Consider the following 144,179-nt stretch of genomic DNA (forward strand, 5'->3'; position numbering starts at 1 on the left):
ATATTGATTGATTGATAGATTGAGTTAGTTTTTTAAGTCCGTTTTATGCACGGCAAAACTAATCAGGAGTGGACCTACAGTTGAAAAGTGGTGATTTGGACCACTATGTGCCTCCACCGAGTATCGAACCTGGGACCATTTGATTACAAGACGACGATGTCAATATTGAATGGTCTCGATTAGCCTGTGTGTAAATAAAGGCAACAAAATGGTTGAGTTCGAAAATCGAGTTGGGTTAGTGGTTAATGTTGTCACCTGGCAATGAAGAGGTCGCGGGTTCGATTCTCTAGGTAGTTAAATTAGGCCAATTGTTTAATCCCGCCATTATAGGTTCCGATTAGTCCATCTGTGCATAAATAGTGTTTGAATAAAATCAATATGGCGGCTTTGGGGTAGTGGTTATTGTTGTCGCCTGGTAATGAAGAGGTCGCGGGTTCGATTCTCTAGGTAGTTAAATGAGGCCAATTGTTTTGTCCCGCCATTATAGGTCCCGATTAGTCCATCTGTGCATAAATAGTATTTGAATAAAATCAATATGGCGGCCGCGTTTTGTGTTTAGCGGCGGCGGCGGCGGCGACCGGGGCGCGGCGCGGGGCGGCGCGGCGCGGGCGCGGGGCGGGGCGGCGCGGCGCGGGTGTTTTTTATTCCGCGAGATGTTTCAACCAAGTGGTTGAGGGTTCGATTCCCAATGTTGGTGAAAATTGGATATTCAATTGTATTTGTTTAAAAGTTCCGATTAGCTTTTTTGTGCACAAAGAGAAAATGAACTAATTGGAAATAGGATGTTTATGCTGTAATGAAAAGGTCCCGGGTTCGATTCACAATGTCAAATTGGCTGATAATGATGTTGTTTTTTTTTTTTAAAAAAAAAAAAAAGAAGTGTGTTGAGTCCCCATTAGTATTTAGGCAGGAACAGATATTAAAAATCAAAACAAAATGCCTTTTGATTACAACGCAAAGACTTTACCGCTAATGTATAAAGATAAATTAGAATCTGTTGTTTTGCCGTGTGGGGCCCCCAGTACCGATTAGCTTAAATGCATAAAGAGTAGGTAAAATAAGCAAGATGGCCGTCACTATTGTTTTGTGATCAAAGAGGAGTCACAGGTTCGATTCAATCAAAGGAGGCAAGATTCTATGTTTCAATTCCATGTAAAAGTCTAAAGTTATGTTTCGATTAACCTCAATGCATAAAGAGGAATTAAACAAAATCAAGCAAAATGGCGACAGATGTGATAAAAGAAAAATTGAATTAGTTTTTTATAGTGACAAGAAAAAATAGCGAATCATTGTTAGAAATAGAATGAAAATAAAGATACTTGCCTTTGCGTGTCCAGCGCTGTGCAGAAAAGCTCTCATGCTTTATCTCCGACAAGTCCACAATACACATTTTTTTATTGTATAGTTAATTATTAATGTTGTTATTAACACAGATTCTTACCAGTGTGAAGAAAAGCTCTCATGCTTTATCTCCGACAAATTCACAATACACACTTTTTCATTATATAGTTAATTATTAATGTTGTTATTAACACCGAGTTTTACCAGTGTGAAGAAAAACTCTCATGCTTTATCTTCGACAAGTCCACAATACACACTTTTTCATTATATAGTTAATTATTAATGTTGTTATTAACGATTGTTACCAGTAAAAATATAAACCATGAGGATTTTTAAAAGGGTGATAAGTGAAAAAAGCCAAGACATATATTTTATCCCTGTTTATTACCAATATTTACAAAATTCAAAAGAGCCGCACACACACACACACACACACACATACATATGTAAAATGTTTATATTGTGTCACCAGTTTATCAGCATGTTATTTAACAAGTTTTTATTCTTCAAGTTTGTTCACTCACCCACATAAGGAATTGTGTCACTATCATATCCATTTTCTGCTGCAACCACTGAATTAAAATGTTTCACTATTTTTTCCACAAGCATGTTCTCGCAAAAAACAAACACTTCTTTGGAAAGTCTTTTTCCGTCGATGTTTTGTATAGACAAAGGCTCAGGTTTTGTACATCCATGTAGATGGGAAAGCACAAACTTCTCCTTATTACATGCATGGACAGGGGAAATATCTGTGCAACCGAAACATTGTTCGCGAAGGTCGAGAATGCAAGATTCCACACAGTTTCCAAAATATGATTTCAGATACGGCGACACTGTTTCACACATAACTTTCGCATGCTCGATGCATACAAATATCTTCATAAAGTTCCGCCACGAACTTTCTGCGATGAACACTATCTCCAGGGAACCGTAAGCTGGTTTCTTCCTTATAATGATCTGACGGCGATTGTACAGTGTGGTTATCAGCAATTCATGTTGCTCACTTAGTGGGTAGGAAACACGAGGCTGCTCACCTGGAATAGCGATGTAATTGTCGATTACTGGAAACAATTCCTGAAGAGCGTGCCACTCCTGCAACTGTAGTTCAACACCGGCCGCCCCGCTTCTGTGTAGCCTGACCACAGGTTGGAAATCCAGATGAGAGGAAAGTCCGATTGAGATAACTTTTGTTTTCGAAGCATTCAAATAGTAGACGTGATCAAATAATATCGACTGGCGTATAAGACTAGTTACTTGTTTTTGTTCTTCATGTAAATGCTGATCGCTCTCTTTCTGAAGAACCCCTTTGAAATTAGTGTACGGTTGAAATCTTTTTTTTCAGCGGCATCGAAATAGAGGATTCCATGACTAAGAACTGCGAGATACTGCATGTCGCAGCGTGCAGGTATACATTTGAAGAAATGCGTGGGTGTGTTTTTGAGACGCATGCGCGCGTAGCAAACCAAGCATGTGCTGGACAAAAAAGGTGGAGGGGGCGGGGCATTACAAAGATCAATGGTGAGAGAAAAATCAGCAGAATATCATAAACGTCATATTGAGGAAATATTGGATAGCAAATATTAATTAATTTAATTAAAGTATCAACCGCATTGTCGATCTGAAATTAGGTTTATAGACAGAGGGCAAAATGGAAAATATCGACGATGTTCTAGTATTGGATTGTTTCTGTATTTCCATCGGTATAATCCTCCACCACATTTGAAGCATATTGTTTTATCCTCTTTTTGAAAGTAAAATAATCCTGCTTCGGACAGAGCTTCTACAAACGGGAATTCTTTTGATTGCCAGTTTCTGAAAGAGGACAATCTAGCATTGAAAGATCCCATCTCTGGATATTGCGTCATTGTTCTGTAAAGACACAAAACAAGATAAATATTATAAGTAAGCTGTTGTAAACTGTAACGCTACAAAATTATTAATATACTATTAGGACTATATGTAACTTGTATAAAATTTCAAACAGTATTTACTGTCAATATTTTCTAGTATACGTACCGAGTATTATAAATTTAATTTACGAGTCAGCAAATAAGTTGTTATAATATTGTCGTTTTTTATCGGTACTGGGAATAAAATTTGAAATTTATGCATGGGTTTACCAGAGGCTCTATGGAATAAATACAGAAAACAGTAATGCCCACAGTACACAGACCCGTAACTTTGTATCTGATGAGTGTTGTACGTATAGAATTTAGAGTTATTTTCCAAAAATCGCAAATGGTTATGCACATGTGGAGGTTTTCCGTAACTATCAAAAAATTCCCCCCGGGAGTTACTGTCTATGTAAATTGCTACCCAGTGCTTCCCGGGGCTATCTTTGGGATCTGTATTTACAATCAACGCTGCTGGTAGTTCCACATGTACAGGTAATTCATTAGCTGCGAAAACCCCAACATGATGATTGTCAAAGGCTCTATTTGATATTAACCCGTGAAGCAAATTTAAAGTCGACAGCATTGCTGGACACTAAATAGTAATATTGTGCAACTCACCTTTTTATACTTCAAAGTAGACGGTACACGTCACAGTAGATTCCAGAACCAATTTGATCTGGGCCACCAAGCTGTTTATCGTTGTTGAAACAATGGAGAGCTATCTAACACAACGCTGATGCTCGGAATATGTAGGCGGGGTTTACAAACGCGCATGCGTACAATGCTATCTGGCATTTGTTGTGCTGTTGTAAAATGAATTTTGTACTATAAGAAAATTGTCTGTATGTGTGTGTGTGTGTATATATATATATATATATATATATATATATATATATATATATATATATATATATATATATATATATATATATATATACACACAGACACACACGCATATTTATTTATTGATGAAGTGTATATATATATATAATACAATACAATATAATATATATATATATATATGTAATTTGAAGATACAACATATCAGTAAAATCTAACAACTAGAAAAATATTCATAACATTCGACTTTTATATTATATGTAATTTAAAACATTCTTCACAGTTTGAGAAATGGAGTGCTTGTGGAAACACCCGTTCTCTGCAATATTGGCTGGTCCATCAGGATGTGGAAAGACATATTTTGTGAAGCATTTTCTCCAGTGTTTACCCCAAATGGTAAATGTAAAATTCAACAATATTTTGGTGTGCTACGGGGAATGGCAATCTGCATACAATGATTTCCCTGGTTTTGTACAATTTCGGGAAGGAATGCCTAATATTGACCAATTTGTGCCAAATTCTGGACCTCATCTTATTATTATCGATGATCAGATGAGGGAATGCGATCAAAGAGTCACAGATTTATTTACAAAAGGGTGTCATCATCGTGATATTAGTCTTTTCTTTATCACTCAAAATCTATTCCATCAGGGAAAAGGGAATAGGGATATATCTTTAAATAGTCATTATATTGTATGCTTCAAAAATCCAAGAGACAGAGCCCAAATTAATTATTTATCTAGACAAGTATACCCGGAGAATCCAAATGTTATAAAAGATGCATATTACAATGCCACCGCTGAACCCCATGGATATTTGCTGTTTGATCTGAAGCAGAACACTCCGGAAGAAGTACGTTTTCGGTCGCGGATATTTCCCGACGATGATATCAATTATGTATATATTCCTACAAAAAAAGCAAGCATAATCACTAGTCGTTTATTCTGTCATCATGGCTCCAAGAGTGAAACACGCTAAAGTGCTCCAAGTTTTGTCGGATGCTAAACCAGCTCTTCGCACAGCGATATTACAAGCTGCTGATTCTTCCTTAGTTAATTCAATCTGTGAGTGTTGTTACAATGTTCTAAAAGGGAATGTTCCTCTTTCAACACCTCAGAAAACAAGATTGAGCCGGTACAAGAAGGTGATACGTAATCTCTCTGCCAAAGGACACTCTACAAAGCAGAAGAAACAGATACTAGTGCAACACGGAGGATTTTTACCTGCGTTATTAGCCCCTTTAATAGGAGGTGTGTTATCAAGTTTATTTAAGTGAAAAAAAAATCTGAACATGGAGCATGCCAAAAAAATGGTTATAACACCTCAAGAATTTATGGATAACATGAGACATCCTGTTATGTCTGCACCGTCTACATCCTTATCGCAATTGGATCAGGATATGCAAGTAATTTTGAATCTCAAAGGTCTTTCGGATGATGAAAAATGGAATCGTTACAGTATTGTGCTCCAAAAATTTCTGTCTATTACTCGAAAACAAAGAGAACCTGTGTCGCTACCGATTACAGAATCTACTGAGAAGTTGACTGATATGAAAGAAGAAATTCTAGCTGCTACACCTAGCATGTATCGTAGAAAAGCCGAACTGTTGTATGAACGTCTTTTACATAATAGTAATATTGATTGGGATAAATATGGGGCAGTTTTTATTAACAATAATAAAATTGAAGGCTCAAATATTGTCGATCTAGTATCGGATATAATTCGACCACGAAAAACAAGCAATCCTGTTGGGTGGCAACTATTCAATAGAGCTCTGGCGTTATCTAATATTCCTCAAGAATATATAGGTAACCCCCGGAGACAGGAGTTTATTCAACAGATTGTTTTTGGCAACCCCGGACGCCATGTTCCGCTGTCCGGAGCTAACCAAGAAGAGGCACAAGAATTAACAGAAGCAGAAGAAGAAGAAGAAGAAAAGGAACCAATTTCTTTTGTATCATCATTTCCAGGGCACAAACGTAAACGTACTGTTCCAGTTTGGTCAAGATACAAACCATGAGCGAAAAAATATTGGAGAATATCTGGTACAATCCATCTCATCCAGCATCCTATTCTACAGCTTCAACACTATGGAAAGCTGTAAAAAAATCCATACCATTGTCAACAATCAAACATTGGTTGACAAAGCAAACTGCATACACTTTGCATAGACCTGTAAAGCGTCGATTTCCGAGAAACTTTTATTTTGTGCATAATATCGATGACCAATGGCAGGCTGACTTGAATGACATGCAGAGTTTGCGGAATCACAACAAAGGGTACAGATATATACTCACAGTTATCGATATTTTTAGCAGGCATGCTTGGGCTGTCCCTGTAAAAAATAAAACTGGTGTATGTATAAAAAAGGCTTTCCAGCAAATTTTCAAACAAAGCAAAAGAAAACCTTTGAAATTACAAACTGACAAAGGCCGTGAGTTTACCAACAGTATTGTGCAGGAATATCTCAAAAAACAAAATGTAATTTATTTTACAACAAAGAATCCTGATATTAAAGCTAGTATTGTTGAAAGATTCAACAGAACTTTAAAGGAACGCATGTGGAAGTATTTTACTAAGCAAAGAACCAGCTGTTATGTTAATGTACTCCCAAAGCTTTTGAAAGCTTATAATCATAAAATTCACTCGAGTATTAAAATGGCACCAGCAGATGTTACTCCTGAGAAGGTTTTGAAAGTATGGCACAATATGTATGACAAAAAACTCAAATCTGATTCATCTCCACTATTGTCATTGAAGATGCCTTTCAAAATAGGAGATACAGTGAGAATAACAAAAACCAAAAAACGCTTTGACAAAGGTTACATGGAAAATTGGACAAGAGAAATATTTGTGGTGGAACGTATTTTGAAAAGAAATCCTCAAGTGTATGAATTAAAAGATCTACAAGGACATAAAATCGATGGAACATTTTATACGGAAGAGTTGCAATTGGTCCGCTTACCGGATAAGCATGAAATTGATAAAATCCTTGCGACCAAAGGTAAAGGAGCCAGTAAAAAGTTGTTAGTTCATTGGAAAGGTTACTCCAGATTATTTGACAGTTGGATTAGCGCATCGTTTTTGGAGTCAAAAAAAGAGAGAGAGAGGCATACATTTTTGTAGGTATTCTTATCAGTGGTACAAATAACCTTCATAACACATCATGAGAAAAGCAAACGCTTTCTACCTTACTTTGCCTAGTAACAGTTCCATGAAATATTTCCCAAGTAATACTCTAACTAATTACACCACAAAGCTTCAGAACCGTGTGGAGTTGGACACCAACAAATGGGAGATGGCATTGGTAGAAGTGCATTATCCTTATTCAATACTAAACATTACAAGATTTAACAACTATATTCAATATAAATCTATGGATGATGTCAAATGGAACGAACTTCGAATATCCGAAGGCTATTACGCATCTATAAACAGCATTGTTGCAGAAATCAATAAATATTCTGAAACATTAAATTTTAGTCTCCGAAATCATCCTGCGTACAAACATGTGACTGTTGATATATCTACCAAGCAGAGAAACATAAATGTACGATTGTCACCTCAACTGGCACGGATATTAGGTTTTAAACCGACCGATGATCTATCAGAAGTAAAAATTGGACGCTCGCCTCCAAATGTTGTGAGAGAAATTCCTTCCCAGATGTATATTTACACAGATATTGCGGAATCACATATGGTGGGAGATGCTGTCGCCCCTCTATTACGTATTATAAACATTAATCCTATGGAACATACTTTTGGAAGTGATGGTGTGCAAATTTTCGATTCACCACATTACATCCCAGTGCAGAAACATAATTTCGAACAAATAGAAATTGACTTAAGGGATAGCACTGGTGCACACATCCCATTCTCCTTCGGACTAGTGTGTTTGAAACTTCATTTTAGACGTTGTGGTGAAAAGCTCTGATTATGAATGACCCATATTTTCAATACTACCATCAACAAGCTGGATCTGGTGTAGGTAACATATATTACGGTGCTGCCTATCAAAAAGGACATGGCATTGGAAGTTTTCTTGGAGGACTTTTTCGGTCAGCTTTGCCTCTTATCAAAAAAGGAGCGAAAGCTGTAGGGAAAGAAATGTTAAAAACAGGGGTAAATGTGTTAGGTGATGTTGTAGACAAAACACCCCTAAAACAGTCACTACAATCCAGAATTTCGGATGCCAGATCAAATCTTAAAAGAAAAGCTGAAACAAAGCTCAAGGAAATGATTGGTTCAGGTTATCAGGGGCATAAACATTTCAAAAGGAATCACTCTGCTTCGGGACAGCGAACTGGAAGGATCGCTCAGAGAAAGAAGAGATCCAGTGCCAATACAAACACCAAGAAAACAACCAAACGCAACCGTAAGAAAATTCAAATAACATCAGATATTTTTGATTAGATATGGCGCTAATTAGGGAGAAATCATGTGAGTGTTTTAAAAGTGAATTGGATATTTTCTCGGTAAAACCTACTCAGACAAGCATCTTAGAACACCACACCATCGGATACAAACCTGTTAGTTCTCTGGCAGATAATGTCCCCACCGAGTTTGTAATACCTGGACATGGTGATGATTATATGGATTTAGCACACACAATGTTGAATATAGATGCCAGAATTGTAAAAGCGAATGGTCAGTTATTGCTACCCACAGATAAAACAATTGGACCTGTCAATGATTTTCTCAATGCAATGTTCAGCGAAGTACAAATCTACTTAAATAACAAACTCATCTCGTTTCCATCTCACATGCACCCATACAGGTCTTATTTTGAAAAAGCACTGAACTATGACATATCTGCAAAATCATCTCATCTCCAAAGTGCATTGTGGTACAAGGATACAGCAGGCGCTTTTGATAACGTTTCGGAAGACAACAAAGGCTTTACAAAACGCAACCAACTAACAAAACAGAGTAAAACATTTGATATGTTTGGTTACTTGCATTCTGATATTTTCAATCAAGAGAAATTTTTGATCAATGGAGTGGAAATGCGAATAAAACTGATTCCTTCGAAAAACACTTTCTGCTTGATGGGATTAGATGACAGTGAAGGCAAAGTGGAAATTCTGGATGCTACACTATATGTGAGAAAAGTATCGGTCAGTTCATCCATCAAACTTAGTCACAATCGCATATTGCAAAAACATACAGCAAAATACCCTCTAACAAGAGTACAACTTAAAGCTGTAACTATTCCAAAAGATATTGTTTCAAAAACAATTGACAATGTGATACTTGGACGTCTTCCGAAACGATTAGTTGTGGGGTTTGTTACCAACGATGCATTCAACGGCACACTGTCTACAAACCCATTCAATTTTCAACATTTCAATTACAACTTCTTTACTTTATATGTTGATGGAGTCCAAATTCCCGGCAAACCACTTCAACCAGACTTTGAAAACAACAAGTACATAACAGCATATCACACATTATTCTCTGGAACAGGGATACACTATATGGATGAAGGAAACAATATATCGCGTGAGGAATACCCCCAGGGATACGCATTACTTGTTTTCGATATAACACCAGACGCAGCTGCAAGTGCCATATCCCACTGCAGTCTTCAACGGCAAGGGGCTGTTAGCTTGGAAGTCCACTTCAAATCGGCTTTGGAATCTACTGTGACTTGTGTTATCTACTCTGAATTTGACGCTCTCATGGAAATTAATAATCAAAGAGATATTCATCTGGATTAATTGTATAACAAGGTGAGTTGCACAATATTACTATTTAGTGTCCAGCAATGCTGTCGACTTTAAATTTGCTTCACGGGTTAATATCAAATAGAGCCTTTGACAATCATCATGTTGGGGTTTTCGCAGCTAATGAATTACCTGTACATGTGGAACTACCAGCAGCGTTGATTGTAAATACAGATCCCAAAGATAGCCCCGGGAAGCACTGGGTAGCAATTTACATAGACAGTAACTCCCGGGGGGAATTTTTTGATAGTTACGGAAAACCTCCACATGTGCATAACCATTTGCGATTTTTGGAAAATAACTCTAAATTCTATACGTACAACACTCATCAGATACAAAGTTACGGGTCTGTGTACTGTGGGCATTACTGTTTTCTGTATTTATTCCATAGAGCCTCTGGTAAACCCATGCATAAATTTCAAATTTTATTCCCAGTACCGATAAAAAACGACAATATTATAACAACTTATTTGCTGACTCGTAAATTAAATTTATAATACTCGGTACGTATACTAGAAAATATTGACAGTAAATACTGTTTGAAATTTTATACAAGTTACATATAGTCCTAATAGTATATTAATAATTTTGTAGCGTTACAGTTTACAACAGCTTACTTATAATATTTATCTTGTTTTGTGTCTTTACAGAACAATGACGCAATATCCTGAGATGGGATCTTTCAATGCTAGATTGTCCTCTTTCAGAAACTGGCAATCAAAAGAATTCCCGTTTGTAGAAGCTCTGTCCGAAGCAGGATTATTTTACATTCAAAAAGAGGATAAAACAGTATGCTTCAAATGTGGTGGAGGATTATACCGATGGAAATACAGAAACAATCCAATACTAGAACATCGTCGATATTTTCCATTTTGCCCTCTGTCTATAAACCTAATTTCAGATCGACAATGCGGTTGATACTTTAATTAAATTAATTAATATTTGCTATCCAATATTTCCTCAATATGACGTTTATGATATTCTGCTGATTTTTCTCTCACCATTGATCTTTGTAATGCCCCGCCCCCTCCACCTTTTTTGTCCAGCACATGCTTGGTTTGCTACGCGCGCATGCGTCTCAAAAACACACCCACGCATTTCTTCAAATGTATACCTGCACGCTGCGACATGCAGTATCTCGCAGTTCTTAGTCATGGAATCCTCTATTTCGATGCCGCTGAAAAAAAAGATTTCAACCGTACACTAATTTCAAAGGGGTTCTTCAGAAAGAGAGCGATCAGCATTTACATGAAGAACAAAAACAAGTAACTAGTCTTATACGCCAGTCGATATTATTTGATCACGTCTACTATTTGAATGCTTCGAAAACAAAAGTTATCTCAATCGGACTTTCCTCTCATCTGGATTTCCAACCTGTGGTCAGGCTACACAGAAGCGGGGCGGCCGGTGTTGAACTACAGTTGCAGGAGTGGCACGCTCTTCAGGAATTGTTTCCAGTAATCGACAATTACATCGCTATTCCAGGTGAGCAGCCTCGTGTTTCCTACCCACTAAGTGAGCAACATGAATTGCTGATAACCACACTGTACAATCGCCGTCAGATCATTATAAGGAAGAAACCAGCTTACGGTTCCCTGGAGATAGTGTTCATCGCAGAAAGTTCGTGGCGGAACTTTATGAAGATATTTGTATGCATCGAGCATGCGAAAGTTATGTGTGAAACAGTGTCGCCGTATCTGAAATCATATTTTGGAAACTGTGTGGAATCTTGCATTCTCGACCTTCGCGAACAATGTTTCGGTTGCACAGATATTTCCCCTGTCCATGCATGTAATAAGGAGAAGTTTGTGCTTTCCCATCTACATGGATGTACAAAACCTGAGCCTTTGTCTATACAAAACATCGACGGAAAAAGACTTTCCAAAGAAGTGTTTGTTTTTTGCGAGAACATGCTTGTGGAAAAAATAGTGAAACATTTTAATTCAGTGGTTGCAGCAGAAAATGGATATGATAGTGACACAATTCCTTATGTGGGTGAGTGAACAAACTTGAAGAATAAAAACTTGTTAAATAACATGCTGATAAACTGGTGACACAATATAAACATTTTACATATGTATGTGTGTGTGTGTGTGTGTGTGTGCGGCTCTTTTGAATTTTGTAAATATTGGTAATAAACAGGGATAAAATATATGTCTTGGCTTTTTTCAATTATCACCCTTTTAAAAATCCTCATGGTTTATATTTTTACTGGTAACAATCGTTAATAACAACATTAATAATTAACTATATAATGAAAAAGTGTGTATTGTGGACTTGTCGAAGATAAAGCATGAGAGCTTTTCTTCACACTGGTAAAACTCGGTGTTAATAACAACATTAATAATTAACTATATAATGAAAAAGTGTGTATTGTGAATTTGTCGGAGATAAAGCATGAGAGCTTTTCTTCACACTGGTAAGAATCTGTGTTAATAACAACATTAATAATTAACTATACAATAAAAAAATGTGTATTGTGGACTTGTCGGAGATAAAGCATGAGAGCTTTTCTGCACAGCGCTGGACACGCAAAGGCAAGTATCTTTATTTTCATTCTATTTCTAACAATGATTCGCTATTTTTTCTTGTCACTATAAAAAACTAATTCAATTTTTCTTTTATCACATCTGTCGCCATTTTGCTTGATTTTGTTTAATTCCTCTTTATGCATTGAGGTTAATCGAAACATAACTTTAGACTTTTACATGGAATTGAAACATAGAATCTTGCCTCCTTTGATTGAATCGAACCTGTGACTCCTCTTTGATCACAAAACAATAGTGACGGCCATCTTGCTTATTTTACCTACTCTTTATGCATTTAAGCTAATCGGTACTGGGGGCCCCACACGGCAAAACAACAGATTCTAATTTATCTTTATACATTAGCGGTAAAGTCTTTGCGTTGTAATCAAAAGGCATTTTGTTTTGATTTTTAATATCTGTTCCTGCCTAAATACTAATGGGGACTCAACACACTTCTTTTTTTTTTTTTAAAAAAAAAAAACAACATCATTATCAGCCAATTTGACATTGTGAATCGAACCCGGGACCTTTTCATTACAGCATAAACATCCTATTTCCAATTAGTTCATTTTCTCTTTGTGCACAAAAAAGCTAATCGGAACTTTTAAACAAATACAATTGAATATCCAATTTTCACCAACATTGGGAATCGAACCCTCAACCACTTGGTTGAAACATCTCGCGGAATAAAAAACACCCGCGCCGCGCCGCCCCGCCCCGCGCCCGCGCCGCGCCGCCCCGCGCCGCGCCCCGGTCGCCGCCGCCGCCGCCGCTAAACACAAAACGCGGCCGCCATATTGATTTTATTCAAATACTATTTATGCACAGATGGACTAATCGGGACCTATAATGGCGGGACAAAACAATTGGCCTCATTTAACTACCTAGAGAATCGAACCCGCGACCTCTTCATTACCAGGCGACAACAATAACCACTACCCCAAAGCCGCCATATTGATTTTATTCAAACACTATTTATGCACAGATGGACTAATCGGAACCTATAATGGCGGGATTAAACAATTGGCCTAATTTAACTACCTAGAGAATCGAACCCGCGACCTCTTCATTGCCAGGTGACAACATTAACCACTAACCCAACTCGATTTTCGAACTCAACCATTTTGTTGCCTTTATTTACACACAGGCTAATCGAGACCATTCAATATTGACATCGTCGTCTTGTAATCAAATGGTCCCAGGTTCGATACTCGGTGGAGGCACATAGTGGTCCAAATCACCACTTTTCAACTGTAGGTCCACTCCTGATTAGTTTTGCCGTGCATAAAACGGACTTAAAAAACTAACTCAATCTATCAATCAATCAATATTGACTCTACCAGGAATCGAACCCTCGACGCCTCTTGTTTTACAGAGCAATAACCTTAGCCGCTAAACTTTCGGGGTACAACACCTTCGGCGCCATCTTTAAATCATTTCTTCATGTCTTTGAATCATACGCAATGGTTGCGCGCGCATTTCCTCCAAAGACACACACACACACACGTGTTAGGTTAGCATACATCAAAAAACAACGTGACAAATCCATTGACCCCCTCCCCCCACCGCTTCCGATGTCTTCAAGGTGATCAGACACGTTCTGCTGACTCAACAATAAAACCACTCGTGGCCCGCTACGACCGGATGTAACATAACACCAGCCGCATCAAATTTTTGCTGACGCGTAGGAATATAATGCTGCCATTACTACTGCTATCTATTTATTATTATTATTATTATTATTATTATTATTATTATTATTATTATTATATCTAACTGTCAAACTTAACGATTGCATTGCTTTTGACCTTTCACTTTTTTTTGCAGGTTCGAGCAAATTATGGAGGAACTTAAGCCTAATATCTTCTTGTTAAATATCCTGTTCGGGCTGAGAATGGTAACTCAATATTTCTGTATTTTTAAAATTTTTTCATCGCTTTGCTGCCCCTTAGACCAATTGACGCGATGGGGATGACTGATGATCAGAAGGAGCTGAAAAACTGGCACTCGCAAAGTAACATCCATTATCACGGGTGATTCGATACCTGAATCTTTTCAGTACTTACGGCGGGCGCTCTAGAAGCTGGCAGGGGAAGTGGGGAGCGGTGAAACGACCTATCCAGCGCAACGAGACAGGCCGGTTAGAGAGAGAGACTGCAGTGTTGCCAGAGTAGAGGGAAAGATGAGTTGAAATCGAAAGAATCTTGAAATACAGACGTCCCATTGTTTGCGTATGGGCTGAGTGCGTATTATCCCCATCTTGTGGTCAGTAGAATACCGATAAGTGCATAAAAAGGTTCATTGACAAGATACCGAAAAACAATTGGTTTACAAAAACAGAGACATGTCAGGCGTATGGTATCGGCTTTCTTCATCAGAAATCGTCTACCGTCGTTGCTCTTTTTGTACTTGAACCCCATAGACTTCAGTATCCTCCACAACGACGAAACTCCCCACTGAAACCTTATTTGTGTTTGCAAATCAACGCGTAACTTGTTCAGTGTTAGATATTCACACTTTACATAATACCCGAGGATAATTCTTCTTATTATATATTTATCGCAACCGTCGATTGACTTTGTGAATCTGTTCCTTTTGATTCTTTTGCGCGGTGATTCAAATGACATGGAACCCGACGCCTCAAGACTGTCTTTGCATTCCCTAAAATACGCTGCACAGTTCGCGTCACTCCACAAGCTTTCGACACTCTCTGTTGCACTTTGTGCACACTTACCAAGGGACCACTGTTTTCTGCTTCCTTTTGAAAATATTCATGAACCCTACTGATTATTTTCCTGCCTTGGCTACGAACTACCTGCTTCCTGTTCGCCAACGTACGATACTTACTGCGTTGATAAACACAAAGCTCCCAAAGGAACAACGAGAGTAGAAATTAACGTCACAGCACATGCCACATACACGTTTATCGACGAAACAATGCAGTTAGGCAATACACGATGCGACAACAATTACTTCCACGCATGTTTTTCCTATACATTCCGCTCGTAACAAACAGGAATCAACACTGGGGCAAAACACCATCAGCAGCGCGACGAATTGGCAACACAGCAACGTGCAGAACTATAAAAAACGTGCAACTTCCTCCCGCAACTGCGTAACTCTCGGCTCCACCGCTAGGTGGCCTGTTCTCTGGTTGGTCAGGGGCATGTTCCCCGCGCCCCACTTCCCCTGCCAGCTTCTAGAGCGCCCGCCGTAAGAACTGAAAAGAGCTATAGTGTAACGGGTGATTCTATAAATACACAAATATGAACCTCTCTTATGTAAGTTTGTGATTGTCCTTTCCGTACCCACGAACACTACAATACGAAACACTGATTTCTTCACGGATGCTTACTCTGTACTGAACCTCTTGAGAATACCTGAAAGCAGAAACCTGTGTGAAGTGCTGCTATCTAGTGGCATCCGTTATAAAATATCAGTGGGTGAATTTTCACCCATCCTAATGTTGCGGATGTTTTCTCGCTTCCCTATCTCACACCTGGTACACTAGAGCTGCACTGTTCATACATTCCATAATACCATACACTGCCCCTTCCATTTGTATATTTCGCATTTTCGTGCTGATCCCGTATTCTCGAGAAAAAAAATGTTGCCATGACTTATGCTGTAACCGTCGTAGTCAGAAACGATCACAACAATTGACTGACACTGGTTTTCTTAACAATCAATTTAAACATAATCTCATGTTCGAGATTCAGTTTCATATCTGTGTTGTAATATCATGTGCTGTTATACGCAAGATGCTGTATTCCGCATATGATGACACACGCAAGAGTTTTGTTCAGCTATAGTATTGCCATCTGTACGGATGTGACCGTAATTGAACGTTAAGTTCATGTTCTAGTCGACGCGCTAGCTACGTTAACAACCGGCTGGCTTTGAAGTCCATGGAGCGCGCCCACCAGCTGCAAAAATCACATTCGACCCACAATGTTGCCACACATCTACTCTACGCCACCTTGTCCCTCCGCCTTCTCACGGTCTCCACATTGAAGTTGCAAACTACGGCAACAGCGTATCCGCAGTCATGTGACTGAGACTCCACGTGGAGTAGACGAGCAGGATGACAGCTGCGCCCATTGGCTGAAAGTTGAGTGTGATTGGACGAAAACAACTCGCCCGCTATTTATCCCCAACCACGTTCGTGGCGGCGGCATTCTTCAGTTCTTCGACGTTAACGATGAATACGCGTGGACTATACACGGATGTACAATCCGATCTTTAGAGCATATGTTAAAAGTGCTGTCTATGACAGATATTCAGACAGATTCCAATGAATTGAAGATAGAATGCAAATATAGACTTGTATTAACGAAACTAGTTATTGGGCGATTGTGAATGTTTTCAACGAATTTCCACAAACCTTAAAAGACTTCCACACTGATACTTTTTGATAACAAATAAACTAAGCCGCCTCTATCATTATATAACAAAACCTTCTTTTAAAACCGAAATATAATCCGGAATTTAAAAGTTTTTTGCGGAATTTTAAAGTTAGAGCCCAACACGTATATTTCTGCCGTGCGATGCGCGACACACTCAAGAAGCAGTGTTGCTAATGGAGCAGATAGAAAAATCGCTGCAGTGCGCTGATGCACAGCTGTTACGTACAACAAGAAAATTAGAGAATTCAGGTCTATCTAACGTTGAGTTTTAAACGTCATGCATTATATCAGGACTAGGATTAATATGTACTAACAAGTGGCTTTGTATGTAGCTACATACATATGGACTAAACATTCACAAAATATGGACTAACACATACGTAAAATTACCAAAAATGCTGCAAAGAAGACTTCTTCATAGTGATTCCTTATATGAGTGATTTCAAACAAAATAAACAATTTATTATTTTCCATTGCATTAATGCACTGGTGGCGTTCTAACTGTTCACTCCCAAAACCCGTCTATACTGGTACGGAACTGCAACGACAGATAATACACTGCTTTGAGAGCTAATAATATGCGAACGTGTTAAACCGCGACAATTGGACCACAACACTTCTCCTCAAGCAGTATTATTGCCTCTCTGTGATCGGCGACAGTCGGTAGCCTTTGTTGTACATTTACAAACGATGCCGGCTTCCACAACAATAACAAGTACATATACTGCCACTAGATGATAAGCTGCGCGTCTTTTTTTTCTATGAACTTGTCACCCATCAAAGCATAGCAATTTTAACACAGAAAACAATATGCATCGCATTAAGCAGCAAAAATGACAGCCTCCTCTATGCAATTTCTACAAGAACACGTGCCCGAGTCAAGAGTTGAAATGCTCATGGAGCCACATAATTTATTTCTTTTGAACAATTCCAAAATTATAAAATATGAACAATTTGTTAATTTCCCTAGCTTGGCTATGCAAGGTTTTTGATTTCAACTTTGACAGAACTGGAGGCATAATGGAATTTAACGTTCATTAACAAACACACACTTTTACATACACACACGCAATACACGCACACAACGTCAAACCGGTCAAATACTTAGTATGAAATAAAAATAAGGTGCTTCGAATCCAACAAAGCTCACCGTCACTTTAACTGCCTTTCTCTTTCCGTGACAGAAATATTATTACAGTTGGCAGCACTAGTTACTAGCTAGCCAATGAACATGCACTGCATAAAAGCACTACGCCGTGCTATATTGCCACATTACCGTCCCTGCCGAACGGTGTGAACCGCGAGCTGGAGCGCTATTCAATTATTTTCAATGATGTTTGCGCGAGTGTGTCCAGGAATGGAATGACAATATGGCAACAATAGCGAAGGTTGACGAGCAGCGTAGAACACGTGATGCTAAGAGAGAGGGAGACGAAACGAAAATTGGTATGTGCGCAACGGCAAAGATATGTGTGATGCACTCTACACACAAAGTTCAGGCCATTGAAAGTTTGGTTCAATCATTGAGCAGCGATCTAAAATTTAAAAAAAAATCATCAACCCTGTATCAATAATAATAATAATAATGATAATGATGATGACGACGACGACGATGATAATAATATTAATAATAATTACAACAAAGCATTCAGGAATAGAGAATCTAAGTGCAATTTTCGTACAATGCGGCTCTGTTTTTAATTGTACCCAGTGGTTGACATGCTTCGTTGAAGGAAAGTACCAAATGTATTTTGGAAGAACAAGATTAATGACGTCACAATGCAGGAACACATTAACAAGATTTCATCAATAGAACGTTGTAATAAATTCGTATCAGATTTATCGCTGTAATGTTTCATGCAATACGTACGTAGACATTATTGCTACCACTGTCGAGAAACTAAAATTGAATGAGAAAAATTACAGCTAGTATAACTAATAAAAGCGTCATGCGTCTCCCTGGTCTCCGGCCGAAATTTTAAATTAATCAATCATTAGCATATTTTCAAATATCTTCCCTTATCAGCACCATGGTTTCTGCAACTTTGCGAAATCTTGGGGTGGGCAGGGCGATTTGCCTATACCAACCATCTTGTCATAAAAATTTCCGAGGGTTAGGGTTGTCGTTGCAACAACAAAGATCAACAATTAGTTTTGACTTCAAATACTTTACTAAGGATAATATCGAAAATACACACAAAGAGCGAAGGCTAATGTAGTCTCTGTGTGTGCTGTGTGATTTCTTTCTCTACATGTGTGTGTGTGTATATGTACGTATGCATGTATGTGTGTATGTGTGTGTGTTTCTATATATAGAGAGTTACCTCAAACTCGACCTATTCCTTTGAAGGCATGATAGTACAGTGAATTTGCAACAAATTTAACCCTAAATTGACTTATACCAAGTGGGTCCATTTTCGAGATATTGTTGAAAAACTCCCGATGCAGGTTCAAAATTAAATTAAGAAGAAAGTGATGATCGAATTCAACTTGTTTTAATTTGTGCGTCATTCCAATACGTTGACAATGTTTTATGAACAGTAACACATTCAAAAGCGCTGAACATTTTCAAAGAGCAGGTCAAAACTTACTCAATGTTTAAATTTTCAATGAAGTTGCTTACCAAAAAACAGCAAATACCGTATCTCGAAATATCAATAAGACACTAAGCATACAAACTACTAGAAAAACTTCCTTGTTTTATCAGTTGTCCGACGACGTATTATAATGTCAAAAAAAAAATAAAGTTTGTATGTAATAATGGATTTAGCTCACAAGTCTTTCTCAAAATGTTCTCCCCTATGTCTAACACGACCCAACCCGTTTCCTTACTTCTGTTTTAGTTACTCATGATGTGAAAGAGCGTTGCATTTCTTCAGTCGCAACGACGATTGTTTGTTCGAGATTTTCCACGGAATGCACTGGTGTTGCTTAAACTAATGCCTTCATGTGCCCCCACACATCAAAATCGACAAGAAACAAGCAGGCCACGGGATTGGTCTTACCCTACGGATCCAACTCCTTGGAAACGTTTCGTCCAGACACTGCCGTACGGTGATTTTTTGTGAACATTCTAATACGTTGTCGGACAGCTGATAAAACAAGCAAGTTTTTCAGTAGTTTCTACGCTTAGATATATATATTAGGTCAGTCAAAAAGTAAATGCAATCATTTTTTTAAAATTTTCACAGCAACAATAGAAAACTTACAATGATATAATTTTCCAACATAGTCCCCCTGCACTTCAATACACTTGGTCCAACGTTCCACAAGCTTTCCGATACCCTGAGAAAAAAAGGTTTTCGGTTGAGCAGCAAGCCACGTATGCACCGTTTCCTTCACCTGTTGATCTGTGTCGAATCAACGGCCTCTTAAAGCATCTTTAAGTGGACCGAACAGATGGTAATCCGACGGGGCGAGATCGGGACTGTATGCAGGATGCTCTAACACCTCGAAGCCCAGATTCTGAAGAGTTTGAGCGGTGTTGACGGCGGTATGGGGACGCACGTTGTCATGCAACAAAAGAATGCCTTCCGACAATCGACCTCGTCGTTTGCTTCGAATTGCAGGCTTCAACTTGTTCGAAAGCATATCACTGTATCGTTCACTGTTTATTGTTGTCCCCTTTTCCACATAATGTTCCATAATTACCTCTTCTGAGTCCCAAAAAAGTGTGAGCATCACTTTTCCTGCAGAGTGTTGACGCTTGACTTTCTTTTTCACTGGAGATTCAGGGTGTTTCCATTCCATGCTCTGGCGTTTGCTCTCAGGTTCGAAGTGATGGATTCATGCTTCATCTCCAGTGATGATTAGTTTCAAAAAGGCTTCACCTTCGTTAGCATGTCTGTCCAATAATTGCTCACAGATTCTCACACGATTTCGCTTGTTCTCGTCAGTGAGTTCTTTAGGGACCCATCTCGCACAGACTTTATGAAAGTTGAGCCTGTTATGGATAATTTCATATGCAGAACCATGACTAAAGTGCATATGGTTTGCCACTTCATCAACAGTCACTCGTCGGTTATTCAGAACCAGCTCACGGACTTGCTCAATGTTGTCATCAGTAGTGGATGTGGCTGGACGACTTGCTCTTTCCTCGTTCTTCACATTTGGTTGACCGCTTTTGAACTTTTCATCCACTGGTAAACACTTCGCAGCGGTAAAACATTATCACCGTGTTGTGCTGAAAGTCTTCTATGGATTTCAGCTGCTGGTACACCTTCAGAGCACAAAAAACGGATTACAGAACGCTGTTCTTCTGTGGTGCACACGAACAGTGGCGCAGCCATGTTTACTTGGCAACACTGCAGAGCGAACTGAAGTGATGACGCTGTAACCTGCCACGGGCGAAGACAACGATACTATCTATCGGCTTGCGAGCGCAGAAAGCTGTACAGCCAACATACGGAAGAAAATAAAAAACATTGCATTTACTTTTTTGACTAACCTAATATATTTTGAGATACGGTATTTGCTGTTTTTTGGTAAGCAACTTCATTGAAAATTTAAACATCGAGTTAGTTTTGACCTGCTCTTTGAAAGTGTTAGGCGCTTCTGATTGTTTTACTGTTCATAGAATATTATCAACGTATAGGCGTGACATACACATTAAAAAAAAGTTGAATTCGATCATCACTTTCGTCTTAATTTAATTTTGAACCTGGAAATCGGGAGTTTTTCAACAAAATCAATAAATGTGGAATATCTCAAAATGGATCCCCTTGGTATAAGTCACTTTAGAGTTAAATTTGTTGCAAAGTCACTGTACTATCATGCCTTCAAAGGAATACGCCGAGTTTGAGGTAACCCTGTATATATATATATATATATATATATATATATATATATATATATATATATATATATATATATATATATATATATACACACACACACACACACACGCACCAAGAGAACATTAACAGATATACAGTAATAACAATATTTGCATAATAAAAATAAAACAAGAATGTAAGTATGGAATCTAATTGCTTTTATTAATAGAAAGCAAGATCCAAACACAAATTTTAACGTAATAAAACCATTTCAACTAGTTTGTAATTTATTGACATTTTTAACCAGTTGATAAAGGTGTTAGCTGGCTATTTTATAAACATCTGATTATATAAAATTAACATATGAATTCCTTTATATATAATTATTTAAGAATATATATATATATATATATATATATATATATATATATATATATATATAGTAATTTACTTTTTATAGAATAGAATAGAATGGTCTTTATTTAAGCAGGTGTGTTTCGGCCTCGTGGGCCGTGCTTACAACCAACCCTTGTCAAAAATACAATAAATGAATAAAAACATAGAAAAAGAACATTGATCATGATAATAAAATAAAGATAATATAAAGATTATACAATATAATAAATACATATATACTATATATATAATATTAATAATAACCCACAGCTCTACAGCACCTTGAAGGGCCTTGGCTTACCTACCGACTGCTGGTCTCCCTCCCACACTGTTCCGCCGTCACCTTGTTGGAGCGTGGAGTTCTTAGACCAGTAAAGGGGTGACGGGTGATCAGCCCGACGAACCCCCAGCCGTTTACTGTAGGTCTTCTCGACCGGGTTACGCTCACTCACTCGGAGCTTCCCAATTTCCTCACGATGGTGGGTTGCCACCGGCCCTATACGTAGGCCGAATAAATTCCGACCAGAGCCGGATTCGAACCTACGCCGTCCCGCAGCGAGCGATCTCAAGACGAGTGAACGCCTTAACCCGCTCGACTACGGAGGAGGACATATATAATATTATAATTCATATATATTTGAGTGTGTGCACTGGACATGGATCTTCCTCCCCCTCCAGTCCAGTGATTTCGCACCCTGTTGTAGCAGAATGTAATTTGGCAAAATTTCGGAAGGGTCCCGGAGTCAATATCTCACTGAGGTCAAGGGTTCGAATCCCGTTCTGAGCATGGGTGTTCCTTGCGAGTCCCTTAATCAATTTCATCATATCATCCTTATCGTCGCGATTAGCCAAAAGTGGCTGAAAAGCGACGCTGAATAACAAAAAATCTAAATCAAATCCCATACCTGACTACACCAATGCGTGAGTCGGTCAATCACAACGCGCTCGGTTTGTTGTGGACAGAAATACCTGTGTGCTTCGTTCGTTTAATGCTTAGAGTGATTCATCTGTTTAGCTTCCCGCGCACCCTCCACAGAAGTGCTTGTCGTCTTCCCTGCCTCGGTTTATCGTAAGACCTCGCAATGAAAACACCTAAGCCGTGCGATGACGGTCTTGTAGAGCGACCGAACGAGGGGGGGAGCGAATGTAGGCCAGCGATGGGAAAGTGGGCTTCTCAAAGTATATAGCGACGCGAAGGGGACCAGTGGTGCACTTCATACTGGAACCTTCGCGAGACAAGCACGAACCAACTGGGAATCCTCATTCAGCAGGTAGGTGATTGTTGTTCGAGTTCTGTGAGCGTGACAGTTTCATTGTTGCACCGATCCCTGCGTAAGTGACCGTGGAGTGATGTGTGTGTGTGGTTCGTCTGTGATTGTATTCGAGTAGTTGTTCTGAAGCTTCTGTTTTTATTGTTATTTCGAGGATTGCTTCGGGGTGATACCTCAATTTCCGCGTCACGAAATCCTTGCTTCTGTGCGCTGTTGGTAAGTGAATTTTTGCGAATGTAGGAAACACGAAACGTAGTGATATGTCTGAAGTTTTGTTGCATTCTTGCCCACCTGAAAATATACAGGGCGTTTTTGTGATAATTACCCTTCTTTTGATCTTGAAAGTGTCCGTACAAATTCCCATGAAACGTGCTTCTGAGTAATTTTTATTACGGGAGCAGAAGCTTTCAAGTGAAAACAAAGTAAAATATGTTATATCACCTGGATACACTGCACTTAATCCATGCTTAATGAGGCTAGACATCAGTATTGGCTGTTACTGTTATACAGAGCAATATAGAAATATACGTATCAATGAGAAATGAAAGGAAACTATAGGGATTGGTAAATCCGAAATGTTTTGAATTATAATACAACATTTTGGTTATTTATTTATTTATTTTGCCATCTACAGAGAAAGGATATCTCCAATTACAGAGGCACTAATATAAAATAAAACATTGATAACAATTTGTTGACTTATAAAATCTTATTTTCTCAAGTCTAAGAAAGGCTAAGTAGGACTGGGCCTACAGTTTAAAGTGGAATCCGAACCACTGTGCCATGTGCCTCCACCGGTTATCGAACCCGGGAACCCCTTGATTACAAGGCCACGGCAGTACCTCTACGCCATCGGGAGGCCCAAAACTTTATTTTGTACAAAACCGAAGTGATGTAGCTGCCTTGAAATGCAATCTGATAATTGGCACCACAAAAATACACTAGATACCATTTAGTATAAGGAGTTGGTATAAATGCCATTGTAACATACAGGAACAACATAGTTCCAATTTGACGACCTCCGTGGTGGAGTACAGGGGTCCCGGGTTCGAATCCCGGTCTGGGCATGGGAATTCTTTGTGAGTCTCCCTTCATCATATCATTACTCATCCTCACGATTAGCCAAAAGTGGCAGAAAAGCTAAGGAAATAAACTAAATCAACAACAATAACAACATAGGCCCAATTTGTTTTTTCTTTAATTCAATTCACGTTACTTACAAAACAAAACAAAAAAATTAAATTAATTGGAAGCAAGAAATATCTTGCCATTACAGTGTTTCCAACTGTAGACCTGACTGAGTCTTCCCAGAGAACCTTTTTGTCCAGTCTATCTTTGGAAATTCCAGTTGACATAAAGACTAAAGAGTGACCACCATGGACGTCCGGAAAGGGGTGGTAGGGGAGCCCCCCCCCCCCTTGGACTGATTGATTAGATTAATTGCATTGTGCATTCTTGCCACTTTTGGCTAATTCCGAAGACAAGGATGAATGATGGTAAGATGAAATTGATGAAGGGATGACAAACACATTTGGACAGGACACAACACAATCCCCATAAAGGATTATACTATCTATGAGTCGAGACGCCAGAGCCTCGGTAGTCTGCAAGAAGCAGCCAAGGGTGTACCAATTATTGGTTTGGTTTATTTTATATCCCTTTTTTGACTACTCGCGAATATGAGGATGAAAGAAGCACAAAGAACAATGCCCAGGCCTGCATTCGAACCCGGGACACCTGGCGTCATAGCGCGCTATGTTAACCACTACGCCACGGAGATCGGCCCTTGGAATATTAATGCCGACCTCAAATTATATTTCGTTCACAGCATGTTTTAATTTTTGTAGGAGACAGCACTATTATGCGGGCAAAAAGTGTTTCCTTTGACCTCCCTGGCATAAATTACCTTGCCTCCTTGGAAAGAATTCTGCAGACCTCCACGGTCACCATATTTCAATTAGCGTGGACGTCTGACGAAGAGCATGAAATTGCTGTTGCTGTTGAAAATGACATTACCTTCCGAATAGGACAATAAATCCGAGTTATAATGCACGGAAAGTGTTCAATTCTTCTGCAATTACCCTGCATTAAAAGAAACTTGAAAACTATTGCCTTGCTTTCATAATAAAAGCAGCAACAATATATTTACCTCTGTAGGAAAATGCTTGGATGGTCGACTGACTCACTATTTCTGCACTGAAGGTGACAGACTAGAATCCTGACCTGGGCATGAGCGGATTGCTTTGCTTTATTTTACTTCGCTTTTCTGTCATATTTGGATAGATAATTGCGACCATGAAGATGAGGGATGATATGATGACATTGATGAAGGCACAATCACAAAGAATACACATGTCCAGAACGGGGGATTCGAACCCGGGACCCTTGGCGCTGTAGCGCGCGTCTTGGACATGAGTATCCATTACATCAGTTACATTCAGCTAAAAGCTGCCTCCTTGTGGTGGAGTGGTTAGCACATCGCGTTGCGACGCCAGGGGTCCCGGGTTCGAATCCCGGCCTGGACATGGATGTTTACGAGTGTCCATCAATTTCAACATGTCATCACTCATCCCCATCTTCGCAAATTAGCCAAAAGTGGTCCAAGAAGCGAAGTAAAATAAAGCAAATCAATTTTTTTGACAATGGACAGAGCAACTGCGCTTGTCTTGGAGCTTTTTGTAAATCCTCTGAAACCAATTAGGATGCAATTGTTTTAAAGGTTAAATAATTGTTTTATTGAATGGTTTTCTGCGGTGTTTGTTCCATCGCTAAGAAATAGTATATGCTTTCAATTCTATTTCTTTGGGGGATGGATATAAACATCCCTGGCAGGGATTAGAATATTATTGTGGGGGGGATTCCCGTCATCCCCCCCCGTTAATTCTCACATTGCGTATTAGCCAGTCCATAACCCCAAAAGTAATCGTCTCCTTGGTCTCTTTACCCTGCACGTGTTCTCAATTACGAAATTCCGAGGACGCGGACTGCAATGAAGGCATTGTTCTCTTATTTCTGTGTCGCTCTTCCGTCCCACGGCGCCACCTTGTGTCGACATCTTCGTTAGGATATTTCTGCGAAAATGTCGAGGAAAATTCTCCCGCGATTTCACCTAGTTACCATCTCGCGCAGAAGGACGAACGGAGTGTTATCAGTTACTACATCGGATCGATTTCACAAGACTCAGCCACGAATGTAATTAAGGAGTTCAAGGGTTCAAACACCTCATAAATGATCTGAGTTTCAAGGTCTGATTGATTTATTGATTTTTATATGGGCAGGCTCGTAAAAAGAAAAGAAAATGTCTCTGAAAAACTTCCTTGCGCAATTTTTGGAACTCATTCAATCATTCACCACTAAAAAAAACTAAAAGTTTACTGTCTGCGAAGATGTTAAAAGCTGAGGCTGTAAAAGAGAACTCAGCACACACAAGGACGACACAGTCTTACAGAGGATTACATTGGTCGTAGTACCAGACGCCAGAGTCTCGTTAGTCTGCAAGAATCAGTTAACTAAATGTACTACAAGGAAGTAAGGTTGACTTCTGGATGCAGGCCCGTACCCAGTGGAGGGGTCATGGGGGGCATGCCTCACCCTCCTCTCGAACTATGAAACATTTACATCTCAACCTATAAAAAGTTGCGAAAATAATTTGGACGATTTTTCAACTTTGTAAAAATTTCAGTTTTGTCCTTGCATGAATGTGTTTGTTGTGTAAAGAGGCAGGCTCCAGAAGTCTGCAGTCTGCGATATTGGGTACTTTTAGTTTTATAGCCACTGATGCGAAGCTACCAGATTTACTGATTTAGTTGGGACACTCCATTCCTTTTAATTCCTGTCCCGACTTCTGCAGTCGTGATGCTAAAATGTCCTTTTTTTGTTAACCCACATTAAGACATATTCTTTATTATAATAATAATTGCTAATACGTATAATTTAATTTATAAATATAATACTTTCTAAACATACAATTATAATGACTGTTCAACGGTGCTGGTGTAAGAACATTAAAGGAGAATTGACCATTGTTAAATTGCGGCACACAGAATTATTCGAATTGAATGTGAACAATTAGCACTAAGCTGTACGCCGTGTGACACCTTTGTCTGCAAGCGAATGTGTGATTGTTCGAAATAATGGCGCCAGAGATTCCGGGTTCGAATCCCAGCTTGAGCATAGGTGTTCTTTGTGAGTGTATTCTTTCATCATATCTTTCCTCGTCCTCATCGTCGCGATTAGACAAACTTGGCAGAAAAGCAACGCAAATAACATAATTCTATCAACCTTACAGTATTTATTATTTTCTCAACTTCTCTGTTCCACTTATTATGATCTACCCCTTCCCCTTAAAAAATCCTGGTTACGGGCCTGTCTGGATGTGTTACCATATGATCCTCGAGTTTCAACTAGGGATGGCCAGATCCGGATCCGAAATTCGGATCCGGTTGGTTCCGGATCCTAAAATTTTTCATAGGGCCCCTCTATACACCTGCCAAATTTCATGGAAATCGGAGGGGGACACAGGGGTCAGATCTTTACTTCAATTTGTCCTCATCTTGACGTTTGAGGGGGTTTTGCCCCCTAAAACAGTTTTTTAGCTGAAACAAAAAAACACATTTCTTCCTTTGGTCCCCTCTATACACCTGCCAAGTTTCATGGAAATCTGAGGGGGACACTTAGATAACCTCCCCTGTTAGTCTTACACTTTGTAATTATATAACACAGCATATATTATAATGTTTTATTTTAATTTTTAAAACTGTAACTGTAGATCAATTGTATAATTTTTGTATAACATTTCTATCTTGTTAAATGTGTTAAAGGTTTCATCCTGGAATGGAATGTCTCACATTTATGTGTGTTTCCATTTCCAATACATACGAATGAATACATATTCGTTTCAATGGCATTTACAAAATCACCTCTGACATTTTATGTTAAACAAGTAAGATTATTTTTGTGCACGGGTGTGTTAGCCGATGCGTAGCAAAGTATTTGAAAAAAAATTCTTGAAGGACTCGAAGATCATAATACCTTTTAAGGTGTGGTAATATTATAATGGGATTGAGATACGAAACTCTCGGATCCGGATCCGCTTGCCCATTCCTAGTTTCAAGGGTTCAAATTGTCTTCGAGCGACCAAATAGTCTGCATGGTAATTTTTGAAGATTTTCGATCGCTTGAATCACACATAAAAGAGAGAAAGAGAGGTGAAAATGATAAAAACAGAAGGAAAAGAAAAAGGAACATGGAAGCATAGGGGAAGACAAATTGATAGGGAAAATAAATTATATAATTACATTTGTAAAAAGAAGGAAAAGAGGAAAGACGAATTAGAGAGGGACAGAGAGAGAAAGTGAAAAGAGATAAGCAGACAGAGGAAGAGCACATTGAGAGAACAAGGAAATGGGAGAGATAACAGAAATAGGAAAGAATGAAATAGAGCGTGTGAGAAAGAAAGATAGAGGAAGAGAATGGGTTGAGACGGAATTGAAAAAAAAGAGATCAAGAAGCAAATCAACAAAAAGAGGGTGAAACGTGAAAGAGAAAATAAGAATTAAATAGGGGGATAGAGAGAATAGAAGCAAAGTAAGGAAGGAAGAGGGTGGAGGAAAAAGTAAAATGGAAAAAAGAAGCATAAGAGAGAGAGAGAAAGATAGATCAGGGCCATGATTGAAGAAGAAAAGTCGATCTGGATGTACTTCGTTCCTCACTTGAACCAGCAGAATTTAATTCTCTTCCAACACTATTGGACAAGAGGCCAAGAACGGGACAGCCGCTTTCACGGTAAGAGACGAAACTGTGACAAATTTCGCATCTTCTGGGTACAGTGGGATCCATGAGTATTACCGCGCAAATTGTCCATCACCATGTTCGTGCACTTTATTTGGCCCAATAAGAGCTTCAAGAATTAAAAGACAACTCAAAACAAGCTGTTGACAACTTCTGCACCAAGAGAAAAAGTAATGCAAATAGTCAATTTGCACGGTAATACTCATGGATCCCACTGTACTATGGAACGTGAGGCTCAAATTACTCTACAAGCTCCTGCCGCCCGCAGCTAAGGCAGATCCCACCCGCCCATTTCGTTCTGCGCGATTGGAGTTAATAATTTCCTACTCACACTTTTGCCCGCTAGAGAAATTTCACTTTCTGTCTGACGGAAAGCGGGCGAGGTACGGACACCCGATCAAAGCAAGCCATCACAGGTTCGACTCCAAGTCTAAACATTTTATTTCTGCGGTTCTTTTTTTTCACTTCAGTACTCCATGTGTGCTAATCTCCTAGCCTTTTGTTTTCTCGCTCTACTTGTTCCGTCTTCCAAGCATGGCTTTTCCCAAACAAAGCAACAAAGAAGAATTACAGATATCCTTGGGAGGGCTTCATTTTGCGCATGTATGGAAGTCTTTGTTCACGATATGCATAAAAACCGGAAACGGAACTAGAGAAGTCTCGACACTGCCAGTGGCGTAGAAATGATTTTGATTTCGGGATGGTGCAAAGTCCAACCTCCGCACACACGCTAGAATCTCCTATCCATTTCAACACACATGGGTGCTCAGTAATTTATGGTGCGGTAATCAACAGATGGATATCGTATAATTGAAACCACAAATAAATTCCTTCGTGGTACGTTACGGGTTAACGGAAAGACATTAGTGCGAAATTGGTTCAGGTGGGTAAACTATGAAGCTAATGAGTGCAATGTGTATACGTCCTGTTTAGTTTTAAATTACGTGAAAGCAATTAAGAATTATGGCACCTATTATGAGATGCACTAAAACCCTTGGCGCTTTATTCTTTTAAGGATATGGCCACACTGGGCCCGGTTTCTGCCTCTGCGGAACTGTTACAACATGTGTCAACCGAATGGAATCATTTTGCTTTTCGGCCGAATTCATCAGAAGTGTAGTGACGTGACTTCTTGCCATGTTTGGAATACATACTTATTTTAAGATTGATTGATTTTTTGCTTTAAATCCACTTTATGCACAGGTAGGCCAATCGGGACTGGACCTAGAGTTTAAAGTAGGATCCGAACCACTATGTGCCTCTACCGGGTATCGAACCCGGGACCCCTTGTTTACAAGGCAACGTCTACCAGTCGAGTCCAGCTGAGCACGGCAGTGTAAACGTTAGGCAGAAAAGAAACCCAGTGTGAGCATAGGATAAGATGGCTTGCCAGAATGCTTTTTGTTGGGGATCGTGTGGTTTCAGTTTTCGTCTGTTTTCCTTGTCTCAAACACCGAACAGAACCCAAGACCGTTCTCATCAAATACGAGTCATAGTCATGGGTTTTTTTGTAGTTCTTTATCTTGATCTCTGTTTTTCTCTATCGTTTCTTTTCTCTTGATCACTTTCCTATTCTCTAGTTTCTATTATTTCTCTCTCTCTCTTGTTTCTCTTCATCTCACCTTTTTCTTGAGCTCTTTTATTCTATGTTCTTTCTCTTGATCTTTATTTATTTATTTCGAACACACAGGCACATGCCCAAATACAGTGTTCACAGAGTAAACAAGAAAGTAATACAAAATACAAAAATAATACATCAAGTGAGAAATATGACATTTCAATCTACAACATACTTATAAACATGACTGATTTCATATATTGCTTGATTTGATAGAGTTTATGTAATATTTGTATACAAGTTATACAGAGGTAATCAGCTTATATACATGTAAATAGTAGTAGTGTAATAGAGATATTGAGTAACAAGTTGCACATATAAGAGACACAATGATAAACATACGACAGTGAAATTGAAACAGTATTTTATATTAAATAAGGTTAAACAAAAATATAGATAATGTCTAATTTAGGGTGAGATTATGAGCATAACAATCTTAATTGTGTCCTGTTTGTATAGGCTACAGTGTTCAGAAAATACAGACTTTTAAATCTGAAAAGATCGATCCTAGGGTTATTACTAGACACTGAGTTGAACAACTTGCACATTCTCCTCAGGGGTTCCATTTCAACCATGTTGGTTCTTCCATGCGAGATTTTAAAGATATTATTTCTGGGTCTTAAGATAGCGTTTGGAACATGAAAGTTTAATTGTGAGAGTAGCGCTCGAGAATCTATTTTTCCGTTGACAGGTTTGGATATTCTAGTTACTTTCTCTTGATCTCTCTCATTTAATTCCTCAATTAAATTTAAAACATTTCCATTTTAAGATGACAAATACACACGACGGTAGGTTTATCCCAATTCAAAACACAACTTCTTGATTAGATCCCTTTCAGAATTTTCTGTGGGCGACCATGCAACTTTCAGATGGTAATGTTCTACCTTCTGGCTCCAATCTGACGTCATCACTGACCAACAAATTAAATTGATGTTTGGATTCGGCATGTGCGAGGTAACCACAATAGGAAATGATGGGAAATTTCGGCTGACGGCCAGCATTGCCCTCATAAGAGTGTCTGGCACCGATTTGACGTTGAGCAAGGCAAACGGAAACTTTCTCTCAGATTCATATTCGCTGCCGGCGTATTTGAGGAGTCACGTCTCGTACGCTTTCAGAATTCTATTACACCTGCGACATCCTTTGTCTGCACGGGCAATGCCAGAATGTGGTACGTATAGCTGCTCGCAGCAACTTCTTGTCCCGGTCTTCTGGCCGAAGCCTTTGCATTGCACGACGTTCACTTGTTGGTAATGAATCACTATTTGCATTGATTCATTAGCAGTGTCGACTTTGGCAATGAAGACTTGCAGGATGAATAAGAAAATCTACTCTTCATTCACTGAATTGTAGAGTCACGGACCAGGGTGCGAAATAATTGGGAGAAAGATCTTAATCCACAAACCCTCTTCCCACAAACATACATATAAATTATACGATATACATATTTATAAAGTTATTAAAAGTAAAAATAAATTACTAAATTAAAAATATATTATTATTATTAATTACCCCCCAAAATTGTTAAAATATATCGGATATTAATATTATAAAGTAGCAAACTACGTCCTTTACTAACTGATTAAAAATGTTAATAAATTATGAAATAGTTGAAGTGGTTTTATTATGTGTAAGTTTTTATTAAGTTTTTGCTTTATATTAATATAAATCAATTACATTTCATAGTTATTATTGTCTTGCATTCTTGTTTTACTTTTATTGTGCGTATTGGTGTAGATTTGTTAATGAACTCTTGAGAGAGAAAAAGCATTGAACACTCAAAACTACACTAATTTGTATATGTATTAGATATTATTCTTAGTACAGTATGTTTGAAATTAAAAGTAATTGTTTATCTTTTGTTTGTTGTAACAAAAACTATCCCCCCGAGAATTTTTGGTGGGGGGGATTTTTGAGGCCAAGATTGTTGGTGGTGGGGGGGGGGAATCCCGCCCGTCCCCCCATGATTTCGCACCCTGTCACGGACACTTCTGGGTTATAACTCGTTCCAGTCTCCCACGCTCCAGTGCATAGAATCAAATATCATTTCAGTGTGACGATAATCGTAGAATTAAAATCCGTCATGGCAGTTTCAGCCCACAATCATCTGTTTCATTTTCATATATCACTGTATTGGTAAGACAGACTGAGCAAAATTTTTACATGGAGATAATGACTATGTTTACTTAAGTTTCAATTTCACTGCGTCTTTCACTCCATGATCCATATTTGAGGGCCCACTGCCACAGACAATTACGGTTATACGTGTACTACTGGGCTTCGAGCGTATACCGCTCGTTTTGCCTGTTCGAGCGTTATTCGCTCGAATGAAGACGCTCTGAATTCCGTACGCTATCTAGCGTCGTCCCTGCGAACTATTCTGCGCTCGAGCGAAATCATCTCGTACATACAACATATTTAATGGACGAACTGCGTAGAGGATTAACCAATAGGCACACAAGTACATGTCACGTGCTTTTATTTGTATTGACTTCATTCCTACAGCGGAAGAAAAATAGAGTGAACGTGCTGATCTTTTTAAAGGCAGAAAAAGTCAGGTGTCCCCCGTTCGAATCCCGGACTGGGGATGCGTGTTCTTAATGTCCCTTCATCATTTTCATTCATATCACTCATCCTTTATCTATGCTATTAGCCAAAAGCCGCAGAAAAGCTACTAAAATAACCAAATTCGATCAGTCAACCAATTTGGCAGCTAGAATTGCCATTTGTAAAGTTGAAGTCCTGATTCGAACGCCACTTCAAAGAAAGTTTCGAAAGATCAGTTGTCCCTCTAACAACCGTGTCTCAAGTCCACATGGAGCCCAGTAGGTCCTCCCCCAAACATTTCCCACCAATAGCGTCCGTTTTAGGAACTGACAATACTTGTGAAGCCCACGTGGAGTAACTGAGATATTGTCAATTCAGTTTCTTTAGAGGTTTCATAATGTGTGGTTGCGGTGGTTGCGTTATTGTGTTGTGCTTTCTTTTTTTTTTTTTTTGTACAATGTGGAGACCTTGGGAGTGTCACGTCGTCGCAGTTCGTGTTGGATGTCTAAACATTGCAGCTAAAAGAGACAATGGCGCTTCTCAGGAAAACAGGTGCTGGCTGGAAAGTCCGGTCGTTTCCTCTCGAGCTAGGTATGTCAAAGATGCCGAACTGGAGTTCGATTCAGGACTTCAACTATACCCATCCTCATCAAAGATGATAAGGCAAATGTTTCATGGTGCAGATAACATTGAAGAAGCTTACTTTCACTGTCATTTCGTTGACGCTTCATGCTGCAAGTGCTTCGACAAGGGGCTGGAAAGAAAGATGTGCTTCTCCGTAATTGTTGCAAACAATGAGCGTGGCAAGTTCTCAATTACACAATTATTGCGTGCAACAATTGCCTTTCTGCGTTCTCTAGGTGCGCATTAACTCGTTCGCCGTCTTGGTTGGGAGCGAGTCACGGGCTCACACCCTTCTGTGCCAGCGGAGCAGAGCGTCGGACACCTTCGGCAGTCGGTCACTAGACTGCTCCAGTAACTCCGCTCAGACCTTGAACCATGGACGGACGTGCTCGCCATGGACGAAAGAGTCTCACTCTATACTGGTCGCATACCCAGCAGGCGTCTGACCTTCATGGCTATTTTTGTTCCCCAGTCGTCTTTGGGGCGTGGCTAGATGGGTGTCAACAATCTCAGCTGAGAACTAAAAGCTGTAGGGGTGACTTCGCTCTCCCGAAGCAACGTTGCCAAACGTACTTCTGGGCTTCCCGATGGCGCAGTGGTAGCGTCGTCGCTTTGTAATCAAGGGGTCCCGGGTTCGATACCCGCTGGAGGCACATAGTGGTTCGGATCCTACTTTGAACTGTAGGTCCAGTCCCGATTAGCCTGTCTGTGCATATAGGAGACGTGAAACAAGAAAACTCATCAATCAGTACAATAATTGTAACCATTAGATAATCACAATAACACAATTTCTTGGAATAAAACTGTCACAGAATTTTAGAAAACCATATTTAAAATATAGATAAAGCAATAGAATATTACTGTGGAGAGTTATTTTTCGCAAGTTTTCTAGCCAGAGTAGATCTTTGTACATGAGTTCCGATAAAGTCTACATTTATTTGATGAATAATATTAAGCACAGTATAAATTCACCACTAAAAATGTCCGAACAGCTGTATAGAATCACTAGCGCCATCTGTTAACAAACATCTCTTGGATTTTTGATTCAGTTTGAACGCACTTAAGCTATTTGGCCTGGAAACTTTACTCCTAACTTTCCATATGAAATTCTCACCCTTTGGCAACATGGGACCGTTGTTCGTACCTGTTATTCAACGAAAATCTTTGAGCATGTCCACACACTGTAAGTTCTCAGAAATTCGTTCCCTAGAGTGCGTGAAATATGTTCCAGGCAGTTCCCAAACGATAACGCACAATTAAGGACACCAACGCAAAACAATAGCACTATTCGCCACATAAAACGTATGGTAAGCATTTAAGATTGGGGGGAGGGGCGAGGAGGGCATTTGCCCACCTACTTTTTCCACTTTTGCCCTCGCATTATGCTAAACCTTACTTCTCCCCTCCAGTTTTATATTATATTCAGATATATATATATATTTTGCATGTAATATATAATTAACTGCTTGATTAGTACCTAACCATATATATTTTGGACTACTGGTGCTTGCCGACGCCTGTGGCGGAGTGGCAGCAGGCAACGACGCCAGATATCCCTGTTGGTCAATTTCACAATGTCATCACTCATTCTCATCTTTGCGATTAGCCAAAGGGGCAAAAAAGTGAAGTAAAATAAACAAAATCAATCAATCGAATACAATCGAGTTCCAATATGCTACCATAAAGCATCTAAATTACGGTCGCCATGTTGGTCACGTGACTGGGAAGTTGACACTGATTCCCTACTATGTCCATTCAGTGCAGAAATCAGTGAAGTGTGCAAGAGAGGGAATGAAATGGCCAGCAGACATTCCGCTTGATGCGCACAGACATGCCTCTGTTTACAATTGTAATTTTATTCGTGGTTTAATGCATAAGGTCAAATTAATTATATAAAAATAATCACGTGTTCGTTATGTAAGCCTTCAAGGACCATCGAGGCTTCTTAGATAAGAAAACGGGTCATTCCAATTTCCGCTCGGAGGAACAGTGCGTGACCTTGTAAATAAACCGGTAGGGGAGGTTTAAGATTTCCTTCTCAAACCACGAACTCGAGAATCGCATTTCCAGGGTGCAATTAGCCTATCTTGACATAATGGGCCTACAGCACCTTAGGCGTTCTGTTGGTGTTGCACTAAACTCACGGCCATGAAATTAGGCGGGTGGCAGAAGTTTGCGCTGTTGCCAGGTCGGAGCACAACCCCTGTGTTCCTTGCAGAGTTGGTCTTTGTAATCCTTGTGATACAAACTGACAGTATTTGCTCGAAAGGCCAGGGATGACTCAAAAGTGCCCGGAGAGAGAGGTCGCTCTGACGCTCGAACTAGGCAACGCAGCCCGGATGACGTTGCTGCACAGTGCGCGGGAACCAGAGACTTTTGTCCCGCTCTCGCCTTGCTTTTCCTACATGTGGCACCAGCACAATTCTGCCCAGCCGCCTATTTTCATGGCCTGCTTAAATTGCGGATCGTCTCTTTCAGTGTATACCAATTAGCAGTTGAAGTTCCATTTCTACCTTAGAATTGAGATAATGATCCTCTGCTTCACATTAAATCTAACAAGATAACCGTTGAATAAGTTGTAATAGGTTATACTTACCATCACGGACTTGGTGTTTCCTCCTCCCGCCTACCATCTGGATCAGTACCAATCTGTGTTTCACTTGAACCTTCTTATAGTTTGCTTTGGCTGTTGTCCAGATTGGTTAAATTTGGTTTATTTTACTTCTCTCTTCTGCCACTTTTGGTTAACCCTGCGTGGCGCACGGTCCCTCGTTCCGGGTGTGTGATTTTAACGTCGTTATTTATCAATTATTGTTTTGTCAACACCCCCCCCCCCCGTATCTAGCCGAGTTTCTAACCTTCGCCTTTTCCCCCACGATTTTGTTTTCAGTGTAAAACCGGCTTTAGACGAAAGCATTTCCTTTAACATTTTTGCTAGCATAAATGCTACGTAAATGCTTCCAAAAATCTTACAACAGATAGTACTATATACGAAAGCATTTTATGAAACATTTCGGATAGACGTTTCAATTACAATGTACAATACATACGGCACGAAAGGCACGTCGAGTTACACCGTCAATGCTGTGTGCGCGGTGTTTACAATTGAAAAAGCTAAGATATTCATCCATAGGTGTACAGTAAATGTTGTAAAGTATGTATTTAATCAGCGCCATTCTTCTCTACCTAAAACCATTTAATACGAAGCGATATTCCTCTCGGTTGAATAGTTATCGCATTTTAAAAGTGTGAAGTGATACGTTGTTTACATCTGACGCGGCCGCCATTAGATATGCACTCGTGACGTAGAGGTCGCTTCTGAATGGTTACGCTACGAAAAATGATACGGACCGAGCCTATCAGTATGTCATAACATTTCTCACCTTACACGGTAGCATTTTGGTCATGGCATAAGTGTTAAGAATAATACTAAGGGAAATGCTTTCGTCTAAAGCCGGCTTTAGTAAGATATTCGCGCCGCTAGGGGGGGGAGGGGGGTTTCGTTGAAGCCCCTTGCTTTCTGGGTCCATACGCGGCTATCTGCGTACCTAGTTTTTACTGAAAATCCAATATGCCGTTCCATGCCCGATTAACGAAGAGTAGCTACCTTTTTATAATTTTATAGAATTTCAACTTTTATAGTTTTATAGAATCTCAATTGTTGAAAGAAAAGATATAATCTTAATAATTGAAGATTTGGCGTTTTAGACCATTAATGTGGCATATTTTAAAAACCCGGTCTCTGAGACCATGCGCGACCCATGAAGGGTTAATCGCGACGATGGAAGTGAGTGATGTTTTGACGAAATTGATGAAGGGACAGTCACAAAGAACATCCATGTCCAGGCCGAGATTCGATCCCGAGACCCCTGGCGGAGTGTCACGCTGTGTGCTATTGCCGAGATTCACAATAATTTCATAAATTACGTAAGGCACATTTAGGGGATGCAAGCGTAGGACCCCACATAATCTAGATCTCGGCCATGTTGGAGGTGATGTGATCAGCACCACGTTCATTCAGCCTTTACCTCTAAGGGTGTCCCCCCAGGTACACATTTAATTGAGGCTGAGTGAGCCCCAGAGCCGCTTTATGCGGGGACGGGGAGAAGGTCGGAAAAATTCCGACGTTAGATCACCCACTCCGGGAATCGAACCCGGGCCTCCCGCGTGGCAGTCAAACGCATTTTGACTGTTTCGGATCGCTATAAACATTTCGAAACATATCGAAACTCGAATGTACTGCTCACGAATTCATCACGAAGCAGTGTTCGCTAATGACGCCTCACTCCCGTCCACACCAACGATTGGCAGATATCGTAAATCAAGCTTCCAATCGACAACTAATTGAATTTGACCTGCTTTCCTCTTGTAATTTCTTGGATTAGGAATTTCTTCAAGTGTTTTGTGCAAGCGTGTTCCCATTTCCTTACACTGTATTTTGAAAGAAGCTAGAATTCACACGCGAAGGAAATAGGAAAACGTGGATCACGTTTTTGTGTGATGACCTTGTCAGATGCACGAGAAATGCAGGATTTCCTATAAATATTTATAAGAGAGTTCGATAATCGTGCACAAGGGTTGGGAAAATCTAGTCAAATGTTCCTGAAGAATAAGCTTGTGATCATCTGTGAAACACAAGTAGACTCAGTGAATACACCGTATAAACTCAGAGGGGGCCACTCCGCGACTTGCACGTTATTGGCTAGAGCTTGTGACGTCACCAAGCGGACACGAGCGGAAGAAAGCTATGCGTAGAATGTAGCAGATGGCCCATGAAACGCTGTGTTTTCATGCATCTTTTGATATTATACACCAAAGCTGTTAATTAAATTTGACAACAAGAGATCAAATACGCGATAGAAGAATACATTTATTCCGAAACAATGCATAGTTTATTTTTCATACATTATATGCGTGATATCTTGTCCCTGTAGGCTGTAGTCCACTGCCAGCTTTTCTTTCCAGCTAACCTATTGCATTTATTTTAAATGTCTAATTCTAAGGAAAGTTCTTGTCCGGGCATATTCTGATATGAATTTTTACTGAATGTCCTGGAATTTCCCTTTAATATTTTTACGGTACTTTTCAGATTCTCCAGTTGATCGCCACGATGAGGATAAATTTGTTTTTGTTATTTAGCGTCTTCATCCATTTTTGGCTAATCGCGACGAACAGGATGAGTGATGATTAGTTTAAATTGATGAAGGGACACTCGCAGCAGGCACGTATCCAAGGGAGAGCTTAGGGGGCTCGAGCCCCCCCCCCCACCGAAAGTTTGCTGTTTGCAATAGTTAAATTGAGGTTTTTGGTTTCTTGTGGTGTGAAATAAAATAACGTGACGATAATTTAAGGAGATAAATAATTATCGAGTCAAGCACGTATCCAAGGTGGGAATCAGGGGACTCCAGCACCCCATTCAGGAAATTACGCTACATAAAATTAGGTTCATGGCTTCTTAAATAATGTGATGATAATTTTGAGATAAATAATTTTCGAGCCAAGACACAGAATGTTCTATAACCCTGTTATTGTTAATAGCGCGCACCCAAGGTGGGATGAGGGGCTGGAGCCCCCTTAATTTTTTCAGTTTACACTACATAAAATTAGTTTTTTTTTTTGGGATTTGATTTATTTTATTTTACTTCGCGTTTTGTTCCTCTTAGCTAATTTACGAAGATGGGAATGAGTGATGAAATGATGAAAATGATAAATGGACATTCACACATATCCATGGCCGAGCGGGATTCGAACCCGGGACCCTTGGCGTCGCAAAGCGATGTGCCAACCACTCAGCCACAGGGTCCGGCAAAATTAGGTTTTTCTTTTCTTGAATAGTGTGCCAATAATATATAAGGAGAGAAATACTTACCAAGGCAACACGGAGAATGTTCTATAACCCTGTTGTTGATAATATTGCATTAAAACTTTTCTTGCGCTTTCAGTTTTGTCGCAAGACTATGCAAAGACTTGTCAGCATTTGGAAGCTGCAAACGTAGCGCCACACGTAGAGACGATTCATTGTAATTTTTTAATCTCTGGAAAGCGCGAGAGGGAACGTTCTTGAATAAGAGAAGGAGTCGAACTACTGGCAACATTAACGAATCGTTTTATCTGTGGAACGTTCTAGAATATAATAAGGTTAAAATACGCGGCTTCAATTTCCAGGTTGATCTGTACAACAGAATCGGTTAATGAGTATTTAAAGGTAAGTGTGATAGTTCATACAGTCGATTAGTGATCAGTCAGTGTCTATTGGTGGCTTTATAAGATCTAATGATTCGAAAAGGAAAAGGACTAAATACCGTAAAGTAACGCAGTCTACTACTAGTTCCAGTTCGGGTATAAATCAGAAGACATTAACGACAGCGGAATTTCCGGAGTCTCAGTGTAGTGCTAGTTTGGGTCGAGGGCCGAAGAGATCGAAGGTCTCTCTCTAAAGTGAATATTTAAGCAGTAACGGGTATTGGAGCGGTTAATTAAAAAAGAAATAAGCTGCACAGATCAACTGAAAATCAAAGTTTTGAGTGATGAGTTAGTTGTGCCCGGACCAAATTTTCCCAGAATTTTAGAAGAGGAGGGTTATGCATACTATTTTTGGTGGTCATTCCTCATTTTGCCATCTTTTCCTCTCTTTGACGTTCATTTTTTTAAGGAATACTTGGTCAAATTGGGTTATGACCTCACCAACCCTCCCTTGGGCACGTCACTGGAGATAAATAAGTAAGCATTTAATCATATTGGGAGTAGAAACACTAGATATGTTGGGATAGGAAGGGTTTTCATTGTGAATTAATTGTTTCGAACTGTATTCGAGGAGACTTACTTTGTTTTGTGCCAATATATGACAAGACTGCGGAAGTTGTGACAGACAATTGTGAACACTTGCGAGTGCTTAGGCCTCAATATGAATAATTTGGTGGGTTTCGGCTTTTATAAGAACTGCAAACATGGGAGGACAAGACACATTATCGTAGTGGTGTTCAGGCTCGAATCAGATAAATATTCGAGAAATGTCTGCGTCCAGTTCGCAGCCCACAATTTGAATCTCGTGTTGTCGAGTGGATTGTTCATCCCGTGCGTGTGTAACAGCTTCGTAAAAACACTCGAAGACGCCATAGATGTTTTGATGTCTGATGATAAGAAATGGACAAACACACATACTGAGATGGTTCCGCCACACAATGTTAATGCATGGAAACAGAGGAGTTGAGTGGTAAAAAATGTTCCGATTTCATGTTCTGAATAATTTGGCAGCCTTGAACAATGGCGACGATTTTGGGGATAGTTGCTCCCCATTTTTTTGCCTTCACGCTATGACCTCTTTATGCTAACCCTTGTATACCAAGGGAAAAGAAAGTAAACTTTTCTTGCACCCTCCACTCCCGTTTTGAACCCAATTGCCACCATTGGCCTTAAACATACAATTGTGAGGTTCTATATATACCCCTTAAAAATATGGTGCTTAGCCCCCACAAAAGGAATTCCTGGATACGTGCCTGACTCGCAGAGAACACCTATGCCCATGTTGGGACTTGAACCTGGAACTTCGGAGGCGAAATCGAAAGTCGACCACTTAACGCCCTCGGCTACCGAGCCGGCGAATGCATTAGATAATGGCTATTGTATAAATGGTGTATTTTCGGGAAACATTCAAATAGCAATATTTCTTCCAGGTAATATATCCTAGGAACTTCATTCTTACGGGCTTACTAGGTTCTGGCATGTGGGCCAACAATCTGTGTATTACTCTGTACTGTTTGTGATCCACATGGATTTGTGATCATCCCTTCATCCATTTCATCTACTCACCATTCATTTTCATCTTTGCGATTAGCCAAGGGGTAAATTATACTTGAAATAAAACAAAAGCAATACAAATACAAAACAAAAATAATGGAACGATTATGCTGTTACGTTTTCCTGTATTTTAGGCACGTCGCATTTATCAGCCAACAGTCAGAGATTGCTTTTCGGTCGAATGGTACTTCTAATAATCGGAGGTAAATGCAAGCTGAGAATTATAATTTGATCTCTTATCCACCTGAATTGAGGATCTAAATTTTTAGATTTTATTTGTAACAATATTTACTACTGCGAGGAATTAAAAAGAAACTTACGGCTAATTTCGTCACTGGCTTCCTATTCTGTAATAGTTACATTTGTTGTAAGAACATAATACATTAATTTACTTTGTATAAATATTACATTATCCATCGCTTTTCCTAATTAAATCTCATACCATATCCAACACACACATAAAATGTGTTTTACTAATAATACAGGTAGGTTTGGTTTGAGTTGGTTTTTTAAGTCTACTTTATGCACAGTAAGGCTAATTGGGACTGGACCCACAGTTTAAAGTGGGATCCGAACCACTTTGTGCCTCCACCGGGTATCGAACCCGGGACCCCTTGATTTCAAGGCGATGACGCTACCACTGCGCCATCGGGGAGGACGTGTTCCTTGCATTTTTCTTCCAGACGGCCAAGGGTACTTGCAAGGGGCACAGAGGGGCAATTGCACACTTAGATTTAAAATTTTATACAAATATAAATACATTTCGTAAAATTATCTTGCTCGCTTCGCTCACAATTTCTCCTATTCTTATAATCCAAGTTCAGAGCCATAGCTATATGGGGCGGCGGGAGTCGGCCCTGGGAGCCCCCGTAAAATTATTTGCGCACTATTAAAACAATTTATTTCTATGAAACGTAATATCAAATATTAATGATGACACTGTAATCCAAGAAGTCATTGGTGAATCAAGGGATTCCTATTTTTTGTCAGGTGTCGAAACATATATTTCAACTATAATATAATACAATTCACACAATATTTTGCAAAATGGTTAACGTAACCAGTAGGCAAACATTGTCTGTAGTGATTCAAGAGTCTCCCCTTTGAAGGAAATAGAGTCCGTGGTGGACTAAGGGATCCATGTTTTAATGTTTTAGCAAGGTCAAAAAAAGTATTACATTTTTTTCCACAATTCATCAAAGTGCAGATCCTAACCATTATTATGTAATTAATCCGATTTTGCTTGTAGAACACAACACAATGGTGTTGTTGGATTCCTTTGTGCGTAAAAAATCTTGCATACTGGAAACTAGAGGGAATCATTATGAAGCATGATTTATAAAGGGCTCCCTTAATCAGTTCTGCAGAGAGGCCCAAAGCTGTTGTTAGTCATCAATTAACATTATCGACCTGTAAATATCAAGTAGGGTGAAGGCACATAATGGTTTGGATCCCACTTTAAACTGTAGGTCCAGTTCCAATTAGCCTTTTTGTGCATAAAGTGGACTTAAAACACCAAATCAATCAATTACAATATCAAGTAGATACAGTCAGTCTCTAGTAGCCTATTTATGTTAAACTTTATATTTTTTGGCAACCTGGAAAGGTCATTATCGAAATATTGCTATTTGATGTTGCTCGAAGTTTTTTTTTTTTCGTTGCAGTTTCAAGACATCAGCCGTTTTCTGTTACTTAAAGCTTTTGGGTGAGGGGGGCAAGTGCCTCTGTGTACCCTACCATAATATGTGCCAATGCGACACAATATATTAAAAATTTGCCCCCTCTAGGATAGACTTCGCCCCCCCCCCCCCCTACAAAGAATTCCTGGCTACGGGCCTGATTGAATAGCTTCTTTGGTCATTATTTACATGACAGCTCTTCTCATTGATTGAAGAGAAGAATGAAATGATGTGCAGGGGAGAAACGAGTGTCCTGTAAGTCGTACATTATATTTTCAGCACAATTTCTCAACAAACGCACATAAAGTAAAGTAACAGTGCAATTGTTAATTAGTGTTCGCTACCTACGAGATGTTCAAAGTATTATTTTCGCGGACGATGTTTCAACTTCAAAGCTAATAAATCTTATCTTGCACTCAATATTCAATGAAGCAATACTTAGAAACTGAGTTCCGATTGTGTAAAGGTTTTTGAAAGTTTCATACGTGATGATACGGAAGGCGAGTGTGGAAGATAAGGCCAGAGGCGCAACCACAAATTTTTATCTGGAGGGAGAAAGTACTAGGATAAACGTACCAATAATAATAATAATAGTAATAATAATAACATTAATAATGGCATTATTATTACTAGTGGTAGTAGTAGTAGTATCAAAGACGTTATTACGCAAAAGGGAGGTAGATGTCTGTGCTAAAGCATTTATTTGGAACAAACGATTTGAAATATTTTTTCAACGCCAGAAATTTTACATTAGCTAATAATTGAAAACAAGCTCACAAACTATATTTTTGAATGGCAGAAAATGAATGATAAATGCATGCCGAAGATATTTTTTTGTACATATAACATGTATAACTTTCATATGTTATACACATATGCAACATGGAGCGACATAAAATAAGAAAATACATATGAAAGATGCTAACACTAAATTATGTACGTATTCAAAGTTTTTTCATTACATATATACAAAACATATTATTTAAATACGTCACATTACAAAAAACAATTATATTGCGAGCGAAGCGAGAAAGAAAATTTTTTGATCCAATTTTTGCAATTTAAAACAATATTGATTTAATAAGGAACAAATAATATCACATGGCGCCAAGGCATTTTCTCTTTCACATTCTTTTTAAAATTAGATTATTTGGCGCCCATGGCCGACTCCCGACGCCCCCTAGCTACGTCTAGCACAAACAGGTTGATTTGTTCTCATTCTACCAGCATTCAAGAAAAAGTGTGTATAAGTAAATAATCGACCCATTTATCTCAAGCTTCCGTATGCGATAACGAAGTAAGTTCCATTCTGTCCTCTTAATGACGTCATAGTGCGCACAGAATCATGGGAGAAAATCTCGGAACCTCGGGAATGGCATACCTTATAAAGGTACCTTGGTATAAACTAAACATTGGTTCCCTGTTTGCAGCACAGTTCACAAGTATACGAGTAAGAAGTAAGAAATGAGCACTTGTTTTCATCAGTTGTACGACGATGGCGCCACAGACTGACGATAATCAAGAAAAGTATTTTCTCAAGTTTTACCATAAAGGAGTGAACTTGTTGAATCCTTTGGATGAGCAACTGCAGTGCAGATGATTAAAAAGAACGTTTCTTCTTTAAAAATAACAAAAGTGCTATGATACATTGAAAGTGTTCAACGATAGTTCGACTTGCATTGCACATTTTCAAATCCGAGGGTAGATGGCAGCACTAATTACAGTCTATGTTTTCTACAACCTTAGATACGCTTAATCATATGGAAGTAGGCTACAATCATAGGCGCCGACTCCATGGGGGTTTTGGGGACTCGAACCCCCAATATTAACAATGTGGGGGCAGAGCCCCCCAAATAATTTGGCTTAAGAGGATCTAATGTATTATTTTGCTTCTCTTGTAAAGTTTACTCTGAATTGTGCCACATGAACTTAACTTTAAATACACATTTAAAATTTTCTAGACCATCAACTTTGGGGGGCTGAGACCGCTAAACCATCAACTTTGGGGAGGTTATGACCAGAGACAGCAAAACACATGACTTATTACTATATACTTATGTAATTATGAGTATTGTTAAAATTTTTACTAAAAAGAGTTTCAAAGGACGTTGTGCATGAACTAGGGTAGTGGATGGGACGTTCAGGCTACAAATGGCTCTGACATGACATTCAGAACGACATCATTGATATATTAGGGAGATCTGTTTTGCGCTCCGTGGTAGCAGATATTAAAAGTCGGGAATATTTTGCTATTATGGTTGACGAAACTTGTGACATATCCATCCGTGGACAATTAATATTCTGCATTCGAACTGTGAATAAAAAAAATCGATATTTTTGAGGAATTTATGGGTTTTTATTAGGGGTGTGCGGGACGGGATCGGGATGGGAAAAAAATTCAATTTCCCGACTAAGTCGGGAAATTTTTGGGACGGGAAATGTTCGAAATTTCCCGAAGCTCTGAAAATCTCGAATTCTACACGTCATTTTCACTTTAAGATATTTCTGGATTAAAACTAACAATTTACGATAAGTTCCAGAAATTGACAATGCAGGAAACGTCGAGAAATAACGACATTTTAAAATGAGCATTCGTTATTTCCCGATTGCTCGGGATCCGAAAAGTCGAGAAATCATTTCCCAAAGTCGGGATCGGGACGGAATTTTTTTTTCCCGATCCTGGTCCCGACTTTTCGGGATCCCGCACACCCCTAGCTTTTATGAGATTCCGAACACTGAGGCCAAAACTTAAAAAAGTGAGAGAGTGAGTCATTCATTAATTTATTTCAGTGATCATAGCCCCTCCAATAATTTTGACAAGTCGGCGCCCCTGGCTACAATCGAAATATACTGTAGATAAATTGTTTTCATGTGTTTACTAATTTCACAAGGCTTCACTGAGTCCAATGCAAATTGTATGACATTGCAATTTCACTCGAGAATTGAAGGATGGTACGGTACATTTTACTTTGTAACTCAAAAATGACCAAAATGTCACTTACCATGTTTTACACCCGAGTCTTTCATTTGGGAATAGGGGAGATATTCTTGAAAGAACTATCAGGCTGCCATCTTTTATTGTCTCAAATCTATATAATACTACAGATCTTGTAATGTCTGTATAAACAGAGATATTATTCACAAGTTAAAACTGTCAGAATTACTGTTTGCCTTTGTATGAAGTTTTAAAATATCTTTTTAATTTCCTATTTTGGTACGTTAACCTTTCCTCAACTCCAAAAAACTGAATGTAGATTTGGAGGTTAGTAGTTCCAGTACGTTTTTGGAAGTACCAATTAAGGAATCAACTATCTTTATGTGTGTAATTGACATGTTGAGAATTTTTTCAAAGTAATTTATTCGTCCATTGATTCTGAATTATTTGCTGCTGTAGCATTTACCGGATCTCTTTCGCGACTGCTATAAGACAGAACAAGTTTTTATTTCTTTTCAAAATTTATGTCCTTGACAAGTATGATGCTAACTGTAATTTCATCTGGAAGTATTTGCAGGTGTTTATGGCAACCAGTAACATTCCGCTTATGATGTTACGGGTTACGGCATTGGGTCACTGAATCAGAACTTTCTTGTATTATTACTGCTTATCAATTGACTTGCGATGTAAGTTTTTAATTCTCGTTTCTTCTTTCATATATTAATGTTGTTGGAATACTCAGGTAACAGTTTCATACATCGGAGACACATTTCTTCAAATTTACAGAAGAACCTACTTACGGAAATGAGTTTCTCCAAGGTTTACAACGGTCGTCGAGGTATTTTCTTTCATCGTGGAATATATTTGACCGGGAAATCATGTATTTTTCAAGAGAAATATCTCACCGACGCAAAATTGCCATTGCTTTCATCTTGCCCTACGCCAACCGGATGCTGCATACGTTTGATGACGTAAGCCCCTGTCAGTGTTTCAACCCCCTTTTGTTTTTACTATGCTTGCCTAACGTAACCAAACCTAACCTAATCTTATCGGAAATGGTTCGTGGGGCTATCCGTGAATGGTTCGTGGGGCTATCTGTGAATGGTTCGTGGGGCTATTGGTGTATAATCTTTGTAGTGTTATGTGTGTTTTGTCCTTGTGTGCTGAGTGCCCCTGTACAGTCTCAGCTTTTAAGCCAAGCAAGAATACCTATTTTAGTTCCTCGGCATTACAGTTAGTGTAGTTATGGTAACAGGCTGGACCCTGTATAATGTGACGGGTTCAAAATAGCCTAAGTGCTGACGCACCCAAAGTTTCAAATTCAATCAATGAATTCCACATATGGGCGACTTTCCATATATTCCTGCATTTAGCTGCTCTGGGGTTCGCCCATCCTCTCTAGAAAATAAGTAGCTAGATGTATCAAACGGTTTCTCTAGATCCAAAAATACTATAAATGTTTCCTTTTAATTTTCAAGGTATCTTTCGCCAATTTCATCTCCTGAAAGCAAGCGTCCATTACCAGAACCGACAAGAACAAAATTTATTACCTATCGAAATGACAGAGCGAGAAAGAAAGAAAACTGGCCTATCTTAATTAACATATCAACCAGACTTCTTGGCTGGAATTGCACATAAAAAAAAAAAAACACACAAGATCAAGTGGACACGATTCAATTTTATTTAATGTTTGTTGCACTTTGTATCATTGAGGTTGGCATTCCACAAGAACAACCACATTTCTAATTGCATTCTACATCACGGTGTCATCATGGAACAAAATGACCAAAACAGAATTCTTGAATGACACAGTAACCTAATAATTATGCAATGAATATTTATGTATACAACACCACATAAGCGCGCCTGTGAAAAAAAAATGAAGGAACAACGTGAGAAAGCAATCATAGTTTTTTTTTTGTGGTAGAGAGTTGATTGAACCGGAAACAGAAACCAAGTCTTGTGTTTACAAAGTTAACCAGAATTCCCGGTTCGATGTAGCAATCGCATTTTTCCCAATCTGTTATTTTTCGTTTTGGATCCGGTCTTCCTACTTGGAATTCTGGAAAAAATGACAAAAAAACAACAGTGCAAGGGCAATATGGAGGTAACTTTCCATATTCTTCGTAGTTAATTCAGCATGCATAAGGAATTGTTCACCTGATGCAATCATGTTGTATGAGATGGAAAGAATACTCAGCTGGCTGTAAACCAATTCTGTTAACAGTTCCAAGCTGCTCTCAATTGAATTGCTTTTCATTGATGGAAGTTTTATATTAATTTTTATTAAAATATGAATATTTTTTAAATTTTTAGTAGCATGTTACTTTAACTGCTTTTGCTTGTAGCCTTACACATACATATGAGGGGTTCAGAACAAAAGTGGCCTAACTCCACTTTTAATGGAAGTGGACGTACGTGAATAAATATAATTTATAATCAAGTATCAACACTTCAGTGCCAGAAGAAAGTATGTCCTAAGTTTAAATTCTCGCTCATAGAGGCACTGTGTTTGTGCTCCAACAGCTAAACATAGTTATAAGTTATTTAAAAGTGCCTTCTTCTCAAAACTGTCTTGAATGGAGTTAACGATATATATATATAGGGTGTTTCCGGGCTGATGATACAAACTTTCAGGGATGATGGAGAAGGGCACATGTATCAATTTGAGATAAGGAATCCTGGTCCGGAAACGACTTAGTCGAAAGTTATAAGCGAAAATCTGTGTATGAAGATGTAATACTTTTATTACCTGCACAAGTTTCACAAGCTGCTATATTCATAACAGATGTTCAAAGTGGCGTCGCACAAAGTTCTGGCACCTGTAGTAGACTGAAGAGGATCTCCTAGCAAGAATTCTCGCTGCCTGTGACATTGTTCGAACGACCCCAGGGTTGTTCCAACGGGTACGCCAGAACTTTGTGCGACGATGTCCTGCCTGCAGCGAAGCTGGGGGACGCCACTTTGAGCAACTGTTGTGGGTGTAGCAGCTTGTGAAACTTGTGCAGGTAATAAAAGTATTACATCTTCATACACCGATTTTCGACTATAACTTTCGACTAAGTCGTTTCTGGACCAGGGTTCCTTATCTCAAATTGATACATGTGCCCTTCTCGATCATTCCTGAAAGTTTGTATCATCAGCCCGGAAACCCCCTGTATACTGTATATAAATATTATACATATACATGTATATCGCTGGGCCAGGTGTGACATCCAGAAGAGCTAAGGTTGAATGAACATAACAAAACAGAGCACGTATCTGACTGTTTAGAGACAGTTAAATTTCCCGCATTTGAAATATTCTCCTTTCAACCAGCATAGGCGAAATGGGATTCGGCGAAAGGAGACATCCCGTTTCGCCTAAAATGGCGAGCAGGTTATAAATAACATTATATTAAGCTGATAAGCAATTAGGCGAAAAGGGACTAAACGATTACATGAATGCCAGTGCAACACACACAAAGAAAAAGACGCAGAGAAGAAAACCTTGGAGAGAAAACCAAACGCAGGAATAGGAGAGAGGATGGAGATTATTTTACGGTTCCATGAGACGGAAAGGGTTAGGAAGATCAAGCTTTCTCTTGGCTGGATACTTTCTCGGGATGACACATTCGGAGCATGGACACGAAACTTTGTTGCATAGCTCTCGAAGTGAAGAAGATTTCTTATTTCTTCAACTCGCCACGTGCACCCTGTTGATCACATCTTTCCAATCAGATCTACACATCCAGAGACAACAATATGAGTCACAACAGGAAGAAAATGTCGAACAGCAACAACACTTCTAGGGCCCGGGACTTTTATGTCCTATAAAACTGTAAAATATGTATCTAATTATGTCATATAAATTGGAAAATATGTCATGAAAAATTACAAACATGTCAGAAAAATGCAGAAATATTCCCAGTAAAGTCAAAAGTATGCACAACGGTACTCTCGAATTTCTCCCATACCCGATAGAGTAGAGAAGGGGCTGTAATGTACCGAATGTTATTTTGACCGATTTTTGTGAAAAGCGAAAAAGGCAAAGAAATGAGAACGAAGATTCTTTACTTCCCGTGCAACAATGAGAGAGAACATTTTGCCTCAATAATGTTTGCATGGCTATCAATTGTCGGCGGGATAAAAAAGTGGGGTATTATATTGTTCTGTACTAAGAAAAGACAACACCTTTCTTCCTCCATAACTTCCATATCCTGCCATCGACAATATGAACTATCCGTTGTGCTAAATCTACGAAGAAAAAAAATATGAAATAACCGATTATGTGCGAGAGAATTACGAAATTAGAGAAATATGTCAAAATATGCTTTGTTAAGCTTGCCTATTTCGGCTGATTTTCATCAGATATGTAAAGATCTCACCCCAATAATAGATCCGAAGCCAATATATAAAGTCCCGGGCCGTACAAATAAGCCATGCAGAGACTGACCTAAGAAACAAAGAATTTCAAGATATCTTGCAAACCTGGAAATGAATTGAGGCGTTGCGGATACGAAGGGCGAATTTCAAGTTGTCAGTCACAATGCGAACTCCACAAAGACTTGGTAACAGTAGATCGGAATGTTTTATGCGTGATTTCCAAAGTTTCGTATCCGCAACGCCTCAATTTATCTTCGGTTTACTATATTAATTAAAACTGAGGGAAGGTTACCGACATCTATAACCCTTCAGTGTCAAAAACAGAATCTTTACTGCAATGATTATTTGTATGATTATGAAACGTCGTCGCCCTGTGATGAAGGGTTACCGGCTTTGATACCCAGTGGAGGCACATAGTGGTTCGGAACTCACTTTAAACTCCCAAGTCCATGTTTGTACACAAAATAACATAAAACAAACTGTTTTGCTTGAAATTACATTCATGAGTGAAGTTGTGAAGTTATAAAAGGCGCCATCTCGGTGGCTGATCTCTTTGATTATTTGAACAATGAGCTCACTGCGAAGGTTGTGGGTTCCAAATGAACACTCAACAAGGAGAAACGTATATAATGAAACGGTTTTAAAGATCCGCTGACAAGATATTATATATATATATTACTAATTGGGCAGACAGGTGATGTACAGTCACGAACACTTCTGGGTTGTAATGATCCCATTGAAAGTCAATGGGATTGCCACAATTCAGAACTGTCCGCGGAAAATGCAGCCTCGAATAGTACTGGAATCCGGGTCCTTGGCATTCCGTGCTATTGCTCTACCAACTGAACGGTCTCTCTTATCACACACCTTATTCAACACCGCCGTCTGCTGACGTCACGATAAATGTTCTCGTTGTTATTAGTTTTTGGTCAAGCTCCGAAAAACTTGGAGTGTATTTATGCTAAGAGAACTAAACCTAATAACGAGGCCATTTCACGGTGACGTCACTAGACGACGGTGTTCAATGCGGTGTGCGGTAAGTGAGACCTACGAACGAACTAAATCATGGCTGGTTCGGTAGCTCAGTTGTAGAGAAAGGGCATAGTATACAAGAGAGCCTGGTTCGAATCTTGGTCGACCTTGCATTCTCCTCGTAAGTTTCCACGTTAGAAATTGTTAAAAGGGACGAAGAATCGAGCACATGCAGGTTCGTTGTTGATGAAAGTCACGACACGATTAAATGTTTTTACGATTTCACCAGTTCAATGTCAGCAGAGCAAACAGTCGTGGGAGGAAGTGGTTGAAAGCGAGGATTGAGAATGAATTTGGTCGTGACTCGAGATGGAGACGAAGAGAGACCGAACTGACCATTCATTCTCAAACGATGCCACACGAAGCAGTGTTGCCAACTGTCCCAAAATAAATATACACGCTGCTGCTGAAGAAAGGTCATAGTTAAAAAAAATGTATTTCTAATCCTTTTCAGGCCCTCCCGATGGCGCAGTGGTATCGTCGTCACCTTGTAAGCAAGGGGTCCCGGGTTGGGGAAATGGGGAAATTGTAAATCTAATTGGATGCAAAATGAACAAGACTAGTTAAGTATCGGCCAAATCTGAAATGACCATCTGCGTAATGGTAGCATTAAACATCGAATAACTAAATAGTGCACAAATGAAACTAATTAACTAAATGAAGTAATATAATTCTTAGATTAAACTTAAATACGTATATTATAATTATACTACCAGTGCACAGATGATAACTTCAGCTAACCGATTCTACCAGTCCAAGGTAGAGCTACGACAGGTAACCCCAACCGCTGCCAGAGTAAGAGAGAGGGAGAGAGAGAGAGAGAGAGAGAGAGAGAGAGAGAGAGAGAGAGAGAGAGAGAGAGAGAGAGAGAGAGAGAGAGAGAGAGAGAGACCTCTCCCTTTCCATAGTCACATGATTGGTGACGTATTACTTCTTCGAACAAGGGAAACAAATGAATATCGCATTGCACACAATCTGACTTATGTTCCTTTGCGAGCGAGGAATAGCGTTACAGCTACAATAGTGTTTTCTGTCGCAAATACGTATAAATAGAAGCAAGTGACATTTGTGCACTTATCAAAGCTAATTGGCTTTCCACGTAGCGTAATGGCTAACACTGCACCTTGTAAATAGGGTGATCAGACATCTCCTATTTCATTTCCGTAATGTTTATCATTCTCATCATGTGGCAAATATAACAAATCGTAAGGTCAAAGTGATTTTCGTGTAAGTAGAATTGAAAATTGTTTGCAGCATTTCAAAATCTTTTTTGTAATTTTATTATTTGGTAACATGATACTTCTCTTTCACTAATTTCATCCAGGCAGCAAACTGATGAATGTGAGACCAAAGACAAAAAACCGACACTACATTACGGTAGCCACACTGGCCGCGAACTAAGAAACATTCCAATTGTTGGCATTGGAGATATCTATATTCGTTTCTTCGAGGAACAATTGTTTATATTTGAGCACTCGCACATGACCTCGTGCGGCTTCCCTTGCAGTCTGCCTTGTAATTCCAGTTATAATAGGGTACTCAAAGGGTTATTATGTAAGAAGTTATTTTGAACGCTAGAAGCCCCTTCCGTTTACTTTCTTTCATGAAATAAGTAGGTAAGTAAAAAGACTTGACACATTTTATTTTGCTATAATTGCAATAGGAAGGAATTTAATGGTCAATGGCAGTAGCGTACGCAGGATTTCATCAAGGGGGGTGGGGGCTATTTCGAAAACTTTCTACAAATTCACATTACCATTGTTTTATTATACTTTAATTAATTAATAATACTTATAATTAATTAATTAGTTTCATTACTACTAATAATACTACTAATACAGCTGCTGTTACTACTTATATCACTACTATTATTAAGTAGTAGAGATCTACATAAATATATTTATGAAAGCAATATAACAAAATTACATTTTTTGTTTCTTTGTTACGAAATAATTATCTAGTCAACAGTTATTTGTATATGATAGGTGAGACATTTTAAGTGTGAAGAAAATCCATAAAAACAAGCAAATACGTATATTAAATTAATTGAAGTTAATTGAAATAATCAAAATATGAAACTCATTCAAGGAGCAGCGGTGGTCTAGTCTGACAACCTCGTGGGAGATCCGGTTTCGATTCCCGGAATTGGTTGGAATTTATCTAGCCTTGTCTCCGCACCCAGCCTCATATCAATGGGTACCTGAGAGCAATCCTGGTGGCAAAAGGCTGCAGGAGCATGGTGCTGATCACATCACCACTACGTGTGCCTTCATGGCACGTTGCTCTATATGCATGGGGAAATTTACATTTACGGAACTCACCCAGGATGATGATGAAGCGCGAGAATACGTGTTGCTAAATTCCACTGAGTCTTATGTTTTCGTTCAAAAATAAGTTTATAGACATTCCAACACATTGATCACTTCTAGGTGATTCACAAAGCACTTCTTCAACATTATTCAATAATGTGGATGTAGGCTCAGCATCACTTGAGAGTTCACAAGGGGATGTGAAATCAGTACCGGGAAGAACGTCGGCACACTGCGATGAAGCAACGAATTTTCACAATTCTGCGCGACTTTTTGCAAAAAAATTGCAAAATTGAACTTTATGGCCGCTTAGATTGTGTTTGGAATGTTATGTTTTTCTCCATGCTGCATGGGAATAATAATTCAAATTATTATTATTAGTAGTAGACTATTATTATTATTATTACTGTCACAGATCTTTGACTATAATAAATTAGCCATTTTTAATTTTTTCTACAGCCTTTTCCATAATATTTCAAAAGCTCAAGGGGGGTTAAACCCGGTAACCCCCCTTGCGTACGCCACTGGCTCGATGGTGTTTGTCACTTCTTCCCCTTCAGCGACTTGTTTTTGTCTCCTACCTGGGTTTGCGACCCCTAGACTATAGCCTAGGTGTAGGATAGCATACGGTCGGATTAAAAATTGTAGATACTCGAGTTTGCACTCCATGCAATTAGAAATTAACCAGTAGACCTACATAAAAGCGAGTTACGTCACAATTTAGCTTATTCAATTCTTCGTTAATCTTGCTAACAATTTTTTTTTCGAGTTTGTCTCATATTTTTTACCGTAGTGAGAACATAAAAATAACCGTTTTTTTGGTTTTTTCAAACGATCGCCCTCTTTGAAATTCTATAAATAAAAAAATAGGTTGTCCGACCGTTATGGAATTTTAGTACGGTGCAGGCAGAAAGGTTTTAAACCCAAATCTTAATTTTCAGATTTTTAAAATTTGTCAAAAAAACCGTTATCATCAATTTTGCGAAACAACATTTTGTTAGTATTGGGTAGTCTTACAAACACAATGGTGGTGTTGCATTGAAGCTCTTTCCATCTGGTTTTAAAATCCAACATCATTGTCAATTCACATTGCGAAACCGATTTTATGCAGATTTTTATTCATCGGAGTAAAGGTGTACGCGGAACGTGGCAACACTGTACACAGCGATGTCTGTTGAACCGTGGCTGGCGCTGCGAGACAACGCTTGCGGTATTGAGTATAGCATGATGTGCGAAATGTATATTTTTTCACGATTTTTGGTAATGACATGTTTTGAGATATTCAAGATCAAAGGCCAAGGTCACGTGACAATGGTTTGTTATATATCATTAGAAAGCTTGTCCCATTTCCTACACAATAAACTCTATTTCACCTTCCTAGGCCAAATAGGGACAGAGTTAGATAACATTTAGTGTAGCTAAACGGGCTCAGAAAGGGCAATTTCTGCGGACTTTGACCTTGAATAATTTAACAATTACAAGACAAACGAGACTCAAAATTTACATAGTTACTAAGTTCCATGCATAATTTCAACTCCCCAAATTTCATGAAAATCAGAGATGGTCGAGTTGTGGGCTGTGTTGATTTCGTATGGAATGAATGACTCTTGTATAAAATACACATAATTTATGTTCCATATTGAGTTTCATGAATATTTAATAATAATTTTAACACACACACACATGTTTATATAGTCACGAAAAATGTGAGGCAATTGGAAGTTTCGGGAGAGGGACGCTTGTAGACGCTTCACTTTCGCTTCTTTTGAGGACCTGCAGATAGCATAAGAGTAACACCGTCGCCTAGTAATCAAGGGGTCCCGGGTTCGCTCCCCCAATGCAGGCATATTGAATAGAGGTTCGGATTCCACTGTAAACTGGCAAACTTTGTCTAATGATATTTTCGATAACTTATGTAAACAGTACGCACTGGTTTCACGAGCTTTTATATGGCAATAGATGAGGTTGCGTCGATCAGAAGCATCTTTTTCGTATCAGCTTCGCTCTGGTGTTATACTTGTCTCGGTAGAATTTTTGTGGAGTTGTCAACACTGACTTGAAGAGATCCAAGCAGAGTGAAGTGTGCATTGAGGCCACGGGTAGAGAAGAGAAAGCTGGCTGGCAAAAAAGGAAAGATAACAAGGAAGAAGGGGGGGGGGGGGAGTGGAAGAGCGATGGAAAAAGAAGGTGTGTTACTCGGTCAACGCCGTTTTCCGCGTCACTGGTATGTGAGGGGATCCACTGCAGGAAGTTGTGTTACTTGTCGAGGAACCAAGAAGCACGTGAACGTGTCTTCCAAGATGTTGAGTATGACATCGGGCAGGAAATGATGTGAGCAAGGACATATGTAGAGGGGGGTCCCAGGGGGTCCGGACCCCCCGAAAGACTTACTAAGTATTTAATTTAAATAATTAAAATAATAAAATAACAAAAAAATAAATAATGAGAATATAATTGTTGATTAATCGAGAGCGATTTTTTTTCGGCCGAATAAATTGGAAGGCAAGGATTAGATTGGTATCATACAACTTTAAATAACAAGACCAAAGAAGTTTTATGCAAGATGATGAACTAAATGAAATATTGTAAGGTTTAAATGTAACCCTATTAAGATAATAATAAATAATAATATTCAGAAACTTAACTTTTCGTCAACTGGATCTAACATCCTTTTTTGATATTCAGTAAATATCAAATTCATTATCTATTTGACATTAATTTCCTTGCTACGTCGTTTTTTTTTTTGTTTTTTTTTTTACAAATTTTGCCGACCTTGACTATACGTAAGCTGGATAATTAATACCGTCTTTTTGCCTATTCATGTAATTTAACATTAAACTTGGTGGGATCCCCCGAAATGTACTTCTAGATACGTGCCTGGGTGTGAGCTCACTTTTGATTGATCGCAACGATAATGATGATGATTGATAGAAACAGTGGCATGTCCAGTATTTTCGTAAAGAGGGGTTACGTATTCTTTTTTTACTAGTCAGCCCTCATTTTGCCATATTTTTCTGACTCTGACTTTTTTTTAAAAAATACTTGGCATGCCACTGGATAGGGAATTTGATGGGGACACATAAAGGATACCCATGCCCAGGCTGGGATTCGAACCCGGGGACCTCCGTCCTGTTAACCACTCCGCCACAGAGGTCGGCGAGCTCACTCTTTCGACCGCATGAACGGGGTTACGTTACAGCAGAGCTAGAACTCCACACGCAGATAATATGGAGGGATAAAATAAAAGAGAGAAATTCAAAGAGGAAGAGATAAAGGAGAAGAAAAACACAGGAAGAAACGAACAGTGAGATAGAATGAAGAGAGAGGAAGAGAAAAGGGGATGGAAAGAAGTAACAAATAAGAAAAGAGAGATATACAAAAACCGAGGAGAAAGGAAAGAAAGAAGCCAGATAATAAAGAAATAAACAGAGTAAGACACAAGGAAGAAGAGAAGAAAGGAACAGAAAAGTATAAAGAAGAACTAATGAAAGAGAAACGCATAAGGAACAGAGGATAAAAGAGAATGATGGAGAATAGAATGAGGTAGAGAAGGAAGTGGGAATAGTAAGAAGCAAGGAGAGATACGAATCAGAGCTAAAAAGAGGGACATAGACAGAAAGAGAGAAGGAAGGAAGTAAAGAAAACGAGAGAAATGGAGACGTAGAAATAGACAAGTGACGAAAGATAGAAGAGTACAAGATAATCTTACCATCATGACCACAGAAGCAGCGCCATCTGAAATTATCTCGTCCATCCCCGAGCACAATCCCTAACCCCAGAAATTCTCTTGTGACATCACTGCGCAGGAAACCATGTTTCTGCAAGTGCAATTCTTGACACGGACAGAATTTGTATTTAAATTATTTTACGTTGCTTTTCTACGTCTCTAGATTTATGACGAAGTCTATTATAAGAGTTCATCTCAGGCCGAACCTTTTACACTCTTGGCATGGGTGTTCTTGGTGAGAGTTCATTCATCATAGCCAAAAATGGCAGAAAAGCGAAGTAAAATAAACCAACTAATAAGTTTAATTAATTGTGAAGTATTGAGTAAGTGGGTCATGTAGCAAGTGTGGGAATAAAACTAATAATTTGCGACATTCATGCAGGTAAACCAAATCCTTGGAGAGCTCGATTATGCCAGAATGTTTGTTAATTCTGGCCAGAAGCGTGAATGAAGTCCTACAATATCACCACACTTTTCTTTTTTTGCCGCCAGGTGGCACAGATACTCCACTTCTTACACAGAGCTTTCTGGCTCGTGAGAATCTTGCACCATCTTTACGGCTTAGGCTTATATTTTTTAGTTCTCACGTTCAAAATATCAGCTGTGAATCTTGTACCATTGTTGGGCTTCAACACACGAGCCTACATTATCTACAGTTCAGCCAGTGTTTACTGGAAATCACATTGCGAAGTACAAAAGTGGAATCTTGATTATAAGAATTTCTGCCAAGTTTTCTTTGCAAGTGGGACACATTTTCAGTTAAATTGTGAGAATTGAGGTGGCTCCTTGACTATTCGTGTTGCTGACAATGGATCAAATTACGCGTGCGGCTGGGTAGATACTTAATGAGTAATGCACACCTGCTTCATTGTCGTGTGGCTTGTTTGAAGATCGTTAATGCAGTACGTGTGCAGAATTCTCATACTTTGTACAGTGGGATGCGCAAGTTTTGCTCGTCAAATTGTCCATGACTATTTTCATTAATTTATCTTGCATACAACGTGTTTTTATTGAATGGGATTTTACGGCTGTTGGTGCAGATTTTGTTAGCAGGTTGTTTGGCATTTGTTTCATTTCTCGAAACCCTTATTGAGTAAATGAAAAGGGATAAACATAATGATAATTGCCTGAATGTTAGTGACAATGTTTCTAGGTTAGCATGCAATGTTAATTGGACATTATCCATTGTTTAGTGCTTTTAACTATATTTATTCACCACGCTTGGAGACACCGCGTTTTATGTTCTCTCGTTTTCGAGTGGTAATTTTCTTTTTGCCGATGGTAGAGAATTTAGGGATGAACGATATCGTCCAACACTAGAGATCGAACCTACGAATGACCTGCACCTGTGACTTTCCTATAAATCTTGTGCGCTAACCAACTACCCATAACACTTCAAATCCAGCTCTGCTTACCATCTTCCCTCATGACAACACATTTTTCAGTTTAATTCAAATTAAAATGAAATTCTAAGAACAGATTTTTTCCTAGTGAGGAATCTACGCCAATGACTATGTGCGTTGTTAATGACACGTGTTTATTTTTATTATCGTATTTATAAATTTAATTTTTCTTTTGAAAAAGATAAGAAATATGCCCGTACTTGATGGATTATAAACGGACATTGGAATATTTCTTTGAGAGAGCATCTATTCGGGTTTCCTGCCTAGTCCTTCTTACCGACTGAGCATTTATCAACAACAGTGTAGCTTAAAGAATGTATTTCATTCACGAAAAATTGCATCTTCTTTACCCTAACGCGTTGACTGATAAACTCACAATCTCATTGGAGGTATGGGTTCGAATCATGCTCTGAACATAAATATTCCTTTGAGCGTCAATTCATAAATTTTATCTAATCACCATTCATCTCTATCCTGACCAATAGAAGAACCAGAAAAAGAAGTAAAATATAAACATTATAGAATACCTTCTTGTTAAAACAAATACTAAAAAAGTAAAGTGTTCCCCTGTGCATAGCACCACGCCATGAAGGCGTATAGGGGGTGTGGGGGTAACGCCCCACACTTTCTTGATCCGGTCGTGAGTGGGGGTGATGTGATCAGCATCACGCCCCTGACCGCCTTTACCCCCCAGGGTTTCCCCCAGGTACCCATGTTATTCGACGCTGGGTGGGCGCCGGGGCCGCTTAAACCGTTAGAAAAGTTCCCGGATTTGAACCGGCCGGGGATCGAACCCGGGACCTTGAGCATGGTAGTCAGACGCGTTACCGACTGAGCCACCGCGGCCACTAAAAATACTAAAATTTTCTATATATGTTTCCACTAACACTTCAATAACATTGATATTGCAGATCTAATAGAGAAGAGAGATATGATATTTTATAAAGATCTACATTAAGACCACGAAGAATTTGCAATAAATGTCACCAGAGAAACATATTATCTTCGAAATATATTGTTAAAAATGTACAATATTTTACAGTTATTTTTTTAACTGTCTGCCTGTTATTTTACGAAAATGGGATCAACCGTTCTGTATTTAAATCTCAATACTTTATTATGCATAGAGGTAGATAATGATTATAAATTACAGTTCCATGCAGCATATACCTAGGTATATATATTTAGAAAGCCAGTCATTAAATTTACATACATAGGTAAAGTAATGTAACTATGTAATGGTCGGTAATATTTAAAAAAAAAACGGTCATTGCAATTTCTTACGACAACGGATGGCAGTGAAATTTGACTGTTCGAAACCGTTATTTCCCTCAATTTTTAGAGTGTGCTACTGTAAAATTATTATGGTACTCTTGTGAGCACTTTGGATGGTCATGCCGAACCGTGCGAATAAGCTAACACTTGAGATATTATCTTGATGTAACTTCAAACGTCTCTGTTACTTCATTTTCAGTGTAAGTCGCGAGATGGCGCAGATGTTTCCGCGTTGGGCAAACTACGAATCACACCATCTGTGTACATTGATCTGTGGTTACGTGCGCTACAATTTCCACCACTTTCTGTGAATGATTGCAATCGTAATCTAGCCTCGGGGTAAGAAAGAGAAGATAATTGCAATCACTGAACAATAATGTACCGTTGAAACGTACAAATCCAACAAGCGTCTCTGTGAATTATCATTTAAGCCCACCGCCCTACTTAAAGCTCGCTCAGTCGATAGGGAAAATGAGCAAACATTGTAAAGCGTGCTTCAAGAATGCTTCCACGCTCTGAAAACCTTTAACCGCAGATCTTTGTGTCCGGAAAATAGCTACGTTATTATCCTGGCGTTTTTTTTCGGACAGTCGAGGCAGATAGAGAAAGTTTTCCCAGAGAATACTGAGAGAAGGAAGGTAGAGTTATTGATCTGTGTAAGAGGTACAAAAAAATGTCAAGTTCTCTTTTTAGTCACGCATTTGTTTTGTGAAAGATGTTCCTACGAGCTGAAAATTGTTTCATGCTATGTTTTATGACGATTTACAAGCCAAGCTGTTAGGAGCTTGTTACAAATACTCACGAACCATAACGTAGTTTAAAAAACTGCGGTTACTTTTTACTAAGGTAGTAAGTGTTAGCTTGTATAGAAATATTATATGTCTCGTTTTGAATTAAATTTAATAAAGAATGTGACAGACCACTGTACAAACGAGACGAGAATTAGTGTTCAATTGTCTCGGTCTCGTAGAATCTCTTTTGTGTTGAAGGATTTGTTTCAATTAACAAAACACGTTTCGTTAAGTTCTTTTGGTAACTGTAAACAAAAAAAATTGGTAGCCTTAACTAAAAGAATTTGCTTCTGATGAAAAATCATTTGTTTGTGTCCTATTTAAACAAATACTTGGTTATCAGAAACTATTTTGGTTATTCCAAACTTTTCTCTGAGTAATAAATTATATGTGAAAACCAAAACTACTTTGCTACGAGACATCAAACATATTATTTATAAATTGATCATATATTTTGTTTATGGGCAATTCCATTGTGACAGGTGTGACATTCAGACAAATTTTAATTCATTTTAAAAATATTTTCTCAGCAATATGTAACTCTATCAATTCTTGTAATTTCATTTCCTTGATGAAAGGTATATAATTTCAGAATATTCCTCCCCCATCTCAACCACAGAAAATACATTTCTGTGTTATTACTTTAGGACCTTTCTCAGTCTTTCAGAAAACTCTGTGAAATATATGGGTTTACTGAAACAATTTCACTATATTTTCACAAAGCAAACTTTACTTGACATTTGCTTTTAGTTTCTAACGATGTTACCAAATACTCTATTTTTTTGTAAATATTTTTTGCCTGTGACACGTGTGACAAATTTTGTGACGGGTGTGACATTAAGCACATTATTTACTTTGTACCAACGCAAAGGCTATGAAAATTATCATAAATAGATTCTTCAAACTGAGGTTTGTATCAGAAATGAAATATGATATTTCAGAGCTTAAGATATAGAAACAATAAATGAGACATTTAGATCGAAATTAGAATTAATTTAGTTTTCTTATGGTATAATACTATATCATAATGAAACTAAATTAAATAGAAACACTACACATAAAATCCAATAAAAAGTAGTAGGTTTGACAATATGTTATTAAAAAGCCATGGAACTAATTTTTGTTTTAATAATTCCAAATTCTACGTAGTTTTCCCTTAAATTTCATATATGATAAGTAATATTTTCAATGAAAATTAATTAACCTTGAATGTCCACTTTCACATGGAATGGCTCTTATCGTTGATCCAAAGTTAATTTATTACATGCAGCTGTGAACCTGTGCTATATTCAGGGTAAAATTCCATTATTAAAGGGATTGTTGCACCGAAACGAGACATTAAACAACAGAAAAATGTTATTGAGAAAAGTTGTTTCCCCTTAATGATCCCTATACGCTGTCAAAGTTTGTGTGGCGATACGCTGCATATTGCTTCTATTATGTCGAGACTAGACGAGACCGATATTTTCCTTTGAGATCGTGACGAGAACGAGATGGTTGTTTATAAATAAATCGAGACCTGACCGAGAACGAGACGAGCATTTACGGCTTGAGACCGAGAACAAGATGAAAGGCTGCCTGATTTGTACTTTGTTCATTTATTTATCTAATCATTCGAGTCAGCACTTGGGCTGTTTGTAACCGTCACATTATACGGAGACAAGTCCCTTGCCATAACGAAAATCAACACGTGTCTATGACTGAAATCGCTCGCCTTAGGTTAAGAGCTGAGGGTGTAAAGGTTCACTTACCACATATAAGGACAAAACACAGGACAACACAGCCATACCAAGGATTTTACTGATACTTATACGTATATTTATCGAATTCGAAGCTGCCACCTATGATTTTATACCGCTATTGTACTCGCGCGACTAAGAGAGCTGGTTCAGATTGTGGAACGAATGGACACCAGATATGCATTTTATTTTAACGTTTGTACGGGAATAACGTTAGAGAAATGCACTGGACAAAAGAGGAGAAAATTCTAAAGATTAAAGATCGTGTATGCAGCTTAACCTAAGGCGTAATTAAAGCATGCTGTTGTTACAAGCGACAACACGTCATGTTTTAAAATCTGGTTCCTTTTCTAACGGAAGACTTTTGGTCGAACAAAGTTATCGGAGTGGATAACGACGAGCGATTTCTCCCAGAACACTTGCCTTCAGGAAGATTTCCTCTTCATCTTCCCAGGAGGCAGGAAAAGTAGACACCTTGCTATTACAGGCAGTTGCTTTTAACTTCCGGTTCATAATGCTGAGTCATCAGGGAGAAGCAGATAAAGCATCTGGTAACACTGATTGACTTCCCTCTCACAATCGGAGAAGGGAATTCCAAAGTTTCCCATATTAGACAATTAATGGAACGGATATACTGTGTTCTGTCACTTATATGGTCAGTTTTCGGAAAGTTACTTTTAAAAAGTAACCAAGTTACAGTTTCTCGCCATAACAAGTAAGTCACCTACAGTTATTGGTACTTGAAAATTAAAGGCAGAACTTCTTATTCAGTTCGCCTCAACAAAAGACGATCGACTTTGAGGTATTCTCCTCTCTCGTCTTCTATCTCATCGGTCTCCTGTTATTTTAGTTGTAGTCAGTGGCGGCGATTGCGTTCCAAAACCAGAGGGGGCAAGGTGCTAGAACTGCGGGGCCAAAGACAGTATATCAGAGGCGAAGATATAGTACAAGCAATGCAAGCACTGCTTGCATTATTCGAATATCATTTAATGTACTTAATGTTTTAGCCTTATTTCGTTTCCATCGCACTCGATTTAGCGAAAAATTACGGCCGCAAACTCCCTCAGCAGCTCTGTAGCAAGCACCAGCCTCAATGCTTGCGGCTGCTCTGCGAGAAAATAACGCACCCGAAGGAGTCACATGGCGAAGCTTGAAATTCGAGTGGAACCCGTCCACAACGCTTATACCAAAAGCTCTGCTTGCTGAGCTTGCGTTATTCCCGAAAATAGCCGAGCTCAACCGAAAGCAGAAGGATATAGTATTGCCACCAAAAACTAGGAGTAAAGAATATTTGTCTTCATGAACACGTAAATAAGATCGCGAATATAAAAATATTTCTTTGTCATAAAATAACTAAAATAAGTTATTATCATTGTTCTAAATTCCATATATATATATATATCATTTTATATTACAATTTATTTTAGATTTCGCGAATTGTAAAACGCGTAAAAAAATGGATATTGGGAGTTCGGGCGAGATGGTAAAGGGCGGGGGTTTGTGTTTCCAGGAAGTGAGATGTCTGCACCCCAGAGTTTCCCCAGGGAGGGAGGGAAGATTCGACGAACCTTGGTCTGCAGCCTGTGTCCAGCTCGGTCCAGATCAAATTACGTCAAAAGTGTTGACCGCACCAGTGTTTGCAACTGCCAAGTTATTTACACAGTAATTCAAGTGAGCTGTTTCACAAATTTTACAACCACATTCAATAAATTGACTGCTTTTGAATAAAACTTGGGGTGAAAATAAAGCTATCTAAAAAGAACTCTCTACTGATATTTACACAGCACAATTAAATCGTATACATTGTACACATTATGAACACAAGAACATGTTTTAAGTTTTATTATTATGACACAAGTGGTGCTCCCAGGATTTTTTGTAGTAGTCTCCTCATTTTGTCATCTTTTCCTGCCTTTGACTTTCCTTTTCTTAGGAATACTGGGCCAAAGGGGGGGGGGGGCAACCCTCCCCCGGCCCCGCCTCTGTATGACACTTTATTACTTAAATATTATGTATATACTCTTTCTGCTGTAATGATTCTGATTCCACCGCTTAATTTCTATCTCCATACTGATATATCTTTCCTTCCCATGAGGGTTAAAATGAAGGAAATAGGTTGGTATCACTTTCGGTCGTTTCAGAGATTTCCAAAGTGATCTTGCGTGGATGCTTTCCAGTTGTGGAAAGAGCATGGGAGTGTCTTCACGTTTTGAGAACCTTCAGGCCCTAAGATTTGTTGAATTGTTCGATAGCGGGAAATTTCCTATATATGCAAAGGAGTTTGGAATTCTTTGTGGTGAGTACATCGTCTATGCATGTGTTTCTTTTGTTTGAAATGGATTTTTTAAAGTTTGTGTTTAACTTTTTATTTTAATGTTTGACTCCGAATGCGATTTTTAGGGTGCCCACAAATCCTAAATTACAATCACGCAGTGTAAATTAAATAAATGAGTTATTTTACCTAAATCCGTTTGGTCACCGTTTGTCCACATTAAAAAATTATGAACAAATAAAAGTACTAATATATAAATAAGAAAATACGTACCCCTTTAGTCGTATGCGGAAAGTTCGCATATGTAAGACGTTTACTACCATACGAATAACGTTACCTGGAATTTCGAAAGTAAATGTGACGTTTGAGGATCATATGGTTTATTTTTAGAACTCACTTTATTATGATATTTTGACAAATCCAGCGACCGGGCCAATGAGGCTATAAACCTTTAATCCCCCTCTTGGCGTGCCATTGTACTACATGTTTTGTTGTACTGAAACATTGCTTGCCTCCTTCGTAAGACTACGCTTCGCTACTGCAGTATATATATCTATTTGTAGATAAGGTTTAGCATAGTGTGGGGGTGGGGGCTAAAGGGTGGCAACTGTTCTGATCGCCGCAACTGGTTGCAGTACTATTATAATTTACTACTTGTACTTTCACGTCACGTCAACATTCCTAACCTAGCCGATGAAATGAACAAATCCCAAATATAATAATTTCTCCTGGATTTAAACTTGTAATACTGCAACACTACATGCAAGATCTAAATGTGCATTCTTCACTAAAACGTTACCTATTGCACAGCAAGCACGGGAATTTGGGTACACTATCATTTGTGGTTTACTACCTAGATACATTAAACATGTCCACGAAATCTTAAAGCTTACAGAATACATGGTAATTGTTTAAGAAGTCTACAAACAGTTTTGACGTTCACATTACGTGTGTTGTTACTAATATACCTAGGGTAGTTGTTGTAAACAATATTCCGGCTAGTACCATTCCTCTTGATAGTAAACAATATTCCGGCTAGTACCATTCCTGATGATAGTAAACAATATTCCGGCTAGCACCATTCCTCTTGATAGTAAACAATATTCCGGCTAGCACCATTCCTCTTGATAGTAAACAATATTCCGGCTGGCACCATTCCTCTTGATGGTAAACAATATTCCGGCTAGCACCATTCCTCTTGATGGTAAACAATATTCCGGCTAGCACCATTCCTCTTGATAGTAAACAATATTCCGGCTAGCACCATTCCTCTTGATAGTAAACAATATTCCGGCTAGCACCATTCCTCTTGATAGTAAACAATATTCCGGCTAGCACCATTCCTCTTGATAGTAAACAATATTCCGGCTCGCACCATTCCTCTTGATAGTAAACAATATTCCGGCTGGCACCATTCCTCTTGATAGTAAACAATATTCCGGCTGGCACCATTCCTCTTGATAGTAAACAATATTCCGGCTAGCACCATTCCTCTTGATGGTAAACAATATTCCGGCTAGCACCATTCCTCTTGATGGTAAACAATATTCCGGCTAGCACCATTCCTCTTGATGGTAAGGATGTACTGAGGATTGAGGAGAGGTTCAGTAACCTTGGTTGATTGATTGATTGATTGATTTAGTTTATTTTACTTCGCGTTTTGTGCCTCTTGGCTAATTTGCGAAGATGGGGATGAGTGATGAAATGATGAAATTGATGAATGGACATTCACAAACAACCAAGCCCGACCGGGATTCGAACCCGGGACCCTTGGCGTCGCAGCGCGATGTGCTAACCACTCGGCCACAGGGTCGGGCCAGTAACCTTGGCTCCTAATATTAAACCCAAGGTGTGTTTCTATTCAGACATGAGAACTTGAGGAGATATCCTTGATAATATTAAATGATATACATGACAGGATTTAAAATTATAAAATACAAGAATAACATAAAAGAAAAAAATATAAGAATAATATATAATATAATAGAGTAAAGGTAGAAAGAAAGAGAGAATATACTTATATGTTTTAAGGTCCTTAGACCACGAATTTTCTGAAACCAGCAGGTTAACTTGTGTACAATACAATTATGGATGTAGATATGAATTTCACAATGTACATTGAGTAAGAAGTATTTATGTGAGAATCGCTTTTAGATAAAGCGAGATTATTTTAGTGAGACAGTCCTTAGACCTGTTGTTCCCAAAATAAAAGGGGAATCTTTTTAAGAGCAGGACATCCGAAAAATGGATGTTCCTTAGTTTCTTCTTCTTGCCGCAGAATTAGAACTGGAGCTGGTAGCTGTTGTAAAATTGGAAGAATGCTAGTGTTAATTTAACATTATCCATTGTCTAGTGTCTTTAACTATACTTATTCTAAAACTACGTTACTTTGCCGCCGGGGGAAAGGGAGGGAGGGGCAGTGGAATTATTTGTTAGTGGACCGGATTTGGAGTAAAATGACAGGTCTGTTGTAGGGTCTACCCGCACCACGGGTAACTTGCATCGCGTACACCCACGCACAGGAAAATGTGTAGTAGCTTAACCAGAAAAGAAATATATTTTCTGCACAGAATTCTTGTAAATGTGAACATAGAGGAGAAAATACTGAAGATTAGAAATCGTGTATGCAGCTTAACCTAAGGCGTAATTACAGCATGCTGTTGTTACAAGCGACAATAAGTCATGTTACGAAGATGGAGGGATAACGTTGAGATGGACCTAAAGGAAATCGGTAGGGATGGAAAAGAGTATATAGCTACGAATAGATCTTGCTCAGGATAGGGACAGATGGAAGGTCTGTGTTGCTGCAGCCATGAACCTTCGGGTTTAAGAAGGCTAGAGAGTTAGTTAGTGAACATAGACGTCAGAGTAACCTACTTTTGACTTTCATGCCTCTTCACATGCAAGGAAGGAACGAGAATTGCTCGGGTGTGGCCGGTGTCGGGTTTGAGTTTTTGCGTTGCACCGCCTCCACGTATTTGGCGCAGTTTTAAACCCAGCAACAATTTCCATCTTCATTTACCTTATTCTCTGAAGTCCGGCTTCAATACGAACAAGCCATGTTTTAGGATCCTCCACTAAGGTATCCTTTGCATTTCTCTGTGACCTTGAATATCAAAGAAAGGAAATTGCTATTCTGCATGTCTTGTTTTAATTCTAAGATAAGTTAGTGCTCCAGAAGGTCATTTGAGCCGGCCAACGTGGCGGAGTGGTTAGCACATCGCGCTACAACTCCAAGGGTCCCGGTTTCGAATCCCGGCCTGGCATGGATGTTTGTGAGTGTCCATTCATCCATATCATCAATCATCCCAACTTTGCAAATTTGCCAGAAGTGGCACAAGAAGCGAAGTAAAATAAAGGAAATCCATCAATCAATCAGAGTCATTTGTGTGCTTCTGAATTGAGGTTTTATTATTCTTCTTCTAGTTTATGGTTGTTACAAGGATTTAGAAACTTTTTTGATTTAGCAGTGCGCAAGAACACGCTCTTCCTTCATCAGACGCTGATCTGTAGTTTGATCAACATGACAGTTATAACAATAGAAGAAACTTAACAAACACAAAAAGGAAACAGTTGCACAATGAATCTTGTCAATAATGTTGCATTGTTTGAGACTATCGACTGAATCAACTGTGAAATAAGCAGCTCGACAGGAAATCTTAACAGATTCAATTCAGGGTTGTTAAAGGTCATTTTCTCTCGCACAATTTAAATTCGGTCCAAAGTCGAGTATTGTTTCATTTACTGAACTTGGACTATATTTAAACTGGTCCGGAAAAAAAGGTTCCTGGACCGTATTTAAATTGATCTGGTAAAAAGGTTCTTGGACCGAATTTAAGTACTTTACAAATAAAAAGGTTGTCTACGGTCCAGAACTCATTTACGCTTGCCGATTTTCTCTCCTGGACCGGAATTAAATTTATTTAAAATTCCTGGATCTTAACAATCCTGATGTAATTATAAATCCTAAATATCGTCAGGTAATTAAAAGTAATTATGTTAAACTGTCTTATGAAGGGAGCGTGCGTTCTCCCGAAACTTTACATTATGACAACAGGAAGTAATGAGCATCAGTTTTCTTGACGAACTATTTATTAAACGCTAACGAATAATTGCAAGTATTAGACAGCTAACCATCCGTACGTACATTCTTCTGTACTCGAAAAAAACCTCGAGCCACTGACACAGTCTGGCCTTTCTCGATCAGCTGTTTCAAGTGTTCGAGTCGAGAGGCGTTGAAGAGCTTTGAGGTCAGTCACTTGTCTACTACGCCACAGGGACGCTCCTATACCGCGTTTGTTAGAACCTGTCCCGTTTCCCGCGTTAGCGATCGCTCAACAGTTTCGGTGCCAATGAGAAACGAGGAAAAAATCGTCTGCTGGGCAGCGAGGAGCGAATAGAAGCCAGAAGAGAGGCGCTTACGTAGACGCGGTTGCAACGTTGCGTATTTTAATTGGCTGCCTGGCTTTGACTTTCCCCAGCACGGAGAAAAGCCAGCGATCAGCTAGCGCGGGAACCGGGACAGGTTGTAACAAACGCGGTTGCTCCTACCAAGGCGTTTTTCTTTACGCACATCTCAGTACACTTGATTACAAAAATATTCAAATGATACAACTAAAATTTACAACTGTCATAACATTAGAAAAGTGTTTAAATGGTTGTAACAACTGTAAACTAGAATAATGGTTCTGTAATGCAAGCAATACGTGTACCCAACGGTAAGAGAAATAATAGGCGAATTGTCCATGCATTTTCATTTAGTCTTTTTACAAAATGTGATGGACATGAATTGAAATAAAAATGTCAATAAGTAGAGGACAAGATTTACTTTGAATCAACAGAATTTCATTCCGTAAAGCAGCATGAGATGTACAGTAGGAAAGAATGAAAATACCGATGCACAGTTGGCCTACTATTATCTTTGCCGTTGACTGTACATACAACGAATTAGAAGTCTAGTACGAGATTAGGAAACTCATTACGCATTTTTCTTCTGTTTTCCAGATACGCAATGTGGGGATTGGTTATACTTCTGACGTCATCGGGGATTTTTGCCGCTTCCGCTCAAGATGCAGAACTCCCTCCCGATCTCGGCAAGATGCTGTCGGAAGCAGCGCTGAAGGTTGCCGAGACGCTGAAGGAGCAGAAGGCGAACCCAAATGCCAAGATGTCAGTGGTGCCCGTGTTGGTCACTCTCAAAGACAAGAACTTGAAGTCCGTGGAGATCATTCGGCGCAGCAAGGCGAAGATTCCGTTGCCCGTGTACGTGACGTCATCGCCTCTCCTGGTGAAGGAGCAGCCTGGAGGCAACAGGAAACATTCCAGGAAGCTGGAGATCGACCTGGACGGGATTCCAGTCATCGAGGGCGTTAGGATGCCCGATGATGAGTCGGATCGTCAAGTTTGGAGGAACGCCAGGGTTATTAACGGGAAGCTATTCCCCAAGAAGGACTCGATGGTTATTTTGCCGCCGGAACAGGTCGTCAGAAGCGGTTTCCCAGAACCTACCAGCGAGCGCACTGCTAGATCAAACGTCGAGCCCGTTTCCACCGACCAGATCCAAGCCAGGATCCTCTTTCCGGATCAGCTGTCCAATTCCACCTCTCCAGGGTTCTTCCCGGTCGCCAGCTACCCGTACACTCAAGCAGCGGCGTCCAGCGACGGTGTCAGGTCGCCAGTGAGGCAGTACCTTCACCCGGACTTCGGGCCACAGACCGCCCGTACACCTCAGTACGTCTCCACGCACAAGCCCGTCTTCTTCGTCCGCGACAACCCTCAAGATATCCACGACGACCGTAACCCGTACGGCTTCGAACCGGCGTCCCTCACTCAGCAAGCGAGCACGGTGTCCCTCAAGACGGCGAACCCCAAGAAAACCCTGTCGCACCTGTACCAGCAAGCTATGGATGCGTACACCACAAAATACAAGCGCCAACCTTACACCTACAATGGGTACGCTTACGGGAAGTACCCTTACAACTACAAGACTGCAACCGCCAACGGGTACACGCCGCAACGGTACGCGTCGTACGCTTCACCTGTACCCTACGGCGATTACCACAACAAGTACGCTTTGAAGAAGTCGCAAGCAGTTCGCCAACAGGACTCTCTTTACTACCAGAAGCAGAAGCCGTTTTGGGAACGCATCGGGGACAAGATCCGAGAGCATTTCCAGAGCAGCATGAACACCATGACCGACTTCACGCGTCCAGTGGTGCAGCCTATCATGGAGGCTTCGAAAAGAATCACCCACAATCTCGGCTTCTCGCGCGACATGAAAGAAGCCAGCGACAAGATCGGAACGGTGGCCGGCACGACCTCTCTTGTCCTCCCGGCCTTAGGTCTGGTGGCCGGAGGGGCCGCGTTGGGTCTCGGGGCTGTCGCCGTCGGTCGCTACCTGGACGACAACACCAAGAGGAGCAGCTCACAGCTGAAGGACGCAGACGAACACTCCATCAGGAGGCGGTCGTTGGACCCCGACGTCCAGGAGCAGGAGTACTTCCAGAACATCCTCCACAGCCTGGAGGTGAACCAGGACGCCCTCCTGGGTCACTTGCAACGCTACGGGAACGACGGCTGGAAGGAAACTCCCTGCGCCAAGAAGATATTCTGTGACGTCATGGTCCAGCAGCCGTCTGACGCCATTTCGCTCATGGAGAAGAAGATGGCGACGTTTCTTTCTCTGTAAGTACAACTCTTATTCTTCTGGTTTCCTAGCTTACACTGTCCCCGGAATCTCTGGAGCAATCGAACGAAAACAAGTCTCTGCGCAAGTAGTGACCCGAGACTACGTGGGAACGGGAGAACGTGGAGGGGGGAATGCAACTGCAGCTACAAGCTGTTTGCAGCAGATGTTCTTTGTAAATGTCAATTGGTCAATTCATCTAATAAGGATAGTACATAAGGGGGAACCGAAATTCTGTAGACTTGACGGTCTCAGAGGTGCCAGGACAACAAGCGACTACCCCTAAAAGTTGGCTGGTGGAGGCGGGCTTCTGAAGGGGATTCCTCCCCCCTTTTTCATCAATTTCATCGTAGCATCACTCGCCGGCTCCGTGGCGGAGTGGTTAGCACATGGCGCTTCCACAACAGCGATCCCAGGTTCAAATCCCAACTGGGCATGGTTTTTCTTTGTGTGTCCCTTTGTCAAATCAACACCTATTCCCATCTTCCCCAAGTTGAAGAAAAGCGAAGTAAAATAAACCAATCAATCAATATCATCATTCATCATCATCGTCGAGATTAGTCAAAAGTGATAAGAAAGCGACGCTAACTAACAAAAATCAAAGCATATCTTTCTTCCTGTTACCAGGGCCTCCCCGAAGGCACAGTGATAGCGTCGTCGCCTTGTAATCAAGGGTCCCGGGTTCGAGTCACATAGTGGTTCGGATCCCACTTTAAACTGTAAGTCCAGTCAATCAATCAAGATATATTCCTGTTACCAGAACGTCGACATAATTTGCAGAATATAGAGGGAACCATTGTGCAATCTTCCTGAAAGAAACAAGCTCACAAACCTTGTGATTTTTGAAAGAACATCTCGCAGAAGTATCAATCATGCCTAGAGACAAGATTTAACACCTGTTCTTCTCCGAAAACGCCGTCAAAATATATTGTTTGTTGTCCTACATGTACGTTACCATTGTCCTTTCGTTGCGTTCGCTGGGGAAGTTGTTTTCTGTGTGAAAGTGGGACGCCCTCAGGGTTAGTGGTACTTGCCTTGTGAACAGGAACGTCGGGTCGAGAAAAAACATAAAGAAGGACTCGAAAACATTCAAAGGCAAGTGTTGTGCTTCAAAATGTCATTTCTGAACGTCAAATGTTCCCGTGTCGTTTGGCCCTGAACATGAAGGTATTGGCGTTAATTGGTATTCCGCGCTTTCAAGCAAATGTTGGAGAGAAAGTGAATGAAAGTGCCCGCATGCAACGGCAAGGGAAAGTAACAATCAGAGGTTGTTCTATTGGCAATGCAAAAGTGAAATGGCACAAGGTGGTAAGGTTTGGTACATAAAATAATAATAATAACTAACTTACTAACTCTCTAGCCTTCTTAAACCCGAAGGTTTATGGCTGCAGCAACAAAGGCCTTCCATCTGTCCCTATTCTGGGCAAGATCAATACAATCCTTACCGATTTCCTTTAGGTTCATCCTAACGTTATCCCTCCATCTTCATCTTGGCCTTCCTTCTGGTCTCTTATCATCAGGTTTCCCAACAAGAATCCTGTAAACTCATCTTTCCTCTCACATTCGTGCCACATGGCATGCCCACCTAAGTCTTCTTGATTTAATTATTCTAATAATATCTGGACATGAATACAAATTATGTAGTTCTAAATTATGTAACCTTCTCCACTCACCTGTCTCCTCATCCCTTTTAGATCCAAATATTTCCCTAAGGATCTTATTTTCAAATACTCTCAATTTATGTTCCCCTTCCAATGTAAGGGACCAAGTTTAGCATCCATATAATACTACAGGCAAAATTTCTGTTTTGTATATTTTAACTTTTAGTTTCTTAGATATTATACGAGACGATAAAAGTTTATGAAGAGAAAAGTAACATGCATTTCTTGAATTAAGCCTACTTTTTTATTTCCTCTTTAATATAATTTTCATTTGTTAATATTACTCCTAAGTATTTGAATTTGGAAACGAGTTGTTATCAATAATTAGATTTTGATTATTACCTAACACTTGGTTTCGACCTGTAAGCATATATTTAGTTTTCTCTTTGTTAACTTCCAAAACTATCTCTTCAGCTGCTTTTACAAATATCTTAGCATTATTCTTAATTGTATTTATATCATCCCCTAATAAGTCTACATCATCTGCATATGCTAACAACTGAGTCACACCATTTAATTTTAGTCCTTCTTTAGTTTCTTTTACCTTCCTAACAGCATATTCTAAGGCAAAATTAAAGAGCAATGGAGATAATGCATCTCCTTGTTTTAACCCATCATGAATTGTAAATTTGTCAGACACATTAATACCCACACGAATTTTACTTTCTGTTTCACTGGTGCATACTTTTATCATATTAACAAGCTTCTTAGGTATTCCAAACTCTACTAATATATTATATAATTTCTGTCTTTTGACCGAATCATATGCTTTTTTGAAATCAATGAATAGCCTTTGGGTATTTTGATTATATTCCCACTTTTTCTCAAGTGTCTAACAACAGTAGAAGGGCGATGTCCCAAATCAGGACGTCTCAATTCAGGAACTATGATTAAAGTTCCCTAGTCAGGGTTTCACGTGGAATGTTTGAAGTGGAAGGGGAGGGGTAAGGACCTGTTTTTGAGAGGTTGCTGCACGTTGTCCTGAAATAGTGTACAAATACACAATATATCTGTTTCCAGAAAAGTGCTGTGAATTGCAGATATTTTGATTGTATATTTCACAGTTCTTTCTTTACGGGAAGAAAGGTTACGATATATTCTTCAACTTGGTTTCCTATTGCGTGTGATCATTTGGGACTATCAAGGGCTCTGTCTCTCTCTATTTCTGCCTTTTCCTATTTTCTTCCTCTCATGGTCTTTTATTTCCTCTCTCTGCCTCTATTCTATATTTTCTTGCTTGTCTTTCTCATTTCTCTATTTCCTTTTTCCTCTCTCTCTCTCTCTCGCTTCTCTATTTCTTTCTTTGGCTTCTGTTTCTTTTACTCTCTCTATCGGCTCCCTATTTCTGCCTTCCTCATTTCTCTCTCTCTCATTCTTTAAAGCATTGGTTCCCAAAGTGTGCGACACGCCGCGAAATATTCCAATATTTTCACTGAAATTCAATCAAAGTTATGATTCCAAATAATATTATGTGCTCATTTAGGACTTTTTATATACAAAATGTTTGTGAATTTCAAATATGTGTTTATTTTTTAACTTAAGGCAAGCAACCTAACATCGCTAACTGAGCGTTGCAAGTGTTAAGCCCGCATCACACGGAACTGGATTTCCAGTAGGTATGCCCTAGTTGGCGCTGGACTTGCTATCAATTTGCTAGTTTTCGCCTCACACGATACTTATCAGCGTACTTGTCGATAGACTTTTGTTCCCATACGAGGAAAGTTGTAATGGCGGCTGCGTGAGAAGTAAACAATGTATCACTTCACATTTTTAAAAGCCGATAACTATTCAACCGAGAGGAGTAACGTTTCGTAAAACGTTATTAGGTACAAACCAATGGCGCTGCTTAAATACATACTTAACAACGTTTACTGTACACGTATGGAAGAATATTTTAGTGTTTTCAAATGTAAACACCGTGCACTCGGCATAGATGGTGTAACTCAACGCGCCTTTCATGCTGTATACGTTATACATTGCTGGAGTAACACTCGGAAACCACAGACAAAAACGCTCCATGCACACTCACAGATTATCTTCACATGGCGAAACTTTGCTCTGATTGGCTGTTCCATAGAATCCAGTCGAGGAAAGCAAGTAGCAATTAGAACATGTCCTATTCCTCCAAAGCAGTCAGCCAGGGGCTATGATTGCTACCTAGAAAGTTAGTTCAGCGCCAAGTGGAGCATTCCTACTAGAAATCCAGTTCCGTGTGATAGGGGCTTTAGATAGGCTTGGTGCCACGGAGAAATCTTGAAATACTAAGGGCGAAACGTTAGGAACCGCTCTTCTTTATCTCACTCAAAACACTTTCTTATGATGACATGTGTACATGATGCCAATATTTCTAACTTAAAGGATACAGCGTTTCAATTTTGACACCCTTTTTATAAAATTTTCTGTCGGCGCCAATGTGAGAACTACTCAAAATATTGTGCTATGTTCATACATGATCGTAGACTCATTTAGTTAGTTACACACACACACACTTCAGATGTACCGAAAAGTTGACACAAACGAATTCGTTCCTAATGACATATCCGCTTGCTTGTGTAGCTTTGGATAAGAAGTAAATAAGAATGAAACGAGAGCAACTTTCTCGCTCGGCTGATCCCGTTTCGAAAGCGACTTTCGCCGCTCACCCTCCGAGCAATGTCAAGGCAGCATCCGGCATCCCGGAGTCAAGAACCTCGGACAACAGCGTCGGAGGAAGCAAACAAGCGGCTCTAGGTCAGCTCTCTGCAATCACTACGCTTATTCATCTCTTCAACTTTCATCACTTGGCGTGCTTGATGAATCGAGGACTTTGTTCTTAATCACTCAATATAATAAGTTAAGTTACCACCAACGAGCTCATCCCAAACTAAAGCTAATCGAGAAATGATCAGGGGCACCAACTTTTGAAAAACATTGGTTGGGCTCAAACATTTAAGTTATAAGCTCTCATAAATCCTCCCTTCCTAAAACTATTCTTTGCGAAACTGGAAGGTTTGAAGAAACGAAAAAATTGCAGACCAACAAATACATCCTCGCTTATTTACTGATTGTAATAAACAATGCACGAACTACGATAACAAATATAATAATAATAATAATAATAATAATAATAACACGACAAATTATTTGGTGGCCTCGGGCCCTACGGGCTCATATAAGTTGGCACCACTGATTGTACTGGTACTATTATTTCCTTTGACGGTGAGTGCATTTAACAGTCGATTACCAATCTCGTTACCGACAATTCAGGATTCGAGTCCCAACTTGAATATGCTTATTTGGTAGTGTTCCGTCATAAAATTCACCCAATCACCATTAGCCTAAAAAAAGACACAAAAGTGACATAGTACAAGAGAAAAAACAATATTATTTTTACAATTACGACAGTATCCCTACGCACCGTTAGATCTTACCGTTATATTTAATATCGTTTAAAATTTCAGCCTGCCTGTTAAGTTACAAAATAAGGAAGCATTTTTATTTAGATTTGAGTGCTTTATCATGCATAAAAATAGATAATAATTATAAATTACAGTTGTGTGCACTATAAATATATTTTTAAAACTTTTTACTTTTACCGAATCATTAAAATTAGATCATTTAGAGTAGATATTTAATGGCCGTTAATATTTTAAAAACTTTGTTTGTACGGCAGTTGGACGCCAGCGGAAAATGACGGTATTTTGATTGAATTAGATTATTTTACGTCGCTGTTGGATAATCTTGACGAAAATTGGTCTTAGGTGGGCATTTCTCCAGCTTTCAATTTTCCGTCAATGTTTTTTTCTGTTTGTAAATGAAATCTATTTCTTCAATTTATGGATATCCCTTGACGATTTGGGCTGTAGAGGTACACTTCTCAACTTCTTATTTGACCGCCCCGAAAGAATTCTAAGTCCGAAAATCGTAAACTTAGCAACATTGCACTTCAGCGCCAGCTGAGAGTAGCCAACTTTGAGTTCGTCATTCAACTAGACGAAAAACGCTGCGGTGAAAGGATTCCAATTTCGCACATTCCATGAACTTATAAACTATCAATCGCTAATATAATACACACTGAAACTGAAATAGTAAATTGAAATAAGAATAAGAATGAGAATCGTGCGAAATTGTAACAATTCTGCGTGCTCGACTTGATATCACATAGGTTTGAAACACTGAACAGGGGTTTTCTCCACCTGGAGTAAATCGCCATCAAGTTTGACTAGAAAGAGGCAAATTTCTGAGGAGTTTATGCGACATTTTATTTACAATGCCCTGCACAATATCGAACAGATCTAAAAGAAATCATTTATTTCACGACTTGTGGAGAAAACATGCTGGAACACAGGAAGATCGATTTTATCATAAACATCTACGTGTTTGTAAGGGAATGTTGTCATTAAGTTAACGTAGAGCAGTTGGTTAGACGCTGGTATCCATATTTTTCAACATACTGGAAAGGTCGCGGGTTCAAATCCCACCCTCTATTTTTTTTTTTTTTTTTTTTTTTTTTTTTTTTTTTTTGTGTGTGTGTGTGTGTGTGTGTGTGCTAAACAGAGACAATTGATATTTCAACACTGTAAAATATCCGATGCACACTTCAAGGGATGTCTCTTCTGCACATTTTCTCCCTAAGAAGGTTAATGCTTATTCAGTTGCTTGCCAGGATTTAAGGTTAAAACTTTTTGTATTTTAGCTATTCGTCATAAGCTGAGTTAACACACATTATGACTAATTTACATATAATATATATGCATTCAGGATGCTGTAGGTAATGGTATTTAATCCTGGGTTCGAATCCTGGTCAGGCATGGGTGTTCTTTGTAAGTGTTCCTTCATCAATTTCATCATCCCATCACCCATTCTCATCTTCGCGATGAACCAAAAACGTCACAAAGGCGAAGTAAATTAAACCAAATCATCAATCAAGTAATGGAATTTAAGATAAGTATTGTGTACGCTCTTCACTCCACAACTAAAATATTAATTATTTCAAAATACTAACACACAAACACACACAATTATAATAGGAAATAATCCACTACATTGATGTATTGAATTTTTGTAACGAACGGGAGAGTTTAATGTATTCAATTCGCTAAGATTGGTTATGTGATGTCGTTTATTTAGTAATGACTGTTCTTGTTCCCCTCACTTCGATCTTCCAATGTATCTAAATCTAATAATAAATCCCCAATAAACGTAAGTAAATACCTTTTGCGACCGAGGCCGATGCGATAAAAATCTACTAATAACTATTTATATATTACGTGACATCTAATAAATGCAAAACTTGAGAATGATCATTAATTCGGCACTGCTTTATATCCAAAATACTTGTCTAATTTCAACAAAATAATACTGTTATTTCAACAGAAAGTATATCTAACGAACTTTCCACCAAATTCGCAATATTCAAAACAGCCACCCTCAGACTTGCTTATACGTTACTTGATTCTGCCATTCCACGTGGCACGTGATTCAGTAATATAATTGAAATGGTTTCCGAAAATTCTAAACGCTTCATCATTACTGCCACCTCCTGATATACACAGAGAGATCATCCAAGAACAGTATATATATATTTTACGTCCGATGCCATACTCCTTCCGAAAATAAAATTCGGCAGCATGAGGAATCGCAGTTACGACCACGCTTGCCAGTAACAAGCACGTTATCCGTCATCCCTTCAATCCCTGAAGATAAAAGAGCTCTCGAAACCTCCGAAGCCTATCCAGAAATAACCTCGTTGATATCCCGGTAAATCCTCTTCATCAAAGTTCGCATGAGTTTAGGCAAAATTTGAGCTAAAATACACTGCAAAATACCGGGCATTTGTGTAGAGAGGAACTTATCCACAATCTGTGGCAAAGAAATGTTTGGAGCACTGGCAGGTGGTTGTTGCCGCAACCATGTTAGGAAACTTTTTGTCTATTTCCTTGTAGAACAGTTGGTAAGACGTGTATTTTTTTTATCTAAAATGAAAGATCACAGGTTCAAATCCTAGCCGCTCAATTTCTTTTCTGTTGAAGTGAACACAGAAGTACGATATTTACTGAATACAAAAAATTTGAAATAATTAACCTTGAATATAACAGATTACTCTATGAAAAACAAATCGCATGATTACAACTCTAGAGTTTCAAGAGTATTCCTTACGCATACTTTCATTCGACGTCTTGTGTATATTTCTATAATAACATGAGGTTTTATATAAAGCAATGTGTCCCCAAAACTGTTTATTGTTCAATTTCCAACATGAACATTGAAACTTGAATGTTTCGGTGATGTTGCATTAAGACCCGAAGGAATCAATTTTATGAGTGGAATAGATTTATTATGTGAATAAATATGATGTTGCAATTATTGTTTTGGGGAGAAGATCGTTTAATTATTGTTTTTATTGTTTTTTTTGTGGACGAAAAAATTGTGACAAAAACTTTACTAAGTATTACATAAAAAAAAACGTGAAAGCTGAGCCGGGTTTGAACCAATACCTCAAAGAGAAAAGATGAACGTAAGAAGATGTATGCTTGTCTGAAACGTTACAACTACGCTACAGATGTTCCGAACGTGTGTGCGTGTTTAGTAATACCAAATACTTTTACACATGGATGTAAAGAGCACTCGTTGTAGCACATTTGTCATAATTATTCTTTATTTATTTGTTAAATGAAAGTAATGTAATTGTAAATAATGGTTAAATTTATTTTATTATTCTTGACATCCTTTTCTGGTATGAATTCGTACGAAACTTTTCATGGCTGAATGTAATTGGAAGTCGTCTTTGAACCAACTGCAGCATCACGTGATTAACTATACCAATAGGAGACCTTATTTCCTTTGAACTACGCTCTAAACAGAGGCATGCAACATTTCTTTCTTCAACCTCGCGAAGAATGGAGCACTACAACAAATCCACAAGAGAAAGAGTGATCGGTTTGATCGAGGGAGCTGGATTGTCACCTGGTTTAGCTGGCGAGCAGTGTGGCGTTCCAGCACGGACAGCAAGGAGGTGGTGGGCTCGATACGAAGAAACTGGTGAGGCATCACGGAAAAGACGCGAGAGCTGGGGCCGTGTTTCGACACCAGTGCAAGACGATCGGCTGATAGCGGAGTGTGAAGCCAATCCATTCCAGTCAGCCACTCAACTCAAGGCAAGGGCCGATTTTCCTGGTTGCCCACAGACAGTTCGGCGGAGGCTGGCTGCTTCTGGTTTACGGGCACGAAGGGCAGCAAAGAAGGAGGTCTTGACGGATGCACACAGAACTGATAGGCTAGCATTTGCTGAAGAAAATATTGATAGGATTTGGGATAGAGTAATCTTCTCAGACGATAAAGTATTTTCTACTGCAAATGATGGTCCGGTTCTGGTCTACCGGCGTCAAGGACAACGATTTGATCCCAATTTTTTGGCTAACTCACGTCGGCGTGGACGCGTGAGCGTGCCTGTCTGGGGTTGGATATCTCTCGGTGGCGGAGGTGACCTACACCGCATAGAAGGACGTCTCAACGGGATACAGTATGTGCACATTTTGGAGCATGTTATGGTTCCTGGCGTGCGAGCTTTGTATCCCGAGGGAAATATTGACTTCCAGCAAGACCACTCCTCCATCCATGATTCAGCCATCGTTCAGCGTTGGTTTTCTGAACGAAACGACATACATCTAATTGACTGGCCACCCATGGGATGCGACATCAACCCAATTGAAAATATGTGGGCCGAGGTCGTTCGATGTTTGAAAGAAAGCTGGCCCGATCCACCACCTCGCAGAAGTGATGAACTATTTGACCACGTCAACAATGCCTGGAATGAAGTGTGCACTTCGCACAGGTATATTCGACATCTTGTGCAATCCGTTCCTCGACGCCTGAGACATGTCATAGATGCAGGTGGCTACTGGACAAGATATTAAATAAATGTTCAATTTTCCCAAACAGTCCTTTTCAGGACTAACAAATTAAAAAAAAAATACACTCGTGTAAGAAATAATTTGGAACCTTTCATATATTATTGTCTTACAGGCCTCAATATAAATAAAAATATCCAGATGAAGTGAGGCTCGAACCCTAATCAAAGACACAAGTGGAACTGGAAATGGGTGCCTTTACCGGATGTGCTACAAAGCTACAACAGAATGAACTCCACAGCTAATACAATATCTTAATTTTTGTTTTCTATTCATGCATACACCTATTCTATCTGGAAAACGGTTTTCTTTTAAAGATTTAGATCACCTATTTTTAACCCTAAAGATCGTAAAGCATAACCATTCATTAGTTATTTCCTTGCTTTGTTGGGGATTTTCCTGTAACGAAGGCACTGATTTGCAGCTAAAATCGAGCTTCCCTTACCTGCTGATCTTACCGAATTTAACACATGTTCGTTTATCGTTTGTGCAACAATGGCCTTCTTAAATTATGTTACATTGCACCTCTGAGTGAGAGAGAGAGAGAGAGAGAGACAGAGAGAGAGAGAGAGAGAGAGAGAGAGAGAGAAGAAGTTGTGTAGCTTGTGGAAAGCAGGCTAGAATTATATTCAACACTTCATAGAAAAATATATTGAGAAACTGGAAACTATGGAACGATGTTTTCGCGAAAGGAAAACTTATGTAAGAGGAAAGTGAACATGCAGATAGAGTAATTTTAATCACAATGCCGAGCTGGACGCAGTAACGACGTTACAAGAAAACAACCTCTAGTTACCTTCAGTACAGAAACGTCTTGTCAATTTCTTAACTTATTATTATTGACTCATAATGTGTGTTAACACAACTTATGACGCACAGCTGAATGAATTTGATTGAATTTCTGACGAGTATTGACGAGCATATAGGGCCTTGGCCTATCTCCCGACTGCCAGTCTCCTTCCCACAATTCTACCTAGAGGTGTGAGTTCTTCAACTGGTATGAGGTGACGTGGGGTCAGCACGTCGAGCCCTCAGCCGTTATAGAAGATTTTTATGACCGGGTTACGCTACTCACTCGTAACTTCCAAGCAAAGAACATTCTATTTGTATCAGTGGTGTATGCTGGTTCTAACGAGTGGGTAATCTCCGACCTTTTGATCCTCAAACTCCAAAAGTTTCCGTGCAATTTATGTCAAGCTCCATATTGGATTTAGGAATATTGTGTCGGAATATTTGTCTTATTGCTACGATCACAATCAATTAATTCTCGTTATTGCAGTTTACTATACGTGTAGAATTTCAAATAATAAAACAAGACAGTATTATAAAGCTATAAAAAAACAACCTGTGAAATATAAAATGAAAGACGTGCACTAGTGAAATAAAAACCCGCAATATTAATTTAAGTGCAAAATTCAACTTACTCCAGGACCCGATCACTTGTGCCGTACCACATCCAAAGCACGCTGTTTGTCCAGTTCACGTCAATACGTGTCTTTGCGAAAGATTGCAGCTTAACAAAGGAAGTTATGTGACTTTTGGATTTTTCATGTTTGACACAAGTGTTGCAAAGATTACAGTATCAGCCACGCGTCCATACATTCTTTTCAGCCCCGAAAAGTAAGCACGGCCAACAAAAATGCAAAGCTTATTAACACTTATACTTCCTGTCAACCATGGTGTTTTGTCATAATTTGCTTGCGAAAATGCCTCACATATTCCCGATTTTTGTCTTTGTGTGTAGAAATAAGTTCAAGCGATGACACTGGCCTACCTGTATTAACAATTTGCAACTTCTCCTGAAAAGATCTTGTTCCAAAAGGTTTCACCAGCAAATCTTGTATCACATCCATTACCCTTTAACACAGCACTATCACGACAAACACTAACACCTTAATAAATAATAAACACGAAGCCAACGACTACACGCATTCAGTTTCACGCGCCAAACTTCTGTTGTTGTGCTCCTGGCTCAGAAAGAAATTCCCTATGAATGATAAAAGAAAATCCCTTTCCGAGCTCGAAATGACAGGTTTTTAAAAGTTCGAATCATTGCAGGTCAGAGCCAGAATTTTATTTCGGGATGGGGATCATCCCTTATTAGCAGCCGCCACATAAAGTTGAAACAGTGGGGTTAGAAGTCCTGAAGATGAATCTCAGATTATTACAACGTATTATGCAAAGTGTTTAATCCTGCTAATGAAGTAAAATTAATTATCACTATACACTTTTTAAATTAGATATTTGTAGGATTTCGGGGAGGGGGTGTTTCAGCCCCCCCGAGTCCTCCACCTGGTTACGTGCCTGATGTGTTTTTTTTCGTTTATGTTTAATTCGTTCATCTTCATCACTATTAATCTAAACAGGCGGAATATAGCAACTTAAATTAACTAATATATATAATTTATTTGGGACGGCGTAGGTTCGAATCCGGCTCTGGTCGGAATTTATTCGGCCTACGTATAGGGCCGGTGGCAACCCACCATCGTGAGGAAATTGGGAAGCTCCGAGTGAGTGAGCGTAACCCGGTCGAGAAGACATACAGTAAACGGCTGGGGGTTCGACGGGCTGATCACCCGTCCCCCTTTACTGGTCTAAGAACTCCACGCTCCAACAAGGTGACGGCGGAACAGTGTGGGAGGGAGACCAGCAGTCGGTAGGTAAGCCAAGGCCCTTCAAGGTGCTGTAGAGCTGTGGGTTATGTTATGTAATTTATTTTTCATATCTTTCCCTTTAAAAAATATTCAGTTCCGTGAAAGAAGTATTCTCGCTGCTTTTGAAGATTAGAGAGGAGAAACAATCACTATTTTTGTAAATACAAGGATTGGGGGGAGTCAGCAAATAGGTGCTTTAATTTCTTAAGCTTTGAATTTTAATTCAGTTTGCTTCATCTTCAATATTTAAGTTTTTCCCTTTTGATAAATTTATGTTCAAGTAACAGAAATCAGCAAGACAGAAGCAAATGTAAAGTGAAAATTAGCGTAGCATTGGTTTGCCCATGTTATTCAGTTTTCCTGTTCTTCGCACTCTACCGGGTATGTTTTCCCTATTCAGCGGAGGGAATGGAGAGGCTCTGAAGGTTGAGAGTGCGACCGGTGGACTCTCACAAGAAGGAGCTTACCCTGGGCACGGAATCACCGCGCCTGAAAAGCAATGTTTCCTCCCCCTCTTTCCTTTCTCCTCCCTCCTCGCCAAGGGTTGCAAGGGAAGCGGGAGGAATGACGTCAGGGTGAGATTCCCTGTAGACATTCCACCGGCTGGAGAAAGGTTCCCGGACATTCGGCGGCAAACGATTGGAAGTATTCGCGCGCTGGAAGCAAGGAAATGTATGCATCGAAATTGGTTTGGAAGAAAATTGGGAAGAAATGTGTATATATATACATTTTTTTTAAAAAAAAAAAGAAATACAGCCTGGTCATCTGCTATTACCTAGATGACCCAGAGTATACGCCGCTGATTTGTATATGTTTCTCTATTGTTGTTTTAAGTCTACTTGCTGCACAGACAGACTATTCGGTACTGGATCTATATTTTAAACTAGAATCCGAAGCAACGTGCCTCCACCGGGTGTTGAGCCCGGGACCCCTTGATTACAACATCCTGTTTAAGAACAGATATTAATGACATATAAGTTCTTAAATACGCGTATGTGTTAACATAACTTATGACAGCTGAATGAAAGGATAAGTTTTTCCTACATCCTGCCAATCACTGAAAGTTTAAGAACATTAGTAGAAATATTACTTGAGGCATGCACAGTGGCAACGATTAGACGGGGGGGGGGGGGTAGAGGAACAGTTGCCCTCCCACTATGCTAAACCTTATCTCCCAAGGGAAACCCCCAGTTTTGACACCTTGCCCCATCAGTTTTGGAACTCAATCGCCGCCACTGAGTATGCATCGCATAAATATTTACAGTAATATCATATAATCTTATATTACGTTATTACAACACTTCGTATTCGGTAAATAAAAAAGAAAACATAATCAGGAAGGGGTGGGATTTGAACCTACGATGTTTCGATCTTGACGAAAACAGTAAAAAATGAAAAGTGTTGTCATCTAACCAACTACTCCAGGAGATTTCTAACGAAAACCTCAGTAAAGCACGTTGATCTCAGTTGAAGAAACCTTGTGCCGGAGTTTCGAACCATTTTTCGCCAATAACCAAGGAAAATACACACTTTGCAGAATCGTTTGGTGTTGTGCAAGGTATCTTTCATAAAAATTTCGTATAAAATCATCATGAATTTGCCTCCTTGCATTCAAATGTGACGGCAATTCTTTCCAAGTGGATGAGAACTTGTTCAGTGTTTCAAAATGCACATAAATTTACCTCTTTTCAAATTCAGAGCGAGGAATATTGAAATATTTTCAACATTCGTATTTCTACTTAACATTTTTTTGTCTACTCATGTATTTTATTAGTGCTTTAGGGTATCTTTACTTTATGGAATGTGAAAGAATGAAAAAAAAAAATCACGAGCGTTTTCATTCAGGAAGAAGAAATGTTGCAAAGTTGGCTACTCTTAGTTGGCTCTGAAGCGCTATGCTGCCAAATTTACGAATTCCGGACTTTGAAATTTTTCAGGGCGGTCAAATAAGAAGTTGCGAAGTGTACATATCATCAGGCATCGTCTCGATTAGATACAGTGGCATAAAAGCGACGTACAGTAACAATAAAAACCAGTACAGTTAAGTGCATGTGGATTGAGATATCAGTGGCGTGGCGTGACTTTTTCAAAAGTATTACCGGCTATCAGTACGACAATTATGCCTGCTAGACGTTATCACCCCCCTCCCCCCCTTCCGGTAAAGAAAACATGTCTTCGAGCTAGATATTTGTTCATTTCGTTCTTGTTTTGCAATCAGCACAGTGATTTAGCCACAAACACTGCTTCAAATAACTACCACTGATGAGACAGTTACCACGAAAATCCAATGAATAGTGGTAAACTCTTGTCAATTCTTCATCTGTCTCCGTTTCTTTGCAATGAGGTGCGAAGGGGAAGAAGAAGATCCACACTTTTCTCGGGTCAGTTTGACGTTTGTGTGGTGTGCACTGAGCAGACGACAGAACTCCGCTCCTTTGTGGTAGGGAAGCGCCAATACTGTTGCCAACTTAGTATTTTGGAGCAAGGTTTGTCCAAATCACGAATCACACCGAGGAACTATATTTTCGTCTATTACCTAACTGGTCTCAGTTGTAGTTAAATCCAGCCTTGGCTCTGCAGTCTACCTCTAGTTGCTTACCAGAAATGGTATTCCTATTTTAGAGGGGTTTAGCTCTTTTCTGCCAACACTGTGACAACACTGGCTGATCCGGTAGGTCTGAACGGCAAAAGGGCCCCTTAACAGGCATATGAATAACCCCAAAGCCCTTCCCGCTCTTTCCTTGCATTGGCGCCCTCTTCTCCCTTGTTGCCTCTTCAGGGTAGCGGAACGGCCTCCCTCTTCGCTTCTGTCGGCTGCAGAAAAAAATGCCCTAGGCAATATCTACTCGACGGCGACGGTGTTCATTAACGTATTTAACAATGTTGTCATTTCATTGAAGCAACTTTTTAATTCATTACATTTTGCTGTTACCTGAGGTAACACCGGCTACATGCACCTCTGAGTATTACAGACTTCTGGGTCACCCTGTATATCAGGAAGCCTTGTATCGTGGATGCCAGTAGTTGTCCCTGCACGTGTCCTACATATTGTGACGCCAGTTAGCACATGTAACCTCCCATTCATTGTTTCGTAACATGCTCCGAAAGACCCGGGCTCATGGAATGTGGAAAATGAAGGTTTTCTGATACACAGGGTCGCAGGTGCCTAACGGAAAACACCCCAAGAGAATTCTAAGCAGTGTTGCCTCTCTCTGCAAATAAAATTTCTTTCAATACATAAAATATTCTCCCTTCGTCGGATTGTCCCTTCCACAAGAGAACAAATGACTCAAATTTTGACAAACTTTATAATCGAATAGTGTATCGGTGCCGCATATAAGTTTAAAGTGAGATCCCTAGCAACTTTAAATGTATACCATAAGGAATCGAACTAGTACCCTTTAAAATACGATTATGGAAATGCATAAAAACTATGAATGCAAGAAAAAGATCCGTGTGAATTTTTACGTCTCATTTCTACGTCCCGAGCTTAATTGTAACTAGACGATACCAAACCAGTAGTCCTGGATTCGAAAGAATGTAGAGGAGTATATTGAGGTACAGTGGCGGCGATCAAGATAAAGCAAACTGTCCTCCCTCCCAACACACCGATTTTGGCGCCAAATTCCCGCTACTGTTGAGGTAGGCCTATTATGGTGTTCGTTCGAATATGTATTTCATCGAGACATCACTCGTCCTTATAGGCCTTCATCAAAGGCTTTCCACCAGGTAAGGCACACAGACGCCAACCTCCTTTCCACGTAATACACCACGGTAACTGCAGTGTTGCAGTCTAACGAGGCTCTGGCGTCTGGACCTATGGCTCAGGAGCGTATATTGTGGGCTACCTAGGCTATCTGGGAACCCTGAAGTCTAGAGAATAAAATACAGGAGAAAAAAACGATCAGAAATTCTAAATAATATTATTCATATCACTGAGATGATGATGCTGATTCTGGAGTTGGCAATGTGATTTCTTATGAGTTGGCAACCTGATTTCTTATGGGTTGGCAACCTGATTTTGTATGAGTTGGCAACCTGATTTCTTATGAGTTGGCAACCTGATTTCCTATGAGTTGGCAAACTTATTTCTATTCATAGCCTAGGACCACGTAACATAGTGAGAGCGCCCAGACCTTGGACTCAGTGTACGCCACTGCTATGGCTAGTATAATCCTCTGTAGGGCTGTGTGTGTGTGTGTGTGTGGTGTCTGTTTTTTTGCCTCAGCTGTATTGAATGGTGTCGTGTCGCTTGCGCCGAGGGTTCTTATCGGTTCATTTCCGCCGTGACATATGTCAAGACCTTCCTTCCTAGGCTGGTTTTCCCACAATCCAGAGTGTCATCACCGCCGCGCGCACATGTGTTTATGGGCACATGGTGCATAGTGCATAAAGTGGACTTAAAACATGACGTTGCACAGCTGTGTTTTACACTTATATGTTAAACCTATCCAGAGAGTCAAATATGACTTTACTTATTTCAAAAGACGTTACACAGAAACACTTGTACCAACTTTATTCCACAACACAAAATACATAAATCAGCATCAGCCTATTAACTATTAATCATTTATACACTACATAAAATCCTCGAAGATCGCCCGAGCTTCTGTACTTCGAAAGAACACACTCAACACGTTTGTCCTTTTGATGTATTGATATTTTCTTCTCTTCCCAGCGAATAGACCCAATTCTGCCATCTCAATTGCAGACTAGTTTCTCTTTGTTTCCGCATTTAAGGCTTCAAGCAGCACGTAAATATTGGGTTACCTTTTCCCGATGACTTTGTTAAGCTTTGAATGCCATGACTCAACGGCATTATTTGTCTTGTGTCTTTGGTTGCAACAGTTCCACGCAATAGTCATTAAACACTGGACCTATTGATCGAGTGGAGAACTGTCGATGATGAGTAGGAATCCCTCTTCTACTTCTGATTCAGGGGTCAATTCTCCAAACTGCTTGTTTAAAGTGGAAATTGCATCCAGAAATCTAAATAAGGGACGGTTTTCCCGTGCGTTGTCTCTATCATTTCCATATTCTCAGCCATCTTGTCGTCTCAGTTTTACATTAATACTAATTTCCCAATGTAGATCCCTCATATATACTTTCATCTTACATTCATTTACCAATCACCTTCCTTTTCAATCGAAGATAAACAGCCGCAGCTGGGCAACGTCATAAACACAGGTGCGCGCGGCGGTAATGACACTCCGGATTGTGGGAAAACCCACCAAGGAAGGTCTTGACATATGTCGCGGCGGAAATGAACCGATAAGAAGCCTCGGCGCAAATGACTCGGCGCAAGCGACACGGACTCGTATTGAATGGGTAAGGAGAATTTAGTCCTCAGTGAAAGGTTTTGACTTTAGTCACGTTAAGGGGATGAATCTCGTATAAAGTGATGGGTGGAAAATAGCCTAAGTGCTGATGCACCCAACATTTTCAATTCAACCAATCAAAAACATAATAACCAGAATAGAGATAATAGCTTGTAAGTGACTTTTTCTAATGCTACAAACATTGTCGTATACTGAGTCCAATATCTGCGCTATCTCACTATGTCACGTGCTCCTAGGCTATGAATAGAAATACATTTACCAACTCCTAAGAAATCAGGTTGCCAACTCATAAGAAATCAGGTTGCCAACTCAAAGGAAATCAGGTTGCCAACTCAAAGGAAATCAGGTTGCCAACTCAGAAGAAATAAGATTGCCAACCCATAGGAAATCGGGTTACCAACTTATAGGAAATCAGGTTACCAACTCATAAGAAACCAGGTTGCCAACCCCATAATCAGCATCATCATCTCACTGATATGAAGCTAGCCTAGAATATACGCCCCTGGCTACAAAATAAACTGCTGAAAACTGATGGAGTCGAACTCTGGTGATACTCCCACGGCGAGGAGAAGTTTGGTTGAGATGGCAACACTGACAGTACTGCAATTTACATATTTGGCACAAAACAAGGACCGTCCCAGAATTCTTCTTCCAAGTACGGAGGGAGCAGGTTGATTTGCATTGAGAGACAATCGGCCCCTTCCTTTCACGTCCGCCTCATCCACTTTCTCCTCGTTTCACTCTCATTCTCTCCACGTACGAAAGGGAGGAGGGGCGTTGTCCTCGGTATTACGTCACAATTATCACCCATAACGAATGTTCGTGCTCCTGAAATACTCTCCTTGCTCCGTAATCTTGAGTATTCAAAGGACATCTTACCAAAGCAATGCATTCCCACTAAAATGCATTAGTATGAATCCTTGTCTGAAGAAGACACTGTTAGAGGGTGGAAACCTTACGTTTTTAGTCTATTTTTATACAATAAATTTTCCTTGGTCAGCGTTTGAGTGTTTCACCAAAATTTGAATGAGAACAACTGCCCTGGCAAGGTTATTAATGTCAAATAAATAAAGAATTGAATATTTATTGAATAACAGAAGAAGGATGTTAGATCCGGTTGACGAAAAGTAATGTTACTAAATAATATTTTGTGCATATTTTTGGGTCGTTCAATATATAAGTTTCCGTATGCTGTAAAAAATGTTATTTTTAAGATACATTAGAAAACTATACATACATGTGTAGGAGGACCCTTCCTCACTTCTCCACATAATCCCCATAGAGATTCAGGCATTTGTCCCACCGTTGCACCAATTTGTCCATACCCTTTGCAAGAAAATCAGGGCTCTGGCTATTGAGCACTATTCTCACATTCCGCTTCACTTCTTCATCTGTTTCGAAACGGTAACCTTGCAATTCAGACTTTAACACCGGAAAAAAGATGGAAATCACTCGGCGCTAAATCGGGGCTGTATGGAGGGTGGGGCAGCCGTTCCCACTCCCAATTCTTCAATTTTGTGTTGGGGCCGAGCGTTATCGTCAAGAAGAATGACACCAGCTGACAGGAGACCTAGTCGCTTATGTCAAATTGCGTTTTTCAGTTTATTCAAAGTTTGACAATAACGGTCAGCATTAATTGTTCTTCCTCGTCCCAAAAAGTCCATAAGCAGAACGCCCTGAACTCCTTATGACGCAAGCCCGCGTTTTCCGAACAAGCATTTACTTTTCGCCCTTCAGCGCATGCGCCTTCACGTCTGATAACGAATCGATTGTTGTTCCTTGTAGACGAAGGATGGAGTTTGTCAACCATGTGCTTCTTTTTAATGGCATTGCTTTATGCAATATTTTATAGCACATGGAAACTTATATATTGAACGTCCCTAGTATTATCATAAGTAGCAGTGTGCATAAATCTTCTTTGGTATTGTCATTCAAAGCCGTATCATCCCAGTGCAAACCTTGCCTTCCAGTAAGACCAGAGGAAATAAATAAGCATCGATTACACAACAAATGCTAAACAAGTACATGCTCATTATTTAATTTATGTACTTGCTAATTCTTTCGAAGAGGGTTCCAACCCCCTGGACCTTCGCCCCTTATATACGTCCTTGGTTCCGTGACTATACGCTCGTCTGGTGCTGGAGTTTATTTACTTCTGTTTCGTGTTTGCGCAGAATCTTTTCAGGAAAAAATTGCGAATTTAAACTTAGATGTAGTCCTCCGAAGCATGTGTATTCACGCAACGCATTAATCTCTGTCCACATTTCCTGATTTTGGTCCTCCAACTTGAAAACAGTAGGTTTCCTCCACGCTATGGCTGATCTTGAGAAAATGACACATCATCATCTGTAATCGTCACTCCGCGGACCATCTGGGCTTTCTAGAAAGCTCGAGGCGGGTAGACACGCGACCAATAACGTAATAATCATCACAGATACATTTTCTTTACAAAACTCCATTCCTTCGTGGATTATATAACTGTTGGATGACCAAAAATTCCAAAATGTGGCTCTCAATAATGAAAATCTTTATATATTTATGCTTTGCACTTCTACAGAGAATTGAACCTCCAATTACAGAAGGCGTACACTGTGTTTGATTAATACAATAGAAATTACATGGAAATATACACATGATATATATATATATATATATATATATATATATATATATATATATATATATATATATACACACACACACTTATCTACATGCATTTAGGCAAGAGGTTTATACGTAATTCACAAGTATTGCATACTGTAAATGGTAACATTTATATTAAACAATCTATATTCTATCAGAGTTTCGTTTTCTATAGCACTGAATCTATTATTCTTTTATATCTGTCAAATGGAAGTGAAAAATCTACACATTGGTTGTTTTGCAACAAGTATATTGTAACTGTGAAACATTCTATTTATTGGTGAGTTTCTATATTTCTGAGTTTTGAAATTTTAGAAGTTAGAATATTTCTATTACGCAGATTATTTTTTCTTATATTGGATTGTATTTGACCGAGAAAGGAGCTGTTGTCTAAGACACCATTAATTGTTTTATACAAGTACAACTCTTCTACTAATATTTTCCTCCTTTTACTAAGACTCTTAAAACCAAATATGTCAAGCAGATTATGTTAAGTTTGTGAGAGCTGGTTTCAATTTCGAATCGAAAATACACGGATTTGGAGATGATGTGCTTAATTAGCATTATCTAGCTTAATAATCGACATGATCCTTTCTAAATACACCTAAATGACGAGATCTATTTTACGCAGTACACCATAGACTGCATTGGGCGGACTGGCGTCTGGAATAATTGTCAATAAAATCCTGTATGGGGCTCGTGTTGTGTTCTGTCCATGTGGGTTTGTGATTGTCCCTTCAGCTATTTCATCTTATCATCATTCATCCTCATCTTTGAGAAGTAGAAAATTTAAACATGTGTACTATTTATATAAAACAATAATAAATAGCAGACTCTTCATTTAATAAATAGAATGTTACCTTCATTTATATTGTTGTATTGGTGGAATATAAAAAAAATAAAGCTGCTTTGAAATAAACAGTGGAACATCAATTGATTGAGTTGGTGTTTTTAAGTCTACCTTATGCACAGTACGGCTAATCGGGACTGGACCTACAGTTTAAAGTGGATCCAAACCACTATGTGCCTCCACCAGGTATCGAACCCGTGACCCCTTGATCATAAGGCAACGACGCTACCACTTTTTCTTTTTTTAAGGAATACATTCGTACACATCAGTTTTTCTCTTTATTCTCAGTTTTCTCATTTTACGGACAACACAAACATCCAAGTCCTAGCCGGGATTCGAACTCGGGACCCCTGGCTTCGTAGCGGGCTATGCTAACTAGTGCGCCATCTGAGAGGCCCCGGAACATCTATTGCTCATCTTCTTTTTCCTGTCTTCAGTTGGCCAGTGTGCTCCTCAATTTTTATTGGTAGTTCTTTGGACTTCAGAATGTGGATTTAAAGATGGTTTCTAATTCTGTCGGGATCTGAAACTCATATCTTGAAGTAAGGAAGCTGGAAGCTGGTGGCGCCAGCTAGCAAAATTTTCGCAAAGCACCCCCCAGCTGTCTCATTGTAAAACCATAGGAGCATCTCCCTAGCTAACACCCAAGCCTCGACCAACAACCCCTCAGCTAACATTTTATACTTCAAGCGCTGTCCGGAAGTGAAGATGGACCTAACTATCGTGTGAGATTGGCTTTACGGAAATAACCACACTCTACATGGCTATTCCTTCCGAGGCAGAACCTTTCTGATATTACGTGAACCAAAGCGAAATGGCTTGGTGGTTAACTAAAGTGTCAGGTGAGGATAGGTGAGGAAGTTTTGCGAATGCTTGTTCGTGAAAACGACCATCTCGTTACAAGATGATCGCCTGAGAAAACAAGAAACCCGCTGCGCGCACGTGCTTCCAACGAGATGGCGTTTAGTATTCTAAGCGGCTTGGGAATTACCTAATGTATGCGTGGTGGCGTGTAAACAACACTCATGGAAACACCATCTTGCATATGCATCACCTGTTTTCAATTTTTTCTCTGGCTTTTCCAAGAAACTTTCCATCCTTGTTGTAAGTTGCAGATGGAATGTGTTTCAATGGTCAACACAATCTGGATACTTATGTACCCTTTTTCATATTTGCAGTACAGTTGCAGGAAGAGTCAGATTCAAAAGTTGTAATATTTCCTGTAAAATCTATGCTTAATCCCTGAAAAAACACGTTTGTGGTAACTCTGACCAAAATAATTTTGCATTCGTTTAATGAAGGTTGGTAGCGAGTCAGAACTTTCGTAGCCTCCAATCAACAAGTGAGCTGCTGACGTCATCTCAACCAAACACCTATCGTTAACATTCTTGCTCACGTTATAAACTGTTCGTAGGCTCGCTAACTGGAGACACCACTCTTCTCTTTCTCATTCTGGCTCCTCCTTCTACGCTTGTTTATGTTTTTATGTCCAGTTCATGCACAGCGAGGCTAATAGGGACTGGACCGAACTACTATGTGCCTCCACCGGCTATCAAAGCCGGGACACCTTGATTACAAGAGACCACGTTACCAGTACGCCATCTGGGAGGCTCCTAATTTAAGTTTATTTCAATCTATCCTTCTTTCTCTATCCGCTTCTTTTCATCTCTATATACTTTTCTCATTCAATCTCTATTTCTATATATTCATTTCTTTCATTTCAGTATTTCTCTCTACTCCCGTGTCTCTATTCCTTCATCCTTCAGTATTCTTGTTTCTCTATACGTTTTCATTTATTTCTGTCTTTCTTTCTCTTTCTGTCTGGAGACAACCAGTATGATCTATCTAACTAACTTTCTAGCCTTCTTAAACTCGAAGGTTTATGGCTGCAGCAACACAAGCCTTCCACCTATCCCTATCCTGGGCAAGATCAATCCATCCATCCTTACCGATTTCCTTGAGGTCCATTTCCACATTATCCCTCCATCTTCGTCTTGGCCTTCCTACAGGTCTCTTACCGTCAGGTTTCCTAACAAGAATCCTGTAAATTCTTCTTTCCTCTCCCATTTGTGACACATGGCCACCCATTTAAGTCTTCTTGATTTAAATATTCTGATAATATCTGAACATGATTTCATCTTATTGGGGTTGGCCTTACAAAATTTCATCCTTCCATGATTTCATCTTGTCTTTCATCCTCATCTTCGCTATTAGCCACAAGCGACAGGAAAAGCGGAGTAAAATCAAATCAATCATGTGTTATTTTGTCCAAAACGTAACACTCATCTTTGGAAACTGCAAATTGTTTTAAGTTGTCTAGAAGTTACGAACTGAAATGTTGCTTTTAGCGGTACATAAGAAACTTATGTCCTGTTCTTTCTACTTTTACAGAATCCACCCAGACTTATCAGCTGCGTTGTCACACCATCTGAATGACGTAATGGCCGCCGTCAGGAACCACGACTGTTCCCCATTCTACTGTTCCACCAACTCTCACAAGTTGCAAGGGAGGGCAGTAGGACCAGCGCCGAGATAAAGCAGTAGGTAGCCACCTCAGAAAGAACTGAATCCATTGTGCCTGGGTGCTCCGGTTGGTAAAAGATGTTACCATTCATTGGTGATATTCCTTTGCGTTGGTGCAGCAAGCAGCATTGTTTTACGATAGACAACAAAACAAGCACCACGTATGCTGCCGTTTTGCTCCGAAATAATCAGAACATATTGACTAAAAAAGTATTTCTTTAGTGTGTCAGTCGACTCAGGACTCTGCTAATTGTATGCAACTTATTCGAAATGTACATTCAGTAATATCATTACTTGTATGATAGATTTTCGTTATGCTTGATTTACACTAAATTATAAATAAGAACATGCTTGGATATTGTTAGATGTTGTTGGTAAACGTTATTATGATTTCAGTATTCAAATAACAGATTTTTTTGTTTTTACCAAGAATATGTTTTTCTACAGTGAAAGATACAAAAATTGTTACAAGTATTCATTCTTTGTACGGTGTTTGTACATTTTGTAGCCATGAGTCACTAAATAGCTGAACGATGCCTTTGTGCATAATCATATTAAGTCATATTATTATATATTTCAAATACTTTTAAATAACTTTACATCTCTTTTCTTAGGTTAATATTGAACTTAGTTGGTATAAGCTGTCAATGTTCAATTGTAATATTCTTAATTGTAAAATTTTGAAAAATGTTTTAACTGGAAATCGAAATTAATACTGTAGTCATACAAGTCTACATGGAAATATCTGTAGGGTCTATAAAATCATTGTAGCAGTTATGGTCTCGAAGTATTTCTGTACATAGCCTACGAAAACTCATATTTACCTTTTAGAAATGTTTCTTCTGGCAATGATAGATTTTTAATCTTATTTGTAAATAAATAAAAGCAAATAATATGAAATACATATATATATATATATATATATATATATATATATATATATATATATATATATACAGCCTAATACATGAATAAATAACTTACCCCAGAAATGTTTGTAAACGTTATAGCCTACAACTAGTTTTTAAAAGAATCTGTGCTTTTATTTCCGTTTGCCATACATCAAGCAATTTGATTGTTACAAAGTTTGTTTTCAGGATGTTAGTTTGTAAATTTGAACATTGAAAAGCATTTAATATTTAGAACACATTACAAATGTCACTTTGTACAATGTGTACCATATAATATGTATGTTTTGCAAAAAATACTTGAGAAGGAACAACTTTATGACAAATACTTACTATCACAATTCATAAGAGTGCGTTGTGTAGTAGGGAAATATTTTTATATTAAGAACGTATCTTAGTACAAATCTTGTGTATTGTACGTGTTTGTTTTTATTTCATTCATGACTGTCAAATAATGTTTGTACATATTTTAACACATCATAAAGTGATTATTTTAAAATAAAAATGTTCAAAAATCTTCCAACACATTTTATTACCGATGTAAAATTATCTCCTCTGCATAAATATTTTGTCTCAAAAAGCAAAACTAATAACGAGATACCATAATTCCAACATTATGCATTAATGGAACATCATCTAAGTTTGCAGTGGTGTATGAAGGATTTTGGTAAGGAGTGGTGTTGTGCTTTTCTTTGTTTTAGGAATGTTTATATTTTACCTTTTTGACATTCTTTTGTTTAGAAAGTGTACCAAATCACAGTTTAATGTCGCCTTGTAATCAAGGGTCCCAAGTTCGATACCCAATGGAGGTTCATAGTGGTTCGGATTCCACATTAAACTGTAAGCCCAGTCACAATTAGCATATCTGTGCATAAAATAGGCTTAAAATTTTACTCAAACCACAGTGAAATGTGCATCGAACCCAGGCTCCTTGATTACAAGGCCAAAACGTAAAGAACCTTCACACGGAGCAGTGGTGTCAAGAGGTATCGGGTTTAATCCCTGGTGGTGGTACGTAACATTGCAGTTCTGATATAAACTGTTCAGTCTCGAAGCTAATCTGAGCATGAGGATTTAAACTTTTGCGACAACTTAAGCCACTAGTGGCCGTGTGCACGAACGAAGATCAAATTTTAAACTCGGATCGGGAAAGGATCACTGGAAAATTCCATTGCACGAAGACGGTTCAACACTTGATCGCGATCTAGGAACATCAAAACGAGTTTATCTTCTGATCGGCCATTCGCGACCGTTTTGGTGTGTGATCCTGGTTCCCGATACTGACGCTTTGACTGCAGGCAGTTGTTTCTTAATATAAAAAGAGCGGAAAGTGATATCGAGGGCGTGCAAACACTAGAGATGTTGGATGTACAATGCTGATAAATTGAGAACTATGTAAACTAAAAATTGCCAAAATAAATAATAATAATAATTTGTGGTTCTGTGGTGCAAAGTCGTAATGTTTCTAAGTACTGTACTTTCTATCCCAGAACACAAAAGATATATATAAATGTCACGTATATTACGTGCAAGGTAAATTAGATATTGCTACATGGTGTTGGAAATATGATTGTATAAATTTACGAAAATACATGTTACTGGCTATTTACACGACACGACAATATAAATATATAAGAATTAAGAAATGAAAAATTCAAATACTTACCACAGTACAGTAATAATAGAAATAATAATATATCTTTATTGAGCGGGCGAGGTTCAGCGTACGCTGTTCTCTCAAATTCGAAGGCATTTCGTAAGGCATTAAATCCCGTAGAAGAAGGTTCCATGCTTTCTCCTTCTCCTTTTGTGTTGTGCCGTCAGTTCTTTTTTAATATTTTTTTTACACTCCACTACATCCTTGTACATATTGACAAGATTGATTAGTACATCTCTCAAATTCAGAGAAGTTTGCAGCCCGAATTATTTTCTTCTCCTACATGTTGATACTTTAACACATCACATTACTCTATGGGGTTCTTGATTGTCATTTGTTTTAGCCAGCCAATCAGGTATAGCCTTACAAATTAATCTCGGATCAGTTGGGCTACCTTCATTTGGTGCAAAGGTACATAAACCTTAATCTTAAATCTCAGCTATCTTATCTACAGGGTAGGGTTCTTTGTAGACAACGAAACCAGACAGAATGCCTTCCAATGGAGACGTTTAAACGAATATATTATTTAAACACAGGATACATGGAGTAAGAATTTTACATGATAAGCTACATTCTTCTATAATTTTCTCGTTTACAGTCAATTTTCATCTCAATATTCTTCCTTCGTAATGGGCAGATCTGGATCGGGACTTCCTTCTCAATGGACGGTCTGGATCTGGACTTCCTTCTCGATATGGAGGATCTGGACTTCCCTCTTAATGGACGTTCTGGATCGGGACTTCCTTCTTGATGGACGGCCTGGATCGGAACTTCCTTCTCAATGGACGGTCTGGATCTGGACTTCCTTCTTGATATGGAGGATCTGGACTTGCCTCTGGATTTCAATTTATTTCGGTTTTTACTATTTAACGAATTCCTTTATCCTTTTCCAACTTTTTTCTCTAAGCTTTGGGAATAATACGAATATCCTCCCTTGGGGCTGCAATTTGAACGCGCCACCACTAACTAGGTACAACAAAGTGTATACTTGGTGCAAACGATTTATACGCGCATCCAAGTAGATGCTACGGTTAAACCGCGCAACCAAAAAGTGCTGTGGGGCGTCGATCAGAACGCGCTCGCCACTGATGTAAACAAAATTTCCCCTATAGGAATGGTAAATCAATCACACAGATGCAATATCTGTTCAAAGACACAAACTTGTATCATTGCTTTGACTTCCTTAATTTTCATATTAACTTACCGGTGATTATTGATTTGATTTATAAGATATATATCTTAATTTACTTCTTTCATATTTATTATTTGCCTTCTTATAATATAGTCTATTGTTTTTCATCTTTCCAATTTGCTTTGTTCTTATTTATAAAATTATTCACATATATTATGCCAATTCTTAACCTTGCACGCCTGGTGCTGCCATCTCTATTCGTCTTTGGCAAACTATTCACATTACTTGATCCTATTGGGTACGTAACAGTTGAACGGAATCTCGTGAACGTCGTTTTTCGTTGGTGCAATGCAAATCTTTAAACCAAGTTCATTTAAAGTGGATTAAAATTGATCTCGTTCATCTGAACTTCGAAATAATCGGCGTTGGTGCACGCGGCCATAGGAGGAGTTGTGTACGTCCCGAAAGGGGAACACCACCTGTGTGTTGAGACGGAATAAGAACCTTCTTGAGTAAGAATTGACAGCTCTCGATCCTTGTGAAAAGAGAATCTGTTTAATTCGTGCGTGTGCAGGAGACTGTCCCATTCAACGAATGATCGTAAGTAAATGCACTGTCTTGTAAACGTCAAATTTTAGAGAAGAATTGTGTTGTTGTCTCGTCAAACTCACCCTGGCCCACAAGTGTGGTTTTTCTACAAGTAGAAGGTACTGTGAGAAGGCAGCTTTGATTGCTGGTCTGTTGGTTATTACTAGAGCTCGGAAGTTGATGTCCTAAAAAAATCTTAAATAAATGGCCTACAGAATGGTCTTAACATAATTAAGAAATGGCCTAAAAATGATTTTCGCTCTTAAAATGACTTTTTCATAAATTACAAGAGAGTAGCTGAATAAGTCGCCAAAATCCGTTGTTTGATGGTTTAAACTACAAATCAAAGGGGAAAAGGAATAAAGTGCTAATGGAGTTTTTCCTTATTTTACTTCAAGATTACATAAAATACACCACAAGGTTTCTCTGTGTAAGTCATTCACCTCCTTTCACGATGCAGTGATCGGTATACCACAATTATTTAATCCATTGGCCAAGGTTTTAGTTGAAAATTATATTATGCTTTTGAATTGGCATATTTGGGTTATTTTGCACCCGTCACACTATACGAGGTCCAGTGCCTTACTGTAATATGTCCACGAGGACTAAAGCATCCTTATTAGGGATGTGCCGAAGCTGATTACAGATGTATGAAAATCGACCGAAATTGACACATCGGCATCGGTATCGGAATCGGCAAAAATCCGATATTTAAACCGGTACAAATTATACTAGAGTATTTAGCTTCTAATAAGTTTTATATTCTAGTTTTGTAAGATTTATTCAAAATTTGGTTATGATTCGTCATTATTGTAGAATTTTTGTAATAAAATTATTGCAAACTCTCATTCAGAGGATCAACCTAACTATAAATCGGAAATAAAGCAGTACATTGCTGAACCAGGATCTGCTGTTGTATTGGAAATTCAAAAATGAATATTCAAACCTGAAGCAAGTCCTGAGAAAATACTTGGGCATTCCTGCTGCATCAGTATTCAGTGATTGAGTGTTCAGTGTTGTTGAACAGATTTGAGATAAGATAAGAAGTAGGTTACTTCCTGAAGTGCTTCCAAATCTCGTGTTTCTGAAGTTGAATCTTGTAGAACAGGAATTCATTTCAAAGAACTGCTTGTGTACTAATGTTTAATCTCTTGAGAATCCATGTTCTTCTTAAAGGTTCACATAACATTTTGTAGATGCAAATGTACATTCGCATCTCTTGAGAATATATATGTATATACATATGATATGCAATAGAAATGTACATAGAGAATGTATTTTTGTCATGCTGAAAATAACATCCCATTTCTGTTTAATAATCTTATGTATCGCAATCGGTTAAATATCGGCATCGGTATCGGTTCCAAAAATTATCGGTGAGTACATCGGCATCGGTACATTTTCAGCTTCGTCACATCCCTACTCCTTACCTTGATAAAAGCTGAGGCTGTAAAGAGGCACTCACAACACACATGGACAAAACTCAGGACAACACAATCCTATAGAGGTTGTCAGTTTGACAATGGCGTCACAGCTGTATCTATTTATTGTGCAGGACTGTTAATATCCTTGTAATTACGAAGAATCACAAATAACATCCATGCGCTCGATTACCAAGCAGACGAAAAATATCAAAATAGAAGAAGCAGCTATATTTTCTGAATTACAGCTACTCATTTTCATTTGTAAACAATCGTGTAAGTTCCTGCTTTGTTCAACGATGACAAGGTATAGCTACAGAACAACTACTAATGAGGTGAAAGAGACATCTTTGCTTCTTCATCTGAAGATTATGCAACAGGGAGACAATATTTATGAGGTAGAAACTGCGATATTATTTACTGTTATGTCACAGAAGCTGTTATGTCACCAGACAGGCTGCTAACACTCTTCACTAACACTACAATTATGATGTGAGCAAATTTTCCTGTATGGTGGACATTGTAGGTTATAATTTGCATCTACAAGCAGTAGTTCATTAGCAAGTGAAATAATTTGGTCGTGCAATCATTAGGTCTTTCAATTTCTCAAACTGTGATGAAAATAAATTGCATTGTTCCCTAGCGTGTTCCCAATATTTTTGTATTACTTTTGTTCATAAAAACATACATACGTAGAATGTACATAGGTGGACCTGTCAGGCGACCTGTCATGCGTGTCATTCGAGACACTGATACCAATGACAATGTAACAATTGGTTGGTAATGATGGTAATATTTGTAATTATTATAATTAATAACTGCGCGTCTTGGTTATTATTTCCTATTAATGATGGTAATTTATGCAATTATTATAGTCGATAAATAACTGCACATGTATAATCAACAAAGAAAGCAGTGATTCAATAACAAACTGGTTTCTTGGATTTTAGTAATAAAAAGGTGTGGGCCTGTGAGCCCTTCCCCCTCTCCCCTCAGGTAAGTAAGTTTCTCGTACGGCACGGGTAAGTTATTGTTAGCAATCAAATGACCTCTAGTCGACCTCCGCTATGACGCCAGGGGATCCAGATTTGAATCCCAGCCTGGGCACTGGTGTTCACTCATCCTCATCTGGCCTTTCAGATGGCGTAGTGGTAACGTCGTCGCCTTGTGATCAAATGATCCCGGGTTCGATACCCGATGGAGGCACATAGCTGTTCGGAACCCACTTTAAACTCTAGGTCCAGTCCCGATTAGGACTTAAAGCAAAGACTCAAACCACTCATCCACATCGTCGCGATTAGCCAAAAGTAGAAGAAAAACGACAGAAAATAACATAATTCAATCTATGAAATGGCTCCTAAATATAGGCGGGGATATTCTTGGAACGTGTCCGAATCGAAAAACGAACCGAACACACTTTCCTGTCGTTGTCCTATGACGTCGAAGTCGTCCGAATCGAGATGTTGCCTTGCAGTAGTGTTGCCACTAGTTTCGCCAGGTGACAGTTTGAACGTCACTCACAGTGCCTTCGGACAAATTGTTTCAAAATGGAGGCCACAGTTGCTCTTTTCTCTGCAGTTTCGGCTGTTGCTTCGGTTTTTATGGAAACACCGTTGTTGAATGAATTTAAAAGAACAACTAAGGATAGTACGAAGGAAGAGGAATGTTTATTTCTACTTACAAGTGCATTGGCAGAACACACACATTTATTCTGTAGATTTCCGGCCCGTAATTCATTTCCATCGTTCTCATCGACGCCATTGTAGCTCATCGTTAGCAGACTACAATTTCCCACAATTCCTAAAATCCACCGCTTGCACCAGCCCCTGTTTGTGGTGGAAGAGGTGGAATCTGCTGGATTCAACGCTGAAAATCCGAATGTGCGGTCAGTCACATCCTATACTCTAAGGTCACATCCCTCTACGGCAGCCACACAGTACGGAAGCATAAGGGAGACTTCCTTGGCGTAGGAACATAACATTTGAAATCTCAATGTGAACCGATACAAAATTTTCAGTCATGTCAGCAAAAATATTACCAATTTTAAATAATAATAATAATAATTAATTATTATTCACTCACCCTAAAAATGCATTAAATACTTTTCCTGGAGTTGAAAAGAGACGAGATGAGTGATGTCATTCTCAATGGATAATAGAGATTAGAGTACCTGGCAACATTGGCGTGCCCAAGGAGGGGTTGGTGGGGGTTATAAACCCCCCCCCCTTTGGCCCAGGATTCCTAAAAAGAAGATCATCAATGGCATAGAAAAATGGCAAAATGGGGCTGACAACTAAAAAAATACACGTAAACCCCTTCCTTTCGAAAATCCTGGGCACACCACTGCCTGGCAACCTTGGAGAATGGACGGGTGATATGTAGCTTACTGTGCTCCGTAATTTTGTGATACTTACAGAATTGTTAGTGAGTTGTGGGGACTTTTCTAACGCATGAAGAACTTTAAGTACTGTAGCATTATGTATAATAAGAATTACTCTCTGAAATACAGCATTAATGCAGAAGTTCAATCAATTTTTGTCGTTCAAGTGGCTTATTTGAAATGTAAACGAACAGTATTGCCAACCATTACAAGGTGTTATTAGGGGAAAGTGGGGGAATTTCGACCACCTAAGGGAGATTTTAAAAATCTCAAAAACTGTACGCAGTGAAACAAAAAGAAAATGGGGGCCTGAAAAAGCAATGTTTGTAGTACATCTCTGCGTACTACTTTGCATCTGTCGTTAATAGTTATATCTCTAAACGCCAGAAAGTAACAATGTGCGTGTGAGCGCAATTGCCCTATTGGTAGGGTAATGGCACTCAGTAATCATCCTAACAGTAAATCAATACAATTTGTGTACTATACAGAAACTATATCTTTAAGTACTTATATTTATTAATATGCAGATACAAATTAAATTGAGCACAATTTTGCACAAAAATGCACACATGGGACGCTTATTATGGGAAACGTCTTTCCACCCTTCATGTTCCCATTACAAACAGCGTGAGCGTCATTACCCGATAGGCGCCATATTATGTTCTTTGTTTCTCGTCTCATGAAGAACCTCAAATGTTTACTTTATAATAATTAAGAAATAAACAGGAGATCTGTAAAATTTTCAAGACTCTAGCTTAAACGTTCCGTCTACTTACCTTGCACTTATTTCCTTCCCAATTTTATAACAAAATATGACAAATTCGTTTTTCGCACTCTGCTTCTTAAAAGTCAACTCCACATGTGCCGCCTTTTGTTTGGTGCCTCGTAGTACTGGGTTCTAGATGTTAGCACGGGTTACTCTTCAATAACACCCTCCGTAACGACTACAGAGGGGTGAGCGCCATTGCCCGCTGAGCGCCATTCCCCCACCTCCCCCTAGGAGCAAGTTGCTACCCGTTCGATATATCGCAATGAACTCCTGGGTGAAATGTGTTAAAACCGTATCAATATAGGAAGTGCAAGTGCAGTATTGTGAGTGTATTAAGTTATGCCATTTAAAATTAACACAGCTAAAAAGATACGCGTAGAATATATGAAATCCTCAGGTCAAACATGGCGTTGTAAATCTTGTTCCAATGCAAGACAAAGCAGTGAACAACTAGAATTTTTCATTCCAGCAAAGGTGCCAGCTCTTATAAACTTTACAAAATAATCCAGGATCTAAAACCTTAAAGAACGAATTCTTTATATCCTCTAAAATTTTTGTAACAGCAGCACTGGCTACATTGAATATATTTCGAAGAATGTCAGAGTGAAATAATGATAAAAATTACCAGGGCAAGAGGCACTTCGGAAGCTGTGCAAGGCTACATGGAACAAATCAAAAAAGGAAAGTCAAACCATATTGACGGCGAAGTCTGGGACTGGATCAAGGTCAACGAACGAGAAACAAAAGCAGAACGTTCGTAGCAAATAGAGTGAGTGTCAGGCTTTACTTCAGTTAACCGCACAGCATAATTGGACTTTTCAAAGTGACGATTGTCATACGATGTGAATGTACCCGGGATCTTAAGGTGTGAATCACTGTTTTATAATTAATTTCGACGTGAACTGGCGAGGCAAGGAATTGGTGAATGGGCTGAAGCATCAAGACAGTAGGAAACCACAGTAAGAACACAAAAAAATCCTTTCATATGCAGTTTAGTTTTGGTTACACAGACTCTTAGAAAGAACTTTACATTTTAGTACACTCCCCCTTTTACACAAACACATGTATCATCCTCATCGTCGCGATTAGCCAAAAGTGGAAGAAAAGCGACGCTAAATAATGAAAATCATCTCCAAGCAGACTTTTAATCAAAAGTTTGCACTTCGAATATCAAAATTTCAACGAAGCTTGCCTTCTTGACTCAAGGCTACGACCTTGTGTGTTGGCCGTTATCCCGCATGGCTCAGTTGTTTGTTGATGTTGAGGCTTGTGAGGTACCGTTAACTTCCCAGGAAAGGACATGATAGCACGTGCATCGACACGCGATCCTGCTTTGCAACAGACGAGGCTAATGGGGGGGAGGAAGTAAGGACATGACCTTCCTCATTTTCCCATAGGTGCAAAACGTTTCAACACATCTTCATTCTACTTATTCCTGCATATGGTATCACAAAATAATGGCGACAGGTGGCGTGGTTTTAAGTATTTCATTTTAGCATAAGGCCAATTAACAAAAGTCAATAATAATAATAGAGCTATTCAATTACTTTTATTACACTATTTATGTAATAGGTACTTGTACTGTAATGTTCAATCGAAGGAAAATTTTCATAGCAAGTAATGCTAACAATAAATTGCCCAAGGATGATTGTGAAGAAAAAGTTTTCTTTATAATTTGATTTACAGAAGTAGAAAATTAGATTTAACTTTAGTCTAATCAGAGTCCTAGGTTCCATACCCAGTGCTTCAGATCCAACTTTAAACTGTCGGTCCAGTCCTGATTAGCCTATCGGCGCATAAAGTGGACTTAATAACTTCTGAATATATGTTCCGTAGTAAAATATACGCATGCGCATAATGAAAAATCTAAATACAGTCATATATATATATACCAATAAGACCATAATTGTCTAACATATTACTGCCAAAAGCAGAGTCATATTAAATTACAATCACAGGAGGACACCTGAAGGAAACAAGTCTTGGTTTTTGCTGTCAATGTTTGAAATTTTGTAACATTGAAGCTTTAATGCCATTATTAGCCTTAGTGAGATACGCAGAATTTCTTTTTTTGTAATAATTCATAAAGGTGTTGCTTTAAACTTCCCTATGGAACGAAGGAATAAATAAAAATGTAAAAAATACACAAAATAGAAAAATGTTTTATTGCAGGTTATGATACTTTAAATAACATTTTACCATAAATTTTCTATGTATAACTCATCTATAGAATGAACATATACCACAAAAAAATGTATGGTATTTTTGTGCGTAAAAATGCACGAACAACAATTTTCGATAACAAGCAAGAACTACGTAACAAAACACTGACAACAATGACTAAACAAGCAAGACACATTCATTTGTGTAATAAAAAGTACATAATTCCAAACACGTATGTTTTACAATTAAATTGGATAAAAATTTTATATCATTTGCTATATTTCACTTTAAGTATGCATGTATACAGAGTACAGCAGAGATAGGGGATAATAAAGCAGTTCATGTCAGACTTAGAATATCACCTCAGTAAAGGTCTGACATAATTTTGAATTGTGTTTTTTACCTTTAATAAATTTTAATATTTCCCCCTGCAAGGTATAAATGTTCACTAATGCCGTAATGGTACTTGCATAAGTTTAATGCACATATATTGCACCAAAATTTAACAATTGTTTTGGTTTCACAACAATGGAATATTTAGGGAATAACAACGACACAGTATAGCCGTAACAATTCAGAAACATAAACGGGGTTTTGTAGAACATGATCTGGATGAGTATGTTTTTAGTTTTAACAATATTTTTACTAAAATATTGCATGAATTATGAAGCGTTTGTACCGAGATTTTTTTTAGAGTTCGCTTTTTGTAGAATGTTTATTTAGCTTGCCTTCTTCTTTTTACACTGATACATATCACACGTGCCGGTTCTTATAGCCTTGAATACTTCCTTCATGTCCACCATTTCTGCCATTGTATCTGGGGTCCTGAAAAAATATTAATATACATAAGTTGTCTTCCGAAATAAACTTTCGTATTTAGTACCTTCGACGATAACAAATGCATATTTATTTTCCTTCTTGAGAAATGTTCGTCACTGAAAAAGTTTGAGCGGCGTAGATCACTTCACCCTCCAGAGTGTAATCTTCTCTGGCCACCTCGTTCGACCGATCTAAATGCTTTATACATTTTCTCTGAGGCGCATTAAAGTAGAATAATGGCGGCTAGAGCTCAGCCTCGCCCCCTCGTTGGTGACGCCTCTGCTTTACAGCTGTTAAAAGTTGCTGACATTGTAACCGATTATTTTGAGGACTGATTATTTCTTCCGAGAAGAAGGAGGTTGGATTAACACCCCTCGGGGAAAATGAACTGTCCTTACGATGCATTGTGTAAAGGGACAAAGGAAAACGCGGTGAAGTTTTTTCGAGCAGTGTTTGTAGAGCCTTTGAGTGAAAGGCCGCGTTGCTTCGCGCGTTGGCTGCAGAAGTTTACATGCAGCAGTTGGCATCGAGATCTCTGGCTATGAAGAATCCGCGAATTTGATAGTGCTATCGGCAGAAAGTTGCAGTTAGTTATTCTTGGACTGTTTTTGTAGATGTCGTTTGCCTAGTGAACAGTTAACAGTGATCTGTGTTCCGGACATTTGAACGTTCGCGTGATTGGGAAAAGAGCGCGCGGAATTATTATTCAAATACAAACTGTTTTCTCATGGCAACTTTTATAGCGCGAGAAGTGAAAAGAACACTGCAAGCGTGTAGTTGTGAACTGATAATTGCTAATCGAGGTGACGACGTTGATATCAAGTTCGACCTTTGAACTATGAATGCGGCGGTGAATTACTTCGAGGGATAGACGTTGAAGATCTTCGAGGGAAAGAAGAAGCGGCGGAAAGAAGACATCAAGGAGCTTCTGCCAATAGTGTTCCCCCCCCCTAGTGTCGAGAGCTCTCGAGATGTTTACTTTTATAACGGAAGTGTTGATTACAGTCTAAGTGAAAGCGCAGCGCTGAGTAAATTTCGTAAGTAGGTCGACCATATTCTTTTAATTGAGGTTAAAGTGTTTATTTTCTGTTTATTAATCCACGTTACTAACCAAAGATTAATCTAACCAGAAGGCAACTGGAGGTAAATTTTGTATTAGTTTTAACTATGTAAAACAAAGCCCTCCAGCTTACCAGGGCAAATTAAAAATTTATTAATCGCTAGTTCATTTTAGAAGTTTGTAATAAATAACCAGTAAAGAATCCTTGGGTTTTCTTAAGCAGTTTTTAAAGTGTAAATCAGAAATGTAATACCAAAAATATGTTCTAGCGTAAGCGAAACGGCGACTCAAAAGTACAATAACAACTTTTATCGTTATATGGTGCCAGAAACCCCGGGAAATCCTTCTGGTTATTTGTTGAGATACAATGTTAAATTTAAGAAATCATGTTAATTTTATGTTGATATCGGATTATTTGTGTGTAAAATATTGGTGTTCTACGTAGGAAAGTGGAAGATCGGAAGAACAGTTTTTTTTTTTCTTTCTCCCTCTCGCTGCAGCTGTAAGGGATTAGTGAGCTAGCGATAAGTAGGTCGGTGATACAAACATGGTCCGAACGTCGATCTCTCCGTCTCAGGACGAAGCACCCGAAATAGGCTGGGATGAAATACTTGAATGTTGTGGCAAAAAACTTCGTTATGAGGCGGCAATAGAATGTAGTTTTTGTAAAAAGTGGTACCATAAATCTTGCGCGGGAATGAGCGAAGAAGAATTTACGAAATTTGATCTGCATATAGAAGAGATTTTTTCTTGCAAAATATGCTGCGCTTCGTCAGGAAAAGAAAATATCAAGGAAACAAAAGGAGAAGAAAGTGCACAGGGTGTTCCAAAATTAACTAGCGAAAATGAAGAGAGTGTTAACCTCACGACACTTTTGTTATTTATGAAGCAGAGTAGGCAAGAGCAGCTTATATTTAGAGAAGAGAGTAGGCAAGAGCAGCTTATATTTAGAGAAGAGGATAGGCAAGAGCAACTGAAATTTAGAGAAGAGGATAGGCAAGAGCAGAATAATAAATTTGACATGTTGTACCAGAATGTGGAGGAAAGTAAACGAACAATGCAAGAAATGAGCGTACGGCTAGAAGATAAATTGGAGAAGTTAGAAATTAAGGTATCTAAATTGAAAAAGTTAGAATGTGATTTACAAGATCATAAGCATTCTTGTCAGATTAGACATGACGAACTAAAGACGACTTTAGGATTGCAAATGGAGGCTTTGGAGAGCGAAATGAAAATTCAAGAGAAGGAAATTAGCAGAGTTAGAGATAAATGTAAAATGATGCAAGGGAGTGCTGAAAAAGTACAGGTCCTTGAGGAACGAGTTTGCGAGTTGGGAATGAAAAGTCAAAAAGTTGATGAGTTACATTTTGGGATACAGTTATCTCCTGAACTGATAAGTAAAGAAGAAAATATTTACGAAAAGCCTAAGAAAAATTATATGTTTTCTAAACTGCAAGAATGTGTAACTTTAGACGTGACGATACCCGAAATGACTTTGATAAGTAAACGGAAGAAAATTAGAATGAGACCTAGATATAGTTCAGTAAAGAAAGTGAAGAAAATGAAGAGAAAGAAATTGAAAGCTGCAAAGAAAGTGAAGAAAATTGAAGAAGCGTTAGGGAAAGCGAAGAAGAAAGTTCGGGAAAAATCTAAGAATGTTAGCACAGATAGATCAAAGGCAAGTATGAAAAGGATAAAACAGGAAAATAGAGAAATGCGTTTATCTGAAGAGGGTGGAGAGCATAAGAGAAAGCCACAAAAGAAAAGAGACAAGAAGAATCAGAAGAAAGTTGCTAGTGGTGATTCTCATAGTGAGAAAATTGAACCTATGGAAAATCGGAAACAAAATGAAAAGACTTTAAAGATGAGAGAAAGTTCAAATAGTGTTGACAGATTGTTAGTTTCCCTACTTGAAGAACGTTGGAAGAGGAGGAAGAAGAAAATTTGAAAAGCAGAGAAAAGAGAAGAAAAAGGAAGAGGGGAAAGAAGAAGAGGAATACGGAAAAGATACATGATAGTGACGACAAACAGGAATATTCAGAAACTGAAGAAACAACAAGGACTGATAAATCTAAAGATGCGAGACATTCTAATTTGTTGGGTAATATAATAAAATGTAATTATTAAGTTAGTAAATTTTAGAGGAAGATCTAATTTTCCATTTCTCTTGATGAACATTTTGAAAATTACTTGTTTATGTAAATCTTGATAAAATGATGGAAATTGTTCAAATGAAAATAAGCTGTTAAAAAAAAATATGTGTGTATGTTGTTTGAGCCAAGTATATTGAAAATTGAGAAAATGAAAAGAAAAGTTATTTAATGTCAGTTGTTTTGTATAAATTATGTGAAAACTAGTTGTGGTTCGATGAAAAAAAAATATATTGATGGTTGGTAGAAGTGCTGGTAAATAATATTATTGTCAATCAGCGGGTAGATATTGTAAAATTGGAAAAATAGCTTTGTAATAAGAGAAGGAAAAGGAAGATAGAAATATGAAAGTAAACCTCAAAACTGTTTATGATGCTGCAAAATAAAGAGTGAAGAACGAACGAGAAAGAAGGTTGTACACATGTGCTCAAAAGAAGTCAATTGGGAAATTCTTCAGAGATCAAGATGAAATAGCGTTAACAAAAGAGGAGATTGCATTAATAGCTGGATATTGAAAGTTCTTGGACATAGCTGTATGAGCTAAACGTCAGTGTGTATTAAGATATAGTGCGAGAGAGGCACAAAAATATAAGGTCGAAGGCGGACCGGAAATGAAAAATAGTAGGTCGAAGGCGAACCGAAAATTATTGTAGTTACGTAATAAAGAACATGCTGATATTTAAGTGAAAGATTATGTCCAGAATTCTGTTGCAAGTTAAGAAATAGTTTGTTCAAAAGATAAGCGACGTATGATAAGATGTAATTTCCTGAAATTAGTACTTTGAGCATGCTGATACTTTAAAGAAGAAAGAAGAAATGAAAGGTAAAGATCATGACAAGAGAAAGGAGGTTTACTGTTAGGTTAATTTCATGAGTATGATGATATTTTGTAAAGATAGAAATCCAAATATTTTTATAATGTTCTACACTTACCCGCCTGTACCCGCTCTAGTAAAAAAAAAAAAAAAAAAAAAAAAAATTTGAATCACAACATGTGGAAAATTTAAAATTATGGAATTGTAGTAACAGTAAGAGAGAAATTTATGTAAGTCAGTTGAAAAAATTCGACAACCTGCAAGACTAAATGTGATTGATTAATGTTACTTGTACTGGATTGATAGACCGTATAGTGATAATGATTGAAAGTTGATTTTTTGATTTTATGTAAGGTATAAAGATAGGTGAACTATGATGATATATATATTGGAAAGTTTGTGTAGAATGTTAATAGTTCTTAGATGAATGAATACGCATGGTGCTTATGTGTGAATTTAAGAGTAAATATGTAAATTTCTATTGTAGTGAATTCACGTGAAATCATTGTAATTATTATATACACATTTAGTAACTGAAAATCATATCTTACAAATATTTTTGTGCTACATATAAAGGAATATCGATATCGTTATGTGTATTTTAAAAAAAAATGATAACTGTAATGTGAGTGTGAAAAATATATATACGAGGTCTGGTCAAAAATTTCAAGGGGATGAATAGACTCTAAAAGACATTAGCTCTCCTTAATCAGTCCATCTAATGTCTCTTCAGAGGAGGGGGCATCTGTAACCGATTATTTTGAGGACTGATTATTTCTTCCGAGAAGAAGGAGGTTGGATTAACACCCCTCGGGGAAAATGAACTGTCCTTACGATGCATTGTGTAAAGGGACAAAGGAAAACGCGGTGAAGTTTTTTCGAGCAGTGTTTGTAGAGCCTTTGAGTGAAAGGCCGCGTTGCTTCGCGCGTTGGCTGCAGAAGTTTACATGCAGCAGTTGGCATCGAGATCTCTGGCTATGAAGAATCCGCGAATTTGATAGTGCTATCGGCAGAAAGTTGCAGTTAGTTATTCTTGGACTGTTTTTGTAGATGTCGTTTGCCTAGTGAACAGTTAACAGTGATCTGTGTTCCGGACATTTGAACGTTCGCGTGATTGGGAAAAGAGCGCGCGGAATTATTATTCAAATACAAACTGTTTTCTCATGGCAACTTTTATAGCGCGAGAAGTGAAAAGAACACTGCAAGCGTGTAGTTGTGAACTGATAATTGCTAATCGAGGTGACGACGTTGATATCAAGTTCGACCTTTGAACTATGAATGCGGCGGTGAATTACTTCGAGGGATAGACGTTGAAGATCTTCGAGGGAAAGAAGAAGCGGCGGAAAGAAGACATCAAGGAGCTTCTGCCAATAGTGTTCCCCCCCCCTAGTGTCGAGAGCTCTCGAGATGTTTACTTTTATAACGGAAGTGTTGATTACAGTCTAAGTGAAAGCGCAGCGCTGAGTAAATTTCGTAAGTAGGTCGACCATATTCTTTTAATTGAGGTTAAAGTGTTTATTTTCTGTTTATTAATCCACGTTACTAACCAAAGATTAATCTAACCAGAAGGCAACTGGAGGTAAATTTTGTATTAGTTTTAACTATGTAAAACAAAGCCCTCCAGCTTACCAGGGCAAATTAAAAATTTATTAATCGCTAGTTCATTTTAGAAGTTTGTAATAAATAACCAGTAAAGAATCCTTGGGTTTTCTTAAGCAGTTTTTAAAGTGTAAATCAGAAATGTAATACCAAAAATATGTTCTAGCGTAAACGAAACGACGATAAAAGTCCAATAACAACTTATATCGTTATAACATATCCATGTCAGATGATTCTTCGTGACTTTTTAAAAATTATCTTTTGCACTTTCCTATGGACAAAGGTTGGATGTCAGAGCGGCCTAACACTTTTTGAAACTTAGGACTAAGCACCGATAATAACCTGGAATTTAATATAAATTATATTCACATTATTTAACAAGCGGAAATCAAAACTTATGTACAACTTGATATAGAAAAATGGTTCAAATATAGAAACCAGTTTCTTAACAAAACTTCCCACAAAATTTTACATTTTAGGAAATGAAAAAAGTACGAAAGGAAGCCTTACAAAATTATAAGAATTGACATAGCCAGAAATATTCACTGCAGCGTCATCTACATTTTGAAAGACTGAGGAATGGCAGTAGTACTAGTGTTGACATAGGTGAAACCTGCGTTCAGTGACCCATGTTTGTTCTTTCGCATGCGGACATTTACACTTGCAATCTTCACTTTTCTTTAAAACTTCAGCACTGTGCGTGTCCCTTATTCTGAGGTCACATCCTTGTCATAACATCTTTGAGTCTCGTGCGAAATTGTTTATTTGGCAGCAGTGACGGCGCCAGCCTGAAATAAGTGGAGGGGGGGAGGGCTAATGATTTAGGAGTCAAATTCTCGGGGAGCTAACTAATACTAAAATGTATTTACTTCATACTTTTAGGGAATAATTTTACCGCGTGCATATTTTACAATCAGAACTCAAGATAAATCAATGAGATTTTGCATTTTGTTCCATCATATACAAAAGAACTTTTAGACACGAATCTTTTATGTCAAATAAAATGCAATAATTATATTGTTTCTTTTCCGAAGCCATTATTGACTGAAATAATATCAGAGACTTACTATTCATGTGAAGAGTACAAAATACAACATAGAAACTACACTCATTACATTATCAACTCTCTGGATATTGGTATAAATACTACACGTATAGCACTATTTCTGTGTAAACAGTGTGACTAACTTGTTGCTAAAATGAGAAAATGAGCCACAGCAAGAAACTACGATAAGATACATCTGTTTTATGAGCAGCCACAACCTTTTTAAAATCCAAAGATTTTGCAAGCTCTTCAAAGGACAGAACAGATAGAGCACTCAACCTTTCGTCACCAATTAGATTTCGAAGGTTTTCGAAGCAACCGTTGACGGGATATGAACATTTCAATAACACAAAGCTTAAAAAAGTTCGTAAAAGGACATTTTGAATGTTTCAATCATTGCAAACAGCTGCTGAAGATCTTTATTTTGGCTTCCATTCTGTCTCATACTGTGCGATGACTCTAAACTGTCCAAATCACAACAGTAGGGAGCGTATAAACATTGTAGCTTTTCGTGCTTCAGAAAAGTGTCACCAACTTAATAAAGTAGGCATCAAATGAGCGAAAACACCCTTGAATTGAAACTGTATTAATGATACCATTTTCTCTTCCATGATGAAATATCTTACTTTTCTTGTTCAACGACTGGAATTCAGAACTTAGGGCTAACAATGGGGAGGATGTGAGAAATATCGTCCACTTAGGACGTGCCACTCTCAAGGATCAAAAATATTTTCACTACAAATCCACCTCAACTACAAGACAAATATATTGACATAAAATCAATGAATGTATGTAGTTGCAACTCTTGCACTGGGCAATTTGGTTAGAGAAGTGACTGCTGAAGATTATAATTTTATTTCAGAATATATTATGCTCTGAATATTGATCAGAATTGGATCAATAGTTTTATGAGATGTGCTTCAAAGATTGATTCTTCTGCACGGAATCAAATTTGGCCATTTTGACGGTACTGCAGAAATTATTTTCTAATATCACAAATAATATTTAATTAGCATGTAGGCCTAGGCCTGCGAAGAATGAAATTTGTCCAAGCGTGCTGATTTTTGCATCGTATGCAAAAATGTTTACTTGATTGGATTTGTATTAAGATCCACTATATACACAGAAGCTAATTGGGACGAGACCTACAGCTTATAGTGGAATCCGAGCCACTTAATGATATGTGCCTCCACCGGGGATCGAACCCGGGACCCCTTAATTTCAAGGCAGCATTATTGCTGCTAGATAACCAGGGCGGGGAGGTCTAATTTTAATATTTCCAATTCTTAACATTTAAGAATTAGTTACTTTGTGTACTCTTTGATTTCTTAACGTCCTATTTCTTCCTCTTGAATATTTGCAACGATAAGAATAGATATAACGATGAAAACAATGAGAGAGCATCGATAACACTCATACCATTGTTGGTACTCGAATGAGGAACTAACAAACAGAAAAGAACATTCACGGCTCTTTAGATGTTGAACGTTGTCCTGCTTGTAAAGAATTCATTTTACACATCTGTTAGATTTATTCAGAAATATAGCAATACAATTTATGGAGCCTAATAATGTACACGTTTAGCTGCATATGCCAATAATTAAAGAACAATCTCACAGCCACTGAATACGTCATCCACCTACGAGGCAGGTAACAGATTTTGTAGCAAGTTTGGCTGGCACTCATGATTGGCCCATTACGTAGTATCAAATGGTAGCCACTGCTATCGAGGCATATCTGCATCTACCCCCTTCCCTTGATTTTAGAACACATCGTATTAAAAGTAACTTTGCGATCTAACTGAACTAGAAAATGTACTTGAACATTGCACTTGCCTCAATGGAATTTTAATAATGGAAAACGTAAACAAACTTTTTAAGTTTTCTGTTAAAATGCGTCTACCATAGTAGAAAAATCTTGGGGGCTACAGGGGGGGCTGAGGCCGGTTTGGGGGGGGCTTCAGGCCCCCTGTAGCGTCGTCCCTGTTTGGCAGACAATCAAGGTGAAGAAATTCTTCAAGATGAGAGTGATGGATCTCTAGCCAGATGGAAAGGTGACTTACGGATGAAAATGTCCACATCGAGGAGGGTCATTGAAGACAATCTATAACTAACCCAAGAACCAGCTGCGGACCTCCGTGGCGGAGTGGTTAGCACAGTGCGCTACGACGCCAGGAGTCCCGGGTTCGAATCCCTTTGTGAGAATCCCTTCATGAATTTTATCCTCGTCGCGATTAGTCAAAAGCGTCAGAAAAGTGACGCTAAATAGGTAAACGTAAGTTTCGCCAGCACTGTGGCATGAAGGCACATTTAGGGGATGTGAGGCTAGGGCCCCACACATTCTCCTCGGATATGTTTGGAGGTGATGTGATCAGCACCACGCTCCGGCCACCTTTACCTCTCAAGGTTGTCCCCAAGTATCCATTTATTTGAGGCTGGGTGAGCCGCAGAGCCGCTTTCTGCGTGGACAAGGCCGGAAAAATTCCGACCCATGCCGGGAATCGAACCCGGGTCTCCAGTCAAACATCCTACTGACTAGACCACGGCGGCTCTAAATAACAAAAATAAGTCAGAATTGATTGATTGATCTGGTTTATTTACTTCGCATTTCTGCCTCTTTTGACTAATCGCGAAGATGAGGATGGGTGATGATGAAATTGATGAAGGGACACTCAATAATAACACCAATGACAAGTCATGGATTCGAACCCGGGTCTACTAAGCGCGATATGCTAACCACTACGCCACGGAGGCCAGCACAATTCAAATATTTTAGCTATGAATCAAGTTTCCATATAGCTGCCTACACGTACTCGTGTGTACAGTCACGGACAATTCTGGGTTGCTATGATACCATTGAACTTCAATGGAATCGTTACAGCCCAGAAGTATCCGTGACTGTACAAGGATACTTACTCGTTGGCCATGTACCAGAAGGACTTCTGGACGATGTTCGCCTCGGAGAGTTCCCCCATCCTGGCCATCTCGCAGAATATCCTGTTCTCGCATACAGGGTCCTCCAGAGCTGCGAACCCAAACTTCTCGATCAGCTCGAGGATGGGGTAGGTCACCTGCGGCTCCGGCTCATTGGAGCCATCCTCCGACCGCTGCCTGCCGGGGGTGGTCACCCTGAAACAGCAACAAAATAAATTACAATCGTATCAGTATAGAAAATTCGAACAAGTTGGTGAAATGTTGACTGCTTTTTCAAATGCCCGAATATGATAGTTGCTACAGTTTGAGAAGTGAAAACAAGGCATAAACGTCCTTCAGGGGGGGATGGGGGTCCATGACCTCCTGTAAAATGAATGTCAGCTTAAAATTATATATTTCACACACATAATTTAATTTCCCTCAGTAATTTATGAGAAGTACTATAAAAGTATTCTTCAGTTTGTTGTTACCATGTTCCTGCAACAGCTCGGCCTTACTGAACAAACCCTATTGTGCTGCAGAACCTCCAGCGATATTCGGCTTCTGATTGGCTGTCATTCCGGAAGTTAATGCAGTGTTTCTCCAAGGTAACGCTAGATGGCAGGGATCAAGTTGACAGTGTAGATTTCAGGGATCTATCCCAACAAGATAAGAAATCCCTTTAAACTGAAGTTGATTTTTAGCACATTTCTAAATTAATGTTTTGAAAGACAGAAATCAGAACTCTTCTTGATGTGAATGATTTTCCTATTTAAAGTCACATTAATAGAAACATTGTAGCTACTTACGACTATTGAGAAATTTATGTTTTCCAACTTATTGCAAACAATACCACAATGAAGCCACTGGTATATATGATGAAGTAGTTTGCCCAGTAAACTAAATATGTATAATTTATTGTATTTGCAATGGCATTTCCAAATATTCTTGACATTGTTCGACAATATTATGCTTCTATTTTCTCATTGCAACAGTTTGTTGTGCAGTACAGAAATTGCATTATTTAGCATATTTTAAGTTATAAAATTTCTCCTGTAATGCAGAAATCACTTCACATACATTGCAAGCCCTTTCAGAGATATTTAACATTATTTTACAACGTAAAACATTATTTTGACAATTTGATTACAAACATTATTACTAAATAAAAACGAGCGCAAGGAACGATGAACACGAAACATAAACACTTCCGGTGCGCACAGCCAATAAGAAAGCGTTATATACCTCTGGTTCTGCAACACTTTAGGGTTTGTAAATACGTTTCCCGAGTATGTGAATATCACTCTACTCCCTTTGGAGCTTATCATGTTGGCTACCCAATGACCAAAGGTGTGCAGAGCGGGACGTTGATAACATAAATATTATCTTCAATATGGCCAAGATGGAGAATGTGTGCTAACTCATCTCCGCACGCTATGAATTTTTGGCTTAATTTTCCTTATTCATTAATATTATTCACAATGCAAGATATATTCATTGTAGAAAAGATCTTAAAATGACTTTCTGTCTGTACTCTACTTTCAAGTTTCTGTCAGTAGGGAAAGAATACGATATTTAAAGAGGTATCGTGTACTTACGGAGTGGAGTTGACGGAAAGGACGTTAGGTGGCAGTGCAGCTAGGAACAGTCCAATAGGAATAAACGCAGCCAACACGTTGAGTATCTTCGTCCAAGGACTAGCACTAGAGGAGAGAAAAATACACTGGTAAAAATATATATTGCAAAATATATCTAGAGGTAGTTACAATTTTTATCATCACACAACGGCTTGTTGCTCGTGAACGTCTTGGTATTTGTTTCTATTCAGTTATTTACGTCGCTTTTCTCTCTGGGGTGATGAATGATGAGTTGATGAAATAGGAGATGGGTAAACACAACGACATATCAAAAGACGTCAGAAAACTTTAGAGAAAAAAAAGGTCTTTAGCTTTTCATAAGAGGAAGGATGAGAAATGAAGAAGCAAGGAAAAACAGGTAGAAAATGATAATTGAAGCCAAACAGAGAGAGAAAGAAATTGAAAAGCGAGGAAGAAAACGAGAAGGAAGATTAACAGACGGCAAAGAGAGAGAGAGAGAGAGATAGATAGAAAAGTAGTAGAAGGAAAAGACAGGGAAAGGAAAGTAGAAAAAACTAATAAAACGCCAAAGAGAGATAGGGAGAAGTAGTGTTGCCCACGGGACGAGACGGGACAGGCTTTTAAATTTTCGAGACGAGACGAGATTGACCATGTGTCATAAGACAAACGAATATTTTCGAGACGAGACAGCATTTCCACGAGACGAGACAGGCCAAAGTCTCGTCTCGTGGGCAACACTAGGGAGAAGGAAAAACAACAATGGGAAAGGAAGAGGATAAAAGGAGTAAAACGAAAAAGAAAGAGGCGTAAAGAAAGAGTAATAGAGAACTGGAAGACACACGTAGAGACAGAGAGGACAATGCAGAAAAAACAGGGAAACATGGAAGTATGAGAGATAAAAAATGAAGAAGAATTAAAAAAGATCTATACAGAGATAAAGAGAAAAATGACACAGACGACGGGAAGGAAAAACAGAAAAGAAATTAAGGAAGTAAGCACACAAAGAGCGCTAGGTTTGGGGAGTTATTTTGTTAGAGAATACGCTTAAAAAGAAAAACTTATGTAAAAAGAAAAACTTACATTACCTGTGACATGGGCCTACATAAACTGTTTTTAGTATTTTTATAATTGTCGATAATTGCTTTGAAAAATTTCCATATCACACATTTAAAACGTGCATATCTTTCTTCATAAAAACTTTTACAGTATTATGCATAATGAAAGAAACTGGTGAGAGTTACCGTTACTCATTTTAGAAAGAAACTAGTTATATTTACCATTAGCTATTTCAAAAACTAACTAGTTACAATAACCGTTATTCATATAAAAAAGAAATTAGCCAAGGTTACCGTTACTTATTGCGAAAAGCAACTAGATACACTTACGGTTAATTACAGTTACGTTATTCATTTCAAAGAGTAATTAGTTATAGTTTACAGTAAATTACAGTTACCGCTATTCATTTCAAAAGTAATTAAAGTAGTTATAGTTACCGTTAATTACAGTTCTTGTTTTTCATTTAAAAGAGTAACTAGTTATAGTTACCGTTAATTACAGTTACCGCTATATATTTAAAAAGTAACTAGTTATAGTTACCGTTAATTACAGTTACCGTTGTTCATTTTAGAAAGTAACTATTTATAGTTACCGTTAATTATAATTACAGTTTTTCATTTTAAAGAAGTAACTGGTTATAGTTACCGTTAATTAAAGTTACCGTTATTCATTTAAAAAGTAACTAGTTATAGTTAAAGTTAAGTTACCTTTTTCATTAAAAAATAACTAGTTAATTACAGTTACCGATATTCATTAAAGAGTAACTAGTTAAAGTTACCATTAATTACAGTTACTGTTTTTCATTTAAAAGGTAACTAGTTATAGTTACCGTTAATTACAGTTACCGTTGTTCATTTTAGAAAGTAACTATTTATAGTTACCGTTAATTACAATTACAGTTTTTTATTTTAAAGAAGTAACTAGTTATAGTTACCGTTAATTACAGTTACCGCTATTCATTTAAAAAAGTAACTAGTTATACTTACCGTTAATTACAGTTACCTTTCCATTAAAAATAACTAGTTATAGTTACCGTTAATTACAGTTACCGTTATTCATTTCAAAAAGTAACTAGTTATAGTTACCGTTAATTAGAGTTACTGTTTTTCATTTAAAAGGTAACTAGTAATAATTACCGTTAATTACAGATACCGCTATTCATTAAAGAGTAACTAGTTAAAGTTACCATTAATTACAGTTACCGCTATTCATTAGAGAGTAACTAGTTAAAGTTACCATTAATTACAGTTACCGTTATTCATTTTAGAAAGTAACTATTTATAGTTACCGTTAATTACAATTACAGTTTTTCATTTTAAATAAATAACTGGTTATAGTTGCCGTTAATTACAGTTACCGCTATTCATTTAAAAAAGTAATTAGTTATAGTTACCGTTAATTACAGTTACCGCTATTCATTAAAGAGTAACTAGTAAAAGTTACCATTAATTACTGTTACCGTTATTCATTTCAAAAGAGTAACTAGTTATAGTCACCGTTACTTCCATTCCTCGATGCCTGCGAAGGTAACTGTTATTTTCGAATTGAAATTACTCACCCTCCAACCGCACCGAACTTGCTTGTTGTGCTGGTTAAGCTTGGCAAGGACTCCTTCGGGCTGTATTTGCTGGTGGAGGGGGCTTCCACCGCGCTGTACGAGGTGTCGTAGGAACCGCCCGCGCTGATGTAGTGGGTAGGGGCAACGGGGTCGCTGTACGCGTAGGGCAAGGGCTGCGAGAACCTTTGGCTGTTGTAGTAGCTGCCCTTGTCGTCGGCGAACGTGGTCCCTCGGAAGTCCGTCTCGAACTTGATGGGTTTCGCCGCCGTACCGCTCTTCGGTTGAACGTGCTCCGTGTTGGTGACGTTGATGGGCGTCGTGATCCTCTGCATGGGGATCGAACCCAGGGCCAGCCATTTGGAGGGGTCCGCTGGTTTCTGGGGCTGCGCTGGTTCCTTAGCTTCTTCTGGCGCCTGCGCCATCACCCGGGCAAGAACCAGGAGCCAGAACGCTGCTACGCTTCTTCCCTGAAAAGAGACAGTCTATCATCACTACACGTATCATGAGCAGGCAGTGGCGGCGATTATATTCCAAAACTGGGGAGGGGGACAAGGACAGTTTATTTCGATTGGTAATGACCCCTAATCGCCACAACTGGCAGAGGGTATTTATAAACTTTGGGCCCATAGGCTATCCTTTCTGCTGGCCCTTGTCGGCATCATTATCATTATTATTATTATTTTGTTATCGTGGTACTTTATTTCCACTAATTGCATGTTCTATATTAATATCACTGTAAGCTTTCAAATATAGGTGTGTTTGACCTACGTCACAAACTGTTGCATTGTGGCTTCGAGCAGCCATGATTGTGGCCAGTTCTTGTAAGGATACGGAATTCAAGTGGGCAGTGATTTAAAATAAACGTGCTGTTCATGCAGATGTAATGCACGCTACGTGGTGGATATTTACTTGCAAGCGATGAAATATATTGGCTGCAAAGATGGCGGTTGTGCGCATCCTGACGTCATATGAAACCAGTGACGTGCGGTGACGTCGACACTTGGGGAAGCAATGAGTGGCGTGCCAACGGGTCATAACCCCCCCCCCCCCTTTTAGGGCCCAGTATTCCTAAAAGAGGAACGTCAAATACAGGAAAAATTGCAAAGTTAGGAATGACTACAAAAAATTGTACACATAACTTCCACCCACTTTCGAAAATCTAAAACGATTTGATTTGACTACCGAGCCAGAGATGCCGGGTTTCAATCTCGGCTTGGCAATGGGTGATCTTTGTGTGTCCCTTGCCCTTCATCAATTTTATCATATCGTCTTTGCGATTAGCCAAATATGGCGGAAAGTGAAGTAAAATAAACCAAATCAAACAATCAATCAATAAATGATTTGATTTGATTCGCTTTTTTATACATTTGGTTAATCGCGAAGATGATACGACAAAATTAATGAAGGGACAAACACAAAGAACACCCATGTCCAGGTAGGTGTTCGAACCAGGAACTCCTGGTGTTGTAGCGCGCTGTGGTAACCACTCCCCCACGGTTGATTTGACGTTTTAAGTCCGCTTTATACACAGAAAGGCTAATCGGGACTAGACCTATAGTTTAATGTGGGATCCGAACCACTATATGCCTCCATCGGGTACAGATCCGGGACCACTTGCACTCCCCCACGGAGGTCGGCCGACAACAAACATGTGAGGAAGGCGCTAACCATTCGGATACGTGGGTATCGGTGAAGCAAACTGCATTTCTCCTGAGTAGTAATTTTCAATTGAATTTTTGAAAACCCATCTTTATATATGATTAACGTTTTTTCAAAAATTTTGCATTGCTTGATTTCCATAATTTCTCCATCTCACGATCTCGTTACTGAAGGATCTGGGCTCGAGTCCTGGCCTTTGCATGAATGTTTATTTGCAACCACTCTTGACCCGTTTAATTTAATCAACGTTCATCGTCATGGCAGAAATTAGGTAAAGCGATGGAAGAGAGAAGAAAATACAAATACTTTCCTCCCAGTGCATCTGCAGGGCACTGTGAAATCAGGAGCCTAGAATTCTCTGTTTATGATTGTCCCTCACGAATTCCCAAGCTCTTAGCTACTTATTCCGATTAAATCTATACAGCTAGAAAAAGCGATGGGTAACAAAACACAACTTTAAACAAACCATTTTTCTACTTTCTTCAATGATATTCATTTGGCTTTTTGAGTTCTGTGATACATTTTTCATTTCTAATTTTCTCATTATTCACTGCAGGCAGAGTACAACACATAAGAACAACAATGCACGCTCGTCACGAATCCCGGCCTGATTGTTCATTGTGAGGTCCCTTCATCAGTTTCATTATATCATCACTCATCCTCATTTTCGCGATAACCAAATGTGGCAGAAAGGTGAAGTAAAATAAACCAAACCAACAACAAGAATTAGAACGCGCGTTCACTTGCCCAAATAAGTACATCCGTATTTATGATTGTTTAGCTTATCCATTGGTTTATTGGAGGCCAAGAGATAAGTATATTTAAATAAAACACTACTAAAACGAGAGCAAGAGAAAGCGTGAGCAAATATTTGTTATTTAATCATTATATATTCCATATTTTTTTAAAAAAAGAATAAAATTTTTGTCTGCACATAAGACGTTCCAATTGCATAAATAATAAAAGTACATCCCATATTATACATACATATTGCACAACGTGTAAAAAGTAGTGTAAACACAGAGGACAGAAGTACTGCAGAAAATTTTCCCCTTAGTTCTTTAGAGGATTTACAAAGGATGCGAAGGGAATCCAATCCCCTATCTGTCGTATAGGAGATAGACTGGGAGGACCTGAAAGCACGGGCTTTCAACCATTCGAGAGGGGACGAGGGGGCGAGGGGGCAAGGGAGGTAGAGGCAGAAATCTTCCCTTTCCCTTCGAAAACCCGTTTGTACCTGGAACTGTGAGGCGGAGAAAGAGCGAGCTAGGCCACTGAACGCACCGAGGGACGAGAAGCGCGTGAAAAAAAGTGTTGCATGTGAACTGTGGCTTCAACAAAACAATAAATATTGTGATTTGAAAATAATTAGAGATTTGAGATTGATTGATCTATCTCTGCTAGACTAGCTACTCCTCAGTGCACGTCACTGTATGAAATCCACCTATAGACACATTTGGTTAAAAATTATTCATTATACTTTGTTTTTGTTTTTAAGTGCCACGTGTATTTCGCCACACAACACTAGATACATACGCACAAGGAAAAGAAACCGACACTACATTACGGTACCCGCACTGGCCGCGAATTTAGAAAGAAGGGTATTGATTTCAACCGCCAATATCCCTCCAATATCAATTGTTGGCATTCAAAAGGTTTATATTCGTTTCTTCATGGAACAATTGTTTATATTCGAGCACTGTTAGAAGGCCTCTGAAAGTATTATAGTATTGTGTAAGAAGTTATTTAAACGCTAGTTTCTACCTTTTTTTATGAAATAAGCAAGTAAAAGGACTTGGCATGTTGTTTTATTTTGTATTTGTCACAATGTTAAGAAACTTTAATAGTCGATGGTCTCTCGATTCTGCCCCTTTAGCGTCGCAGTTTTGTGCGCCCCTTAGACTTGCAGCCCTTAGGCCAAAGTCTAGGAGAGCCTAGTGGCAAGTCCCCCGACCATGAATGTATCCAGCAGGGGCCAAGATGTCTGGGAAACGACTGGGGAAAAATTGCATTTGGTTCATTGTGCTCTACGCACTAGAAAGCAAAATTAACGTTGAGACCTTCTCAAATAATTCCAAATAAACCACTGCCCCAATTTCAACACTCTTAATACGATTTCGTTAAAACTGAATGCAAAATAATCTCCTTTGCCTAATCGAATGTTCAAAAGTGACCAGCAGATGTAGTCATTATTTTACTATCATTCTCTGCGTCGTTTCACTGCCATTTTATTATATAATTAACGTAGTATTGTTCCACAAAAAGTACTTTCCATCTAACGTAAGTCACATTGCTTGCACGAAAAGCCGTTACTTTTGCACCATAGAGCAGTTTATCTTTTACGTGTTTCGCACTTTTTTTTTAATATACATGAATGTATAAATGCGATATTATAACTAGAACTAAACGCACATACGTATATTTTGAAGAAAATTAAGAATTATATTATTAATCACAATATTAATTACTAGAGAACTTATATTTGTATTTTCATGTACAATGACACAGAAGGCTTATATCGTAAGCTGATTCCTCTTAATTCAGATCTTGACAAATGGTATGTAAAAATTAAATATTAAGAATGAAGTATTAAAAATATAAAAGTAAATTTATTAAAAGTATTCATGAAAAATAAATAAACCAACAGTACAAAAAATCAAAGTGTTTATAAAGTGTATAAAAATGGAAATATTGAACTTAAATTTTTGCAGTATCTTTACAATAATGCATGTTAACTTTCTATATGTTCTTTATTTAAACATCGGACTCCATCTAACGGACATACTTAGAACTTCTTGCGAGAGTGAGGACAGCGCTTCTACAGGCAAAGATGGAAACTTCTGCAACTTCTCGTGTTACTGTGTTCATGGACACGATGCACACGCATGTCCTTAGCCAGGTACGTAGCCAAGGGGAGGGCTAAGGGGGCTGAAGCCCACCCCCCGAAATCCTACAAATATCTAATTTAAATAGTGTATAGTGGTAGTTAATTTTACTTCCTTAGCAAATTTAAACATTCGATCGAAAAACATTTAGCTTAGAGCAACCAGCTTATATTTTTAAATTCTACAACTTAATCCAAAGAAAATCACACAATATAAACTTTATGAGTAAAATTTTCCCATAACGTTTAGTCTTATTTTGGACGGATTGTTTTTATTTCTACATAAGAGCACAAAAACAAGAAAAACTATATTGTGGATTATGTAGGTATTTGAAACTTTTGTTATATTGTTTGAAGCTTATGGTAATGCATAATTTAGCGAATAGAGATAGCAACCTGTTATAGGTACTAACGTCTAGTACATAAAGTTCCGACATTAAGTGAAAAGGTTATGCACGTGTTGTTAATCACATTAGTACTTCGAAATCAGAAAATCTACTTCAAAGAGCAAGATCCTGAATGTGAAGACTGAATAGAATTTCTTGCCCAGGAAAAATAAAAATACGGAGGTGCCATCTATGTTTAATTATTCAAATCAAAGCATGCAAAATTTTGCAGTTATCTGAATCTACGGTGAAAATGAAACCATACTGAATAATAAATAGAACACAGATCATGTATATTTCTTGAGGGTAGAAACGGGTGTGCGATTTGTATAAATTCATCAGGTTGCCATCAAGTAGTACCGGGTTCGAATCCCGGCGGGGCTGTCACTGGTAATTGTATGCAACTATGTGCTCTTGTTATAGCAAATGCAAACTCTTGTTTAACGACGTTTTCACCAATCAGAACATTGTCTTGGAACTTTCTTTGCTCGAACATGTTATTCTTCAACTTTTCTTCTTTTATACCGTGTGCATTGTTTCTGCGAACTTGAAAAATACTTCCATGCGCTTCCAAGCGCCCATGCTTCCGCCAAGTACAGTCACGAACACTTCTGGGTTGTAACGATTCCATTGACTTTCAATAGGATCGTTACAACCCAGAAGTGTCCGTGGCTGTACTAATCCGGTTAGATTTGTCGATCGCTCGTCACGGTTCTCGAAAGAAACCGTGTCCCTCGGTCGTAAATGCATTTTGATGCAAACAAGGAGAGAGTTTTACTTAATGTTGTACTCTTGTATCACGTCTAGTACAATGAAGCTGTAAATTTTGTAAAGATAATTTGAGGAGGAATGAAAGAAAGATGAAAGGAGAGAAAGATATGAAGATGCAGAAGAAGAAGAAAAATGAAAGGAAAGAAAGATATGAAGATTCAGAAGAAGAAGAAAAATGAAAGAAAGATATGAAGATTCAGAAGAAGAAGATAAAAAAAAGATGGAAGGGAAGAAAGATATGAAGATTCAGAGTAGCAAGGAAAGCAGAAAAAGTCACAGAAAGAAAGATAAATAGAAAAATATAGATATTCAGGAAAATAAAGAAAGAAGTATGTAGAAAGAAAGATAAGAGAAAGAAAAATATAGATTACAGGCGAAGAAGGAGTAATGATATGGAAACAGAGTGAAAAGATAAACATATAGATCCATAGAAAGATGGAAAAGAAAATAGGAAAACAAATGGATGAATGGAAGAAATAGATTCAGGAATAGAGTATGTAAAATTTTTTTTTGGCCATTACTTGTATTAATAATGTATTAAATGAAATATTGTTCGGCTTAATTGTAACCATATTAAGATAAATAATAATAATGATAAAACACATAGAAAGAAGGATGCAATAAAAGAAAGGGAGATAATATGAATGAAAAGATGAACAGTAGACCAGTAAATTTAGGGAGATTAATGAAATGTTAATACGTTTGCCACCCTTCTAAAATGAACCAATCAAGTTGAAAAGGACACATCTACTAACAGAAAAATAAGTTCTTGAGCAACACTTACCTTCATGTCTATACAAGAACGAGCACAGTTTCACTAATGTTATTCCTTGCGCATCTACTAGCATATATAAGAATGCAGCATCCACTGCGCATGCGCGGGTGGACAAAGTCAAAGACGCAGAGAAATGGAAACTGAAGAAAGCGGTGGAGCACTTAGAGAAAGCAAGGGGCATGAATTCTGGGTCCACGGTCTGCTTGACTCCGAGTGGCTGCGTTCAGGGGGGAAAGACCTCGGCGCATCCCTTGATGATCCGATTCTCTGCCCAGACACACTCCGATGAGCTCCGACTGATTCGGGCGTGCATTCACTGGACAGCAAAGTTGGAACGCTTCGGATTGTGCGAATGGACATTTGCAGTAATCACTTGTTCTCAATCCCATTACAAAAGTCAGTAGCGACTTATCATCTCGTCCAATTTAGTGTAGCTTTAGAGGGCAATTCCATCGTTACATTTTAAATTATTTTCTTAGCACCTTGAAATATGTAATTCTATCAATTCATGTAATTCCATTTCCCTTGATGAAAGATATTTCATTACAGACAGGGGCGCCGACTTGTCAAAATTATTGGGGGGCTCTGATCACTGAAATAAATTAATGAATGACTCACTCTCTCCCTTTTTTAAGTTTTGGCCTCAGTGTTCGGAATCTCATAAAGGCTAGAGGAAATACCGAATGCTCATTTTAAAATGTCGTCATTTCTCGACGCTTTCTGCATTGTCAATTTCTGGAACTTATCGTAAATTGTTAGTTTTTAATCCAGAAATCACTTAAGTGAAAATGACGTGTAGAATTCGAGATTTTTAGAGCTTCGGGAAATTTCGAACATTTTCCGTCCCGAAAATTTCCCGACTCAGTCGGGAAATTGAAAATTTTTCCCGGCCCGATCCCGTCCCGCACACCCCTGAAAAAAGCCCATGAATTCCTCAAAAATATCAAATTTTTTATTCACAGTTCGAATGCAGAATATTAATTGTCCACGGATGGATATGTCACAAGGTTCGTCAACCATAATAGCAAAATATTCCCGACTTTTAATATCTGCTACCACGGAGCGCAAAACAGATCTCCCTAATATATCAATGATCTCGTTCTGGATGTCATGTGAAAGCCATTTGTAGCCCGAACGTCCCATCCACTACCCTAGTTGCACATCGTCTTTTGAAACTCTTTTTAGAAAAAAATTTAACAATACTCATAATTAAATACTTAGTATATAGTAATAAGTCATGTGTTTTGCTGTCTCTGGTCATAGCCTCCCCAAAGTTAGCGGTCTCAGCCCCCCCCCCCCCCCCCAAAGTTGATGGTCTAGAAAGTTTTAAATGTGTATTTAAAGTTAAGTTCATGTGGCACAATTCAGAGTAAACTTTAGAAGAGAAGCAAAATAATACATTAGATCCTCTTAAGCAAAATTATTTGGGGGGTTCTGCCACCACATCGTTAATATTGGGGGGGCTCGAGTCCCCCCAAGCCGGCATGGGGCCGGCGCCTATGATTACAGAATATTCCTCCCCCATCCGACGCATGTGACACTTCTGAGACATGATACTACGACCTTCTGTCTTTTAGAAAATTCTGTGAAATGTATGGCTTTACTCAAACAATTTCATTATATTTTCACAAAAGCAAACATTACTCGACATTTAGATGCTTTTAGTTTCTAAAAAATATTACTACTTACTACTTTTTTTAAAACCATTTTTTGCCTGTGACGGGTATGACATCATGCATATGTAGGATTATGTAACAATGTAAAAGCTATGAAAATTATCACAAATAGATTCTTCAAACTAAGGTTTGTATCAGGTATATTGTATCCGGCCCTCGTGGCGGAGTGGTTAGCATATCGCACGTCCCGGGTTCGAATCCCGGCATGGGCATGGATGTTTGTGAGTGTCTATTCATCAATTTCATCATGCCATTACTCAACCCCATCTTCGCAAATTAGCCAAAAGTGGCACAAAAAGCGAAGTAAAATAAAGCCAATCAATCAGATATGATGTAGAATATTTCAAAGCTTAAGATATAGAAGTAATAAATGGGACAATTAGAACGGAATTTGAATTAATTTAGCTTTCTTATGGTATAATACTGTATCATAATGAGACTAAGTAACGTGGAAATGCCACACATAAAATCTCACTTCTAATAAGTTTGAAACAATATGTTATTTAAAAGCCATGGAACTAATGTTTGTATTAATAATTCCAATTCTACATAGTTTTCCCTTAATTTCATACCGGGTAGCGAGAATTAAAGTTACCCAACTCAGAGCCCTCTGTAGCCTGTTTGAGCTATCGTAGAACTCTGAAATTTGGTGAATCCACTATGCAGACCATGGGGAAGAGGATGGCTATAAAAATAGTTCAATTTTCCGCCACCAGGTTGAAATGTGGCGCTCTACTTCCATGATGGGTTGTAGTAATGATGTAAACTGCTCCAATTGGTTATGGATTTGCCTTTACCTTGCAATCTTGCAATAAACGAGAGATTATTTTCTCGCAACTTCCAGCCACTAACAAATGTCTTTCTAATTAATAACTCAGCTAAATCACTTAATGTGAGTGCTGAACAAAAGTTCGGAAGTGATCACCACGCCATTAAATAAGAAAGAACGTTTATTGCTGGTGAAGTTCTTTTATCAGAACGGTAGTAATAGTGCAGCTGCCTGCGAGGTTATCGTCATGCGAAAGGACTTATGTTTTTCAATATTCATTATTACAGCGCCACATTGCAACCTGGTGGCGGAAAATTGAACTATTTTTTTTATCGCCATCCTCGTGAAAAGTATTTAAAATTATTAGTAGAACAAGAATGCCACAATCCAAAGGAGGGAGGAAGAGAGAGAATGAGGAAAGACAAATGGAAACAAATGAAGAAAGAAAATGAAAAGAGAAGAAGAAAGAGATGAAGCAAAGAAAGAAACAAAGCAAGGAAGGATGAAAATAAAAACATGTAAAAAGGAAAGATAAGAAGATAGACAACTATAGAGACTTAGAAAAAGAGAATTAAGACGAAATAACTAGAGATTCAGAGAAAGAAAGTAGAGGCGGTTGGTGGCTCTAAATTAGGTGAAGGACTAGTAGGGACAAATTAGCGTAATAGAGAAAATCGGGTGAATAGTTATACCTACTTCTTAGAAAATGGGGTTTCTAATAAGTATGTGTCCACTTTAAACTGTAGGTCCAGTCCCGATTAGCCTTTCTGTGTATAAAGTGGACTTAAAACCACAAATCAATCAATCAAGTATGTGTAAATATTGATCAAATGTTCTCTATGACCCCATTCTCCCCTAATAGCCCTTCAGCTAATTTAGAGACACAAACCACCGCTGGAAGACAGTGATACAGAAAGACTGATAAGCAGACACGAAGATAGATATAGAGGGAGAAATAAAGTTTGAGTTTTTAAGTCAACTTTATCCACAGATAGGTTAATAGGGACTGGACCTACAGTTTAAAGTGTAGCTCCAATCGAACGTGGGACTCTTTGCTTACAAGGCGACGACGTTATCACTACGCAATCGGAGGGGTCCAGGAAGGAAGAAAGAAGACTGGGAGAGATATGAATGGAAAGAAAGAAAGAAAGATTGGTTTGGTGTTTTAAGTTCACTTGATGCACAGTAAGGCTAATTGGGACTGGACCTACAGTTTAAAGTGGGATCCGAACCACTAAGTGCCTCCACCGGGTATCAAACCAGGGCGACAGAAAGAAATAAAGATTCAGAGGCAGAAATTGAGATTCAATGGGATTACATTGTTCCTATGTTGATACAGGGTGACAATTAATGAACTATATGAAATAAAACCGTCATAATTTCTGAACAGTTCGCGTGATGACGTCCAAACTGCGTGGCTGGCCACAGGGCATGATGGGAATTCGTATGCGTATGCGCACAGAACGTGTTGATGTCGGCCATTTGCAAGTGAAAATGTCACGGTCAGGAGTATTTTGGGGACCGCATTCTGGCTCTGGTTTACCCAGAGGCCACTGGAAGGGGACTCGCTTGGCCACCATATTCCCCGGATCTGAACAAATGTGACTCATTTTTGTGGGGCTATGTTAAGGACAAGGTGTACAGAAATAACCCCAAAACCATTGCCGAGCTGAAAACTGCCATTCAGGAGGTCATCGACAGCATCGATGTTTCGACACTTCAGCGGGTCATGCAGAATTTTGCTGTTCGTCTGCGCCACATCATCGCCCGAGATGGCAGACATATCGAACATGTCATAACCTAAATCCGATTGTCTGTTTTATTTCATATAGTTCATTAATTGTCACCCAGAAACGTACAATCGCCCCCCCCCCCACCCTCATCCCTCCTATCCCCAAACTCGACGAAGCATCTCCCCAGCTAGAAACGTCTACTTCCAGCACTGCTATTGCTAATGAAGAACTATCATAGAGTCCAATTTGATAGTAATTTGATCCCCGTCTTGTAACCTCCACTGGGAGAGTGGTTTTGACGAAAAATAGAAAGGTTCTTAGTAGTTAATCGCAATGGAAGATTGGTCGTGGCGTTCGGTTTCAATGACGAAGAAGACGAGCATAACGGAAATAAGAGCTTAGCGTTCAGGGTGACTGAGAGCCAGGTGAAAGTGGGGAGTGACAGTGAAAGCTCGTGGAGCAAGGGTGCACTTAGGGTGGGCCTGAGACCGAAGCAAGGGCTGTGTTTGTAAAGGGACAGGGATTAATGAAGCGAAGATATATATGGAGAAGAGAAATGTTATTTCTCAGTAGGACGTTTGCAATAAAACATCTTTAATTTACCACAGACTCCTTTGAAATATCTTTTGATGTTGCGAACACCGAGGAATTCTAAATTCTAAAATGCATGCAGTATTTGTTTCAAGTTAATCTGCAAAGGTATTTGCTTACATTTATAGCCAGTGCTCCAATAGGAGGGAGACGCGGGAGGATCGTATCCCCTCAGGAAGATTGCAAAACATCCCCTCTCCCGCTATTATTTTGCTCACATGTTAGAACATAGCTAGCTCCAAGGCTCAAAAAACACCCCCAAATGAAAATTTCTGCTTCCAGCACTAAGTTATGCAATACAATTTATTATATTATTTATATTATATTGTAATTAATAATAACAATGAATATATTACTTGAACGAGAAGGCTGGTTGTACATTTCGCTTTTTCCTAAGATCTTAAAGTTCGGCTCGACCATTGGCCAACGCCAGCCAAGCCATTTACAAAATTTCCTCTCCTTTGGAGAAACTGCTATGATATTCCAAAATCTGCTTACAATTCCTTCTAGAGCATTCAGTGTGGTTTGCTGTTACTGTTGCCTAGCAGTAGCCTAGTATTGCGGATATCTAGACAACGAATGCAAACCACACGAAGATCCACGTGAATGCTCTAGAAAGAATTCTAAGCAGATGTAATTTTGCAGATTTTGGAATATCATGGTGTTTTTTTTTAAAGGTGAGAAAATTTCGAAAGCGAATTCTCTGGCGTTCCAGCTTACCCTTGCCGTACGAGAAACTAACAAGCCCACACTTTTATTATCATTAAAATTCAAGAAACCATATTGTTATTAAATCACTGCTTCCTTTGTTGATTGTGTATGTGCATTTATTTACAAATTATAATAATTACAAAATTACAATCATTAATAAAAAATAATAAGCAATTATTGCATGAGTGTCACAAACATATCTTACCATTCACAAAAATTAAAATAATTTCTCATTAATGCTTTTTTATTTATGTAGGTGCAGTTATTTAATAATAATAATAATTACAAAAATTGCCATCATTACCAACCAATTGCATACTGCCACTGGCATGAGTATTTGTAATAATGCACATTCAAAGATGGCGCCTGATAGACCCACAAGTGCATTTTACCTCCTATTTACATTACATTTAAGTTTTTATGTACAAAAGTAATACATAAATATTGGGAACACCCTATGGAACAGTGTAAATTATTTTCAATTATAATTCAAAAAATGAAAAACTAGATGTGGTGGGCCTAGTCCCCTCCCCCTCCTCCTAGGGTAAGCTATGGTTAAAATTAGGAAGGGTGCCAAATTATTTCTCGTGCAAAGAATAGATTATCCGGGAACGGCTACAGTTGGTTCTGCAAAAATTTCATTGTAGATCAGTTTAATTTCGCAAAATTTCGAGAGGGGGCTGCCCCGGAGAGTCCACGATGGCTACGCCAGTGTCTCCTGCAAAGATACCACCATTGGAAGCCACGAATACATTTAGCGAGCACGAATCGCACAGAGTGACTGCGTGCTGTCAATTTTGGCGACACGCAGCGACGCCCCGGCGTTTCGCCAAGTCTTACGCCACTGACCGTGACAGATAAACAAAGGACAGTCGTCCCCCTGTCAGCCACTCTCACTCGTCACGACTCCTTTCTCCCATTAGAATCGTCTCGGCATCGTGTTGCCTGTCCGTCTCGTGAGCAGCAGCTTCGAATGGAGAAACTCTTCACCGCCGAACAAAGGTCGCTGCGACATTGTGTTTCATCTTTCTGAACGTAACTCTTTATTGGTAATTATGTTTTTGTGGGAGGTGCACACTGCTGCATGCTCTTCATGAAACTCTTCGCCTAAATCGTTGGCTCTTTATTGTGGACTGAAGTTAGCAATTTGTAACACGCTGATGACATCATTGAAGTGATGAAATTGCTTTATTGTACGTCGCCTTTTTGCACCTTGGTTAATCGCGAAGGTGAGGATAAGTGGTGATAAGATGGAATTGGCGAAAGGACTATATTAGCTGTCAAGGACATATTTAGAGGGGGTGCAGGGGGTCCGGCCCCTCCCCCCCCCCGAAAGACTTACCAGTACCCTACTTAAATAATGAAAATATCCTTTTTTGTTTTAGCATTTGTTACATAAATCGATGGTTATTCATTACAGCCGAACTTACTGGAAGGCGATAAATTCGGATCATACGATGTTAAGGGACAGTTCCAAGAATTTATGCACACTATTACTTATGATAATATGCATAAAATATTAATCAGGAACTTTAATTTTCCTAAATTGAATCTAACTCCTTTCTTTTTTATTCAATAAATATTAAATTCTTTGTCTATTTGACATTAATTTCCTTGCCAGGGCAGTTGTTTTTATGCAAATTTGGCGATCATAATTATACATGGGCTAGATAATGAATACGCACTGTTAACTTATATCCTTTTACCATAGTTTTACCTATTCATGTAATGAAAACAATACAATATTAATTAATTTACATATTTAATTAATATTATTTAAATCTAATTATTATAACTTATTATTATTAACTTGGTCGGAACCCTCCGATATGTATTTCTAGCCACGCGCCTATTAGCTGTGAACCAGACGCCAGGTCCTCGTTAGTGTGCACTGTATACAAGTGAGGTTGATATTTATGTCTCTTCAAAAAGGTCCCACCTCACACTCCTAGCAAACTGATGACGTTCATTATATTATTATTAGTAGTAATAGTAGCGGTATAGTTGTCGTCTGGATCAGAGGCGTTGAGTGATCGATTTTTGAGTTTTTGTTGTAAGTCCACGTCATGCATAGTTTGGCTCATCGGAACTGGGCCTACAGTTTAAAAGGGGAGTCCGAACCACTGCAATCGGGTATCGAACTCGGGACCCCTTGATTACAAGGCGCGGACGTTATTACTACGTCATCGGGGAGACTCTTCGTTCAGTGGTCGACTGGCGATATTATCACCTAATATTCTAATTCCGGCCAGTCTGGACATGTGTTCTGGTTGTGCATATTTTTCTTCATCAATTTAAGCCTGAAGCAGAGGGTGGCGTCATGGGCGGATCTGAGTAGGCCATGGCCCACCCTGTTAAAATCAAGAGGCAAATTTAATTATAGGAATCAATCGAAAGTATACAGTTAATGATGAAAACTATTTGATCCCAGGAACCTACTAACACCCGCTATAGACGAAAGCATTTTCCTTACCATTTTTCTTAACATTTGTGCCATGACCAAAAAGATACCGTGTAAAGTGAGAAATCTTATTGCATTTCAGATACCATGGCATATTTCATGGCATTTCTCAAGGATAGGCTCGGTCCGAATCATTTTTCTTAGCGTAACCAATCAGAAGCGACCTCTAGGTCACGAGCGCAGTTGTAATGGCGGCTGCGTGAGATGTAAACAACGTATCACTTCACATTTTTAAAACACGATAATTATTCAACCGAGAGGAATAACGTTTCGTATTAAATGGTTTTAGGTAGAGAAGCATGGCACTGATTGAATATATACTTTACAACGTTTACTGTGCACGTATGGAATAATATTTTACTTTTTTCAATTGTAATCACCGAGCACTCGCCAATATGGCGTAACTCGACGTACCTTTCATGCTGTATATCTTATGCATTGTAATCGCAGAAACTAACCGAAATGTTCCATGAAATGCTTGCGTGTAAAGTACTACCTGCTATAAGATTTTTGGAACCTTTTACATAGCATTTATGCTAGCAAAAATTCTAAAGGAAATGCTTTCCGGCCTAACTTCTGGATAGTCGATTTTGGACTCCAATTAAAAATTAGCCAGTAGACCTACATAAAAAAGGGTTACATCAGAATTTAGCTCATTCAATTCTGCGTTAAGCTAGTAACCAATATTTTTCTAGTATGCTTTCTATTTTTTGTAGTTGTGAGAACGAAAATATGCCGTTTTTCGTTTTTCAAACCTCCGCTCTCTTTGAATTTCTATCGTCCGATTGTGACGAAATTTAAATATACTTCAGGTAGAAAGGTTTCAAATACAATTCCTAATCCCCGCTCCTGAAATTTTATGTAATTTCAGAAATTCAACATTTAGTGTCGGTTATTATTATTTATGAGTCAGTGGACACCATGTGGAAAAAGTGGAAATAACTTCACGACTGTTTTATTATTATTATTATTATTATTATTATTATTATTATTTTGGAAGTGGTCGAGTGGGTTCCTAGTAACATATCCTAAGACGATTCTGCGATAATAAGCATCGGCGTACTGGCTCAATCAAAGGGGCACTAGCAACTTAACTAATGTGCCCTCAGAAATGCTGTATTAATTTACTTGCTCGCAATAACCTAAAATAGGAAAATAATCCCTTATCTCTTATAGAGCATTCCCTGACATTCGCTACGGGACTCGGCGGCAAGCGGCCCGGCATCAGCGCTTATCTTCACCGGTGAACGGGTCCGCGACAGTCGCTTGAGTCGGCTATTAAAATTACAGTTTTCATATTGTGTACTAACCTTGACTATAGAAGGTGTTGAAAATGATGTCCCTCTGCTGCAACACATTCCTGGCATCTCCGAAGGAAATTGGCATTCACACGTGCAAGTTCGTCTACTGTAATTCTCCCGATTTCTCGTACAATACTCTCTTTTAACTCACGGATGGTGTGCGGATTGTCTTTGTATACTTTATTTTTTAGATTTCCCATTTTTCTTTCCACTTTTATTCAAAACTGATCCTGTTACTCTAAACTTTTTTTATATACAAGGTTTAATATAGTGGTCCTATGTGGAACGGAAAAATCAGGAAATTTCGTTGCAAAACGTCGTCGCACTCCTCCACAATTCCTCTTTCCGAAGTAACACTCGACAAGATAATTCGTTTGTTGTAACGTAAACTTTTGTGGTGCCATATTAAGCCACAATCTTCAACGCACGGACACGGCACAACACAACTTCCGAGGGAGGATTATACTGGCGTCAGTCTGCAACGTCAACAGAAAGGGAAAGAGGGCGAAAGCAGGGAGAGCGAAAAAAAAAAAACAACAGAACTGTAGCGTGCGACTGTCGCGGACCCGTTCTCCGGGAAAGACAATCGCTGATGCCGGGCCGCTTGCCGCCGAGTCTCGTAGCAAATGTCAGGGAATGCTCTGTAGATATATCTTGTAGAGTATGTCTGCATGAATCCAGTAGGAAGATTCAGTCTGTTCTTTATTGCAACACAAACAATAAAAATTGGTAATTCATGAACTTTTACCACTAATATTAATTTTATGTGTGGTATTTAAAATGTAACTTCCAACCAAATATTTTCAAAGGAGGCTTTTTTCATATTCATATAAGAACTGAGACAAATTTCCCCAAATAGTCCACACCTGTTAAATGTTACAGATTATTTTCGATTTTTAGCTATAGTGTGACAAGGTAGTTCAATCATCTTATAATTGTTACACTTCAAAGGGAGGTAACTAACTGTTGTACGCCCGTTACCCTCTGACGTCATCGATGATATACATAGGTTGTAGTATTTTCGATAATTTTGTTTCTAAGGCCCCCCAATATTTTAGTTGCAGGGGGGCCCCAAGGCACTGATGTGGGCTATCACTGCACACGCACTTTCCTCTTCCAAGTCACCGAGCATCAAGGACATAGGGCGGACACCAAGTTGCGTCTTGTGAAGCAAGTGGAAGCAAAACGTAATCGTTCCGGTGACACAAAATGCAACCTATTTTCTTTCGCGTATGTGGCCGTGTATTTCAGGCGTAGTGTTCAGGTCTGTACTGCTTCTAAGGGGAAGAACTATGAGTACAGGGGTCGGGAGGGAGGGAGGGTTCAACCGATTCAAACAACCCCTCTGAAAATTAGCATCGTTCAGTTCAAATTTAAAATATATATATATATCAGAAATCTTTTCTTATGTTTTGTTAATTACGGAAATAAATATGAGTTCGTTACTCAAACAGCACAAAAATTGTTAAAAAAATATGCTAAATCAAAAAGAAAGTGTTAAATACAGGGACCACATTATTTTTTTCATATTCTACACTTTCAACCAAAGAACAAATAGCCTCACGGTTCTCAAAATGTCGCCGGCCCCCATGGCGGAGTGGTTAGCACATCCCGCTACGACGCCAGGGGTCCCGGATTCGAATCCCGGCATGGGCATGCATGTTTGTGAGCGTCCATTCATCAATTTCATCATATCATCACTCCTCCCCTTCTTTGCAAATTAGCCAAAATTGTCACAAGAAGCGAAGTAAAATAAAGCAAATCAATCAATCAATCAAGTTCTTAAAATTTCAAAATTGGTTTTATGTAGCAGGTCACACAACATATAATAATAATAATAATAATAATAATAATAACACCAACAACAACAACCCGTGGCTCTACAGCCCATAAGGGCTTTGGCCTATCTCCCGACTGCCAGTCTCCCTCCCACAATCCTACCTACAGGTATGGAGATCTTCAACAGTTAATGGGGTGACGTGGGGTCAGCACGTCGAACCCTCAGAGGCCTCCCTGATGGCGCAGTGGTAGCGTCGTCGCCTTGTAATCAAGGGGTCCCGGGTTCGATACCCGGTGGAGGCACAAGTGGTTCGGATCCCACTTTAAACTGTAGGTCCAGTCCCGATTAACCTTACTGTGCATAAAGTGGACTTAAGACATCAAATCAACCCACCAACCAACGTCGAACCCTCAGCCGCTTTTTAATGAACGAGGTGTGCAAAAGTTAACATCATGGAATAAGTATGCATTTCAGTGAACTAACTGTACTTAATGTAACTGAAATGTAAAATATTAATAAAATACAGCTGTGTTCGATATTCGCTAATCTGGTGGATTGAGTAGAAAAGTCTCCCCAAAGATATAGACCCTATATTCACAATAAAAATAGCTATATTTGGAATAAAAACCGTTTATTTTTATTCGTTTATACTAGTTATTTTTAATAATAATCTTAATCATGATAATGTTGTTGATATTATTATTACTATTCACGTTTTACTAAAGGCCTGATCCCACCCTTACAAAAATTTCTGCCAACGCCTATGACTACGAATTTCGTATTTTCCTGGTTATTTCACGCCGAGGCCCAAACAACTGTTTCAAAAATTGGGAACTGGCAGGTCCTTACAAAATAGAGGGCACATGTCCGTAACAATCGACATGAGATTTGAATTGGAGTTTAGTAAATTAAGGCATAAATAAGCTATTAGCCGGCCTTGGACCACAATGGTGTCGGTGGAACTTTCGTGTGGCTTGGTCGAGAAAAATAAAGTGGCCCAATATTTATATTTTCTAAACTTTTGTTATCTATCGTCGCCTTTCTGCTACTTTTCGTTAATTGCGAAGATGAGGATGAACGATGAAATTGATGACGCTAAAAAAAATGTCCAGTGCCGGGATTCGAACCCAGGACCCCTAGCACTGTAGCACGCTGTCCTCAGAATCTTGCTACGGAGATCGGAAAAAGTGGTCCAACATGGCTGATGCTTTTTCAAAATGGTGTAAATACACCTAACCAGTGACCGCGATTAGGGGGAGGGGCGATGCGGGGCAGTTGCTCCCCACTTTTTGACATTTTTGCCCTCACAGTATGCTAACCGTTATGTACCATAGGAAAGTAAACTGTCCTTGCCCCCCCCCCCCCAGTTTTGGAACCCGATCGCCGCCACTGCACCTGACTATATTTTCTGATGGATAATAATGAAATATTGGGTAATAAAATCCACAGGGGAAAAATTGCTTGGCTTAACGGAAAAAGTAACTAAATATTTGTTTAAAATAGACGACAAGGACATGTTTGTTTTCCAGGACAAAATTAGTTTAGCCTACCATGAAGGTTAACCAAGTATATTTTGTTAATTTAAATAAATCTGTCTTCTTTCAGAGTTTAACTTTTTATTCTAAATTTCAACCATCTAGTTAAAAATACCTGTTATGTTATCGTTGTATTAAGCCTCGAAAATGTACATTTATTATACACATATAGCTACTTTTTGGAACTAAAGGTAGTTGTGATCTAGAACTATTTTGCTTCTTAATAAGTATTTAAGAACTGATGTCCAGTTATGAAAATAAAATTATTGTTTCAAGAGTGATTGCACAGTAATTGCTTACAGCAAATTGATGACCAAGAAAATATAAATATTATTTGACTACTAAGCTTGACATCTCTGTCTGCTTCTATGAATTAATAGATGTAAGTTGTTCACCGCAATGGTCTTACTATGCCACTTGTTCAGTGTTACCAAAGGGTTGACTGATTTTATCAATTAAGCTTACTGTCGGATTAAAAATCATGGATACTCGAGCCAGTAGACCTACATAGAAACTGAGTTACTTCAAAACCTAGCATATTCAGTTCTGCGTTAATCAAGGTTTTTATTTTTTTGAGAACAAAAAAGTGCTGTTTTTTTATTTTTATTTTTCAAATGAAGGACCTATCTTTTTGAAATCCTATAAATAAAAAATGTATGGTCCGATCGTGACAAAATTTAAATACGGAGCAGTTAGAATTAAACACAATTCTTAATTTTCAGATTTTCTTAATCGTCCATAGATATTGAATACCTTAAATACGGTATTTATTGTGAATTTGGGATGATTCTAATGTTTATTCTCCTAATTTTGTGATGTACTAGTTTGAAATTCCTTCAGTTATTGTGTCTCTATTTCAGATTGGTGAAGCAGTGACCACTTGTCATGAATCATCATTGTACTGCAATTCCAAACGGATGAGAGGCAAGCATGTAACGCTGGACCATCGCAAGTTGTCACGTCAGCGATTACCAAGAGGAGAACGGAAGGGAGTCACCCCCCCCCCCCCAGAACAACCCACAGCCCACCTGTTGAAAAAAATCACAAAAAATTGCCATATCCAGCGCCCCCATTGGAAATCGAGTGGTGAAAATTTTCATTCTGTTCATTGTGCTTATTTTTTTACGTAGAAAGTGAAACAAATGTTATTCATATTTCAAATTCAAATTAATGCACTGCCCTCCCTGGTAAAGTGTTATTTACCCCCCTGAAAAAGCGTAATCACCCCCTGGAAAAATGCTTGGGTACGCCCATGCTCTACACCTCCAAATGGAAAATATGCATACATGGACGTCCGCAGGATTTTTTCCAGGGAGGGGCAAGGAAGGTATTTTTCCAGGGGGTGGCAAACAAATCACATTTTCCCCAAAAAGAGTGTAGTTCCCTAAAAAACATTGCTTAAATTTGAATTTATGGTGTTAATGCAATAATTAACACATATTATTGTGGCTAAAATGAAATTATATGTGTGAAATACATAATTTTTGGTTGACTTTCATTTTCCAGGGGGGCCACAGCCTCCCCCCCCTTCCGGATGCCCATGAATGCATAAACGCCTGAAACAAGGAACCATGGAAGTGTGCTGTGCATATGAAGGACATATCTGTACGTAAGTGAAAAGAAGAAAGAAAAAAACAATGCTTCAACTCAATTGTTTGCTGACAAAATGGTCGTTTTTAGCATGCTTGGTAGTGAATCAACGAATGATCCATATCAGTGCCGCCAAGTTTTGAAAATCTCAGAGATTTTTTTAAAAAAAGATTATGCAATAATATATGCCATGAGCAGGCTGAGTTTTTGCCCTAAAAATGCCTTTTTGTGTTCCTTGGCCAAAAAATGTAGGCTTTTCCAAGCAGTATACATGCATTTTATAGTAGCCGCTTCGCAGTTAACTGCCTTTTGAGTGCCCAATCCAGGAAAAAATATGGAAAATCTGTTGATGTTTATCAATTTTAAGGCTTATTTTGTATTTTCAGTGATTTTTTTTTACCTATTTTGAGAGTCTTGGTGCCTATCAATTTCTCATCCTGGTTATAAGCCATCATCCGCTCCCTTCCTTTCCTAGTAACTAGGGATAGTACAAATGCAGGACACTGAAAAACATCATTGTGGAGATGGAACAAATTGTTATGAAATATTTTGATAACATTCAGTCAGTAATTATGTTGTGATAATTCTGTAAATGCATAATAATGAAATATTTTGTTTTCTTAAGTGTAGGGACTTTAATTATAAAATATAATAACAGGCATATTATTGTCTGGGCTCAAGCCCCATATAAGTTTGCGCCACTGCTCCGTGTTTGGAACAAAACAACAGCTGTATGAACTTTTCGGCTTGTAATCAAGGGGTCCCGGGTTTGATATCTGGTGGAGGTACGTAGTACTTTGATATCCCAATTTAAACTATAGATTCAGTCCTGATTAGCCTATCTGTGCATAAACGTTGACTTAAAACAAATATTAAAAACTCATTTATTTTCACAATCCCAGTTATGCTATCCCTGGCTACCCTGAATCCACATTTCTGCTTCTAGTATGGAACAGTCCAGGCACCATTGTAGTGTATCTAAGGAACATTAAAATTTTAATCGTACACTGAATGGAGTGGAGTGCCAGGGATTTTCGAAAAGGAGGTGTTGTGTATACGTTTTGAATAGTGAGCCTTCATTTTACCATGTTTTCCTGCCCTTGACGTTCTATTTTTTAGGAATTCTGGGCCAAAGAGGGACAGGGTTATCACCCTGCCTCATCCCCCTTGGGCACGCCACGAGTTCAGTGCATTTTTTCCAGCATCAGCAATGCCTTCTCTCTATGGGTGCACATAAGCAGAAAAAAAGATGTAATCTCTCCTTATGTGGAATTGACACCATTAGTGTAAATACTACAGTGCAACTACTCTACTTTGAAACTTTTATTTATTTAATAATTTTATAAACATTTAAAATGTAAAAACCTTCATAGCGGGTATTGCTTTCAGCAATATAGATACACATATGGAGGTCTTACATTCAAAATGTTCACATTTTTAATACTTTATCTGTTTCAAAGTTCTATAGTTTGTGCATAAACCTATTTACATTAATAAGAACGATTCCACATAGTGAGATACTATACAGGGTGTCATTTTAATGGCGCCCACGGACCACAGATTCGTATAGAGGACATCACAACAAACAACTTTTCTCAGTAACATTTTTCTCGTTGGTGCATCGTTTCGGCGCTACAGCCGTTCAAAAAAGACCGTTTCGCCGCCTGGATGCTGGCAACCCAACGAAACATTTGATCGTATCTGTGACGTAATTTCCTGCGGCGAAACGGCGCACGGCATGGTTGCAAGGAACACACAAATTTTGTGAAAAATGATAAACTACCAACCACATTATTAGCTGTAAAACGAAGTGACAAACGCGTCCAGTAGACCGAACATCATAAGCCTACCAGCCAGAAGATCAGCAATCATTTCAGGGGAAGGGGAAAGTGAACCAACGATATGAGAAATGGTAAAAAACGTATTCAAAATGAAGTGTTAATATCGGATTTTGTCCGAGCCTATATGTCAAATATAAACAACAATAAATTTTATTGGACTTACAGCTTACATGTGGCTGTTTACGCCCAGCTGCATGTCAAATATTTGCAAATCTCGTTGCAAGGTTGATAGATATCTACAGGTTTGTGTCCAGATGCCTTGTGGTACTTTTGTGCTGATAACGGAAGTATCCGAGGTTCACGTTGTTACATTACGACTAAAATACGTACAACCACAGTAACAATCTAATTGTGAATCAGTAGCGAATATACTGCCCTGTTCACAATTGCAAACTATTACATGTGTATCCGGTGCATAGATAAACACAGTCGTCGGAGAGCTTGTATTACTACCATTTTTGTCACTTGCCTCATAATGCCCTGAATATAAATTATATTATGTGTTGCTTACCTTTGGAATTTTGAGTTCTTTCATTTCTATTTTGTCATCTGTTCAGTGTGTCACAGACAACTAGTATCAGAAGGACGAAGTGGATAGACTAAATTGTAGATGCCAACTTGGTACTAGATTTGCAAATATTTGACATGTAAGCTGAGACAAAATTCGAATGACCACTTCCACTTGAATTCTATTTTCTTTCTACCATTTTTCGTATCGTATCGTTTGTTTACTTCCTGTTAGGTTACAAAACGTGTTTTCTC

General features: G+C 38.7%; 2 protein-coding genes across 2 annotated transcripts; one reads left to right on the forward strand and one right to left on the reverse strand.

The window, feature by feature from the left end:
• The first annotated feature begins 23,098 nt into the window (after positions 1-23,098).
• LOC145980544 (uncharacterized) lies at positions 23,099-96,234 on the forward strand. The gene is made up of 3 exons (XM_083113561.1): positions 23,099-23,178; positions 70,085-71,764; positions 95,193-96,234. The coding sequence occupies exons 2-3, from the start codon at positions 70,092-70,094 to the stop codon at positions 95,335-95,337; spliced, it is 1,818 nt and encodes a 605-aa protein (XP_082969687.1). The 5' UTR covers positions 23,099-23,178; positions 70,085-70,091; the 3' UTR covers positions 95,338-96,234.
• A 10,119-nt stretch (positions 96,235-106,353) lies between these two features.
• LOC145981093 (uncharacterized) lies at positions 106,354-127,466 on the reverse strand. Its single transcript, XM_083114231.1, has 5 exons — positions 127,439-127,466; positions 120,955-121,421; positions 118,341-118,445; positions 116,746-116,958; positions 106,354-107,167 (listed from the first exon to the last, which is right to left on the reverse strand). Exons 1-5 carry the CDS (start codon positions 127,442-127,444, stop codon positions 107,062-107,064), a joined length of 897 nt encoding a protein of 298 aa, XP_082970357.1. The 5' UTR covers positions 127,445-127,466; the 3' UTR covers positions 106,354-107,061.
• Between the last annotated feature and the right edge of the window lie 16,713 nt (positions 127,467-144,179).

This window comes from Lepisma saccharinum, chromosome 28 (assembly GCF_977018435.1).
Source record: "Lepisma saccharinum chromosome 28, izLepSacc3.1, whole genome shotgun sequence".
Lineage (NCBI taxonomy): Eukaryota > Metazoa > Arthropoda > Insecta > Zygentoma > Lepismatidae > Lepisma > Lepisma saccharinum.

Excerpts from the sequence above, each read along its gene's own strand:
- LOC145980544 (XM_083113561.1), top strand. The coding sequence starts at position 70,092 with ATGTGGGGATTGGTTATACTTCTGACGTCATCGGGGATTTTTGCCGCT. Across the intron at positions 71,765-95,192 it reads ATGGCGACGTTTCTTTCTCT|AATCCACCCAGACTTATCAG; the intron begins GTAAGTACAACT and ends CTACTTTTACAG.
- LOC145981093 (XM_083114231.1), bottom strand. Across the intron at positions 116,959-118,340 it reads CTTTCCGTCAACTCCACTCC|GGTGACCACCCCCGGCAGGC; the intron begins GTAAGTACACGA and ends TTGCTGTTTCAG. Across the intron at positions 107,168-116,745 it reads TTCTGGTACATGGCCAACGA|GACCCCAGATACAATGGCAG; the intron begins GTAAGTATCCTT and ends ATATTTTTTCAG.